This window comes from Chenopodium album, chromosome 3 (genome assembly GCF_948465745.1).
Source record: "Chenopodium album chromosome 3, dcCheAlbu1.1, whole genome shotgun sequence".
Taxonomy (NCBI): Eukaryota; Viridiplantae; Streptophyta; class Magnoliopsida; order Caryophyllales; family Amaranthaceae; genus Chenopodium; species Chenopodium album.
The window spans coordinates 5,935,512-6,079,690 of NC_137836.1; the positions used below are offsets into that span (position 1 = coordinate 5,935,512).

Here is a 144,179-nt window from a genome sequence, read left to right on the forward strand (position 1 = left end):
TATAGTAACAATATCATGAAATTTGGTACATTTCTTTATTTGTATTTTTTGATGGCAGGCACATTTAATTACGTTTAAAAGCGTTGATTTATGTCAAAACAAACTAAGGAGTTTGTATCCATTACAAGTTACTTCGTATTTTTTAAATTAGGATGTTATTCAGCTGGCTGTGACCCCATCAAATGACATTTTTTTTTTCTTTAATTGAAAATAAATTTATACATGCCCACTTGTTTTTATATAGTCCCTTTGTTTTTAAATACTTCTTTATTTCTCCATGTGCGGAGTTTTAGGAAAAATGAAGAAAGTAATAAAATATGGAGGTAGTGGGATAGTGGAAGAATAAAAATTTGTAAAAAGCAAAAGTAGTGAAGAGAATCAGAAGAGAGATAATATGAAAATAATAAAATATGATCATAGTGGGTCCAATAGGTAAGAGAAATTAATTTAATATTGTAAAAGTTTTCCAAATAAAGAAATGGAGAAAGTATTTAAAAGCGACCGAAAAAAAAATGGAGCAAGTATTTAATAACAGGGGGAGAAATTCATATATACCGTCTACTTGTTGGGTTTTTAAATAATTGCTCCACTTTCCAAATTTTTCTCTTTTATCGTATCTCAATTTGTCATGTTATGGATCGCCATTGTTTCATACGATGATTCTAATCTCTTATGACTTTCGACTATCACAATTTTTTAAAATGGACGGCTGATATTATTTGTTTTAAAATTTATTTTTAATTAAAATAATTTTTTAATTATTTTAAATATATTTTATCTTCTAGAAATTAATTTTTAATATTTTCAAAATTCTAGAAATAAAAAATATATAAAATAATTAATAAATGATTTTTACTTTAAAAAAAAAATAATTAAAAACAAATAAATAAACAAATAATCTCAGCCAACAATTTTTAAAAAACTGTGGTAGTCAAAAGTCATAAGACTACATTAAGTAGAATTTTCACTGTTTCATACCATTAATTGGAATTTGTTTCTTGTTGGCAAAAGTGGGCTACATTTAATTCTTATTACGGAGTAACAAATTTCAGGTTTAAATTGAGATAACAGTAGTCCAGTACGTACACTTTTGTACCCATACTTTCCTCTATCTCTCACTCTCATAAGTCATAAATGGCGAATTATGGTAGGGGCTTTACAATTAGTAACTACTAGATGTCATATTGCTTACGCTATAATATAGTTCCCAAATCATGCATGCCTTTGGCCATCACGCCCATCACATTTGATAAGCTAGTTGTCAAGCGTGAAAGGTATATTTGCATAGTACAACAAATTTATTATGGCTTATTACTCCGCCCTTCTAGACTATTTTAACGTGAGTATACTCGTATAAATTGATTGTCATTTTGTGCGAGAGTGCGCTGCTCATGGAAATTTAGTAATTTATTAGGTACCTACCTATTCAATTACAAGATTCCTTGATTGGTTAACATTTTAATTTCTAAGGTCTAGTTTGCATAATTGCATGTGGCTCCCTTGGCACGGGTTGAGGAATGTAATTCAGAGTAGGGGTATCAATTTGGATGATCAGATCGGGTCTAATGCTAATGAGGCCGGGTCTAGTACTCGGGTCAACTTTTAAAGTTGAATTATGTTAAATTATTATGTTCACGCGACTCCAAATCTAAATTGGATAGTTTTCAGGTCGGGTCGGATGTGGTTTTGACACCTCTAATTCGGAGTAAGTAGTAAAAAAAAGTAGGATCGGAAACTTATAAATGGTATTTTATTCTATTTTTTTTATTTTTTATTTTTTTTTTTAAAAGAATGTATTACTATCATCTACTCATGTAATGTAAGGACAGAGAGTATCTATCATTCTATCTATACCCATTATAAAGAAAGCTAGGGGTCAACAAGCTTGAAAATAGTGAACTGAGTGTGAAGTCAACTATATTTACTATACATTTCAACCACAAAAGGGATTGTACTCCATAATAAGCTTAGCATAATGGGGCTAACAGTAAGATTAAAAAAACATCCACTAGTAATATTAAAAAAACATCCACTAGTAAGATTAAAATAGAATAGAATGACCTGATTATTATTCATCAATGGCTTGAGTATTTATACAAAACCTAAGCTCATAAGATAGAAAACAATCTTCCTAAAAGATCTACGTCTAACCATAAATCTTAAAGATATATTCTCAAAATAATATCTTAACATAAATATCCTAATTAAATATATTATTCTCTTAAATGATATCTACGGAAAATATATCACACATATATTTTCCGATATCTCTAACACCCTCCCGCAATCGTAACGGCAGTAACACGAACGTTGCGATTGGAAATTCTTCACTTTGTTGAAGTCGAGATGCACACTCTTGTGATGCCCCCTTCAAAAAAAATCTTCAATGATGAGAACGTTCATCTTTTCGAACTCATCAGTCTTCAATCAAACAGGAACGTCATTCTTTTCGAACCTGTAAATATAACAATTTTTGGTTTTTCTAGAGCAAAACCGAGCTCCAATCAAATATTGGTTTTTCAAGAGTAAACCACCCTCAAATCTTTTATTGGTTTTTCAGAGTAAACCACACTCAAATCTTTTATTGGTTTTTCAAAGTAAACCACACTCATATCCAAAGGAGCAAAATAATGCTCGAATCAACTCACAAACCTTGTCTCACGGCACAAGGAGAACCAAATATATCTTGTCTCACGACACAAGAGAGCCGAATTTTATTTTTTTTTTAATTAAATCATGGGTCAAAGCTGAGACCCTTGTTTTCACCTCGTCACACAAACTCAACAAAAACTTCCTCCCATGATTATATTGGAAATTTATAGCTTTGGTTAAAGTGTTATCCCACCGGTGGGTTTAATTTTCTAACCCACCGGCAGGAGGAAATTTTTGTGAAACCCTCCCAAGATCTAACCTGCTCTGATACCATGACAAATTAGGGTGAAGAGAGAATAGAATTGCTTTTGTATTGCTTGATTATTATTCATCAATAGGTTGAGTATTTATACAAAACCTACGCTCATAAGATAGGAAACAATATTCCTAAAAGATATACCATATATCCTAATGATATATTCTCAAAATAATATCTTAACATAAATATCCTAAATATATTATTCTCTATGATATATACAGAAAATATATCACACATATATTTTCCGATATCTCTAACAGTCCCCATTATGCTAAGATAAGATGTTTATTATTATTACGGAGTACTTGTACACCCCGTTATATTTTATGAAAAAAAAAAAAAAAAAAACTGAATAAAGCCGGGAAGTAACACTTGCAATTGTTTTGTTTTTTGTTTTGCCCACGTTAAGAAACACCACCAATGAAATTTTTAGCCTATGCAAATGCAATACAAAGACTTGTACGTTGTTCCTGATGTAAACCTTTTGTTTATTTATTAATTACATGCCATTATAAACAATAATGTATACATTGCTATCAACTTCTATTATTCAACTTCTCTTTTATATAATTAAATAATTATTTTATGCGTCATAGAATAAGTAAGATAAGATAATTGTGCACTTCTCGACAATTTTTCATAAATATGGCTTGCATAATTATAAAAAAAAATTTAATGTCTGGGACCTATATAAGCTAGTTTCCTCATTATAATAATTGTTTGAAATATTGATTTGTTTGTTAGTATTAGTGTAAATATTAACATATAATACATTGGAACAAAAGTTTATATTTTATAAACAATCGTCTTAATTTTGGGATATTTTGTTTTTATTCTTATATATTTTATAGTGTACATAATGCATAAGAATAGGAACTTTAAAAAAAAAATTTAAAAATTACATTAAGATGAATAAATATTGTCGTGTCCTCGTTCACCCAATATTTGTTTTCTACGTTGGAGTGTAATTTAAAAAGCTTTAGATAAACCTTTACAAGTTATAAATAATGTTAGAATAATTATGCTCTTTAAATGTTAAATTATTTATACGTCCTCATTCATGTTGATTGCCTCTTTTTTTGAACTATAGCATGTGTACATTTATACAATAACTAAAGATGTGATACAAAAAGGTCAAACCGAAAGATATTCTCACAAAGAGCTTAGCTGCCTTTTTTTTTTTTAGATGAGAAATATATTGCTCATAGAATAAAAGTTAAGAAATATTATGTACATTCAACTTTTAAATGGTTTGTTTAACCATTAGCTTCAATTATAAATTATTAAATTTATTCATCAGTCATGATGTATGACAAGGAAAATTTTATACCAATAATTATTTAACCTTTCCAAAGTTTAATTTTAAAATATATAATCTGATGTATGAAATTTTCAAAAGTTTAAACTTATTAGTACTAGCATAAGTGATATGTCCAATTTATATAGTGTTTTACCCCCGTCCCATGGTCATAATTAGTGGTGTTTTTTGCTGTTTAGGGTCACTTTTATTACTAATTTGTGTTTTCTAGTGTTTTTGTAGTTTTGCTTGAGTTTTGTAGGAAATTGCACACTTTGAGCGTTTTCCGGGTTTTCACGAAGCAACTACGAGCATTAGGAGGACACGACCGTCCTTGAAGCCCAGGACCGGTGAGAGCCGGTGATTAAGGGCTTGGTATGTGATACCGGGGCAATTGGATCGAGTAATCAAGACCCGAAGAGGAAATCCGGATTGGGCCGAGGAATCGAGCCCAATCGAAATCCAAGCCTCGAAGAAGAAGCCGGGCCCGATCGGGCAAGCATATGCCCGATCGGGCGGGCGCGCGCAAAGCAGCATCAAGAGAGAAGGCGCGCCCGATCGGGTGAGCGTAGGCTCGATCGGGCGCACCACACCAGCAAGGGCGTAGAATAAAAAAGGCGGGCCCGATCGGGCAGCCCTTCGCCCAATCGGGTGCGTGTTTTTTAGGGACCTGATTAGTTTTCGTTTAAGGTTTTGTTTTAGGGATGTTTAAGTACGATTTTTGTACGTAATTTTGATTACCTTCTCTTTTAGATTCTCTCTCTCTCTACTTAGAATATTTTCTCTCTCTTAAACTCTCTCAACATTGTTCTTAATTACATTCATTAATCCAGATTTCTTTCGGCAACAATTTCTTCTCTTTTTATTTCAGTTATTTTATTTAATTTTTTCATTATGTCTTGCTTTATTGATTTGATTAGTTTAGATTTAATTATGCTTGAGTAGTTTTATTTCTAGGGTTTATGGGGATCTAATAAATAATATGAAGGGGTAAATTTGTGATTGTTGATTATCAATGTTTGATTAATTTCCTATTGATTGATTTAATGCTATGCAATTAGGTTTGGCCAGATTTACTTGTATGAGTTTAGCAATATTAATTCGAGATTCGACAAATGAGAATTGATGTTTAGGCTTAGTTTCAATAGGCGGACTAATTTATAAATGGTTAAGTCGAGATTCGGCAGCTGAGATTTAATGCCGGTAAATTAACTCTGTGATTATAATACGTAGCGAAGGCCCTTTATAATCTGATTAATTGATGCTTGATGATTGCTTATTATGATTTGCCCTGGAATATTGTTTATTAGTGAACTTATGCCCTAGGTCTCCCTTTATTGATTTATACCCTTTTTATTCCTTTCCTGCTCGTACTTTTAGTATTTAATTACCTTTTTACAATAAATTGTTACTTGATAATTTAGATTGCATTTAATTAATTAGGAGTAAATTGACTTGTTTCCCTGTGGTTCGACCCTTCTTCCCTATCTACATAGTTAGTGGATTTAAGTTTATTTTTGATTAGGTGAATACGACTTGAGCCTGTCAATAAGCGGATAGTCTAAAGGAGTAGTTACAAAATTCCATATTAATCAAGTTGCAAACTTGCAAGAGTCTGATTTCCATGTTTTTTGAGCATAACTAGGATTTTGGCCAATGTTATTCACATGTTATTCAAGGTATATAAAAAGTTATCTGAATTAGGGATAAAATTATATCTAAAAAAAACACACTCTCTAGAAGATTAAAGAATGAAGAGACATAGCATTAGTTAATTGAAATAATGAAATATAGATGTAGTTGCATGAATTAAAAAAGACTCAACCCTATAAAGATTTAAACATGATTCAACTACTCTAAATGGCACGTTTGCTAATTAATCATAAATCCCTATAATGGTAATGAATTTATATTTTTATTATTTACCATGGAATCCCATCACCAAACATGCTATAATTCCTCTCTAATGATAATAAATGGTACTCCTTCCGTCCTTAAACTAAAAGTCACTTTCTCTTTATTATGTAAGTAATAAATGCTAGAAAGAGATTTTGTATTAAGGGACGGAAGGAGTAATAAAAGCTTGTAATGAAAATGGGGTAATGGAGATCAATCAGATTTATATTACCATGAATAATAATGGTAAAATGTCCTTCACTACTTGAGTAAATTGAACATGCTTTTCAATCAAAACTTGGATCAATAATAATATCTTTAATGAAGTATTTATAAGTAAACACTATAACATTTGAATATTAATTAATAAACCATTATTCATTGAACAAGTCTAATTATATGTACCCATAAAACTATTTTTATTATATATAAATCACTAACATTAATCAAAGTGAAATAGGTAAATGATGCTAAAATTTAAAATGTTGTACATACAAATATACAAAGAGAGTATCATCTCCAAAAGTAATAAATACTACCTCCGTTTCTTATTATGTGCAATAAAAAAATATTATTTGTAAGACATAATATATTTCTTTGTTGCACATAATAAGAAACGGAAGTAGTATATTATTATATGTGACTACGTGTTATAAGAAGAATCTTTCTGCTAACATAAATCTAAAATTATCAAACTTTTTACAAAGACGTTTTTAAAGACAATAACCCTCAATCACACTAAGATTGTCTTAATTGACCGGTTTTTGAAAGCTTTTGGAGTTTTGGGTTAAATAAAATAATCACAGTCAGACGTATATTGAGTATAGTTTGCTTATGATGTGAGAACGAGATCACCTTACAAGTCGCAACGACTCACTACCTTTAGGGGCCGTTTTGTTTGAACGGGGTAAACGGAATGGAATGAACAAAGGGAAAGAAAGAGAATGGAATGAAAAACCATTCCATAAACAATGTTGTTTGTTTTACAAAAAACAGAAAGAAACAAACCACCAATCGAACCACCATACCACCACCATGGAACCAACCATTTCATTCACTTTGAAACCTTTCCCGGCCAACCCACCTCCCAACCTCACTCGCCACCTCTCGCCGAACATCCCCCACCCTTCGCCGCCCATCTTCTCTGCCCGAAAAGCCCTCCCTCTCCCCTGAAAAAATTCACCACCCGCGAAAAACCTAGAAACCCCTTCCCTGACGGTTTTACGAGGGCTTTTCGAGGGGAAGGGGCAGCGATTCCCCTGGCGGTTTCACAAGGGGGGCTTTTCGAGGAGAGAGGAGGGCAGCGATTCATGGTGGTCGGCGGAAACGTGCGCATGTAGGGAGTAGTAGTGGTGGTTGGAAAAGTGAAATTGACGGAGGGTTTGGTCTTAAGGAGGCTAATCGGAGTTCCTGCCAGAGCCGGTGGCCTTTAATGGTCGCTGCCGGTGGTTCTAGTTTTCTAGGGTTGAGGAGAGAGAGTGAAGGTGATGGCCATGGAAAAGGAATGGAAAAGGCTAGGGGGGTGGGGAATCAAATTGGGTAAACTCAAAAATAAAAATGGGTAATGGGAATGAAAAAAAGGGACAAACAAACAACTACAAAGGGAATGAAGCATATTCATTCCCTTTCCCTTTGATTATTACCCCCAACCAAACGGCCCCTTAGTCTTTAGCCAAAACCAATTGATACGTTGTTTAAATCGGCAAATACAAGTTTATATGTCAAATAAACGATTTTTTATTAATGTGGTTATATATAGGAAAATTTGCCAATTACTACCGCAAGTTAATAGTACTTTGTAAATTACTACTGCAAATTAAAAAAGTTGTGAATTACTACCGCAAAAAATTTTAAGATGTTGCGATTACTACCAAACCCCATTAAACCCAACTATGACGTCATTATATCTCTTTAACCCATGGTTAAAGCCCTTGACCATGACGTCATTATATCCCTAAACCATTTTCTTTTTTTTTTGGGGGGGGGGGGGGGGGCTAATTAAAGGCCTTAACCATGGTCAAACACGGGTTAAAGGGATATAATGACGTCATAGTTGGGTTTAATGGGGGTTTGGTAGTAATCGCAACATCTTAAAATTTTTTGCGGTAGTAATTTACAAAGTGGTATTAACTTGCGGTAGTAATTGGCAAATTATCCTTATATATATATATATATATATATATATATATATATATATATATATATATAATGTGGTCATTTATTCAGTACTTTTGATGAGCTATTCAATTAGTGTTTGCAATTTGCATTTAGGAAATTACACATGTACCCCTTAACTAGTATATGAAAAGACGCATGTACTCCTCCACTAATACTTGAAAAGACGATTTTGGACACAGATCTGTTTAAATTGGCCCTTAGCACAAGCAAGACGAAGTATAATGAAGGTCCTAATTTTCTTAAAAGTCTACTCAAAACTTTATTTCGCACTCATGTCCTACCACATTAATGTGAGATTGTGTGGTTGCGAGCTTGAATGCTTGATGTTTGTCAAGACTTTTCAAAGGCAAATTGACAACAATTTTACTTTAACTATATAAATCATTTCAGATGTTATGTCATTAGGAATTTTAAAGGGATGAGAGTTAGGTATTTGTAAATGCATAACATTGATTAAAATATTATTAAAACACATGATAGAGAGAGAAAAGAGGAGAGAGATAGGAAAAGAGAGGTCTGTAGGTGGACCCCACCTATTTTTTAGTCGGATTGTATCACGTGATGAGGGACCACATGTTGATTGTTCCACTGAAAGTTTATATATATGGTACCATTGAATCCTCAGTGGTACTATTTATGCATAAATTTTGTACAACTAAATGCATATATAATACCATTATGTGCATATATAGTATCACTGTATATTTAGTGGTACCATTTGATCATCCAATGATATCAGAATATGCATTCGTTTGTACATATGTATAATTACATGAATACCCCTTGTTATGCATTTGTAAATGTCTAACTTTCCTTCATTTCTAGTTCCTCGTTCAAAAGACCACTAGATACATTTTTGGACATCCTTGTATTTATTTTAAGCCATCTAGAGTAGAGGTGTCAATTCGGATGATCGAATCAGGTCTGAGAAGGTCAGGTCGGGTCAATTTTAAAAGTTGAGTCATGCTAAATTATCATATCCACGCGAGTCTAAATATAAATTGGATAATTTTCAGGTCGATTTCGGATCGGGTTGAGTGTGATTTTGACACCTCTAATCTAGAGTCCTAGGTACAGTACAAAAGTTGTATTCCAAAATGTGAAGGTTCACGTGACAAAATACAGAGTAGTAATTAAGTTTTTTTAATTTAGGTGATTTCTTTTTATACTTTGAGGAAATTTCTTTTTATACTAGTATTTGAAATTTACAATACATTTTTTTGACATGATATATGGAAAAAAAAAACCGTTAGAAACTTAGAAATGTAAATTGATGGATTAAGCTATAAAAATCTATATATTACCTCCGTTAACGGTTATTTGCAACATATACTATAAATGGATGCTAACTATTATGTGCAACAATTTTTTTTTCTTTTTTTGGTAATCATTTCTCTCTATCTCTCTCTCTTCATCACATGCACCCAACTTTTTCTCTATCCATTTTACTCTCACAAACAAATTTTGCCTAGGTTTATGCAAACACCCCATTTGTTGCAAATAATAGTTAACGGAGGAAGTATATTGTTTAAGCAAAAAATGAGATGTTCGGCCTTGGAGGGTAATTTGTAGATCTTGGATTTTGGCCTTAAATGGGCCTGCAAAATGAATCCGAGCCCAGAGGGTGGACTTCGGGATGGAGCCTCCAACGCACAAGTTAGATGCTAAGAATGCATATTTTGAGAGGAATTTAGGGGAGAAAGAATGGAGGAGAATGGTCATCTTAGTGTAAGAGTAACCCCCCTTTACTTTTGACCCCTTGAGGGATATTTATACTTTATAATAGTACATAATGGGTATTGGTGAACCCTAGTAGTACATATGTGGGCCATTATGAGCCATATTAGTGCATTCGGCTTATTTGGGACCATTTGGCCTTTTCATGCCCTTTGGGCTTATATGAGTATAATTACTCTTGACTAAAATGGGTATGACCATTTTAGCACCCAAACATTTATTATATAAAAACACAAAATTATACCTCTGTTTTATATTATTTGCAACGATTAGACATTTTTTCTCTCAACTTTATGTCAAATCATTGTAAATAACATGAAACAGAAGAAGTATATCCAAAAGCATGTCCTCCTCTTCTTCACCTTTTGAGTTTAATATAAGTTTTTTTATGAGAACTTTTACAAAATGGGAAATCAGTTACGTAATTTGGATTGTCTCATATTAGAGAGTTCATAATCCTCCTACGATAGAGCATTTAAGTGCTTTGTTGTCTTTGTAGTTTCAATTTTCAGGCAAATGCCAACTAAAATCTTCACCTTTAAATGATTTTTTAAAATGTAAACATCTTAATCTTATTTACAAATTATAATTACTTGTATATAACTAATATACATTATGGCAGTATTTCAATCATAATATTAGGGATTGTATTCGTTGCCCTAAATCTATAATTACATTCCCTCATTTACGTTTCCTGATCCAAGTCTCACTGCCCCTACAGCTACTCAGATATCTTACTGCTCCGGAAAAAACTCGACAAAAAAGATACAACTCAAATAAAACATGAAATCATAGAGAGCCACAGATCCTTTAGAACTCTGAACCGAACAAATCTCCACAATCACATTAGTCCCTGAATCAACCATTGTCCTGCACCTACGTAATAGTAGTCACTCCCTCCTCACTTTCAATTGACACATGAAAGTACGCGCTGTACAAAATACACAGCCATGATTAATAATGAGAGACTGGTTTTGTATCTTTCTAAAGCGAACAAAGTAAACCATTAAAGTTACATCGTGCTAGGTTCCTCAGCATCATTAATCTGTTAGTTACGTAATTCCATTACAGGAGTTCCTGTAAAATCTTGCTAAAACCCATCTTTCAAACCTGCTACAAATACTACCCAGCAAATATCAAAGGATATGACCTAATTAACAGGATCCTACACTTAGAAATTATCTTTAGTATTCCCAACTAACAAGTTTCACCGTAAACTATTGCCAGAATTCGGAGGAGCTTACTGCTTGAAGTATTCATTATTGGATCCTTTAACTACTGAAATACTGATCCAATACAGCCATCAAAGACTAAAAGACAAATATATATTTTTTGCAAACATAGATGTGTAAAGAGACTAACAATACAATAAACATGAATCTCCAACATTCTTCCTGAGGAATAACATATCAACTCACATACGGCACAAGGTTTAAATGAACAATGTAGAAAATAACAAAAAGGCAATAAACAAAACTTCCAACTCCTACGCCATTCAACCAACAACGGTAAAAGGGGCTGTTTTAGAAGATGCGGTATGGCTTGCCCATGGTACTCTTTAAGTATAGGCACCGGACCTGCCAAGACAAACAATACCAGTAAATCACTCGGAATAGGATGCAAACAACTTCTTTCACTGCAATGCATTGTTTTACAGCAGAGAAGATGAACAACAAATTACCAAATACCACAGTTACACCAAAACATAGGAAAAAAAGACTCACATTTTGCCAATTCTTCTTCAGCAATGAAACAAGAAAGTTGACACTCATTTGAACATTTTGGAAAATCTGCTTCTCTTCCATACTAAGGTTACCAACAGCTACTCCCATGCAGAGAACTTTCTTAAGTTGAAACTTTACGGTTGCCTTGATCTCGTTCACTTTGTTCTCCAAGGGTTCCTGGTGGGTGACAAGTGTAGGGAATTTACCTGGACAGGCAACCCAAATGATATCCATTAGTAAAAGAACTAAGCTTTTAATAGTATTGCTAATGCTAAAGGCACACGTGATCATCAAGATCTAAAAGAATTTACATGCCACATATGAAGGCAACCTGTAGCTACTTGGCTAGTTACTTAGGAGAGCAGATCAAACATAAAGCACAACTTCTAAGTCATTAAGTCAACGTATGATCCTACAAGCATACATCAATATTAAGATCATTGTATAGACTTACCAGCCTTGTTAAGACCAGGACCAAGCAAACGCGGAATCTGCTTAATGACTGCTTCAGAAGCAAGGAAAGCATGGTACTTCTTTGCAAGCTTCTTAACCAATTTCTTGTTCTTGTTGAGCTTCTTCAACGCTTCAACATCCATCCATTCCAAACCTATCCTCTCAGCCTGCAATCACAACAAACTTACATTACTGCTGGGAAGAAGAGAATACAGCAACCAGGCACAAAAGTTGTAAATTTGTACAGCAACAATGGCGTCACCAAGCATATCATTTATCTAGGTTAATCAACAACTTACACAGCTACACAAATCAAGAAATTCAAAACCATATAATAATAATCCAAATATAACTTATTGAGACATGGCCGTGGTACAAACATATCAGGGCTGACGAATAGCAAGCATACCAGCAATTGTTAAAATTTCTAACACAGTCACACAAGGTCTTGATTAAATAATAATTTGCTTTGATGACTAAGGAGAAATCTACAAGAACAGACTAGATACCTCTTCCACGTGCTGTGCATCTCCAAGCATGCAAACCTTCATCTTGGGACGAGGGATGTGTGGCAACTTAACGGATCCACTGAAACGCTTATCCTTTTGTGGGTCATAATTCTTCAGCCCAATCTGGAGCTCAACTGTCTCAGTGAACTTGCGATTCTTCTCCTTGGCATCATTTGCAATACCAGATATAGCTTCTCTCACCGCTTCACTTTGAAGCTTACTGCAACAATGAAAAATATATAAATATAAAATCTTTCAAAAAGCATTAAGAACTAGAGTGTGGCAACCAATAAATATTATCATGCTATATACTACATCGGCAATTCGGTACCTAAGTTCCAAACAATAAAGCACATTGGATTCCGATATCAAACCTCGCTACATTCATCCATTCCATATTTCAATTATACTAAGATGACAACATTGAAAGTAAGAGGATAACTAGCTCAATCTATTTCTACCAAGAACACTAGATTAACAACCAAGTTCAAGCCTTACCACATTGCAAATCCAGGTCTTACAATCAAATTCATATAGCAGACCTAATAATATTTCCTAAAACCCCAAAAACACCTTCATATCGATTCACATATCAATTTTTAAGCCCAACAAACAATACCCACTTCAATTTTTCAATTTTATCTCAATAATAAACATCTAGCAGCATAAATCAACAACTTTATTGAAAAAAAAATAAAAAAATCAAACCCCATTTCCCAAATTCAAACAACGTGAAAAGTCCTTTTAAATCAAGTTGTAATACAAAATTTATAATACCCACGAGTTAAAATCAGATTAAAAACCCCCCCAACAAAGAAAATAATTGAAAATCACAGTAAATCAGAAATGCAGAAGATAAGAATTACCTCATGATTAAACCTTAAAAGGGGCCAAATTAAAGAACCTGATAACAATAACACAAAGATAATAAACCAAAGTTAAACAAGATTCATAAAATTAATTCAGCATATGTCGATGAAATAAGGGAGATGAGGAGAGAGAAAGAGAGAGAGAGTACCAGAGAAATTGCTAGGGTTTATGTTTAGGCTGCTGCCTGCAATTTCAGCAAATAGTAGAGAAGAATGAGTGAATGAGTGAGGTTTTTAATTGCTAAATGGACTTGGGCCTTTTCTTTGGACTACTAAACCATAGATTGAGTAGAAGTGATTATGGACCGGGCTGAGATGGCCCTATGAGAAACTGTTGGCCCGTTTGGGGCATAGTTTCGGGTTGGGCTGAGCTGGGCTGAGCCCAATATTGGTCATGGAAATATGACTCAAAATCGATATTTAAGAAAAAAATATATAGTTTTTGGCTTGGACGATGTCACGTGTCATTGCTTGTAATTTATTATAATGTAGTTATTTTTTTTTTAAATTCAATATTAAATGTTTGAAAAATGTCATACATAGCCCTTAGGGCTACATATAAACATTAAATTTACACTTAAAAATCGTAAAAAGTTAAGAAATCATAAAAATATAAACACTAATTACACTGATTTACGCGTATTTTTGTCATGAATTCTTAATTGTATACAATTTCCAAGAGTGTATTTAATGCTTATATATAGGCATCAGGGTTACATATAACATTACCCTAAATGTTTGTTGATTAAACATTAAAGGAAGTAAATTAAAAAATATATGGTGAAAATGTTTGATCCCATCAACGGTTACAAAATTTCAATAGTCAATTGAAGTTGAAATAAAAAAAATGAATTTATGTTTGCTTATTAACTAAATAATAAATAATAAACAATAGTTTATTGAGTAGTTAATGCAAAGTTGCAAAATAAGGAGCCTCATATCACAATTAAATTAGAAAGTTACAACGCGTAGTTTAAATAAATCATTATATTAAGAACAACTAGCTTTTTGGCCCGTTCAATGCACGGGTTGTTCCTTGGGTTAATTATTTTCATATGTAGGTATGCTTTATTTCTATAACTTAAAAGGAAAAAAAAAATGTGAGAATAGAACTGTGAAAGAAGATGAAGGAATTTAGTTAGATTAATTGAACTTTATTTTATTATGGTGGAAATGAAACACTCACTTTCTTAATTGAATTTGCAAGTTGTAGAATGTATAAAGACTTAAATATAAATATTAAGGGAGGTGACATGTGGCATATGATGTAATGAGTGACTTATGATGCCACGTGTCATTTGAAAAAGTTGTGGTTTGTGTTTTTAAATACTAACTAGCCTTCTGACCCGTGCAATGCACGGCTTGTTAATAGAAAATTGCATTGAGAGATGAGTGAGGAAATACCAATAAATAATTGTGAGTGTAATATGTAAATGAAAACATAATTAAAGAAATAAAATTTTGGGACTTTAATTTGAAATGAGACTTAATAGAATGAAGTTGGAGGGACTAAAATCAAAGAGAGAAAATAAAAAGGTTGAATTAAAGAGGGGAGATGAAGATGAAGTGTTTAATGAAAGAGTTAAGAAAAATTGTATAATTAAAAATAAAAAATGTAAAACGGCATGTGGCATATTGAGTTGAAGAAGAAGATAGGGAAGTGTAATGAGAATGATGACATATGTCTTTTTTGGTTTTCTTTTTTAAATACTAAGTATAGATATAGATAAAGTATAGAAGTATAAATATAGATGATACTCGGTGAGATACGAGTATACAACAAATTACATTATTGAACTCAAGATGTTTATATTATTTGGTTTTTGGGATTGTTGAATTTAAATATTGGTGTTTTGATATGGGTCATTAGGTTTCAAATTGTAATAGGAAAAATGGAAATTAAAAATCCAACCTTTGCACTTTTTCCTCCTAAAAATCCAACCTTCGTTTTATTCCTCAAAAATCCAACTTTTATACCCTCCCTTCATCTAAAGGTCCATTACCTATTGATGACCGGTTTTTTTAAGTTAGATGCCACATGTCAGCTATTAATGGGTCAATTATTTTTTTTAATTATTAAAAAACAAAAATAATTAAAAAAATTTTAAAAACAAAAAAAAAAACTAAAAAATCAGATTTTCCGACCACCGTCCTCACCATCATTCCTCACCACCTCCCTTTCCGACCATCCTCCCCTTACCCTCCCTTTCCAGCCACCCTGCTTTTCCGGCCACAACCCAGCTTGCACCACCACCTAACTCCGGTCCCACCCTCCATTTCAGCAACCCCGCAAACCGCAACCACCGACTCCAAACCGCCCAACCACCAACTCCAAACCGCTATAATTCCTTGCTCAGCCCAAACAACCGCACACACAGTGACACAACCCACAATACCATACAACCACCATCACCACCACCCTAAACCTTCAGCCACAACATCGACATGAAACACAATTCAACAACACAATTATAAAATACCCAATTGAAATTCCCAATCAGCCAATAATAACATAAAACAACCCAAATTGAACAAAACCCACAAATTTAACAAACAAATTGATAAAAAAAAAGACCTTTTTTTTTAGAGATTCAAGGGAGGGTTTTAAGGTATCAACGGTGAAAGGGAGAAAAGGGAGACGATGACAAGAAGTGGGTTCATGAATTTCATTGATAAGTGGGGGTGGTGCGGGTGGAGGGGCTGGTCGGTGGTGTGGAGGGGTTGATCGGTGGTGTTTAGGCGGTGCACTGGTGGTACGGGGTTGTGGTGGTGTTGGTGGCGTACCGGTGGTACTAGTGGGTAGTTGGGTTTCCATTTTTAGGAGAGAGGAGTGAGAAAAGAAATTGAGGGAATTAAAATAAATAAATAAATAAAATAAAACTTTTTAACCTGCTTAACAGGTTAAAGGTAAAATGGATCTGTTAGAGAAGGAGGGGTATAAAGGTTGGATATTTGAGGAATAAAATGAAGGTTGGATTTGTAGGAGGAAAAAGTGTAAAGGTTGGATTTTTCTTTTCCATTTTTCCATTGTAATAAAAGTAAGTTTGACTTATGTTTTGATTTTTTATAAATTTGGATTTGATTTAGTTTTCAAAATAGTATATTGTTTTATAAATTTTATTAACCTTAGTTGTTAATTTGTTATCATGGTGTCAATAGTAATCTAGTAATCCTCTTAATCGTCTGAAAGAGTTTGTTAAATTAAAAAAAAAAAAAAAGGTTCATCTAGAATTGAAATTATAGCTTAACTTAGTGCTTCATATATATGATCTATGCTAGAAATTGAATAAAGAATGTGTGCTTAAGGTACATATATTAATATTCTAGTCCCGCTTAACTAATCTCTAATCGTATATTAATTTACTTTTTAAAAAACTTTAGCTCATTAATCATACTCAGAGCATAGGTCAATTTTACAACTTATTCCTTTCAAATTTTCTATTTACAAGATGAACAACTACATATGCAATTAAAGAATATTTACATTTTTTTTTGTAGTAACAAGAGCGATAGAGCCCGACATTTTAATTTTATTTACACACAAAACTTCATAATATAAACAATTTATAAGATTATCTAGTATTATTCGGCTTTGACATTGTCATGGCGTTATAAAGAGGCCACATGTGTAAATTCAACCATGCAAATTAAAGTGGTGTACATAATGTTCGATTTTGCCATTCTATTGGCCAATTGAAGGCCTAAAATTTCTACCGCCTAATTCAAAGCTTTTCCAAATATGACAAATGTTCAATTTTGCCATTCCATTGGCCAATTAAGACGCAATTCGTTGAAGTGTTTGATTGATTTCAAAATTCAAAGATAGTGGATGCACGGAAAAGTGAAAAGAGAATAGAAAGGAGAAAATATTAGGTAATTAATTAAGCATTATCACAAAAGACTAATCGTATGAGGTATATACAGAAAAAAGAACGTAGTTGATGCCTTCTTTCTAAGAATAGAATCATCTATAGTTGGCTTTCCCAATTTGAAAATGGGTGACCTAAAAATTGAATCTTTCTTTTTCACTTTTTAGCTTTGAAATGACCTCTTACCACTAATTAAAAGACTAATTAGTAATAAGTCACAATCGTAAGTACCTTTGTGTATGAAATTAATTGGAAGTTGTGATGCTATCTTTATTCTTCTTGCTCCCATCTTTGAACATTGTTTTAGGATAGGAAGTTCTTTTAAAGTGTATTTTATTTCCAATATGGGAAGGTTCTTAACTCTATAGTCTTATTACTATATTGTAAGTAGAGTCTTCTTTTTTGGCTTCTAAAGGTGCAAAAAAGATATATTTGTATATTTGGGAATAGAATGGTTCTTACTAGAGTTAATATATTACTTCTGTTAAATCTAAGCTAAAAAGTACTAGATGTGTCCTTTTAGTAACGGAAAGGATAAAAGATGTGGGAATCTCAACTCTCAAATTGCTTAGATGGGGCATGTCACACATTAGAATAAGGCTAAAAATAGCTTTGTATTGCACGTAGAGAAGATCAAAGGAAAGCGGCTCACTTATCTCGACCTTAAGGGTAAATAAGAAGTTAGGACATGTCTTCTTTGAAAACTAACTTCTCGACATTCCACTTAATTTTATTTTGGATTAATTGTATATTACCAATCTTCAAAACACCATACTTTTATTTAACCATCCATTTTTTCTTTTAATTTGTTCAATCACCCACAAAAAAGAGTGGTTAAAATCAAGATAGGGTGTTTTGAGAAGTGGTAAAATACAATTTTTCCGGATTAATTGTATTTTACCATCCTTCAAAACACCCTATTTTGATTTAACCACCCTTTTTTTTTTCTTTTCCATTTATTTTGTTGAAGCACCTACAAAAAAGAGTGATTAAATCAAAATAGGGCGTGTTTGAAGGCTGGTGAAATACAATTTTTTTCCTTTTATATATTTTTGTTCATTTTAAATTCCTTACTCTGTACATTTACAATATTGATTTTTCTAGTTCATACAAAATATTTTTTTTGCAAAATTTCTAATCCGGGAAGGTTTTTTGCAAATCTCTCATCACATTCCTATTCTATTACAATATACTCATTTATGTGACTGATAAGTAAATTGGATTGAAGGGTGCACCTTGTAAGAACACCAAGTAAGAGTTGATTGTCAACCCAATATATGGATGATTGGCAATTTGCAATGGTACAGATTTGCAAACAGCAAGTGTACCACTAATTATACTTCTAAACATTACAACATAATTAAGTACTAGGATAATATCACATCAAATCAAAGAAAAAGTTCTAAGATAATATAAGAAACCTCTCAAAAAATGCTTATAACTTGTATTTTTTTTCCCTTTATGAAAAAAAAACTTAATAATTATAGCTAATTAGTGAGGCTTATCTGGAACAAATTCCAAAGGTAACCAATGAATAATTTGTAGTTGGTCCACTTGTAAAATATAAGGTTCCATCACCCCATGCGTAGAAAATACCCATTTTTATCAATTTCTCTTGTTAAAGGAATACGTATTATAACTAATTATCAACTTATAACTTGTTTATAGACCAACTCAATAACCAAAGGTTTAATCTAATACTTGAGGTCTAGGAATATGTTTTTATAATTTATCACAACTAAATCGGAATTGGACTTGGCAAGGAGGATGAATAATGTTCGTAATTTGATTGTGCAAATGGATAGTAATGATATGAGTGCCGAGAAGGAAATAGAACAGAGCTACGGATTGAATTGTGAATGTTAGCATCACACAAAATTTCTAAGATTGAAAAAATCCAAGGCCCTTTGTTAAGCTTATAATCCAAGTAGTTTTTATTTCTATCATTCTATGTTTTAATTTTGAGGTTTAATTTGTCTCCTGATCGGATCCTTTTATTCTAAAAAATGTAAATTAACTAAATTGGTTAAAGTTTTAGTTATTCGAGAACTAAAATCGAATGAATGTATTACATTATTGTGTACTATATCTCCCTTTGTAAGTTGTGACCCCCTTTACACTAAAAAAAGCATTAACTAGTTTTAGTTGTCACATACATGTGCCTTTTAGGTTAAGCTAAGCAAAATCTGATATTATTTGATTTTATTGATATCAAATTCATTCCCTTAATCCAATTTAATTAGATAGTTTAGCATCTTCTTTAATCTTAATTTGACTGAATGAAGTAAAACCTCATAGTCAAAATTACTCAAAATTGAATAAAATCTACGGACCACGGCATAAGTTGTACGATTAGGCGAATAACATACAAAAAGTGTTTTACGTCATTGGAGCAACTCCAATGGTTGAAAAAAGGGACTAACTTGCAAATATTAAAACTCTTAAACTAATAGCTATACCATTGTTACACATCTTGCTAATTAGCTTTGGCAAGCAAATTAGCTTAGTAGAGCTAATTAGCTTGGTAGATATTTATTAGATAAAAAATATTTTAAATTTAAAAATAAATTAATTTATAACTAGCTTAACCATTGGAGCAACAAATAGCTAAAATTGTTGTAGCTTAAAAAGATGATTTGGCATAACAAGCTATTATATGAATTAGCCAACCATTGTAGTTGCTCTTAATTGACTTCGATAGTTCATAGATAATTACAGTTATAGTAAATGATTAATAGTATCTATGTCTTATAATGACGATTTTACAGTTGGTTGAAAACTTTAAATTCAAAACACACTATTTCATTGGCAATGCATATATACTCAAACGTCGTACTTGCATAAAATTTCCTTTCAATATGTTGGTGTCTTTAAGTTTTAGTTTGTACCAAAGAAATAATATGCTCATTTCAAACGTTAGAATGAGGCTAAATGTAACAAATAATAATTTGGAGAAAGAATCTATTTAGTAAGGGTCTATTCAAATCATGAACTCTTATGAATGTATGAAAATGATAAAGAAAATCCTAATAACTAGGGTATGGTATGTTATTTGCCTTAAGTCCCCCCCCCCCCCCCCCCCCCCCCCCCCCCCCCCCCCTTTTTTTCCCTAAGCCTACATACTTGTCCGAACCCTACACGAGTCATCCTAGCTCAATTCAATTTAATAAGTATGGCCTCTTGGTGCAGGAATGCAGGATATAGGGGAGGGTATGTAAAGATGAAAAACACCACGACCTATTTAGTCTTCAAATTGCAAGAATGCAAGATATCCAAAAAAAACTTATTGTACTGTTAATTAAGGGTGGATTCCACTTACTCATCTATTTATTTTTTCCCTTATTTAATTTTAACTTAATTAACATAACTAAACTTACTTAAACTTATTAGAGCTTATTTTGATTGTAAATTGAAGTTGCTAACTCTTATATCGTTATCAAAACTTTTCTTATACATTACAGTAACAAACTCTTAGCTTAATTGTCTACAACTTTATTAATTGTCTACAACTTCATTCTTTGAAATATGTGTTAATAAGATGAATAAAATCAATAGACCATAGCGGTCTAAGGCCCTGTTCTTTAGAACTACTTTGCTCTACTCTACTGAAATTTGCTCTGCTCTGCTTTGTCATGTTCTGCTCTGCTTAAAAATAATAATTAATATTGAATTATTATAATAATAATTAATATTTAATAATAATAAATAAATAAATATTTAATAATAATAATAATAATAGTGATAATAATAATGATGATAGTAATAATAATAATAATTATTAATAATAATAATAATAACAATAATTGATTTTTTATAATAAAAATTAATATTTAAAGATAATAACTAATATTTAAAGATAATAATAATTATTAATTTTTAAAAATAATAATAAAATAACTAAAATTTAATAATAATAATAATTAATATTTAATAATATTTAATGTTTATAATAATAATGCAATATTTTAATAATAATAATGCAATATTTTAATAATAATAATGCAATATAATAATAGTGATAATAATAAAGTACTAGTAATAAAATATTAATAATAATAAAATAATAATAATAGTAACAATAAATATAATAATATCAGTAGTAGTAGTAGTAGTAGTAATAATAATAATAATAATAATAATAATAATAATAATAATAATAATAAAATCTGCTTTGCTCGGCACGGATCGACTCTGCTGCAATCTACTCTGTCCTGTTGACTCCTTTTCTGCATAGAAACTAAAAAAAACAGGGCCTATGTAATATTGGTATCACTACATAATGTCTTTTTTTTAGTACGACCTCCCAAATCAATTCAAGTAAAAGTATTATATACAAGTATATATTTGCATGTACATATTTTTTTTTTTTTTAATGAAATGCGCATATACATAATTAAATCAATACATGCATTAAGCATAATTGCATAAAGTAGTAGACATATACAACTATACAAATACTATTGGTAGGTTGGGGTATCTCATAACAGTATAATTATAACTATATAAGGCTGCGCAAACATCCTAGAAATATGCAAACCATACTTTGTTTATAAGAGAATCTCTTATAAAATATAATATTAAGTAATCGAGAAACATCAAAAACATTATGGCAAGGATGATAGAACCTTTAATAGTAGGACGGGTGATAGGAGATGTGATCGATCCCTTCAACCCATCCGTACAAATGTGTGTCAACTATAACAATAAGCAGGTTTTCAATGGCTCCGAGCTTCTTCCTTCTTCCGTCGCCTCCAAACCTCGGGTCGATATCAATGGTGAAGATATGAGAACTTTCTTTACCCTGGTAGGTTCATATACAAAGTATACTAAGTAGAGTGAGCAAGAGAAAGGGGTGAAACAATGCTCCTAGAAATAGGGGATCATTTAAACTAGAGAAGTTCTATGCAAAAAATTTCTTACGTCATCTTTCATTCATTTTTTTTCTTACAAGTTTTTCTTCTTTTATTCATGTTGTGTCGTGAGGTACAAAGGATATTAATATGATTATAAATAACTTTGTTATTGGTTATGTTTATTTGATGGTTAATTATATTTGGTCGCAGGTATTGACAGACCCAGATGTACCCGGACCAAGTGATCCTTATTTGAGAGAGCATCTTCATTGGTATGAATATACAATTACCATTACTAAGTCTTTGCTAATATATTTCACAACCAACAAATTGAATATGCTCACAAGTCTCTTAATCAAGTCTAGCTAGTTTAACTCGGCTCATAAATAAGTTGAGTTAATTAAACTTGAGATCTCACCCGTAGTAAATAAACTTGACTCATCATTATCACCCTTAGAACTTATAAAGTTATAATTAACAAAATAAAATTAAAAAAATTAATTATAACACTAATTCCCTACACTATACATTTGCGCACATATCCCATATATATTTTCTTATTTTGACTACCATAAATAAATAATTTGAAATGTGTATATAACACTCAATTGTGTAATTTGTCCAATCTAACAAATGACACCTTGACACCAAATTGGAGCCAAATATCAAATCATGCTTTTTAGAAGAGAATCCCATTATTCAAGATAAACTTAATTAAGCACACAACGTCATCGAAGATTACACTACGTACCTTCTTAAGTTGTGCTCCCCCCCCCCCCCCCCCCCCCCCTTTTTTTTTTTTTTTTTGTTGGTTTGGGGTGCAATAAGTTGTGCTAAATTTAATCCTTTGATAGCTAGAGTATAAAACATATTCTTAAGCTGATGGTTGAGGTCCAAAAAATATGTTTTATATTCTATTATGTTAGAAGGATTAACTTAACCAAAAACTTAACCGAATAGTTGAGGTTCAGGATTGCGTTTTATATTCTATCACTCCCTAAGTCTTTATGAATGATCTCCAAATGTTCATCTACTAATTTGTTATAAAAACTTTGATCCTTATATAGCAAACCACACATGGTACAAGTTGCACCATACACATGGTACAACCATACTCTCTTTCTTTTTCTTTTGGGTATAATTAATGTTATAATTGGATGTAAAATAACAATTACGCTAGACATGTACTCTAGCCGCTTTTTAAATCTAATAAAATCTCGCATTAAGATGGTCTGACGCTAAAATGTGCATATTCAAATAATGCTAGTTTAAGTAAACAATTCAATATGAGTATATTCTAAATACCAGTAAATCATTACTTTTGTCTAATACAAACCATTTTTGGAGTAAAAAAAATCGACTTTCTAAAGTAAAAAGAGCATTCTTGCATATGTTAATTTCTCCCAACCAATCATACGACCTTATTTCTTCCTATTTGATTCAATTTAATCACATGGTGAAAAGATTGGGGTCTAGTGTGTAGTACGAGCCGATATTAGTAGGGGTAAAGTGAAAATCTGATCAATCAGAACCAATTAGCATTGATTGGGGCCTTGAAACTTAACATAGTACTCCATAGTATAGTGGAAAAAATAATTGAAGTATATGATTTTGTTGAATTTCTATCATTATAATGTGACTACGTACAATTTTCTTATCGTAACGAAATCGAAGTTCTAACTATGAAATGACCAATTTTGCAGGATAGTGTCGGATATACCAGGCACAACTGACTCCACTTTTGGTATGTACATTATATTTCTATACATATTATAACATGAAAATAATCTCTGTTATTTTTAAGACATTAGGTCCGCTTTAAAAAAAAAAAAAATAAATAAAATAAAATAAAAATTAGGCTCGAGTGTGAAATGGTTGATGGATGATACCATCTAACGGAACAACTTTCTTTGGACAAACAATAATGCAGGATCGGAGATGGTTCGATATGAAATCCCAAGGCCAAACATAGGAATACACAGGTTTATATTCATCTTGTTTAAGCAGAATCGTCGGCAAACAATAGTGAGTCTACCTTCGACTAGGGATTACTTCAACACTCGGCAATTCGCAGCCGAAAATGATCTTGGTCTTCCTGTTGCTGCTGCCTATTTCAACTGTCAAAGAGAAACTGCAGCTAGAAGACGTTAATTACCCTAGCAAATCATTATTATATAAATAATTATGCTATTAATTAATTTGACAGCTTACTTACATGCAATGGTTCGAGCATATTTTTGTTCTTCTGTGAGGGTTTGACAGTTTGTGCATAATGCACTATTGTACCGTGTGAGATTATAATTTTGTGCACGTAATTTTTTTTTCTTTTGGTTCTTGAGAGAGTCGTGGAGAGTTTGATTGTGTGCAATGATTTTGTGTGATTTAAAATTTTTGGGTGCGTGTGTACTATACAATACTAAAAAGAGGTGGTGTTTAACAAACTTTGTTGTCTATTGTTGGTGATTTATACTATAATACATGCTTTTTATATCGACGACTCAAACTTAAATATATTTGTTGAATATCTGATACTTTGACATGACTATCGACACATGAACACAACATAATGAACCAAAATCATAGACATTTTATTATCAAACTATATAGATATATGAGTCAAACACTTAGACACAAATTTGAGCCCGACATGAGTAACCAATTTCGGATCACATATTCCATTCGTATTGCTACCTAAATGATAAAACCTACTTCATATAAAAATTATATGTTTTTTTTATATGAGTTGATTTAAGGATGACAATGAGTCACTAATCTAATCTTGATCTCATTTTAAGGTTCAAATAGATTCAATTCAAATATGAAATATCTTATGGGTCTAAGCTAAGTGTTAAAATCCAACTCCTTTTAATGTATTAGATTCCTTTTAGATGCTTTCCTGGAGTTTAGTTTATGCTTTCTTAGCTTGAGATCCCATTATTGTGTTACTGTCAGTTCAGTGTTCACTAGGGATTCTCCTTGTATGTCATTTAAAGCTCTTTAGAGGGTGAATGATTAATGAAATCTTAAGCCTTCTACCAAGTGTTGCTTTGCTTTTATGCTTGTTTGTTGTTAGACCTTTGTAGATAATGTGTCTTACTTGCATAATAGCTCCCATCCAAACCAACTTGATGCATTAAAAACTCGTGGTTCGGACCCGCTTGTGCCCGCCTTGAAGTATCGACCGTCACAAGCCCCGACCACCCGCACTCCGTTGCCCAAGTAGACGCGAGTGCTCCTTTGATTTAATTGCCCGCTTGTGTTGCTTTGTGCTTACAAGCCTGTAGGGAATATTTCAAGCGTTAATCCCTAGCTTGAACCCCACTGTGATCATACACTAAAGTACGGTGGCGTCCAAAGGGAAAGAAGATAGAGCAAAAGAGTCGCCAACAAGTTTTAGGAACTTGTAAACCGTTCACAGGGTGAAGGTTACACCCCTTAACGATCCAAGAGATCGTCAACTCCATAAGGTCTTGAACCAAATAGGGTTCGGGGATGAAGGTACAAATCCAACCTAAAAGAGATTGAACCTGCCCTAATAATAGGCCTCTATTTTATTCAGATCGTATTCATGTGCGCTTTCTGACTAACATGCAATCAATATATTACCCTAAACCTGTTTATCTATGTTGGTTGAATATTAATGCACAAATAAAACTATTATTGGCGATCACTTGAATTATAATCAAATTAACCCTAAACAAGATTATTAATTATCTTATTAAGCGTGATTACAAGTACAAATTCCCTTTAAATATGCATAAAAGGCGTGATCAAGCAATAACAATAAATAATGTATCAAGCAACATAATAAATAAATAATAAATTATAATCAAAATAATAATCAAAACAATAATCATCATAATAATAATTATAATAATCATAATCATAATAATCATGTTAAAGCATAATAATAACAAGACCCTAGGCATGATACTAACAAGATTAATAACAAACCCTATCATGTTACTAAACATTAAAAAATCAAAGCTTTAACCCTAACATGATACTAAATATTAGGAAGAACATAGGAAGCATCATACTTTTAATCATACTTGATATTAAAGTTACCCTAGACATGATACTAGGAATTAAAATAGCAATCTAAGCATGATTTCTACATCATAATATCAATTAAACCGTTAAAGTACTTACTTGGATGCCTCGTATCTCTTTCTAATAACAAAATACACACGTTAGTAACTTCAAGGAAAATAATAAATAAACAATTAAATTAAATAATTGAAAGAGAGATTTGGGACCAAACCCTCAGAAATTAAAACCTTTCACGTCTAGGGCGAAGCAACTTCGAATATGGCTAGGTGTTTCTAAATCCAATGAATGCGGAATTTTTATATTTGTGAGAAGGATAGTTTAGAAAAGAGAGAGAGAGAGTAATCAAGAAAATCTTGATGAGAGTTGGTTTAGAAAGAGAGAGAATTGGAGATTGTAGGTGAATGAAAACGGAGTTTTTACGACGTTATTTATAGAAAAAATCAGCCAAAAAGATAAAACATCAAAACAGAGTTCTGACGCGTAAAACAGGAATTAGCGCCAAACGCTGACCAGCGGCAGGCGCTAAAGCTAGCGCCAAGCGTAGCGTCAGGCGCTACAGCTGGCGTTTGGTGCTGACTAGGAGTTTGACGCGTTTTCTTAAAATCAGATAGAAATTGCCGTACAGGAGGATAAAATCGTATTTTCCTCAAAAATGCTCTTTGGTTCTAATTAAAACTCTGAAAAGTCAACAAAAGTCAATTTATCAATGCTAATTGAATTAGGAATGAAAAGAACCTTCTAGAAGAATCTAGAAAACTAAAACCATTCCTAATTGCATTAGGAATGATAAATCCATATTAGGCCCTCCTCTAGATCATTGGGCCGCATATAAGGCTCAAACCGGGCCCAGTTCAGTAAATTGGCCATAAATTCCTCAATATCCATCGGAATTGGGCTTATAACATATCGTTGGAAAGCTCTTTTCAACCCTATCCAACTACACTACTATTGGACCCATATCATGGACCAACCAAACTGGATTGGCTGTTTTCTTAAAATAGGTTTTCAAAAACAGAGAGAAGAGAAAAGAAATTAAAACTTTCCGCAACACTAAACTTTCCACACTTTCACTTCATTTGATTATGATTCGACGTGAAAGGTACTCATCACTGGGTTTGGTTTTGGGGAGACACAAATGGGTGTCTACAGAAGCCCCCACTTTGACTGAGTTTGGAGAAACCCAAGTTTCGAAAACAAAAGTCAAAGTATCGATAAGGACGGAGGATGATTCAGAACGTTCTGCAATCCTAAATCGCTCTTATAACGCCGATACCTGCAAACTAGCGTTAGTTAAACAGATAAGAGAGTTAAGAAACGCGTATCTTGCACCGTCGAGCACACGTCTATGAAAGTAACCGATTTGCTGCTGCATCCTTGTTGTTTTGATGACCTCCTGCCAAGAGAATGCCATCCCGTTTGAAAACTGCTACGCTTGTAACTGCTTCCAATATTGAAGATTGCTTCGCTTGAAACGATCTTCTTCCGCTTTGATAATATTCCACGTCCAAGGGAATACTATCGAAGATTGCTTCGCTTGAAACAATCCTCTTCCGCTTTGATAATATTCCACGTCCAAGGGAATACCATCGAAGATTGCTTCGCTTGAAACAATCCTCAGTTGTTTTTGACAGCTCTCCACAATCTAGGGAACGCCATCCTGCTGTTTTGATGTTCACCCGTCTCTGAACAAAGAGCTTCTTTTGGATATGTTCACGCGCCTCTAAACAAAGAGCTTCTTTTTTTTAATATGTCCACGCGTCTCTGGACAAAAGAGCTTTGAATGATATGTCCACGCGTCTCTGAACAAAAGAGCTTTGATGATATGTCCACGCGTCTCTGGATAAAAGAGCTTTGAATGATATGTCCACGCGTCTCTGAACAAAAGAGCTTTGATGATATGTCCACGCGTTTCTGAACAAAGGAGCTTGAATACTTGAATGTTTGTTGCGATAATATTCTGAAAAAATTTCCGAAGACCAACGCTTGCCGATCTCTAAAGCTCGCTTGAACTTTGCTTCCGCTAAAACCAGTATGTCGGTGTCTCCGTGATGAGCCAATTCTTAGGCGCTTTAATCTAAGTGAAACGATCTTTCATCAGGTCGATCAATTATTGCGATTGTAATCAAACTGACTACTTAATCATGTCAAATTGCTTATAGGGGCTAACTGGCGTACCAAGGAACCCGAAATTGTTGTATGAGGTCAAAATCACCTTTCTGAGAGGCTTCGAGCTCTGTCGCTGCTGAAATATCTCTGACACCGAGAATTGAATCTGTCGCCGAACGCTGTGATAGGGTCTTCCCTATTCTGCTGCACCTGTATTTATTTTTTACTATAGAACTTTGCCAATCTCTTTAATTATCTTAGGGTTGACCTAAGGTTTAGCGTCGCTTGACTTATTGACTTGACACGACTCAAGGTATAAACTTGACTCGATATGATTGACTGACTTGAGGTTGAATCGAATCAAAGTGAAATGACACATGTGACTCGTGACCCGTGTGTGCATAGTGTTGACTCAATGTGACTCAAAAATGCAAAAAGCAAAAATTTCCGTATTTTTGTGGAGGGTACCGACTTTCTCCCGAAAAAGAAAGACGCGAAAAAGAATCGAGGGTTTGAAAGGTGCATGTTGAATGAGCTTAGTCAAATGCTGTTTGATACTATCTCTCAAGGTGCAAGGATTAATTCATCCTAGGCTATCTCAATGGTTGACTCCATGATGAAAGTATTTGGGTAACTTAGGCACGGAGGCTAAGTACTTCATACTTCGTGATGCAATGACAATTATGATTGATGAGTGATGTGACAAGGCATGCTTCATCGTTATGTTAAGATTTCATGATAACGGGTTCCTAAGGGAAGTATATTCGGTCATGTATCTGTGCGGTGTGTGAAAGTGACACTAAAGTTATGACGCAAGAGCTAAGTGTGTGGAAATATATTATTGAAAAGAGTCAAATGGTGGTGACTCTTAGGCTAGGTAAGCTAATGATATAAGGATCAAGCCCCCAAGTCTAGCTCTACATGGATAGGGATGAGCACAGGGAATCCCTTGATATGATCACGGTGTAAGTGTGTGAATGTGAATATGAATGCATTTTTATTACGGCCGCTCCTCGATGTGAGGTTGCCTACGTATCCGTTAGGAATCAGGCCGAACGTAGCTCTAGCCGAACCTCGCACAAGTGTGTGTATACCTCATAAAAAAGGTCTTTTTAAGGGTTGTAACGTGGTTAGGCTAAAGGTTAAAGAAGAAGGGGATAAAAAGGCTCAAGACCCTAGATAAGCCCCCAAGGTGTGCAACCTTGCTTTTGAGTCTTTATATTTTTACGCTTGAGTTTCTACTCTTTTTTAGCTCTTTTTTATCTTTTACTTTAGCATCTATTTTATTTTTATAAGTGTGGGCAATCTCGATCATGCGGTCTATCACTCACTTGGCATTCATGTTTCTTAGGCACGGTACCGAGCACTCGATAAGAGACGCAATCTGAGACGTGTTCTTATCAAAGACATTTTTATATCAAAGACATTGGAACACTTGCCCTTTTTGTACACTTTTTTTTTTTTTTTTTTTTTTGCTATTTTAATCTTTTGAAGTCACTCAAGCTTTTTTTCTTTGAAAATTGCATAAGTAACACACCATCCCATCCCAAAGTTAGGTAGATATAGGTTGAAAAATGAAAGGTCTATCGTTAGACGAGGCTCAACGTGGTTTATCAAAAAAAGGATGTATAATTGAAGGGTGAAAGGAGATATGATGTGGCTACAAGGGGTGCCTCAAATCATTGGTATAACTTGTGCTTAATTCGACATGGATTTTTTTTAATTTTTTTTAATTTTTTTTAATGCAATATAATGAAATGATCATATATAAGGAAATAAATGCTCATTTTTATTAAAGGAAAATAAATAATGATTCTTACAAAATAAATCTAAGGAGAATAAAAAGGTGCCTATGCTAGACTTATTGGGGAAAGGAAAAAATAAAAAAAGGAATAGAAAAAAGAGGTCACGAAATCTTGTCGTTGAAGCTCGCCTCTTGTCTTGTGTTGTTTCCTTTATCATCACTCGCTCTTCTTGCTAGCTAGAGGCAATGGGATCTTGTTTGCTTCTATGAGATCTTTAATGAGATTTTGAAACCTGTAGCATTCATCAGTGGTATGACCGTTTCCTCGATGGTACTTGCAATAGGAGTTCGGATTCCATCTCGAAGATTGATTTTCTGGTGTTGGATCCTTGGTAGGGCCAATAGGTTTGATTAATCCTCGATCGTAAAGACGGTCGAAAGCAGCATCGTAGGTCATTCCAATGGGTGTGAACTCTCGCCTGGGTTTCCTTTTAGATCCTTGATTGTCCATGGCTAAGACACCATTATGGTCAAAGGTACTAATATTATTACTAGAGTGGGCGTTTTCGGAAGAAGAAGGATTGTCGTTCTTCTCTCCTTTCCAGCCACCGTGGTTACTATTGTTAGTAGCTTTTTGCTTTGCGAGGTCGTCTTCGATTTCAATTCCGATGTCATAAACGGCCTTGAAAGTATTCAAGTTGTGTTGATATTTTAAGTGCTTTGAATACTTTTCTTTGAGATTCTTGATAAACATCCTCACAGACTCCTTTTCGGTGGGGACCTCAATCATCTTGGCGGAAGTTTCCCTCCATTTATTAAAGAAAGAAGTAAAGCCTTCATTCTCTTTTTGTCTTAGCATCTCAAGTTGTCTATGGTCGGTTTCAACTTGGATATTGCACTTGTACCTATCAACGAAAGTGTTTACTATCGATTCCCAGGTAGAGGTTTTCTCCTTATCAAGGGAGAAGAACCATTGTTGGCAAACGGTTTCAAGAGATAGTGGGAACAAAGAGGGGAAAACCTTCTTATCGATACCCTTAATGTTCATTATAGTTTCGAAAGCTCTTAGATGAAAATAAGGGTATCAGTTGCCTTGAATTTAGGGATGTCAGTGGCGTTGGACTTATGCGGAAGAAGTTCCTTGTCCAGTGAGACCCCTTGTGAACTCATGCCCTGAAATTTATAGTCACTAGATAGCTTGCTCAAACTTTCTTGCATGAGGTTCATTTGTTGTTGCTTCACGGGATCATCGATCTTGAGTGTGAGTAGCTTCAGTGTCTCAGTCACGGTAGCCAATTGGTTCCTAAGCTCATTGACTTCTTATTGGCTTGCCATTATCTTTTTAGCCTTCCTCTTTTGACGAATCGGTTTATCAAAAAGTGAGACTTGAATAAAGAGATTGTCCTTGATTAATCGCCCTTCTCTCCTCGACCAAGTACTGTGGAAAAGGAATTTGGGGATACTAATTGTTAATTATTTGACTCAAACCTTATTCAACATGCGATGGATGGAGGAGGTGAAGAAAGATTGGAATAGAATGTGAAGAAGAATGATGTAGATGGAAGGGTATGAAGAATTAGGAGTAGAATGTACCCCCCAACTCAAATGACGGAAAAAACCGACTCATGCATGAACCTAAGACATGGTCATGGTGATGTGTATTCAAAGTGTGTGCTAAGACTAGTGAGTGTAGGTGACATGTTAAGATTTGTGTCATGAACATGTGGCTAGACTATGTGACTAGACTTAATTAACGACTTGACAAAGTATTATTGACAGCGAAAATTAACCGAATTAATTAGAAAACTGGTTAATTAGACCCTAGGTGATGACTCGACCAATAATCCGAACTGTCGGCCAAACGACAGAACTAGCGCCGCACTGTGTAGCTTGGCGCCAGACGACAGAGCTGTATCCAGGCGCCACACTCCACAGGGTGGCGCTACAGCTCAGATTTTGGCGCCAATGGTGGAGCTTCAATTTGAGACTGTTTTCGGTGTTATTAATCAACTGGGGTATGCCTAAAGTCGTACTAGGTTAATTATGATTAAAATATTAGACTTTATTGACTCAAATTAATTAATTAATTAGGCAAAGTTCTTTAAGTCATTAATTTATTTAATCTCAACACAAGTCAAACAAACGGTTAAGAGAAACATAAAAAATATGCACAACAAATAATGCACAATTAGTCAAGTAGGCACAATATGATGCAATGAGTTTGCAACATAACCATGACTCTAGTTCTCTAAAGTTCGTGATATGGTTTAGTCAATAGAAGGTCCATGGTTAATTGTCCGGATGCACCGCGCGGAAGCCTAACCGTGAAGGGTTGGCGCGAGTGGATGGGACACCGCGAGTTTTAGAAAAACTCGCTTCCATGGTTTGGTGAATTAAACATTCTCGGATGTACCCTTTGTTGCTCAGAGTGTTCAATCAGGTAGATGGAGCATGAATTCCCAGAGGGTTGTGTCCATATGTAGAACACATATGGGTTTCAGAAAAGTGAGAAAAACTCAATCAGGAAGTAGGATCGAGCAAACAATACAAAAAACTGGTCGAAATTAGAACTCATATTTCTGGCTCGGTATTGGAAGAATTTGGCGCCAGCAAACAGAGACTGGCGCTAGGTTTTAGCTGTAGTGCCTGGCGCCAATGCTGGCGTCTGACGCTACAGTTAAATGCCTAGCGCCAATGCTCTGGTCGTTGGCGCTAATTCCTACATGCCTCAGCAGCTTTCTGTGCTCGATAAAATTTTCCAGTTTCGCGCAATGTTATTTCGGTCCTAGTTGTGAAAGATATTTCTCAAATTTCCTACGTGTAAAATCCTATGTTTTTAACTCATTACGGATGGTCTTTCCAATGAGATCTTTTTTGATGCATATGACAATAATGTTAATCAAAATTACGCACATGAAATACTTAGAACGTTTCGAGTCTCATCCACTCATTCTAAATCATTGCCGAAACAAATTCAGGAATTAAAATAGAAATCCTCCCCAGTGGAGTCGCCAAAAACTGTAGGGAATAAATTTCAAGCGTTAATCCCCTTGCTTGAACCCCACTGTGATCATTCACTTAAGTAAGGTGGCGTCCAAAAGGGAAGAAGATAGAGCAAAAGAGTCGCCAACAAGTTTTAGGAACTTGTAAACCGTTCACAGTGTGAAGGTTACACCCCTTAACGATCCAAGAGATCGTCAACTCCATAAGGTCTAGAACCAAATAAGGGTTCGGGGATGAAGGTACAAATCCAACCTAAAAGAGATTGAACCTGTCCTAATAATAGGCCTCTACATTATTCTGATCGTATTCATGTGAGCTTTTTAATTAACATACAATCAATAGGATTAACCCTAAACCTGTTTATCTATGTTGGTTGAATTTAATGCACAAATAAATCTATTATTGGCGATCACTTGAATTATAATCACAATTAACCCTAACAAGATTATTAATTATCTTATTAAGCGTGATTACAAATACTAATTCCCTTTAAACATGCATAAAAGGCGTGATCAAGCAATAAAAATAAATAATATCAAGCAGCATCATAATAATCAATATCATGATAATAATCATCATCATAACAATAATCAAAATAATAATTATAATCATAATCATAACAATAATCATCATAATAACAATCATATTAATCATAATAATAATAATCATGTTAATCATAATAATAATAATTATAAAAGTAATCATAAATCATGTTAAAGCATAATAAAAATAGCAAGATCCTAGGCATGATACTAACAAGATTAATAACAAATCCTAGCATGTCACTAAGCAATAAAAATCAAACCTTTAGCCCTAACATGATACTAACAATCATAAATATTAGGAAGAACATAAAAGGCATCATAATAATCATATTTAATATTAAAATTACCCTAGACATGATACTAGGAATCAAAATAACAATCTAAGCATGATCTCTACATCATAATATCAATAAAACCATTAAAGTACTTACTTTGATGCCTCGTACCTCTTTCTAATAACAAAATACACACGTTAGTAACTTCAAGAAAAATAATAAACAAATAATTAAATTAAATAATTGAAAGAGAGATTTGGGACCAAACCCTCAGAAATTAAACCTTTCACGTCTAGGGCAAAGACAACTTCAAATATGGCTAGGTGTTTCTAAATCTTGCGAATGCGGAATTTTGTACTTGAAGAGCAATTTTAGAGAGAGAGAGAGATGGTGAATGAGAAGAGAATGAGAGAATTAATGATTGCGAATGAAAACTGGTTGTAGGTGATTATAATTGAAAACTGGTTGTTGATGAATGAAAACGGAGTTTTTACGACGTTATTTATAGAGAAAATCAGCCAAAAAGATAAAATTAACAAAACATAGCCCTGGCGCACAGAAAAACGAACCAGCGCCAACGCTGGCTGTTGGTGCAAGGCGCCAACACTAGCGCCAAGTCTGGCGCCAAGCGATACAGCTGGCGTTTGGCGCTGATTTCAGAATTTCACGCGTTTTCTAAAATCAGATAAAAATTACCGTACAGGAGGATAAAATCGTATTTTCCTCAAAAATGCTCTTTGATTTTAATTAAAACTCTGAAAAGTCAACAAAAGTCAATTTATCAATGCTAATTGAATTAGGAAAGAAAAGAACCTTCTAGAAGAATCTAGAAGACTAAAACCATTCCTAATTGCATTAGGAATGATAAATCTATATTAGGCCCTCCTCTAGATCATTGGGCCGCATATAAGGCTCAAACCGGGCCCAGTTTGGTAAATTGGCCATAACTTTCTCAATATTCATCGGAATTGGGCTTATAATATATCGTTGGAAAGCTCTTGTCAAGCCTCATCCAACTACACTACTATTGGACCCATATCATGGACCAACCAAACTGGATTGGCTTTTTTCTTAAAATAAGTTTTCAAAAACAGAGAGAAGAGAAAAGAAATTAAAACTATCCGCAACACTAAACTTTCCACACTTTCGCTTCATTCGATTATGATTCGACGTGAAAGGTACTCATCACTGGGTTTGGTTTTGGGGAGACACAAATGGGTGTCTACAAGTAGCAGTAAGATTATCTAATTTTTGACAAATAGACGTTAATTGAGCTTTAAAAAAGGATACAGAATCGACATTATGTTTTCCTTTATTTGAAAACCCTCTTGGATTCCCGTATTGGGAATTATGTATTTCCATGTCTTCGATAACTTGTCCTCCATCGTCCACATTTAAATTCATGAATCTCCCACTGGCTGCAGAATCTAGAACTGATCTAGAAGAATTTCCAAGTCCATTGTAGAAAGCTTGGATCAATTGCCATTGTGCTAGATTGTGGTGGGGGCATTCTCTCTGTAGATCCTTGAACCTCTCCCAAGCCTCATATAGCGTTTCGTCGGCCTCTTGAGCGAAGTTCTGAATAGCACTCCTTAGTACCGCTGTTCTCTATGTAGGATAATATTTATTATAGAAATTCAAAGCAAGAGTTTCCCAGTCAGTAATACCAAGTGCAGTTCTATTCAAACCATTAAACCATAATTTAGCTTTGCCACATAATGAAAAGGGAAAAAGAATCTCCCTGATTTGGTCCTGCGTGACCCCGGCTTGTCTAATGGTGTTACAATACTGGCAGAAATCTGCGATGTGAAGATAAGGATCTTCACCCTTAGCTCCACTGAATTGCTTCCTCTCTATCATAGTGATAAATTGGGGCTTGATCTCAAATTGAACTCCATCTAGAGCTGGAGTGGGAGTGAGGTGCGGGAAATGTGTGAGCTTCGGTTGCGAGTAGTCACTGAGTTTCTTTTGAGCCGTCATCTCAGATTCTGAATCTGAAGGAATTTCTACGTCACTAGAATCAGAGGGAGGATCTCTTCGACTGTTGTCCTCCTCAGAACCCGCCAGAATTTGTCTATAGATTTTCCTTTGCCTATGAAATGAGCGCTCGATCTCAGGATCGAATGGGATGTAACCTGATCTGGAACACCTGAACATAAACAAGGAACTAAAAGACAAATATGAGAATTGCCTCAAAGAACTAACGTTCTCTAAGACAAAAGGGGATAATCTAGACCAAAAAAAATAATCAGAAAATAAAAATAAAACCGTTTCCCCGGCAACGACGCCAAATTTAGACAGGGTAAAGTCGTATCCCCTAATCAAAAGTATTACCTAAGTCCTCTAACTATGCAGATAGGGAAGTAGGGTCGAATCCACAGGGAAACAAGTCTTTCTACTCCTAATTAATTATTATAATCTAAATTATCAAGGTAACCAATGACAATATTATTGTAATTAAAGACTATACTACGAAGAATATGATCAGAGAAAATAAAGTAGGGAGAAATTAAATATTAAAAGACCTAGGGAATAGGTTCACTAATAAACAATATTCCAGGGCAAATCATAATAAACAATCATCAAGCATTGATTAATCAGATTATAAAGGGCTTTCGCTACGTATTATAATCACAGAGTTAATTTACCGGTATTAAATCTCATCGGTCGAATCTCGACTTAACCATTTATAAATTAGTCTGCCTATTGAAACTAAGCCTAAACATCAATTCTCATATGTCGAATCTCGAATTAATATTGCTAAACTCATACAATTAAATCTGGCCAAACCTAATTGCATAGCATTAAATCAATCAATAGGAAATTAACCAAGCATTGATAATCAATAATCACAAATTTACCCCTTCATATTATTTATTAGATCCTCATAAACCCTAGAAATAAAACTACTCAAGCATAATTAAATCTAAACTAAACAAATCAATAAAGCAAGACATAATGAAGGAATTAAATAAAACAACTGAAATTAAAAGAGAAGAAATTGTTAGCAAAAGAAATCTGGATTAATGAATGTAATTAAGAACAAAGTTGAGAGAGAGTTTTAGAGAGAGAAAATATCCTAAGTAGAGGGAGAAAATCTAAAAAGAAGGTAAACAAAAATTACGTACAAAATTTGTACTTAAACCCTCCTAAAACAAATCCTTAAACAAAACTAATCAGATACTTAGAAAAACACGCGCCCCGCCTTTTTCACTATGCCCCTTGCTGGTGTGCTGCGCCCGATCGAGCCTACGCTTACCCGATCGGGCGCGGCTTCTTCCTTGAGACTGCATTGCGCGCGCCCGCCCGATCGGGCGTATGCTTGTCCGATCGGGCCCGACTTCTTCTTCGAGGCTTGGATTTCGATTGGGCTCGATTCCTCGGCCCAATCCGGATTTCCTCATCGGTTCTTGATTACTTTATCCAATTGCCCCGGTATCACATATCGAGACCTTAATCACCGGCTCTCACCGGTCCTGGGCTTCAAGGATGGTCGTGTCCTCCTAACGCTCGTAGTTACTTCGTGAAAAACCTGGAAAACGCTCCAAGTGTGCAATTTCCTACAAAACTCAAGCAAAACTACAAAAACACTAGAAAACACAAATTAGTAATAAAAGTGGCCCTAAAGAGCCAAAAACACTACTAATTATGACCATGGGACGGGGGTAAAACACTATATAAATTGGACATATCACCAGGAGGCTCCAAAAGAGATTTGCAGTGATGAGGAGCCCACATACAGGATGGGTTCCATACGCCGCATGAGTGCTATGAGAATGATAGCACCTGAAGAAGAACCAGAAGTTTGATATATTTCGGAAATGCGAGTGATGGAGCCAGAGAAGAAGGCAACATCGAAGAAACAAGCTCGCACCAGAGACTCAGAGAAGCGGGAGATGAAGCCTAATGAATTGGCAACATCAGATGCACCCCCGCCAAAATCAGAATCAGAAACCTGGTTCGAAGCAAAGAACGACGAGCCCAGAGACACCAAAGAGGCACCTAAGAAGAACCTCCCAAGAGAGAGGGAAAACAGTGGTCGAGCAAACAAAGCACGTCACGTGTAGGGGATCAAAGAAACAATGGTCACCAAAGAGGCACCAACCACAAATTGAAGTTCAACACCACAGTCTCAAGGAAGCAGCTCCCCAACAGATGATCGTGGAAGCTGCTCTCCCCCAGAATTCAATAGACACCACTCCCAGGAGGAAATTTAGAGATGAAGCTCTCAACAAGGTTCGAGCCGAGCGACTCCAGAGACAAGCTCCTCGTCAACAAAGAAGACCTAGCTCAAGAGTCAGCAAAGATTCCAGAAGTCAGTCGCATCAACGGCGCATTAGAAACTTGAGATAGTTTAGGACTTTCTAATAATTTTGATTGTAACTCTTGTAAGTCGACGAGGTTGTCGACATCTTAAGTGGGGGAGGATGTTAGAATCCAACTCCTTTTGATGTATTAGATTCCCTTTAGATGCTTTCCTAGAGTTTAGTTTATGTTTTCTTAGCTTGAGATCCCATTATTTTGTTACTGTCAGTTCAGTGTTCACTAGGCATTCTCCTTCTATGTCATTTAAAGCTCTTTAAAGGGTGAATGATTAATGAAATCTTAAGCCTTCTACCAAGTTTTGCTTTGCGTTTATGCTTGTTTATTGTTAGACCTTTATAAATATTGTGTCTTACTTGCATAATAATTCCCCACCAAACCAACTTGATGCATTAAGAACTCGTGGTTTGGACCCGCTTGTGCACGCCTTGAAGTATCGGTCGTCACAAGCCCCGACCACCCACACTCCGTCGCCCAAATAGACGCGAGTGCTCCTTTGATTTAATTGCCCGCTTGTGTTGCTTTGTGCTCACAAGCCCCTCTTTCGCTCAAGGCTAGCATTCTTGCTGCCAAAAGGCTAGAGCTCGCCGCACGTTTCGGGGTCCAAACTCCCGGACCGTGACACTAAGCCTCCAGGTTGAATCTAAGGACATGTTCTCTTCAACTTATTTCAGTTACTTATTACTTATTCCTTAATAAATTCAGATTAGACCAGATCAGAAACATTCAAATCAAATCAGATCAGAACTTTTAAATATCATTTACTTATTGCTAGATATCATTAATTACGCATTACAAAAAATTATGAAAATTACATATTTAAAAAGCTCATAATGTAACGAATCTAACAAGATCAATGTTTTTCTTTATAGATTAGTATTAAAATGTAGTCAAAATTTAGTCAAATTATTAAATCAAATCAAACCAGACCAAATAAAAAAATTCAGATCATATCAGATCATACCTTATGAAAATCAGACCAAATCCCTTGTTTCAGGTGAAGAGAACAAATCCTAAGTCCAGATGATATTCACTAGTGACCGTGTCTTTTCACCTTTTATCTAAATATGATGTTATTTAGATGTATAACAATTAATTAAACATTGTTTCATTTTGATCTTTTTATAATACAGAGTAATCAGATTATAAAACGGTATATACTCTAATTTGTAATGTTTTAATCAATTCAATAAAAAGATGCATGCAAATAAGTACGTAATAACAAAATAAACAAAGTAAAAATTAGCAAAGATCAAAACAATATAGTTAATTAGGTCTTTTAAAAGTTATTTGAGCTTAATACGTTCAAGCACGCATCGCGTGCATATAAGACTAATCTCTAATTCTCTATTATAAATGAAGGGGAGGGAGGATTGAAAAGCTGGTGTCAAACTTTTGAACTATGAATAATGCCCCATATTCATCATTTCTCATTAATTACGAAAAACTAATTCAATGTATTTGACATATTAGCTAATTTAAAGAAAAAGTAACCTCCAATTAAGAATTTCAATCAAATTTTACAAGAAAAATTCATGTAGCAAATATTCAATCAATATCTTAATAATAAAAGAAAGTTTACTAGCATTTACTACTAATAATAATACCAATAACTACGTTGTATGATTGATCTTAATTTTCACTAGTAATAATTATATTTAGGAAAATTTGTCAAAAAATTATTTTAAACGCACCATTTTGCCGAAAAAAAAACCTTATAAAAGTTTTTTAACAAAAGAAAACCTGATTTTTAGCTTTTTAGCAAAAGAAAACTCAATTGTAATTATTTTGTTTTTTTGCTAAAGACAATCTAGTACATCTAATTGATGTTATTAAGATATAATTTCTTCTAATTAACCTCTAAATCCACTTAACCATTTAATAATTAATTTAATTTATAAATTAAGAAAAAAAACAACAGTGCGTTTCTGGTGCGGCTGGCCGCACGGTGCGGCAAGGTGCCATATCAATAAGACAATAACCCCTCTAGCTAGTAACCCCCCAGACAAAGTAACCCCTGACTAACTTAGTAACCCCTGACCAAGTAACCCCTAACTGACTTAGTAACTCCCGACCTAGTAACCCCTAGTAACTCCTGACCGACCTAGTAACCCCTAGTAACCCCTAAGAGCCCTAGTAACCCATAGTAACCCCGAGTAACCCCTAACCGACCTAGTAACCCCTAGTAACCCTTAGTAACCCCTACCTAATAACCCCTTACCAACCTAGTAACCCCTAGTAGCCCTCGACCTAGTAACCATTTACCCACACCCAAACCCACCGTAACCACCACCAACACCAACCTTTCTCAACCGCCGTCCACAAAGCCTTAAACTCCACCACTCCATCACCAACTCCAGTACCACTAACAACCACGCCTAGATCCAACCAAACCGAACCCACAACGTATAACCATAAAATAAATTAAAATTGTAAAAAAAATTAAATCGAAGAAATACCTCAAAATTAAATTGGCTTCGAATTTCACTTGAAATATGGCTAAAAAGGCCAAATTCAGCCATAAAAACTCTAAATCTAGAGTTTACATGGCTTAGTTTAGCCTTAAAACCTCTAGCTTGTTTTTGGCGACGGAGTACGAGGAGCTTCCTTACCCCCCTACCACCGCTGCTCCAATTTAACTTGTTTAATTTGAGTGGGCTAAGTAGAGAAGATGAAAATAGGAGAGAGAAAGAGGAGAAATAGAAGAAAATTCAAGAAAGGGGTGTGTTTAGGTGGGAAAAAGAAAACAGTAAAGAGAATAGGAGATAGAGAAGAGAGAGAAAAAAAAAATTAAAAAAAATATTATATTGTGGCTGACCGTATGGTGCGGTCAGCCGCATATGAAACTTTGTGAAAAAACAAAAACCACCACCTCCTCCCACCACCCCTTCCTTTTCCCCCTCCCTTGGCAGCACCACCAAGCCTCCATCAGCAACCCCCATGGCCATCAATCCTCGACTGACCATCGTACCCACACCCGACCCCCTAATACCGCCACCCATCCATCTCAAAATCCCTAAAAACCGACAACCCCAAAACCCCTTTTCCCTTTATCCCCATTGGCGACCACCACCACCATCTCCTGACCTCCTTGCTTTCCCCTTTGCTCAAGTCTTCTTCTTTCTCTCTCCTTCCTCAACTCTTCTATCATCTTCCTGTTTTTTCATCCTCCTCACCCAAAATCCAAATCCCAAATTTCAATTGAATTCTTAATCTCCTCAATTTACCTTAATCACTCACCTAGAAATCTCCTCATCAAATTCAATTAATTCAATAATTATGTTTCAAAACATAGGTGACACCACCACCAATTCATTATAACCCCATCAATTTCATCAACCCCGTGTTCAAAACCCTAACTTAACCCAAATCCCAATCCAACTTCACCTTCTGCTCTTACTTGTTTGCTTTAAAGGGAGGTTATGGTCGCCGGCGAGGATAAGGGTGAAATGGAAAATTGGCTGGCATTGGAGCTGATTTGGGCGGCTAGTTGACTAGTGGTTTGGGGGTGGTTGGCTGGTGGTTTGGCGGTGATGGTTTTTTTTTAATAAATTAAATTTAATTATTAAATAATTAGGTGGGTTAGAGGGTAGTTTAAAAAAGGGAGAAATTTAGAGAGTAATTAATTAATTAGAGGGTAATTAACTAAACAAGTTTCCTCTTGCAACAACAACAAAAAAAAAATGTGGTGGATTTTTTAACCAAAAAGCTTTTAAAAGGTTTTTATTATCGCAAAATGGTGCTTTTAGAAGATTTTTTTTGACAAATTTTCTTTATTCTAAATAAGTTTGACCATAAAAATAGAAAAAAAAAAACTTGCATATATAGCAAAAATCAAAACACTATAATCAATTAGGGTTTAAAAAACCAAATATACATTATGCGTGGTTGAAATATATACTACTTTGTATCAAGTATAAGTACAAGACGATTCAATAAAAATGAAAAACTGATGAGTACTACAATATGAAAAATACATACTCGTAATCATACAGAGTACCAACTACTTCCTCCGTCCCTAATATTTTGCCCCATTTATTTTTTGCGGTCTTAAAACGATTTTATCTCCTTTTTTGTACGTATAAAAGTCACAAAAAACTACTCCCTCAATTTTTAAATACTTGGTCCACTTTTCTTTTACGGCCATTTTTAAATACTTATTCCATTTCCTTATTTAATTCATTTATCCGCAAGTAGACCCTCCACAAGTAGACCCAACATAAATCATACTCCGTATTTTATTAATTTCATATTCTCTCTCCTCCAATTCTCTCAACTACTTTTGCTTTTTACAATATTTTATTACCTTCTTCAAATTTCTCCTAAAATTTCGCACATGGAAAAATGGAGCAAATATTTAAAAGGAAAAATTGCTGGGAATAATCCCACCTTTGGGCTGTCCGCGAAAAATAATCCCACCTTTGGGATACTTTTAAGGAAAATTTGTCAAAAATAACACCACCTTTGGGCGGTCTTCCAATAATAGCACCACCTTTTGATTATTCCACAATAACACCACCTTTCATATGCATTTGCCAAAAATGGTACAAAACCGGTTGGTAACCCGGTTTACAGGTTACCTAAGACACTTGTCACAATCTCATTGGTTAATTCTTTTTATTTTTAATTTTGATTTAAAAAATAAAAGAAAACATGAAAATTAATTTTAAAAAAAACCTTAAAATTAAAATAAATAAAAAAGAAAAGAAAATCACCCTTCCAACCCAACCCCCCTCCGGCCTCCACTACCCACACCGGAAAACACCTGCCCCCCAACTAGGGATGGCAATTCAATCCGAGTTCGATTCGAATCCGATCCGATCCGAAGAAAAAAATCCGATCCGAATCCGTTTAATTTGAGTCCGAATCCGAATCCGATAAAATAGGTCCGAATCCGAATAGGAGGCGGATCGCACTTGGACCCTATGCAGAGTCCGACCGAGTCCGACCCGAGTCCGAGTCCGAATCCGAGTCCGACCCGAGTCCGACCCGAATCCGAGTCCGAGTTCGAGTTCGATCCGAATACATGCCAAATTTGGGAATCAGGATATTTGCAACATATATTAAATCAATTTATCAATTCAGTTTTAATAATTTATCCCACCTTGACTACTTTATGGCCCAACTTCTTAATTCAATTACTTAAAAATAAATAAATAAATAAATAAATAAATAAAACTAGTAAAAACTAAAAGGACAGTGAACAAAAACCCTAACTCTTCACCTTCGTTCTATTGCACATTTGCACAGCCACCATCTTGCATCTTCTTCATATTCAAAGGGGAAAAAACCACCTTATTCACGCAAACCAACGCCGCCCACCACTCCACCAGCTAGGGGACAATTCTATCGACGTTTTGAAAGTTTATCTCTGATTTCCGACCAGCTCTGGTGTCTGACCACCTTCCGACAATTCGAAGGTACTATATCTGATTTCCTTCATGCTATTTTCGTTTTTTTTTTGCTAGTTAAATTAAATATGATCATAGATGAACCCTAGATTGTGAAATTGATATGATAACTACTCAAAGAATGAAAGAAACAACAACTTTGCGATTCAATGTGCGATTCGATATGATAATTACTCAAAGAATAAATAAATGGGTTGGGTGACTTATCTCAGAAATGGTCCACAAATTTTATTTGATTTTTCTGTTTTTTTTTAGTTTAATTTGTCGTAATGGTATGTTAGACTTGTTAGCTAGTTGCTTCAGTTTTTGTTTTGTTTTGTTTATTATTATTTTGTTTTTAATTTTTGAGTTATTTTATTATTCTCTAATTTTTATGTTTTCATATGATAAATTCTGATTTTTTTTCTCATGTTGTAAGTATGGTTGATTTTTCACATTGACTTATATTTGCACAAATTTGTTTATTTATTTTGACTAAGATTAATTATTATTGATGTTTAGGCTTAAACCATATTGAATCTTCATCTCAAATGGCTCCTCCTACAAAACTAACAAAAGGTAGTATCTACGATTGTCATACTCTTTCATATATTATATTTATGCATAAATTTTGGTTAGTGTTATTTTATGAAATAATGATTAATTTTTAATATTACAGTTGTATAGATATGGAAACCGATGAGGCATCTTCTAGTCCGGATGATTGTGAAGAGGTTAATGGCCAACCAACTCATACTAAGACTACTAAGAAGCAAATCAATGATTCAAATACATCACATGTGAATGACAATGATGATGAAAATGAAAATGATGATGAAAATGAAGATGAAGGTGTGATAACGGGTAGTAATGGAAGAAAGTTGACTTCGGCGGTTTGGAAATTTTATGATAGGAAATTGGTTAATGGAGTATGGAGGGCCTTTTGTAAAGGTTGTAAAGGAAATTTTGTGGGTAAGAGCTCAAGTGGCACTACACACTTGAGAGAACATACAAAAAGATGTATGAAAGTCAAGAAGACAATAGATGTGAGACAACAATTGTTACTAGCTAGTGCAAGTAGGAGTGGAAGTCCTACTATGACAATTGGAAAATTCAAATTCAACCAACAAGTTTCAAGAAATGAGTTGGTGAACATGATTCTTATGCATGAGTATCCACTTTCCGTTGTTGAGCATGAGGGTTTTAGAAGGTATTCACATAGTTTGAACCCCGAATTTCATATCATTTCAAGGAATACCGTGAAATCCGACATTCTAAAGGATTACAAGGAAGAGAAATCTCGATTGATGAAGTTGTTGGGAGCAAATGAAAGTAAAGTCGCCATCACTACGGATATGTGGACTTGTAACAATCAAAGAAAAGGCTATATGGCCGTGACGGCACATTTTATTGATGATGATTGGATCTTGCAAAATCGTCTCATAAGGTAATTATACTACTTTATCACATAATTAATTATTGTTATGTAATTTTATTTTATGATATTTTTATTCATATGAGAAGTTAGTTACATAATGATTTAGATTGCTAATTACATATAATTATTAATTATTGTTAGGTTCATGTATGTTCCATGTCCACATAACAAAGATACAATTAGTAAGGCATTAGTTGTATGTTTGAAGAGCTTTAATTTGGATGAAAAAGTTTCAACTATTACCGTTGATAATTGTACAACCAATGATGCGGTTATGGATGTGTTGCGTGAAAAACTTGCTCCTAGTAAGCTTATTTTGGGTGGTACCTATTTGCATATGAGATGTTGTGCACATATTTTAAATCTAGTTGTTAATGATGGATTGAGTATTATTGGTGATGCAATTGAGAGAGTTCGTGGTGTTGTTGCCTTTTGTACTTCTACACCAAAGAGATATGAAAAGTTTGAAGATGCTTGTAATTATATGAAAATTCCTATAACTAAGAAATTGATTTTGGATTGTAAGACTAGGTGGAATTCATGTTTTGAAATGTTACAAGTTGCCCTCTTATATAAAGATGCTTTTACTAGGTTGTTTTCAAAAGTTGGAAAAAGAGGAAAAGATAAGTTTATGTTGCCTAGTAAAGATGAGTGGAAAATGGCTAGTGAAATTTGTGAAAAATTGGCCTTATTTAGTAGGACAAGTGATGCTTTTTCGGGGAAAAACTATCCTACCGCAAACTTGTATTTTGAAAAAGTTTGTGAAATTAAACTTGCATTGAGAAAATGGTTGTGTTGTGGTAATAAAGTAATAGAGATGATGGCTTCAAAAATGATCTCCAAGTTTGATAAGTATTGGGAGGTTATTAGTATGATATTATCCGTGGCATCGGTTTTGGATCCAAGAAGAAAAATGGAATGTGTGTCTCTTTATTTTCATGCCCTTCATGGTGATAGTGGTGATGATGAATGTGAGAAGGTTAAACGATTCTTACTTGATTTAGCTCTTGATTATGAATATGATGTGTATTATAAAGAGTCGTCTTCGGTGGCACCTTCTTGCACTCTTAATGACAAGGGTAAGAGACCCATGACCGACTTGGATGATGTGGAGGGATTATGGGCAAAACATGTATCAACACAACCAACAAAAAAACGTCGCAAGTGTGAGGTGGAGGCATACTTAGAGGAGGATAGGATAGTAGTTGATGATAACAAGTTTATTCTTCTAGCTTGGTGGAATGCCGAAACAAGTAAGTATCCTACCCTCTCTAGAATTGCTAGGGATATTCTTGCGGTGCCCATTTCTACCGTTGCTTCGGAGAGTGCTTTTAGTGCCGGTGGTAGAGTAGTTAGTCCCCATCGTAGTAGACTACACCAAGACACCGTGGAAGCTTTAATGTGCCTTCAAAGTTGGAGATTTCCTCAATTTAAAGGTAACTAATGTAATATATTAAAACTATTTATTGCCATGTGCATTATTTTATTTATTTTAATGCATTTGCACTTATAATTAGGTATTACAAGTGGTGGCAATTGTCAATTTGCATCGGTCTTTGAAGATGAAGATGTGGATGATAGTGAAGTGCTCCCATAGTAAGTTTCTTATTATATTTATTTCACTACTCATTTTTATTTTGTTATACACATGTTTATATTTTTGCTTAAAATTCATATTACTTTTGGATGATGCACAAGCTTTTCACTCACTTTTAATTTTCCATGTCTAATTTTATTTTTGTTTTTTGTTATTTTTTTGGTGTAGGATATCATTGGACTTCAAGTTGGGAAAGCTCTTCTTGTCAAGTTATGTTTGTATTTTGAATACAAATATTGTAATTTTAATTTGAGTCATTAAGGACTTAAGGTGGTATTGTTGAAAGACTAATTAGAAGTTACTTTTTATTGTTGAATGATGATATTTTTATAATTTGGGACAATTATTTGCTAGTTTGTAGCAAACTTTTATCATGTAACTTAATTCTTATTTATGTTATATTTAGACTTTATGCATTTTTTTTCTAAAATTTTACGCACTAATAATCCAATATGATTTAGGAAATAAAGTTTATTAGGGATAATACAAAAATGTATAGGTATACTTAACATTAAAAAAAAAAAAATAGTATTCGGATCCATTCGGAGGTCCGAATATATGGATCGGATTCGGACCATGAAAATATGATTCGGATCGGATTCGGATTCGGAGTTTTCGGATTCGGATTCGGAGTCGGATCCAACTCCAAGGTCCGTTTACAAAACGGATCGGATTCGGACTTGGGTGCATCCGACCCGAATCCGATCCGTTGCCATCCCTACCCCCAACCTAGCTCCCATCAGCGGCCCCCCACTTCATTGGAAAACACCACCCTCTATCAATTTCCGGTGCACGACCCGCCCCTTCCCTTCCCCATTTCCTCCATTTTCGCTCAAGAATCAAAGTAGGTGCACCGCACACGACCTTCCCCTTTCCTTCCCCACCCGATTGAAGTCGTACTCTAAATTCTCCATTGAAGCAACTTTTGACTTTATGAGCGTTATGTTCTCCATTGAAGTAGGCATTAGCCAAGTCGTCAAATTGAAGCTTCAATTCGACAATCAAGGACAATTTTTTTTTTGCTTTTTTCTAGAATTTGGGGCAGAAATCGGAATAGGGGAATGAAGGGGGTGCCAGAAAGGGGTCGGGAAGGGGAGGGGGTGCTAAAAAGAAGGCCGGGAAAGGGAGGGGGTGCCGGAAAGGGGGTCGGGAAGGGGAGGGGTGCCGGAAACTGGGAAGAGGGTTGGGAGAAGGTGGTTTTAGGTGGGAGGTCTTGGTGGGGGTGGGGGTCCGGTGGATGCCGGTGAAAGAGGTGGGCAGGGAGGATGGGAATGTGGAAGGAGGGGTTTTTTTTTAAGTTTTTTTTTAAATGTTTATTTTTTAGGGTTTTTTTTAAAACAAATTCAAAAATATAAAAATATAAACTGACCAGTCAGATTGGGACACGTGTTCCAAGATTACCTGTAAAATAGGTTACCGGTTTTTGTTTTATTTTTGGCAAAAGCATGTGAAAGGTGGTGTTATTCTGGAATAATCAAAAGGTCGTGCTATTATTGGAAGACCGCCCAAAGGTGGTGTTATTTTTGACAAATTTTCCTACTTTTAAATAATCCCACCTTTATGATCAATCCGCTTCTAATGGTATTGGGTGACTGGTAAGTAGTAACCGGTTGAAGAGGTTTTTTTTTTTTAGTTTAATTTACACGTGTCACAATTTGATTTGTCTAAATTTTTTTAAAAATAATAATAAAAAGTAAAAATTAAAAAAAAAAATTTTAAAAAGAAAAGAAAATCAACACCACCTAAGCCACACCACAACCACCACTATCCAAACCCAAACATCAGAACCACCACCCCACCCAAACCTGAAACCACCGCCACCCAGACCCGAAACCACCGTAATCCACCCCAGCCAATCCAACCGCAAAACCACCTTCAAAAAATCAAAAACCCATCAAACCTAAAACTACCTTCAATAAGTCGAAAACCCACCAAATCGGGCTGAATCGAGGTCGGGGAAAGGGGAGGGAGGCCGGGATCGGGACGGAGGAAGGGGAGAGCTTCCGGGATCGACACGGGGAGAGGGGAGGGGAGCCGGGATTGGGGCGGAGAAAGGGTTTTCGAGGGTTGTGGGATGGTATTGGTTTTCGAGGGTTTTCGTGACAGTAAAAGGGAGGCTGGTGGTTCGGGGGGAGGCGGAGAGGGGGCGTCGACGCTATGGGAGTCGATCTGGGTGGTCGGCGTCGTGGGGCAGGGGACTTTGGCGGCAATGACGGTGGGAGTGGGTGGCGGGGAGGGTGGCTGGGGCAGGTTGGTGGTTTTTTTTTTTTTTTTAATTATTCAATTTTTTCCTAAAAATAAATTAAACTTTTTATTTTTTCGACCAATCACTGGCCGACACGTGTCTGGTAACTTGTTATAACAAATTACATGACCGGTGGGGACCATTAGGAGCGGATAAGGTATAAAGGTGGGATTATTTTAAAAAAAGGCAAAGGTGAGATTATTTTTCGGACGACAAGGTAAGATTATTTTTCGGAGCCCAAATGTGGTATTATTCCCATCAATTTCTTCTGTTTATAAATGAGGAAGTAGAAATTACTCTAAAATATACGAGTACTCTGTATATAATAAGACGAATTCAACAAAATCTCATACAATTATATTATCTCTTGTAAATTAAGATTATTTTATGGTCAAACATTTTTAAATTAAGATTATTTTATGGTCAAACATTTTTAAGTTTGATTCATATTTTTGCAAGGAGGCAAATGGAAAAAAAACAAGAGGGACAAAGGTTAGTAGTTCAATGGATAAATATTGTCCAAAAAATATGAACGTTCTCCTCCTCTCTCTCAGTTTTCCATTGTAGCGCACTCCACGTTCTCAAGTAGCTTCTGAGGTAAGTTCTTGTTCCCTTTTGTAATCTGAATATCAATTTCACAATCTAGGGTTTATCTTTCATCTAATTTAATTACATTGTCAGTTTAGTAAATTTATGTTCGAATTCTTGAGCTGTTGGCTCTAATTAGTAAGGTTATGAGCGATTATGTTGATAGAGTAGAAAAATTATGAGCCTAATTTGATAATTGAATCAAATATGCCTTTTCTTTCTGAAAATTATGTGATTTTATAATTGAATTAAATTTGATTGCTTATGTTCCAAAACCCTGAATGTTAGGATTGAACTATGAAATTAGACCTTTCTTCCTTGTACTCTTGTGTTCTCTTTTGTTGTTTTTTCATATCTTAGTTACAGTATTATAATGGAAGTTGAAATATTGGATTCAATCCATTAAAATTTCAATTGGAATTTAACACTCATAAAGTAAATTGGAATTTAACACTCATATAGTCATAATTAATGTCCAAATTTTAAGCACAAAACTATTTTTGATCTGATAATGTTTTATCATAATGGGCATGATCTATTCCATGGAGTTTATAAATCCAAGCTATATCACGGGGTTTTAATTTAATATTCTATATGTAACTGTATAAAAGTTTTGGTTTTTAAATGAAACCTGAAGATGATTAAGTTGTTATAATTTATTTTATTTTGTAATATTTATGAACATGTATTATTGTGGAGTTTTTAATTGGGTACCTATGGAATATCTAAACCCACTTATGTATTCAACTAGATATGTTGAGTTTAGCTGTACTTAAAAGCTTTGAAATTGAGATCAACTGGTGCTCCCTGGCATAGCAATGAATTTTTATCCTCTCAAGTTCAAATCTTTGTTCAATTTGATGCGTAACGTCACTGAACCTCAAAGATGATTCCAAGGATGCCGTACTTTTTTTAGAGCTGAACCTCAAAGATGATTCCAAGGATGCCGCACTTTTTTTAGAGCTTTGAAATAATAATAATGTTGCTTGATGGTTTTTAAGGTAGTTAGGATTTTCATTCTGAGTACTAAATTGTCTAACTTAGGCACCGAAAGTCCCCATTGAATTGTAGTCCAACTAGTGAAATGGGTTTTGTAGCCCTGCATTTAAGAATTCTTGCTTTGATTGTGTTAAATGTTTAAGGCAGTACAATAACTTTTTTGGGTTATCTTTCGCCAAATTACTTCGTACCTGGATTTAGCTGGTAAAAAGTGACGTGAGATGGTATTCATGGTAGAGGTTTTTTCTATTCCTTGAAGTATTAGTATTAGGATTGCAATTGTATGTTGGAGGCTGTTGTCTTAATACTCATGGAATAATAATTGACATTGTCTAGTGTTATTTGCTAAGTCAATTTTTATAGATTTTTTTTAATAAGCTTCTACAAGTTTGAATTTCATGAAACTATTCAGAACTTGCAGATTACTTATATTTTGTCTGTGTTTGGTTCAATGAAAAACATGTTGAACTGAATGTAAACTGGAAATTCCTTTCCTTTGTTTATTTCTTTGATTGAAAAGCTAAATATAAAAAGGAAAAGTGGAAATGGAGGGAAGAGAGGAACAAGAAAAATTAGTAATACAAGGGAAAATGATTATTCCTTCTTTGCTAGAAGCATATAATTTCACCTATTGGGAAATTTCACCCCTGTACATTCCAAACAAAGAATAATGGGAAAATCCTTTCCTATAAATTGATTTCCTCTATAACAAGAACAACTTTTGTTTTATATTTTGTGGTTCAGTGAGTAGTCTGAGTACCCAACACCCAATAAGAGCTAGTTTATTCCTACATAGTTCAGCACCAATTTTGTTATAACTTTGGGACTTCCCCTGCTTCACTAGTGTATGTTTTACATCTAAGGGTCTTATTGTTTAAAATTAAATTTGCTATGGGAAGGAAGAAGAGAGGTGTGACAGAATGGGATAGAGGAGGGCTTAGAAAAAGGAAAAGGCGGGGAAGGGGGGAGGTTGGGGGGGGGGGGGGGTTGGGTACTTGGTTGTATCATACTCCATCATGTGGTTGCAAGCCGCTCAATGGGATTTTGTAGTAAAAAAAGGAGTGTTTCAATTGTGAGGGATAATAGTGTTGGGTCCCTTGGGAGGAGGGTGGCGAATTTTGCGAAGGAATAGGTGAATTTTCAAAACAAAGTTTACACACTTATTCCCTTTTTAATGAATCAATTTAGAATGCATTCTTCTGCTTTGCTGTGTGTTTAAGGGAAAATGTAATCAGTAATTCTAAAAGTCTTATGTGAAATGTATCATGAGAAAGGGTGTTTTTTAAAAGTTGGGAAAAGCTGAAGTTGGGGGTTTCTAGCTTTCAGATATTGAATTATAGTCTTCAAACATATTGGGGTTGGGTACTTGGTTGTATCATACTCCATCATGTGGTTGCAAGCCGCTCAATGGGATTTTGTAGTAAAAAAAGGAGTATTTCAATTGTGAGGGATAATAGTGTTGGGTCCCTTGGGAGGAGGGTGGCGAATTTTGCGAAGGAATAGGTGAATTTTCAAAACAAAGTTTACACACTTATTCCCTTTTTAATGAATCAATTTAGAATGCATTCTTCTGCTTTGCTGTGTGTTTAAGGGAAAATGTAATCAGTAATTCTAAAAGTCTTATGTGAAATGTATCATGAGAAAGGGTGTTTTTTAAAAGTTGGGAAAAGCTGAAGTTGGGGGTTTCTAGCTTTCAGATATTGAATTATAGTCTTCAAACATATTGGGGTTGGGTACTTGGTTGTATCATACTCCATCATGTGGTTGCAAGCCGCTCAATGGGATTTTGTAGTAAAAAAAGGAGTGTTTCAATTGTGAGGGATAATAGTGTTGGGTCCCTTGGGAGGAGGGTGGCGAATTTTGCGAAGGAATAGGTGAATTTTCAAAACAAAGTTTACACACTTATTCCCTTTTTAATGAATCAATTTAGAATGCATTCTTCTGCTTTGCTGTGTGTTTAAGGGAAAATGTAATCAGTAATTCTAAAAGTCTTATGTGAAATGTATCATGAGAAAGGGTGTTTTTTAAAAGTTGGGAAAAGCTGAAGTTGGGGGTTTCTAGCTTTCAGATATTGAATTATAGTCTTCAAACATCTTAAGTTTGCTTGAGTTGATTGGAGTTGGAATTGCTTAAGTTAGACTGTCAGGGTATATGTGGTGATGTTGTTCGTTATTGCCCATATATTTAAAGAGATCCTTGAATCAAAAGCATAAACTTTTGGTTTCTCTCAGACCCCCCCCCCCCCCCCCCACCCACCCACCCCACTTTTTTCATTCCATTCTTTTACTGTGTTTTTTTGTTCAGCTAAAATTTTTCTTGTATTATTTGATAAATAAAAAGCACCAGGGGCGCCAGCTTCTTCCAAAATACTGTACTGAACTTAATTTAATCTTTTGTCTTGCTTCAGGGTACCAAAGTTTTAATTGTTATCGTCCTTTGAAAGTTGCTTTACTCTATATTTGGACTCTGACTTTTTACAACAATCACAGTGCTGATTGTCTTCTGCTCTCCGTATAATCTCTAAGAATTCATCCATGACTGCAATTGTAACAGTACCAATTGCTACAAGATCCTTACTCTCCTACCGTCATTGCTTCTCTCTCTTCCCACTGTGCCCCACTTATGGAATCTCAACTTTTGCCCCCAATTCCTCATTCTCTCTTCTCAAAGGCCGCCCTGTCCAAACCCTAGCATCCCGATCTCCTGAACTCACTGCCATCACCCCTAAGGACTGGCAACTAAGCCGAAATGTGGTTGATATTCTTGAGCAAAGAGGCCTTATTGAATCAATCACTAGTGAAAATCTCCGCTCTGCTTGTTCCTTGAAGGATGATCATCCGCCGTTGAAGGTCTACTGTGGCTTCGACCCAACAGCGGAGAGTCTGCATTTAGGGAATTTAATTGGCATAATTGTCCTCTCTTGGTTCCAGAGATGTGGCCACAAACCAGTTGCTGTACTTGGTGGTGCCACTGGCCGTGTTGGGGACCCGTCAGGAAAGTCCACTGAAAGGCCAGATTTGGATGATGTAACTCTAGAAAAGAATATTAGAGGTATTAAATCTATTTTGAATATGATTTTGAGTAAATTTGGTGATGATAAATTTGTGATTTTGAATAATTTTGATTGGTGGAAGGATGTTAGTTTCCTTGATTTTCTGAAAAATGTGGGGAGGTATGCTAGAGTTGGTGTTATGATGTCTAAAGAGAGTGTTAAAAAGAGACTAGAATCGGAACAAGGGATGAGCTTTACTGAATTTAGTTACCAGTTATTGCAGGGGTATGATTTTCTTCATCTTTACAAGAATGAGGGAATCTCTGTCCAAATTGGTGGTAGTGATCAATGGGGGAATATAACCGCAGGGACCGAGTTGATTAGGAAGATTATGGCTGTAGAAGGAGCATATGGGCTTACATTTCCTCTTCTTTTGAAGAGCGATGGGTCAAAATTTGGGAAATCGGAGGAAGGGGCTATTTGGTTATCTCCTGCATTGTTGTCCCCTTACAAGTTTTATCAATATTTCTTCACGGTTCCTGATTCTGATGTGGTTAGATTTTTGAGAATATTGACTTTCCTTGAAATAGAGGAGATAGAAGAAATTGAGAATGAGATGAGGAGACCAGGATATGTGCCAAATTCAGCTCAGAGAAGGCTTGCGGAAGAACTAACACGATTTGTCCATGGGGAAGAAGGTTTGAAAGAGGCTATTAAGGCAACTGAGGCTTTGAGGCCTGGTGCTGAGACTAAATTGGACTGGAAGACAATTGAAGGGATTGCTGAGGACGTGCCCTCCTGTTCATTAGCTTACAATGAAATCTTAAATCTTTCTATTGTTGATCTCTCGGTTTTGTCAGGGTTGCTTGAAAGTAAGTCTGCTGTTCGTCGTATGATGAAGCAAGGGGGGCTTTATTTAAATAACAGCCGAGTTGATAGTGAGAGTAAGAGGATTGAGGCTGATGATATTGTGGATGGTAAAGTTCTCTTGCTATCTGCTGGGAAGAAAAACAAGATGGTTGTGAGGGTGTCTTGATTGCTTCTATTTCAGGGAATTCTAATTTCAGTTACAGGTATACGTTCATCTTGTTTTATTATTTTGTTGAGGAACCTGGAGGACGGTTGTGGAATACATAGGCATCCATTCATATCACCAAGTTGAGATAATGATGAGCATTTTTTCATGTGATTGCTATTTTGCACCCTATGTTTATCCTTTCTGTCAGTTCTTTTTGCACTTGTGTTTAATTTATACGACTATACGAGTATGTGTAAGATGGCCAATTAATGTTTGTCAATTGTCATATACGAAGTAATAAGGATTCAGTACTCTTAGAGTAAGAACCATAGAAGTAAGAAGTGCAAGAATAATTTTCTGAAAAAAATCAGATTGGAGTGCCACCAAAGTGGTGAAATGTATTTCTGATGTAAAAATCTTATGTAGCGTATCATGACTCGCAATCATGAAATTATATTTTAAAAAGCTAATCTTAAATTTCTGCACGAGAACTACATATGAGTACTATGGATTTTTGATGGAAGTTCCTAAATAATACTAATACATTAGAACTCACTAGTCTCAGTTTGCCTGTTTATGTAAGTGGTATAAAACCAGCTCAAGTCCTTGCTTTGCAATGTCTGTAACAAGGGAAACTTTTTAGATTTACCAGGGATCTGCACGTCAGGCAAACTCAAGACTGAAACCGACAGAATATGGTGATCACTCTGATCAGTCTCCCCTGAATTCACAGGAACTGCGGTTGAGAGATGAGTTACAGGCAATAGACAATTGGCAAGGAGTGCGTTACCTGTTGACAGTACGTAGTTCTCCCAATAGTAATTGGGTGGCGGAATGTTGTCGACTAGTGCTAAATTGATGTCGAATAGCTCTTCATCCTCCTGAATTTCCCATTCTAATGTACCATTCTCACCATGTGAAATGTGTTTAGATTTAGAATCCATTTTGGCTTTTAGAGGAGTAGCTGATACTTGTTCAGGTATTTAAAAGAATGTGTAAAGAGAAGGGGAAGTGGGTAAGTAGACCTGTTTCAACCAATCTCATAGGAGCAAATATAATGTTAGTTGAGTTCTTGAGGTTTGTTTTAGGGCTGCCTAATTTGTCCTAATTTCAAACACCATATTAATTAGGAAAAATTGCTAAAAATAATACAACCTTTGTCCCATTCTGTTTTAATAATACAACCTTTTGATTATTTTGTAATAATACAACCTTAAGGGGGTGTTGATTTTAAACAAGATAAAATCAAATTTTCGGTGAGTTTGGAGGTGGGAGAAGGGGAGGGGATATTCCATCCTTCCTCATCCCCACCACCAAAAACTCATCCGTTCCCTTTCTTACCCTCAAAGTCCGCCGAAAAATTGATTTTATCTGGTTTAAAATGAATACCCCATAAAGGTTGTATTATTACAAAGTAATCAAAAGGTTGTATTATTAAAAAAGAATGGGCCAAAAGTTGTATTATTTTTCTTATTAATTATCAGTTTAATATTGATTTTCAGCAGTTACGCCAAATTCAATCTAACATTTTTTTTGCTTACATTAGTATGATTATATTAATTCGAAGTATATACTTTCTCTGGATCTCTTTAGTTGACATATTTCTTTAGTCACGTTTGTCAATGCTCAAATTCAATCACTAATATCTTTAATTTCCGATTAGCAAAAATTATAAGAAGTTTATATTTAAAAAATATATATCATGACGATTCTAACAAGATCTCACATCACTATATTTTTCATTACATATAAATCACAAAATACAGTCAAAGAAAAGTGTGTAAATAATGTTAATGTCAAAACGTATCAATTAATAAAAAAAAAAAAAACAGAGGTAGTATAACATTAAACAAGAGGCTAAAACAAACATGAAGCCGCTAACGCCACCGCCAACACCATTCTAGCCCATGTTACACATCAACTATTTTATTGACTACACAAAGATCATTCAAGAGTCGAGACTGCCTCAAACATCACCAAATCTGCTATTCAGCCCCATAATTGGTTAACTACTCTGCAGCATGTTTGAGTGTTTGACTATCCACTAACAGTTGGAATTGTTTCGTCCTTAATGAACAATCATAAGACACATAGCTTTACCTTTCTTAATGATACAAAATAAGGAGAGGAGGGGATAGTAACATCTTAATACCAATCATAAGACACATAGCTTTACCTTTCTTAATGATACAAAATAAGGAGAGAGGAGGGGATAGTAACATCCTAATACCGGACTATCAAATTTATCTGTAATTCATTTAATTTTAACTTATCTGATCTGTATCTAAATTTATCAAAGCTTATTAGACCTATTAGCGATAAATAGAACTTACTTGTCCAAAAATAAAAGCGATAAATAGAACTTAGATAGCCCTTACCAACACTTTTAATAATTAAAATAAGATTTTTACATCACAATAATCCAAAATAGCATATTCATATAGATCTTGAACAAATGTCTATCATAATTCGAAATTTCTACCTTTCAAACCCTAATATGGGCCGATGGTAACAAAACACATCAACATTAAGACATATATTGTCACGGATGACATATGCAATAGAAGAACATATTTGTAGACTACAAACTACATCCTACAAGTGCAAATCGTTTTTTTATAAATAAAATCTAATTGTTCTATTCATGTTCCAATGTGACTCCGCCACTGATTGAAAGTATTTTTCTTTTCTCTTGATCAAACTTAGCTTGATTTTATTGTATGTATTTTAGGTTTATTCAATCAAAATCTCACAAAATGGGTAAGAGAAATCAAAACTCTGGATACACTATTTGACACTTTAAATTGAAAAAAAAAATACTAAACCAATTTTTTTTTAATTAAAAACTTAAGTACAACAATAATACTACTATATGTTCTTTCAAAAAAAATAAAATAATAATAATACTACTACTATATGTACAGTAGAGTAACTCTAACCTGATAATTGGAGCACCTGCTAAAACAGTACATATTCTGTCTGTGACCTAAATCTTCTCAAGTAGCTCTAGTCTTCTAGATATGTGGCCCCCACATTCCCTCTTTTAAACCAAGTTCAATGGACAGTGACAAATGTCACCATCACAGCTGCGTTATTTTATCTCAGTTCCACCGCTTTTTGTAATAAAAAGCAAAAACCAAAAAAAAAAATTAACAAAAATTGTCTTCCTTTCTTGTGAAAAATGTATACTTCGGGGGTCTAACTACTCTCTAACTTTCTCTCTCATGATCGTGTTTCCCTCTTCAATTTTTTGAAGATTAATTTTTGGTGGGTAAGTTGACTGTCTTTAATTTTTACTTAATTTATTTCTTCATCTGATCTTTTCAATTTTTATTTTTTAAAGATGTGATTTTGATTGTTTTGTGTGATTTTTGAGTAGGGTTTTTGTAATTATCTGGAATTGATTGTTGGGTTTTCGATTTTTTTAAGTTTTGGTGGAGAATTGATTGAGATTTTGATTGGGTATGGAGTATTTATTACTCCATCGATTTGGAATTAGTTGTCCATGTGATGGTGTAATTTGAACTAGTAACGTAGAAATTTTCAATTGTTTGTCGCCGTGATAGTGTAATTTGAACTATTGTTGTGAAAATTTTGGATTAATTAATGCCGTAATAAATATAATTTATTAAATTAAATTCCAATGGAGAGATGGAGTAGTAGCTTTATGTGGGGTTGATGATAATTGCTAGTAGTTTGGATTAATTGAGTGAATTTGTAATTTATGAAAATGTGCTTGAATGGTGCAACAGGTTGATTAAGCTTTAGCTACTCTTGAAAGTATAAGTGCTAATTTTACTTATCTTTATACTGGGTTGTAAGTGATTCTGAAATTAATCCATTGTTTGAATCGGGGGTACTGTCTGTTGGGTTTTGTTAAGCTCAAATTGAGTTTTGTAGTAATCATAGGATGACATGATTCCATGATGTTTATGTATTACTGATTTGGGTGTGTGTGTGTCTATGGGTCGCCGAGCTAAGTTTCTTTTGAACATTTTTGGATGGAAGTTGATTGTTTGATGTATTTGTGTATTTTGACAGGCATTAGGAAGCAGTAGTTGATTGAATTGGTGTTGTTTGTTCTAGATGGAGTCGTGCAATTGTATTGAACCACAATGGCCTCCTGATGATTTGTTGATGAAGTATCAGTATATATCAGATTTTTTCATAGCCCTTGCATATTTTTCGATCCCATTGGAGCTGATTTACTTTGTTAAGAAATCTGCTGTTTTCCCTTATAGATGGGTGCTTGTCCAGTTTGGTGCTTTTATAGTGCTCTGTGGCGCAACACATCTAATTAACTTATGGACTTTTAGAATACATACCAAAACAGTTGAAGTAGTTATGACCACTGCAAAGGTTCTAACTGCTGTTGTCTCGTGTGCAACTGCACTGATGCTTGTGCATATTATTCCGGATTTATTAAGTGTAAAAACTAGGGAATTGTTTTTAAAAAATAAGGCTGCAGAACTTGATAGAGAGATGGGCCTCATCCGTACCCAAGAAGAAACAGGCAGGCATGTTAGGATGCTAACTCATGAGATTAGAAGTACTCTTGACCGACATACAATTCTTAAAACTACTCTTGTGGAACTAGGTAGGACTTTGGCTCTTGAAGAGTGTGCTTTGTGGATGCCAACACGTACTGGATTGGAGCTTCAGTTAGCTTATACACTCCGCCAACAAAATCCTGTTGGATTTACTGTGCCCATTCAGCTTCCTGTAATCAATCAAGTATTTAGCACCAATCGTGCAGTGAAAATATCACCAAACTGTCCTGTGGCTAGAATCCGGCCTGTCTCAGGGAAGTACATGCCTGGAGAGGTGGTTGCTGTGCGAGTTCCCCTTCTGCATCTATCTAACTTCCAAATTAATGATTGGCCAGAGCTATCAACAAAACGGTATGCGTTGATGGTTTTGATGCTTCCTTCAGACAGTGCTAGGCAATGGCATGTTCATGAATTGGAGCTTGTTGAAGTTGTTGCAGATCAGGTACGTTTGCGTCTAGCTATTTTATCATGTTGGATCCTCATACATGCTATATGTTAAGTTTTACTGCTGTGTTTTCTAGTTGAACTGATGTATGATGCCTGTCAAGCTTATGTAACTAGCACATGATAACAAATTATTGATAAATATATCCTTGTTAGTGAAGCCACATAGGCAATAGCCTATAAGATATAGTTTGTGTAGGCAAATATCATTCATTAACTATCACTTTTGAGATGTACTTTCTAAAAAACCCTGTATTTGTTATCCCAATACAGGTTTTTTAGAAAATTAACTCAATTTTTGTAATTGTCTCTAAAAGTGGACAACACATAGATACTTTACCCTTTTGGAATCACATTGTCCCAACCTTGTATAATTTAGGAGCATCAAATTTTAGTTACAACTGTATAATATTGAATAGTTGCGGAATGTTTTAGTAGACACTGTTGACTGCTGTATTGATAACACCTTGAGAGGTTGAAGGTTTGTATTGCTGATGAATATTGATGATTTTGTTAAGTGAGCTCAAACTAGAGTCAACCTGGATAGGCAATCGTATGAAATAGATGGAGTATGTCTAGTCCACGAATGTAAGTTCTAGATTTTAAGGACACACTGGTTGGGCATTCTTATTTCATTTTCATATGCCATTGTATTCAGAGCTAAAAAATCATTTTATGACTGAAATCGCTTGTGCTAACATGGTCTGTATTGATTCAAATTTTAGAGAGTTGATTCAGTCAGTATCCACTACAAGCAACTTAGGTTTCAGTCAAGTATTGACTTAGTAGTTAGTAGTATTTAGGCAATTTCTCAACTATAAACTTTGAGTCTTTGACGTCTATTTTCCATCCTTTTTTTGTCTTTATATGTTGTATTCTTTATTTTCCAACATATTATTGAGTAATTGTTGTTGTTGTTGTTTTTTTTCTTCTTTTTTTATCTTTTTTTTTCCCCGTTAATTGTGCAAAATTGGAGCTAATATGATACCTGTCAAAAAATAGAAGTTTGAAAATAGAAAATGGCAAGACAGTTTTAAAAAGTTGTATTAGTTTGAGACTATGAGTGAACTTCAAGGTTGATATCAGAATTAGCAGTCATCATTGTTGTTCATGATGGATTTGGTTCATTTTCTTGTTCAGCTAAATTAGCTCTTGAATTTGACTATTTGAAATTAGGGTTCAATTGAGTTTCAGATATTCCAATAAAAAACAAAATTTGAGCACCAAAAAAAAAAAAAAAAAAAAAAAAAGAATTGAATTTCAGGCAGAGCTATTGGTTGGGTTACATATCAACATTTCTAGTTTAGGAGAACTTATTTTGACCTCTCACATATCAATTTTAAATTACTTCTATGTTTAAAAAAGCTTTGTGTAAACTTTTGTTTTGATGTCATCTTCCTCATTTAACAGCTGCAATTTAATAGTGATAGGCTGATAGCATAAGACTCAAATGGTTTCTCTTTAATATGCGCTTTTCTTCGTGTACTGATTGTGGTTGAATGTTACACTTTTTTCATTGACAAAGCAATATTTAGTTAATTATTTTTTCTATTTTTGTGGACGTTTATCATTCATGTATTCCATTTTCTGTATGATATAGGTAGCAGTTGCTCTGTCCCATGCGGCAATTTTGGAAGAATCAATGAGAGCTCAACAGCAACTTTTGGAGCAGAATGTTGCACTTGACTTGGCTCGCAGAGAAGCGGAGACTGCCATCCGCGCTCGAAATGACTTTTTAGCTGTGATGAATCATGAAATGCGGACTCCTATGCATGCAATAATAGCTCTTTCCTCCTTGTTGCAAGAAACTGAGCTTATTGCTGAGCAACGATTGATGGTTGAAGCAATTTTAAAAAGCAGTAATCTTCTTGCAACCCTAATAAATGATGTTTTGGACCTTTCGAGGCTTGAAGATGGAAGTCTGAAGCTTGATAATGGAGTATTCAATCTCCATTCTATGTTTAGAGAGGTAAAAATGACAGTTTATCCGTTCATTTGCTGTTTTACTGTTGTAGTGCATTTATTCCATTGTGCATAAAATATTTTCATTTCACTTTCATAATTTTGCATTGATCATGCTATATTTTTGTCAGAATCAAATTATGTGGTGATATTGTGGTTCTTTACATGATAATGGCTTTCAGTCTTCTAAGGTGCATGACTATTGATGCAGGTTCTTAATTTAATCAAGCCCATAGCATCTGTCAAAAAATTGTTGATAACAACTACTATGGCTCCGGATGTTCCAGAGTTTGCTATTGGCGATGAAAAACGTCTAATGCAAGTTCTGTTGAATGTTATTGGTAATGCTGTGAAGTTTACAAAAGAAGGTAGTGTCTCAGTTACTGCTCTAGTTGCAAAAGCAGAATGTTTAAGAGATGCTCGGACTCCTGATTTCATCCCAGTGGCCACAGATGATCACTTCTATTTGCGAGTGCAGGTTGATTTCATTATTTAACGAAAAAAAAAATCTAAATCCTTTTTTTTACAACCTTTATTTATTCGACTCTACTGACTTCATCAAGTTTAGGTGAAGGATTCAGGACCTGGAATCAATCCGCAAGATATTCCAAAGCTCTTCACAAAATTTGCTCAACCTCAAACACCTGCAAATCGAAATTCTGGTGGTAGTGGACTGGGCCTCGCCATTTGCAAGCGGTAACTTGGCTTATTTGTTGAAGTGGCTATGTCATTAAGCAATCTTATACGGAGTAAAAACATACAAGCTTTTTTTTAATAATGTTCTTAACGTTTCTTGTTTGCACAAGAATATAGGCTAATGAGAGAGAAAATATAAAGATGTTGGTGGCTGTAAAAAAAAAAGGTGGATAAAGACATAAAGTAAGAGAGATAGTGTAAAAAGGTGGGTGGGTGTAAGACATAGGTGGATAAGGTTGAAGAGAGTGAGTGGAAAGGTGTAAATACTGTTAGGTAAGAGAGGTAAGTTAGTAAAAGGGGTTTGCCAAAAATGGCATAAAGTAGATATGTAAAGAATATTATGAAACGGACAAAATTAAATGTGTTAAGAGCATTATGAAATAGAGGATGTAATAAATCATTAGACATTGATGCCAAATTATTTGCAATCACACAATTTCCTAGTTTCTCACGATACTGTTTCTAACAAAGCCTTGGGCTGTATTATATCAACTGTGGCTAATCTGTTTGATATATATTACGTTACTCTAGACTGATGTGTTATGTATTGGATAATTTTTAAATTAGGTTTGTAAGTCTCATGGAAGGCAGCATCTGGATCGAAAGTGAAGGTCTTGGCAAGGGTTGCACAGCGGTTTTTGTAGTTAAACTTGGAAGTCCTGATCGATCAAATGGAGCCGTGGTCCCTTTTGCACCTAATCCACTGGCAAATCATATTCAATCAAGCTTTAGTGGCCTAAAAGTTCTCATTATGGATGAGAATGGGTAAGTTGTAGATACTCCCTATTTTTCTGTTGTTTTGTGAGGGTTGAGCCGTTGGGGTTGGAGAATGAGGGTACTTACATGGCACTTCCAAATTAGTTAAAGATTGAGCCTTCTATGGTTTTATGCTTAAAGCACTGTCGGGGAATGAAATATGCCTATCTATAACTATGGAAGTATATTCGTTAAATAATAGTAGAAAGCAACAAACAGTTGACACACAAGATCTACCGGGATCATCCTCAATGTGAGATATAAGCCTAGATGATGACAAGCAAGCTTAATACCCTATGATAGAGTGAATGTTGGAGAATTGAATCCCTCAATTACTCTCTTTACCAATGAGGCCACGCTTGGATTGGGAATAATGAATCAAAGGGGTAATAAAAGTCAAACTAGGAAAACCTTAATTGATTAGAGGTGGTGTTGTATGAAATAAGTGTTTGCAAATGAACTCGAGTAGTAGTGACATGAGGAAAACAGAGAAATGGAGGAATCTTTATCCTCATAATGAGGGTAATACTTACCCACCCTCCCCTTTTAAAACTATTACCCCCAAAATGAGGGTTATAGTTCCCCTTTCTTCACATCTTACCATACCATCACTACTTACAATCACACCATCATTATCTCCTCCTTCCCAATATTCACTTTCATTGTGTTCAGTAGCCTTTTATTAACACAGCTATCAATTGTGTGTATGTTTGTTTGCCCCGCATGTGCATACACCTCCTTTTCCCTGTCAAAATCTCATCTCACTACTAGAAAACAGCTAAATAACGACGGAAATTTTCCGTCGGAAAACTTGTTTCCGACGGAATTCCGTCGGAACTAGTTGTCGGAAAACTATTTGTAGGAAAATGGGCTTTTTCCGACGGAATTTCCGTCGGAAACACTATTCCGACGGAATTCAGTCCGCCGGAAAATATTTTCAGGCCCGAAAAAGTCCGTCGCAAGTTTCCGACGGACTGAGTTCTGTCGGTATGTTGCGACGGAAATTCCGTCAGAAAATTATTTTAAAAAAACAAAAAAAAAACGCCTCGCTCCACCCCACCACCACCCCACATCACCAGCAACCACCCTGCACCACCAAACGGCCAGACCCCACTGCACACCCTTTTCCCACCTTCAAACATCACCACCAACACCCACAGCAACCGTTTTCCCACCTTCAAACACCACCACCGACACCCACACCAGCCACCAATCCACCTTCAAACACCGCCACCGACACCCACCCTAGCCCCTTCCCACCTTCAAACACCACCACTCCAAAAATAAACCCCAAAAAACACAAAATTTAGCAAAAAAATAACCGAAAATAACCCATAATCGAAAATCAACCCAAAAATACGAAAATTGAGACAATAAAATCGAAAAACACCACACAAATAAATCAAAACCAATAGATCTACAAATTTAGCAAGAATTTCATAAAGAAAATTAAAAAAAAAAACGATAATTAAACCACAAAAATTAAAGGAAATATATAATTATACAATCATCTAATAAGATATATAAATTAACATTACAATTTCATAAAAAATTAACTAGATCTATGCGCATGCACGTGGTCGTCGTTCTTGTTTTGGTCGCCGTTGTTGGTTTGGTCGCCGGTGTTGTTGTAGTCGCCGGTGTTGTTGTTGTTTGGTGTTTACGGTGTTGTTATTGTAGTCGCCGTTTTGTTGCTTGCTTGGTGTTTTATGGTGTTGTTGTTGTAGTCGCCGTTTTGTTGTTGGTGGTGTTAGGGGGTGAAAGAGGAGAGGAAAGGAGGAAAGAGAAGGGGCGGATGGAGAGAGAAGGGGCGGACGGAGGTGATGAGGAGAGAGAAAGAGAAGAAAGGAAAGGAGGAGGGTTAAGGAGAGAGAAAGAAGAGGAAAGAGAAGTGAGGGAAAAAAAAGTGGCGGCTAGATAGAAGAAGTTTAGGGTTAGGTGGTAAATAAATATTTTTATTTATTTTTTTTTTTAGTATATGTTCCGACGGAAATTTCTGTCGGAAATTTCCGACGGAATATTTTTCCGTCGGAAATGATCTTTTCTGACGGAATATTCCGTCGGAATGTCCAATTATTCCGACGGATTTATGTCGAGTTTTCCGACGGATTTTCAGGTCCGTCGGAACTGGTCCGTCGTTATTTGACCTGATTCTTGTAGTGTCTCTTTTAAAACTTTCACTTTAATATTTGGGTAATTGCTGACTTTACTAATGCTGTATGTAGTAAACATATTAACAGAAAAAAATGTTACTATGTTCTCGGGGTGGGAATTACAAAACATTGGCAGCTGTTTGTTTAATACCAAAAGGAGAATTTTGATTTGAGAAATTATGAGGTTGCCTTGTATGTCAGGAGTCGTCTTTTAAAAATGTCTACAAGTCTTTAGGTTTTAGGATTTTTGTGTGATGGGAAAGTATAAACTCTTATGAATGAATGAACCTCTCTTTTATACATTAAGAAGTTTAGCTGATGCTTATTGTTATTATTTCTCAGGTTATCATAGGCTAGCATGTGCATAAATTAGCTTTTATTCTGCTGTTGTGAGCTGTCTGGATATCAAGCTTCAAATGCATAAATTTCATTCACTAATTAACTAGGTCAATAGCATTTTACCATTTTAATAAGACTTTTACAGAAGGATGTTGCTATGTGAATACAGTAAGCATCATAGATCGCTGCTCATCATGTTGTACTTTTTCTGACAACTGAAGTGATTTTTGAGGCGAGGGATATAGAATCATGCTTCTCTTTAGCTGACACATGTAGACAAACGGAGGAATTAAAAGCAAAAAATGCGCTTCAATTGTTGAATAGACTTATCACTGGTTCTGCAAGTACCCTTTGCTCATATTTAGTGTTATAATGGGACGTACTTTTGTGCATTATATGGGACATACTATTGTGCAAATTTCTCTTTACTGATCCCTATATCACTTGGTGTGCATGTCCACTTTGCTCATATTTAGATTTATAAGGCGACATACCTTTTTGCAAATATCTTTTTACTGATCTTTACATTACTGGAGAGCATTATTTTTCAAGTAGTCTGATTCTGAAAGGAACCATTTCTGGCTTATAATCTTGCTTGCTTCAGTTTATAACAGCAGATTATTTTGTATTGGATTTCTGGCTGTCTTTAGTTTTGCATCTAAGTGTCATGATGTGCGCTCTCATAGAAACTGTTCTATGCTTGGTGCCGGATTAGACTAGTAAATGCTACTAATTACCAATTGATTACTCTCTAATGCATACGTCGGGTAATTATCTACAGGGTTAGTAGAACAGTTACAAAAGGGCTCCTGATGCACCTTGGATGTGATGTTACAACTGTAGCGTCGAGTGAGGAATGTCTGTTAGCTGTGTCCCGAGAATACAGGGTGATATTCCTTGATTTGTCTATGCCTGGATTTGATGGGTTTGATGTCGCTGCTCAAATTAGAAAAAGGTTCTCAAAGCGTCATGAGAGACCGTTAATTGTGGCACTCACTGTGAGCACGGACAGGTTGATCAGAGAAAATTGTGTCAGGGTGGGTATGGATGGTTGCATATTGAAACCTATATCCGTTGATAAAATGAGAAGTGTTCTATCTGAGCTCGTTGAAAGACGGACTGTGTTTGAGCCGCTGTAGTGTGTTGTAGAAGACCTGAATCAATGTTGTAAGGGACGGGAGAAACATTGATGATACTTGGCATGATTAGATGTGATGCCAAATTTCTCCTCCTGTTTGTATCATTTTACGATTTTTTCTTTGTAATCAATCAGGTGCCTGGAGGTGTCGGTAATGGTGTCAATGTCAATGCTGACAAGCAGTTCCAGGTGTTCTTTCGATGTACATACCATAGTGTCGAGAATAGTACAGAACTACAGAAGAGGCAGTTATCAAGCAATGCTAAACTGACATAGTACTTGCAAAGTTTCTACTAAAAGATTGCCCCAAAGAGCTGAAATTGGCGATGCCTTTTTTTTTTTAATTAGTTCTTTTTAGGAGTATTTATTTTGGACAAAGGTGCTGCTTGTTGGTAATTGCAGTGTAATAGTTACTTGAATATATTGTTGTGTGCAGAAATTTCAACCTAGAGTCAAGATTATAACTAAGCTGAATGGCTCTGAGCTTTTGACTCGGTTAAAGCTTGGCTCTTGAGCAGATTCACCCAGCCAAGCCAAGCTGAATTGGGAAGCTTAGGCCTCGTTGTATGGCCTTTTTTCTCTCTAGATTTTCTCTTTTACAATTATTTTTGAAAATGATTCTAATTTTTGACAATAAATAAAAAAATTCTTTCAAATAATAATAAGGAATAATAATGATGATATCCTTTAGTACATTGAAAGTTATTAGTGCCATAATTTTTGTGGCCCATGCTCATGTATTCGATCAAGAGTCAATTTTGACGGAAAAGTAACAATTAAAGTTGATTAAAGACCTGAAATAAATTAATAAACTAATAGATTGGAACTTGACCATCAAAAAGCTAAACTAGAACATGACATGTCTTGAAGTAACTTATAATTGATGTTGATTTGATCCCACTTGACTCAATTCAACCTAAGATAACTTATACAGTGTATTTACTATTTTCAAGGGAAAATACAATTGTAAAAATAGTTTTCCTTTATTTGGTTTAATACAAGAAAAATCATATAGGAAGGGAAAAATATGATTGGAAGGAAGAAGACGGATGAGAGGGTAAGGGATTGTAAAGAGTAGAGATGAAAATGTGGCATACCTTCGTTTTAAAATGAAATTTTTTTTATTAACCAAACAACTAAAATGTATTCTGTCAAAACAAACGGAAACAAAGCTGAGTTGTTTCTTAAGCTACTATAATACATGAAGAATGACTTTATAATATACTAGGTATACACACACACATACACACATTTAGGGGGCATTTGGTTCGCAAACTGTATGGGGTTGAAATCAAGAATGAAACCAAAGTGGTATGGGTTTAATTTGGAACTTGATTATTTATACCATATGTTTGGTATGCAATTTTTTTTTTCTTTTATTTAATACCTAAAAGTATGGGAGTGAGCCAAACTCACCCCCCAAGGTTTCTAAACCCCATACCTTGGGGGTTTGAGGTATGGGTTTGAAACTCTTAAAATCATAAAACAAACATAAGGTATGGGTTTAAACCAATCTAAACCCATACCTTATACCTTAATTATGTGAACCAAACGCCTTAGTGTTTACTAGTAAAATTAAGCTCCATACTTGAAAGTTTTTTTTTACGGAATTTTCACCAAATGCCCATGAGTTATTTTTTTATTCACCATATATCTAGAAAATTTTCAAATTCACCATATGCTCACGAGTTTTACAAAAATGTCACCAAATAACCTTAATGATATACGGTGGTTAATTCCGCTAGTCATTATGGCTAATTATGTCACGTGACAGCACTTGATTGATTATTTTTTTTAATTATATCATTAATTATAAAAAAATTAAGAAAAAAGCTTTTAAAATTTTTTTTAAAGAAAAAAAAAACATCCACCACTCCTAACCCCACTAGCCAGCCAACATCAGCGGCACCGGCCAGCCCCTTTCCCCGCTAGCGAACTCTCCCTAACATCCTCACCCCTCCCCGAGACTCCTAAACATAAAGCTTTCTCTTTCCTTTAGCACAACCCCTAACCCTCCCCGCTCTAGTGCCAGAATCAACGAACCCCAGCAGCCTTGCTCCCTCCCCCGCCGACGCTGACCACCGCTCGCAGCCACCCCAAAATCACTTTCCCTCCCTCGAAAACCACTCACGAAAACCCCAAAATCGAAAAGTTGAAATCCTAAAAGTTAAAATCTAGGGTTTCAATTTTGGGTTTTTTTATTTTATTTTTTTTATTTTAAGGTTTCGGTGAGATGGTTTAGGGGATGGAGATGGAAAGGGAAGCTAAGGGTCGGTTTGGGTTCGCCGGCGCGGGAATGAGAGTGTGGACGCCGGTGGTGGGGAGGGGGTTTTCGAGGGAGAAAGGAAGGTGTTATTGGGATTGGGGAATGGGTGGTTTAGGGGAAGCAAAGGGGGATCGGCAAGTGGGGTGTCGGGTTCGGGCTAGCGCCGAAAAGACGTGACTGACTGCGGGGACAAGGAGGTTGTAACATCCCGACCACAAACAAATTAGGGAGGGGCCTACTGTCACAAAATGCGCATCGAGGGCCAACAACTACTCCCAGCTAAGCACGCTTAACTGTGGATTATTTTAGCATATGAGCTCCCTAAAAGAAAGATGCATCTTGTTGATATGAGTAGTATATCAAATCCTTTAAAACAATCATGAGGGGTATTATAGTGGTGGCAGAGCTAAGCTGGGCTGTGGTGGGTGTTTTTTTTTATTATTATTATTTATTTATTTATAATTATAAAATAATCATATTAAAATTAAATTAATATAAATGTTAGGCAATCACAAGTTTCCACATGACAAATTTACCCCTTAATGACTAACGAAGTTAACGTTCGTTAGTCATTTGGACATTTGGTGACATTTTTGTGAAACTCAAGTGTATATGGTGCATTTGAAAATTTTCATGGGTATATGGTGAAAAAAAAAATAACTCAAGGGCATTTGGTGAAAAATTTGTTTGTTTGTTTTTTTAAATTCGTAAATAGAAAGGCCCTATATTCAATTCTTTCGCCTGCAAAGAGCATAGAGTCATAGACCAAGTTTCTCCCTATTTAAACATTATGATAGAAATTTTATGCTTTAATTAATAAGGGAAATTCTCAGTGGTAACATCCAATTTATTTTTTTTCTCTTTGGTAAAGGGCTTAAAAAGATTTTATCAACAGTAATCAACAATTAATTAAACTAAGCTAATGGTGACATGAGTTAAGTCATTGATTAATATATTAACCATGGTTTAGCTATTTAAATCAAAATTGAACCTGAAATGACAGAACTACCCTTATTTATTTCCCCCCAACCAAATGTGTCTAATCTGACTTTAAGAATCAAGGGCTTCCCTTTAAACTTCCATCACCATTTCCACGAAATTAGTTCTTCATATTCCACCAAAAATTGCGAATAAGTGTTGCTGAATTTCGGTGTTTTTGCGCGAAAATTGTTACATTGGCTATCAAAAATCAAAGCTTTCCGGAGAATTGGACGTTATTTACGTTGAATCGAGCAAGATCTGTGAGTTTTTTCGTGCTCTAGCCTCATATTTATGCTCTATTTTTTTTTTGAGTTTTTTTTTGTATTTTGTCGCACCGTAGCGCTGTGTTTGTGTGGATTTTTATGTGAATGTTGGTTTGTTTGTGTAATTGTTGCAGAATGGATGATAAAATTGTATTGCAATTACAGTATAGGGGTAAAGATGTTACCATTGTAGTTGATGATACTGATAAGGCAAATATGATTGACCTAATTGTTGAATATTGGGAAAAGGCAAAAGAATTGAATTTAGAAACACCCAAGAACCCCACTTTTAGATATGAAGATGAAGCATGTTGAATTAAAGAGTGATGCAGATTTAATGAAAATGTTTGCTAATTTACCTGAGAAGAAGGAGATATATATTTGGATTGGGGATGGTTTAAAGGACACTGAGGTGGTGGCAGCTGCTAGGTCTTTGATGTTAGGCAAAGAACAAGCTGGTGTAACTGAGAGTCTTGTCCCTGAGAGTAGTAACAAACAGAAACTCACACCTAGGAAGAATAAAGGTCCACTTGTTGAAGCTGAGGTTGTTAGTCAGGAAGAATTTGAGACACATCTTAAGACTATTAGTAGGGATACAGCCCCAAGTAATGGCCCTGAAATTGAGTTCTTTTTACCCCCACACACAGACATAGATGCAACTTGGTCAGATGTCATTGCGGATCAAGAGTTGACTGGGAGAGGGAGAGGGAGAGGTAGGGGGAGGTCAAGAGGTAGAGGGAGGGGAACTGGAAGAGGTAGAGGGAGAGGGAGAGGGAGAGGGAGAGGTGTGGTTGAGGGAGGGGAACAGGGACAGGGAGAGGTTGGAGAGCATGCTGATAATGTAGGGATGCCAAGAAGGAGAGGGAGGGGAACTGGAAGAGGGAGGGGAACTGGAAGAGGTAGAGGGAGAGGGAATGCTTTAGAAAACTGATTTAGAATTCCCCCAACCCCATGGCAGCCTGAGGAGCCTATTTCTGTACAAATGCCTACCTCTGAGCTTGAATCTGACCACCAAGCTCAATTTAGCAACCAACAAACTCAACCTCAACCATCAACCCAGTCTGTTGTACCTCCTATGGTAAATGTTGGGGAGCATGGAGTTGGGCAGACATCAAATTCATCAAAATCTGACATGGGGTCAGTCTTCTTTAGGAGGCAAAGAGTGCCTAGGACTACAGCAAAGAGGAAAGGCATTGTAATCAGTTCCAGTACAAGTGGAGGTGACAGTGACCAACATATTCAATTTGGGGTAGGCGGTAGGGCCTTAAGTGTGTCAGTTGGATTAAATAGGAGTGATAGCTTGTCTGTACATGATGAGCAGGATGCTGATGAAGCTAATGAGCAAGAAGATAGGGCCTATGAGGCATATGACAGTGATGATGATACAGTTGAGAGTGTGGACACAGAAGAGCAATTATCTGAAGATGAATATGGTCCGAAGATTGAAGATTCATGGGATCCTTTTGAGGAACATATCTTTGAGTGTGACAAAGATGAGGACAACTACTTAGCAAAGCTGTACAATAATGAAGAAGTCTTCAAAGATGAAGGTTTTGGGAGAATTGTTCTGAAAGAGTGGCAACTCTTCACTGACAAACAGCATCTAAGAGATGTTGTTAGAGACTACTGCATTCAATGTGGTTTTGCAGTTATTGTGGATTATGCCAGCAACACTAGGTACTCTGTGAGGTGCTCAGATGCTCATTGTGAATGGAGATTGCATGGATCAGTTCTGCCTGATGGTATTACTTGGGCAATCAAGCTAATTCAGAACTCTGAACACACATGTCAAGGATTAGGATCCAGGAACAGCATGGTGAATGTGAAGTGGGCAAAAAGGGTTCTTCTTGATGATATTAGGGCACACAATGACATTCCTGCTAAGTCATTGAATCACTTGTTATGGAAAAGGTATGGGGTGGAAATGGCACTATCTACCTTGTATAGGGTAAGAACTAAGGCTTTGAATGAAATTCATGGGGGTCATGATGAGTCATACACCCTGTTGCCTAGGTACTGTGATGTACTTAAAAGCTTGAACCCAGACTCAATAGCTCACCCTGTTTGGAATCCTCCAAATCACCCAGAGAGCCCTTTAGCATTTAGTAGTATCTTTATTTGCTTCAAAGCTGCTCTAGATGGCTTAATTAATGGTTGCAGAAGCCTAATAGGTGTTGATGGAGCCCACCTTAAAGGGAATTATGGGGGTTGTTTACTGTCAGCTGTTGCATTGGATGCCAATAATGAAATTTTTCCAGTGGCCTGGGCTATTATTAGAGGGGAGAATAGTGACACCTAGAAATTCTTTATTTGGCACTTGAAGAATGCATTAAAGGACAGTGGCAGAGGTGATGAGTGGTGTATCATGTCTGACAGACAAAAGGTAACCTTTCACAACTTTTTTTTTTGTATTTTTTTAACTATTTTGATAAGTTTCACAAACTAATATGTCCTGCTAATTGTTTGTAAAGGGCATAGATGTGGCAATCACTGAGTTGTGGCCTAAAGTGGGAAGGAGATATTGCTGCAAACATCTTGTGAAGAACTTTAAACCTCAGTTCCCAGGCTTGCTTATGTTCCAACTTTTCTGGAAGGCAGCTGGAGCTTATAACCCTTTCACATTCAGAAAGGCAATGGAAGCTCTGAAAAAAGCTAATCCTTTAGCTTTGGAATGGCTGTCAAAATTAGGTCCACAATCTGTCTGGTCCAAGCATGCCTTCAACCCTACTATCAAATCTGATGTGAATAAGTCTAATTTTGTAGAAAGTTTCAATGCCACATTGGGCATTGATAGATGCAGACCTGTGCTTACTTTGCTTGAAGGTAATGTCCTTAACTTAAGATGCTAATTGTTATTATGTACACACATCAGCACACTGTTAACATGTATGGTTGTTTTATGATGCAGGTGTTAGAAGACTTACAATGGTGAGAATGGCAACAAGAAAAGAGCAATGTGAGAGCTGGAGAGATGATCTCTGTCCAAATATTATCAAGAGACTTCAGGTTATTAGCAAAGAGTCTAGATCTTGCAAATGCTTGTTGTCTGGAGATGGTGAGTTTGAGGTATTAGATGGGAAATCTGTTCTTCCAGTGAACTTAAGGGAGAAGACCTGTGCTTGTAATGCATGGCAGATATCTGGTTTGCCATGTAAACATGCAATGAGGGCCATTTATCACTCCAATGATGATCCTCACAAGTATGTGAGTGAATGGTACTCAGTTAGGAGATACAAGCTCACTTACAAGAACAATATCAAGGCCATCCCTGATGTACACCAGTGGCCAGATAACACCTACCCAGACATTCAGCCCCCACCTATGCAAAGAGGAATTGGGAGGCCAGCAAGAAATAGGAGGAGGGAGGAAGGTGAGCAAGCAAAAGGGAAGAGATCTAAGACTATTAGATGCAGCAAATGTGGCAACTTTGGTCATAACAAGGTCACATGCCAAGGAGGATTAACTGGTAAAGAGAAAGCAAGCATGGCAGCTGAGCAGCAGCAGACTAAGCCCAAGAAAGGTGTTTCAATGTCTCAACCAGACCTAGCTTCAACATCACAGCAAACAAGAACTTCTAAGAGGGCCAGGAAGGGTGTTTCTGCCTCCCAACCAACTTGATCTGTCATCAGAACAACATTATTTTGGAACTTATTTAGTGTTACTAGCTCATGTCAGTAGAAATTAAACAATGATGTTAATTTAGTGTCATCAGCACAAGTCTTTTGAAACTTAATTATTGTGTTATTTGAACTGCAGCCTTTTGTGACATGATGTGAATGTGTTTAGACAATTTTTGTGTCCTGATTTATATAAATCATGATTTTTTTTGCTGCTTAATTTGTGAACTTGACTGAGTATTTATGGCAACATCAATTGAAAGCATTTCATAAAAATTTGGTAATTTTATTCATCTTCAAAGATCATTGCTTACATTCATAAGGCATAAAGCCAAATACAAACATCACTTAACTAATTCTTACTAACAACAAACAACAACACAAAATACAGAAGAATGAGTGCCATTTTAATAACTTTGATAAAATTGGCTAATTCGACTACTTTTTCCTTCACATCTGCATTTGGACCTTGTTCAACTTCCAATTCCTTGCTAACCCTGAGTAATTCGACTACTATATCCTCTTCCCTAAGCACGACAACCAGTTTAGGCGGAGCACAATTGCAGGAAACATGCTTCACCCAAGCAATTCTTGTCGTCCAAAGTTATATTCCGCAATGATACAGACAAAAATTCAGACCTAGCCATGAAAACAGAGAGAGAGAGTGAATAGAGAAATTCAGAGGTTGAAGATGAAATAGGGAGGAAATTAGGGTTTTAAAAAGGGGGAAATCGAAAGGAGGGAAAAAAAGGGGGAAATCGAAAAGAGGGAAAATCGAAAGGGTATTAGTGTAAAACATGACAATTTAACCAAGATTAACCATAGTGAGTCTTTTAAATGAATTAAAGTATCAATTATGTCACCATTAGCTTAGTTTAATTAATTGTTGATTACTGTTGATAAAATCTTTTTAAGCCCTTTACCAAAGAGAAAAAAAATAAATTGGATGTTACCACTGAGAATTTCCCTATTAATAAAAGTATTCCTATAGGCTGCCCCAATTTCTCATATTAATAAACAAAGCTCATTAATCAAAGGGAAAAATTGTAAATATTACAGGAAAAACCAATCAAGTAGCGTTTTACCCCTAAACTGCCATCTCAAGTAGCGTTTTGGTATAACCGCTACTTCAAATAGTAGTTACCATAAGAAAGTTACATTCTTGTACAATTTTGCCATTTGTGAAATATCTTTTGTTTATCAATAAGAGAAAGTTGATATTTCTCGTAATCCTATTACCTTGGGAGAAATATATACATTAGTGTCATTGACTTCAACCCTAAAACTAACCAAATTTAGATTTCGACTTATATGGACAGGGCGACGCAATATGTTACCATGATTCAAACTTAAATCGCACCGGCTCAATTAGACTCAAGTCACTCAACCAAACCCGACCCATCATCAGCATATTTTCAGTCAACCAGTGAAGCTTGACTCAATTAAGCGGCGCACTAAAAAAATTTATGTCCTCTCCCAATCAAAGATTCCTTATTCCTTAATTCATTCATTCAGGTATTACCAAAAATTCAAAATCATCAACTGCTGCTTCCAACAATGGAGGTCGGAGAAGAACTATCAACAATGGCGACCTTATCAAAATCAACGGCAGTTACAGCTTGCATCGCCATGACTTTGCTTTACGTCGCTATTCTCTACGCTCCGAAGCTAATCTTCCGGCTTCCTCCTCCTACTTCCTACCAGCAATTCATGATTCGACGCTTCGTTTGTGCCGCGGCTTCTTCTCTTCTCTGTGTCTTCATTTCCTCTTTTCTACTACTTCCTGTATGCTCTCTCCTCTCACCTTACTTTTTGATTCAATTTTTTTTTTTTTAATTTTTTTGCTAATTTGTGTTGAAACTCTGCTTTAAATTAATCTTGATTCTGCAAATTGAAACTGATTTCAGCGTATTAAATTTGATTTTTAATGAATTAAACTGATTAAAACTTGGATTAATTTTGATTTTTATTGAAATCACAATACAACGATATAATTATTTATTGCTGTAAATTGTAATTCCAAATTTGTCTTTGATTTTTTGTATTGTGATTTATCAATGTTTGAACTGTTATTTTGAATAAAGTTGATGGTTCACAATACAACGATATGATTATTTATTGCTGTAAGTTTATTCTGAAATTGTCTTTGGTTTTTGTATTGTGATTTCACTATGATTGAACTCTTTATTCAAATAGAGTTGATGTTGTTTTTGTGGTTATTGTGTGGAGAAACTGGTTACAATCAGGTGATTATGAGTTGATTAAGTAATAAGTATTGGTTATGGTTTCGGATATGTGTAGATTTTATTGCTGAAACTTTGACTCCGGGACTAATAGGATCGAATAAGCGTTTGATGTGTGGTAATCAATGATCAGTTGAGAGTGTTGAAGGTCTAAAGTGTAGTAGGTTGATGATGAGAATTCTTCGGTTTTGGGAATTTTGAATATACAGACTTTTGAAGCCCTGTGTTTAGTAGAGGCCTCGATGGAGTGTATTATATGAGATTTAGTTTGAATCTTTGGACAATGGACAATAATAGATAGGTACAAAATGCTTGGAATTTTGAAGTTTTTTGTTCGGGGTTTGTTTTGTGTTAAGTGCAAATTTACCCACACCTTTCATCTCACGCTGTAAGGTACTCGAAAGAACGTAGGAAGGATGAATTTTGAATGATAACACATTACATTTTATCAATAAGTATTCATTGCATCCTAAGCACGCCAAAACTCCTGGAAGTGTCATGTATAACAATTGACACTTTTGTATTGAATAGTTATACTCCTATTTAAAAGTTTGAAACTAAGTATTCCTTTTGGTTCTTCAAAAGCTTTGTGGGGCTAGTGAGAAAATTGTATACCTGACATATTTTGTTGTTTTTGCATGAGCAGAGCACTTCTAGGTAGCTTCTATATAATTTTTTTCATACCACATATTAGAATTATTATTATCAGAACACACAATGGACATTTGGGTTTAGCTATCATCAATTGCTACTACAGTGATTTGTATTGTAGATTTGTAGTGTCTCAAAACTGGCGTTTATGAAGTCTTAGAACAAGTTTTGTAGTCTGTCTTGAAGCATTCATGTTCCATGTTGCTTAAACTCTTTAGTGGGCATGGTGTTGGTGATGCTAACCATAATCTATTTCTTATCTTGACGGTATCTTAACAAGAGTATGAACGCAAAATTCAAAGATGGTGGTGAGCTATTCCAATTGCAAAATATGGATTCTTGAAACACCAGAGATTCATTAGTCATGCCATTTTTGTGACACCATTGCTTTTTGTTAAACAGCAAGAATTAATTCTAGGATTCAAGGTTCATAGTCATCCCGGGGTCTAAGGAAGATATTTGGCTGTTTGCAAGTGGTTACTAGTGCTGGTGGATGGAACTGCTTTCTCTAAATGGTACCTTTTCTATTAAGAAAATGTATCAATATCTCCATGGTTCTCATGTCAAGGTTAACTGGAATAGAGTGATCTGTAATAACCAAGCTTCTCCTCGTAGCCTGTTTATTACCTGGTTGGCTATTTGTAACAGGCTGCCTACTCTTAATAGGTTGCCTGTTTGGGGTATTACTTCTGATATCCTGTATAAGTTGATGTGGCTCTTGTGCTGAGTCTGTGGATCACCTTTCTTTTCCAGTGTAGTTTCTTGTTTCAAGTGTGGTCTGCTGTTCTGCAATTTTTGAAATTTCAGTGAGGTCCTGATTTTTTGCTGCTGAGTTGCAATGGGCTATTAAGTGTGGGAAACGGAGTAGTCTTACGCATAAGCTCTACGTGATTTTCTTTTCAAAATGCTTATATTCGATTTGGATTTTGAGGAACGAGGTTGCTTTTCAGCAACGACATATGACTGCTGTTGCATTGTTGAGGGTTGTTATTTTTAGAGTTTCCTGTCATTGTAATGAGAATCGAAGAAACTTTCTTATTGTTGTTTGATGTTTTAGGCTTGTTTGGTTGTTAGGCTGCTAACTGTTGCTAACTTTTGGGGTATTGGTTTCTTGCTCTTGGTGATTAATAAAATCTAATTGTATATATATATATACATATATACATGCGCAAAAGTAAGAAAATTTTGTAGTTGAGTACAAAGACTTATTTGATGATGCTGGCTTAGCTGTTAGAACTAAAAAGATTAGAGCTGACACTTGTGATGGTTTGATATTCCACATTTTCCTCCCTGTACCTTTTGAAATCAAAGAAGAAAAATCCTTTTTTACATGTTGTCCTTACTCTTTTCCTTTCCATGCCATACATTTTATGCTTGTATATATGTATATGCAGTTGTTGACTTGTCGTATCCACTTTAAATAGCCTTTTTTCTTATTGTTATGATTATTGACAGTCTGGTATTGTTCTTTACTCAATTTTATTGCAGGTTAAGAGCTGGACAATAGCATATGTATTAAACCTTTATGGTATTCAAGCTGACCATGTTGTAAGTATCTTTGGGTGGCTGGTATCTACCCTTATGTCTATTTGGAGAACTGGATTCTAGCATATGCAGTTATCATATTCAAAATTGACGCTCTGCAGATAAGGAATTGATGACTGATAGTTTTGCCTGCTGAATTGCAATTTTATGTATGAAACAGTGGCATGCAGTGATCTTTCCACTTGCATTGACTTCTCTTGTTTATGCGGGATCCCTGGTCCTTAAGTGTCTGTTATTGTTGGATTCATGGATCGAAGATGGGAATGAAGGCAATACACTCAACTGTTTACATAATTTGCTTCACAAGATTTATTGTGGGTTCATATCAGTTGCTTCCAACATTGGAGCTTGGCGTAATCTTGTTGTGGTCAGTTTCTTCATGCTCTTTTCTGTATGTTGAACTTTCAGGTCTAGATCATCGCTGTCATGTTTCATTGGGATTTAACATAATTTGTCTTCTTTAATGAGTTTAATCTCTCTATATAAACATTGCTAGTTGGTGGATGGCCTATAAAAAAGTTTTTCTCACTTTTTGTATGCTGGATTATAAACTGCAAATTGATTTTCTTAAGTATGAGAAAGCTGCAATTTTTTGAGGTACTGTTCCCTACACCTTGAACAGCTAGCTGTGGTCTGTGTCTTCAAAACTTTTTGTGCTCTAGGTAGGTTTTAATTGTTTACATATGTCACAGAAAAACGCCTTAATTGTTGAGGGAAATGTTGTTAGTGGAACTGAATAATGGTGTAAGTTCTACTACTGCATACTTCTCCTAAAGCTGAGGGAAATGTTGTTAGTGGAACTGAATTACGGTGTAAGTGGATGTTGCTTAAATATTATAAATAGGGTGTTTTACTTGTAGCAAAAACACACTTGAGCATTCTAAGCATTCATATTTTCTAAGAGAGTTAGTGTCCTTGTGCTAAATACTAGAGTAATCTTGAGTTGTAAGTGTGAGTTAGGGTTTGAGTGAGCTCTAAAGAGAAAGGCTTTGAGTGAAGCTGAGAGAAAGAGATATTTGAGAGTGAGGGATCAGTTGTTGGGTGCTTAAGTTTGTTGAAGAACTTGTGCTTGAGTCTTAGGTTGTAATAGTTTGTTTACCCTATTATAATTATTAAGAGCTGAGTTTAAAACCCCGAGTGGGTTGTCGTTTTTCTTCTTGATTAGGGCCAAGAAGGCAAGAAGTTTTCCACGCTAAAATTTCTCTTGATACTTTGAGTTCCTTGAGTTTTATTTTTAATTCCGCAAAAAGTTTTCCTAAGTTCCTTACAATACAATACACCTCTTGTATTGTTTATCTCAGTCAACAAATCACTTTTTAGAATTTTCAAGCTCAAGAACTTCGTCTAGAAAGGTTTCTTTTGGAATATGTTAGTGACGGATTAGGCCTTAAGTGGAGTGACAACAGCTATACTTCCTCAGTTTTTTAATATGTGCAACATGTTCCTTGGCATGCATTGTTAGGCGCTGTAGGTAAACAAACAAATTAGGTAATATAGTTTGAACACTGGTAAAAGAGATATGTCGTGTTATTGGTGTTTATGTTATTTTAGCTAATTTGTCCGTTTGTATTGTATAATCTCTTTCTCAAAATGTGTGCTACAGCATATGTTGCACTTATATTAGACTGTGATGATTGTTTAAGTGTATCTAGAAATAGATGAGCTAAAGCAACTCTAAAGCACATCAGAAATTGAGAATGTACAGAATCTTTTGGCTATTGTGAAGCTCACTTAGTAAATGTTTTTCTGTGACTATGGAAATTTATTAGTAACTGATTTTCAGCACCATATCAGATTTCACTTTCTTTTAGTGACTCAGTAAGGAAATGCTATAGACTTGACAATGTGCGCAATTGCACTCAATTTCTCAACTTTGCCATACACAAGCCTTTCTATTAACAATTATTCTCCTACTGTTTAACAATCTTCCGGTCATTGTAACCAAGCTGACTATCTGTTGATATATGCCTCCATGTCTTTGCTCATGTCCTTGCCATGATGTTATATTTAACTACAAGAAACAAATTCTACGAAGTGAGACAAAAAAAAAACACTATACATGAATAACACTCGTATCCTATTTTAGAATCATTGATTTTATCAAAAGCTGAAAATGGAGTTTATACAAAAGGTATTATATCCCCAACAAAATCCTACAGACCCAATTTCTTTGAGTTTCCCTAGTAACCCTTGAAAGCCCTAGCTGATTCCTCCCATTATAAAGCAATATGAGTTGATATATCCCATAAAATAATTTGTTAGATGATGAGGCTTGTGAAAAGACACACGAGTTGTTTTTTAAGTCTTTCAACCACACACACCACATAATTCCAGAGTGTTGTGCTACAGAAGCTTCTTTTTTTCCCTTCGAAACCACACAAGCTAAGCCAATACATTTAATGGACAAATGCAAGTTCTCATACAAAGCAAACAACCTTTGAAGGTATCTTGTCACCTCACAACTCACCATGAAGATAAACATGTGAACAAGGTTCATTATAAATTCAGCAAAGCATATAGATCAAAAGATGAAATAGCCAACCCTAGTTTTGCTTTAGGAGCATGTCATTAGTATTAATTCTATATAAAGCCAATTTCTAAATTTCTACACAAAGACCCTCCCCTTGAGAGGAAAGTTTGCCTTCCAAATGGAGATTGCCCCTGGAAAAATGCTTGATACTTTAGGGGGTATGTGTCAAGCAACAGTGAAAAGGATTACAAGAAAGGACCCAAAAGTATCCTCTGTGAGAACCCTAGTATCCTCCTGTGTTGTTAATTGCAGAGCTAGAACCTCAATCAAAGAAGAAAGCTCCTCTAATTCTCTCATAAACTAGTCATGCTATAGTGGCTGCCTAGATATGGTTCATAACATGATTAATTTTGATTCAGGGAGGCTATAGTGGCATGATACCTTGATAGTATTACTAGAACCAAGATGTGTATTCATGCTAAGAAGTCAGAAAGAAAGAAGTAAACGATTTTTTTTTTACTTTCTTAGTCGCATGCTGTACAGATATGAGAATAATTTCCTTCAATCAAAGCACTTGTTGATTGCCAAAAATGTTAGGGACACTATAGTCACATACTCACATGATCCATGTTGAGATTCTAGGGTTGGGCTTTGGTAAAGTGGCGGTTGAGAAGTCAGTGGAGGTGCTTATGTGTCCTATAATGCTTGATTGGCACATCAGATCGGGATCAACAACTGCTAAATGAGTTTTAAGGAGGAAGAGGCAGATGTTGCAGGCAGTACTCTCACTCTGGGGCAGTGGCTGCATTCTTGTAGAAGACAGCCAAGTGGTTGGGATTAGCAATTATTGGGGGGCTAAGGGGCTAACTCATCAAGTGACAAGATTCAGAAGTTGGTGCATGAGGTGACCTTTTTTGATCGATATTGGATGACATCAGTGAGAAACTATGACTTTTCTTTTAAGAATATCCTAGTCAACCATGAATTTGAATTAGATAAATTATTATAAAACAGTCTTTGAAATGTCCCTACTCTTCAATAGTCACAATGTACCCAAGCTACCTTTGTGCCAATCAGGATATTATATGGAAGGCTCTTGTTGTTCAAAGTGATAGCCCTAAGATGATGTTAACTCTGGATTGAGGTTGGTGCTATGAATGATAAGGGGAAGGTTGTTGTCCTGGGTAAAGAGTGGGAGGTCAGTTAAAATATATCTCATATATCTCCACTGACAATTCAAATTTTCTTCTGAGAAGGTAGAGGAATAATCGATCGTTGGACAATCACCCTAAACCAAACAATATTTCTACCTAAACTAACCTAAGACAAGTCTAGGGTAAGTAGTGGATCGTATCCACGGGGAATGGGTAAAGAACACAAAGAGTATGAAACGGTTGTAAGCTAATTCAGTCACAAATTGGGTTTTGATCGGTTAACTACTATATAAAAGAACGCTAGGGGAAACGGGATTCAACATCAACCAAAACCAAGGAATCAATAACTAGGACAAATCATGAGCATACATGGAAGATAGTGAAGGAACTTAACATTGTCTTCTTTTAAAGTCACAACATAAGTACTCCCTAGATTAAGCACTAACATGACAAGGATTAAGTCTCAAGGATAGGAAGTTGGTTTCTAGCTCGAGTTTGTCTCTCGATCGTTCCGAACTAGTATGAGGCACAAATAATTGGGATTTCTCGCCTAATTACCACACTAAAGCATCCTACTCAAAGAAACCAAAATCCACAATCATGAGAGTAGCATAATCCAATTGCACAAGAAATGACTCACTCCTAAACCCCATCTTTCGATGTTAGAAGAGGGATGAACACATGAGCATATAGTGGCCATCAAAATACACATGCGATAATCAATTTAGGCACAAACAACCATCAATCCAAGGTAGAACATGAATAAATCCAAGTCAATCAACCATAGCTTAGTTGGGTTTTCACCAAACCCCTAACTAGGTTACTCTAACAATTAAATCTAGGGTTTTCATGAATTAAAATAAGCTAGGAAAGACATAAAACAAGAATGGATTAAACATGCAAGAACAAATAAACAAGATTAAGGGAGAAATTATCGACTCAAAACAATTAAAACTGAAAATTAAGAGCAAGAGATAGAGGAAAAAGATTACTTAATAAACTTCAAGGTTGAGAAATTGTTGAAATTGATGGAACAAAATTCCAATGATTCTTACAAATGATTGAGTTTTTGAGAAACTAAACTAAGGGAGAGGAAAACTATGAACTAATTAAGAGAATAAGTCTAAAAGAGTTAAGGAGCCAGAAGATCCATACAAATGAGCTCAAGAGAGTCTTTATAAAGACCCCCAAATAAAAAAGACGAAGAAAACAAGAGTCGGGCACGGCTACAGATGTGCACGGATGGCCAGACTTGGCACGGACGTGCAGCCTAATACGCACAGACGTGCCAGGCTTGGCACGGACGGGCAAAGGATTAGGATCAGTAGCAACTAACTTGGCCCGGGAATCCTGCACGGACGTGCCAAAAATGGCACGGATGTGCAGGCTTTGAATTGTAGGATCAGTTTTGAAACTTATTCGGGCTGGGCAAGCTGCACGGACGTGCAGGATTAGGCACGGACGTGCTGAGTATCCGGCACGGACGTGCTGAACTCTATACGGACGTGCAGGTCTTGAAAGCAGCAGACTAAAGTTCTTGATAATTGTGATGCACTCCTGCACGGACGTGCAAGGTATGGCACCCCCGTGTAGGCTCTCTAAGGCCCTTATCTTCACTTTTTCTTCGGTTTTGCTCCTTTGCCTCGGCTTTTAACCTCGGTTTATCATCCATATGCTTCAAATAGTCGTTTTTGAACCTAAAAACTCAACAAAAACACTAACAACCCGTGAAGCAAGGGATACACAAAAATTGCATGATAATGGAGTAAAAGTGAACCGAAACACCACTTTATCAAGTAAACAAGGTTCAAAATCATCCAAAAATCATATCGAATAATAAGTTATCAAATCCCTCCAAGCTAAGCTTTTGCTAGTCCTCGAACAAAACAAACATGTCAAATCAAGAAGGAAGATAACTTGCTAATGATCAAACCAAGGAGAGGTACTAAAGAGGAGACACAAAAACATAAAACCGCATGGTAACAACCATAAACACTTTTAGCACAAGTGAAAAGCAATTTAAACCCCCAAGTCGCCTAAGAGGACGAGTTTTTATCTCGTGAGGGTTTCCCTTGAGCTTAACCCACAACTCACACAAACCACGTCAAAACTATCAAAACACATCATTACTATCAAAGTAATCAATTCACACCAAACCCAATGTTTTTATTGCCAAGTCAACTCATCGGGATATAAATCACAAGCAAGACAAGTGAGCGACTTTCGAGAGTTACCGATCATACAAATGTGCACATGAGTTGGGGGTAGAGAGGGAACTAAGCAAGGCTGCAATAGGATACTTCTTTAGACCTTTTACTAGTTCATTAAAGCACGTCTAGATATTCCAGTGTTCCAACAAGCCCTCTTTCGGTTATAAAATCTCAAAATGCAAGTTCACCTCCCAAAATGCACTCCCAAGCCCCTTTAAATACACTCTAAGTCGGGAATTACACAAGAAACAACAAAATATACAATGTGTGGGAGGCATCCACAAGTTGACCTCTAGATTAGAAAAAGTGAAAATTTTGAGAATTTTGGAGGAGTTTTTGATCTCCCTTTCTTTTTCTATATATATATATATATATATTTTTTTTTTTTTTCAACATACATTGCCCTCGCCTCTTTTAACTGTGAGCGGCTCTTTCTTTTATTCGAAACATGTGGCTTATTATGCCACTTATTACATAAGATACAAGTAGAACCAATTCCCTAATAGAGTTTCATTTTGGGAAGGAAAGGGGGCACACCAAGGGCACAAGGGACCGCAAATTGATTCAAACATATCCTACTTTGGGCAAATTTGATAATATCCTATGCTAGACATGCAATTGAGCATTCATCGATTTTCATTTCATATACTCTAATGCAATCAAGATTAATGGACCTCTAAATGACCCCAACTCTTGCACACACCCTTCTAAAAGAACTTTTACTCATCACTCAAGAGTCAAGCGAGCAAAACATATAAGCATCGTCATTTGAGTCTCATCCTTGGGCTTTTTTTTTTTTTTTTTTTTTTTTTTTTTTCCTTCTTCTTTTGGAGAAAAAGAAAAATTACAAAGTTAAGCTAAACTAAGATAAGCATAACTATACATCTAAATAAAGAGAAAGGAGAAGTATTCACAAATTAAGAGATTTGGATTTAGGGTGTTGGATTTCAAAGGGAGCAATTTTGGATTTAAGGGATTTGGATTTTAGGGGAAAGGAACAATCAACATGCAAATTCAATACTATTAACACACACACACAAAAAAAAAAAAAAAAAAAAAAAAAAAACAATAAAAGCTATCAATGAACATTCAATGTTTAAACACATGAACCAACATATGAGCCAATGACTCTCCCCCAAGCTATCATGAACATTCAATGTTTAAACAATAAAAGCACAAGAAAAGGGAGGAATAATACAAACTTAATGGCTCGGGCCTCCTAGGGAGCTTGAGCCCCTGGGGTACCAATGCCGGTAGACATTCCGGAATTCACCCAATTCCGACCGAAGACCCTCGAAGCTTGTCCTCATGTTTTCGTTGGAGGATTTCATGTCTTCGTGAGACTTTCTCATAGTCTTGAATTCGGTGGACATGCGGTTGAAACCGACATTCATGAGCTGCATCTGTTGCTCGAATGAAAGGGGTGGGTTTTCTTCAACCACACCTTGACCTTGGTACTCTTGTTGGTACCCTTGGTGTTGCTCATGTTGTTGCTGAAAGAAATGTTGTTGTTGGAATTGTTGATGTTGGAATTGTTGTTGTTGTTGCTCTTGATCTTGTTGCTGCTCTTGCTCTTGTTGATGAGGTTGCCCATGCTCTTCTTCCTCTTCACCGGGAACCCAAGGATGGTCCCTCTTAAAGACCCAGTTGCTCTAATCGTAGATGTAGGTCCTCTCTGGTCGGGAAGGAAGGCATAGGGCTGCCCACTCACATGCCACAAGTAAGGATGTGGCCCTTCTGCATCCACAACCCATCTCATTGTCCTCAGCGATTGCATGTTAAGCTGCGTCGGCCCTGGACAAACCTCCTCATCTGCAAAATTAAGATTAAGAGCAGAGGCAATATTGGTGATTATGTCACCTATGGTGATGCTACCGGACCCTGTGGCAACATCCTTTGGTGGTCGACTAGCCAAGACCCTACATCTAAGGCCATGCTACCCTCGCTCAAGTGCCAAAGGAAGTGAAGTTTCCTAGTGGACACTACTCCTGAACTATCACCTCTAGCGAACGTCATATTCGCTATGGTGCGTTGTGAAACCCTAAAGGCGGGGTGGATGATGGCCGTGGCCTTGTCGGTCCTAGGGTTATAGTCGAATAGGCCTGTGATTTTTCTCCAAAATTCACCTGCTCAATAGTTACAAGGGGCCTATCTCTTGGTCCTATGGTTCCATTGGTTGGCCACCCAAAGGCTTGGTTTACCCTCCTTATGGTCATGTTTTGTTGGATGTTCATAAGTTGGAAGGTAATGCGGCGGGGGACTCTATTGGTGTCTCGTTGCACTTGGAGGGTAGAAAGGAACTCAAGTGTCAACCTCTTGTAGGTAAGGGCGTGTAAGTCTAGCCAATGACCTAAGCCACATCCCTCAAATAGCATTCTAATGTCGTTCCCTACCCCCCAAGGCCTCGGCTACATCCTCATCATATAATTTGGTTGGCCTAATTCTCCTCCTACTTATCCTAATGTAATTGTTCAAAAAGGTCGGGTCGTTAAACACAATCCCCATAGTATCCACTTGTGGTGGATCAACGGGGGGAGGAGGAGAAGGGTTGCGGTACCTAGCATCCGTGTTTCTAGGTCGGTTTCTTCGACTCATGTTTGGTATTTATGCAAGGCAATCAAACACACCACAACAAATCAATCAACACACCAAACACACAAAAGGCACTAGGTCCACTAAGACAACAATTCAAGGCTTAATCGACACCAATTATCACACAAAACAAGTTAGAGCTCTAAGTCAACCACCTAGAATCAAGCCAAGACAAATCACCAAACAACCAAGAATACTTCCACAATAATTTTCATACATTAACGTCAAACAAACCAACACAACAACTCACTCAAACAAGCATGCTCCTCATTCACAAAAATAGCTTCTCACTTCAACATTTACAAAAAATCCAATGCTCAAAACACACCAAATTACATTCAAATTCAATAATGCTTGACAATCATCAACTATCTTTCACTCATGAGCAATTAGAACAACATTCCAAACAAATTCATACACAAACAATCATGAACTTAAGCTAGCAAGTAGTAAGGGAGAGGAACGATTATACCTAGTCTATCGTGGGTGTAAAACCCGCAAATGAACCTTTCTAACCTTCTTTGTGCTTGCTTGAGTGCTCTCCTTCAACCAATTGCTTCAAATTTCAACCTACAAGAAAACCCCCAAATTTGATTTTTTTTATGTTAGGGTTTGAGAAATTTGGTGATTTTTGGGTTTGAATGTGGAAAAAGGAATAGTAGTATGTGAATTTGTTGAAAAGGAGTGGAGATTTTGGAGAAATTTTGGTGTGATTTTAAGAGGTCAACCTTGTCTTCAATTGGGAGAAATGTCATTTTATGGTTCAAGAAAGACATTGTTCTTGCCATAAAATCTCTCATGAGGGGATTGAGGTTGATAGGGCTAAGGTGGATGTAATAGAGAAGCTCCCACCCCCTACAAATGTGAAAGGGGTGAGATCTTTCTTGGAACATGCCGGTTTCTATCGGCGTTTGATCAAGGACTTCTCTAAGATAGCCAAACCTCTTACTACACTTCTTCAAAAGGAGTGTGATTTTGTATTTGATGATGCTTGTCTAGATGCATTTTGTAGGTCTCGGCACCAATAGTGCAAGATCCGGATTGGAGTCTCCCCTTTGAACTAATGTGTGATGCGAGTGACACGACGGTTGGTGCCGTGTTGGGGCAAAAGAAAGAAAAGAGGGTGCACGTGATCCACTATGCAAGTAAGACATTGAATGATGCAACAAAGAACTACACCACAACCGAAAAAGAGCTTCTTGCGGTAATATGTGCTTTTGACAAGTTTCGTTCTTACCTTTTGGGTTCAAAGACCATTGTCTACACCGACCATTCAACAATCAAGTATCTCATGTCCAAGAAGCATTCAAAGCCTAGGTTGATGGGATGGGTGCTTGCTTTGCAAGATATCGATATAGAGGTGAAAGATAAGAAGGGGACGGAAACTTCGGTAGCGGATCATTTGTCAAGGTTGGAGATTCGAGATGAAGATGTTGATCAACTTCCGATTAATGATGAGCTAAAAGATGATGTTTTGTATGCTATCCAAGCAAAGTCATTGCCTTCGTATGCCGATATAGTGAACTACTTGTCTTGTGAAGCGATTCCGCCGGAGTTCACCCCTCAATAAAGAAGAAAGTTGAAGCACGAGTCGAAAATGTACATATGGGATGATAGGGGTGGATGATCTTTTGAGAAGATGTGTTCTTGATGATGAAATTCAAGATGTGATTCATATGTGCCACTCATCACAATGTGGTGGTCATATGGGAGCAAACAAAACGGCGGCAAAAGTGTTGCAATGCTTGTTATTTTGGCCTACTCTCTTCAAAGATGCATGGGTCTTTGTGAAGACTTGTGACATATGCCAAAGAATCGGGAGCATTTCAAAGAGGAATGAGACGCCTCAAAATCCGATCTTGGAATTGGAGGTGTTTGATGTTTGGGGGATCGATTTCATGGGTCTCATTCCTCTTTGAAATGCTCCCGGGTCTTTGGGCATTTGTCACAAGTCTTTACAAAGACTCATGCATCTTTGAAGAGAGTAGGCCAAAATAACAAGCATTGTAACACTTTTGCCGCCGTTTTGTTTGCTCCCATATGACCACCACATTTTGATGAGCGGCACATATGAAGCACATCTTTAATTTCATCATCGGGAACACATCTTCTCAAAAGATCATCCACCCCTATCTTGTACAAAATAGGATCATCCCATATGTACATTTTCGACTCAAGCTTCAACTTTCTCCTTTGTTGAGGGGTGAACTCCGACGGAATCGCTTCACAAGACAAGTAGTTCACTATATCGGCATACCAAGGCAATGACTTTGCTTGGATAGCATACAAATCATCATCTTTTAGCTCATCATTAATCGGAAGTTGATCAACATCTTCATCTCAAATCTCGACAAATGATCCGCTATCGAAATTTTCGTCCCCTTCTTATCTTTCACCTCTATATCGATATCTTGCAAAGCAAGCACCCATCTCATCAACCTAGGCTTTGAATGCTTCTAGGACATGAGATTCTTGATTGCCGAATGGTCGGTGTAGACAATGGTCTTTGAACCTTAAAGGTAAGAACAGAACTTGTCAAAAGCATAGATTACCGCAACAAGCTCCTTTTCGGTTGTGGTGTAGTTCTTTTGTGCATCATTCAATGTCTTGCTTGCATAGTGGATCACGTGCACCCTCTTTTCTTTCTTTTGCCCCAACACGGCACCAACCGCCGTGTCACTCGCATCACACATTAATTCAAAGGGGAGACTCCAATCCGGAGCTTGCACTATTGGTGCCGAGATCAATGCATTCTTTAACCTACAAAATGCATATAGACAAGCATCATCAAATACAAAATCACACTCCTTTTGAAGAAGTGTAGTAAGAGGTTTGGCTATCTTAGAGAAGTCCTTGATCAAACGCCGATAGAAACCGGCATGTCCCAAGAAAGATCTCTCCCCTTTCACATTTGTAGGGGGTGGGAGCTTATCTATTACATCCACCTTAGCCCTATCAACCTTAATCCCCTCATGAGAGATTTTATGGCAAGAACAATGTCTTTATTGAACCATAAAATGACATTTCTCCCGATTGAAGACAAGGTTGACCTCTTAAAATCACACCAAAATTTCTCCAAAATCTCCACTCCTTTTCAACAAATTCACATACTGCTACTCCTTTTTCCACATTCAAACCCAAAAATCACCAAATTTCTCAAACCCTAACATAAAAAAAATCAAATTTGGGGGTTTTCTTGTAGGTTGAAATTTGAAGCAATTGGTTGAAGGAGAGCACTCAAGCAAGCATAAAGAAGGTTAGAAAGGTTCATTTGCGGGTTTTACACCCACGATAGACTCGGTATAATCGTTCCTCTCCCTTACTACTTGCTAGCTTAAGTTCATGATTGTTTGTGTATGAATTTGTTTGGAATGTTGTTCTAATTGCTCATGAGTGAAAGATAGTTGATGATTGTCAAGCATTATTGAATTTGAATGTAATTTGGTGTGTTTTGAGCATTGGATTTTTTGTAAATGTTGAAGTGAGAAGCTATTTTTGTGAATGAGGAGCATGCTTGTTTGAGTGAGTTGTTGTGTTGGTTTGTTTGATGTTAATGTATGAAAATTATTGTGGAAGTATTCTTGGTTGTTTGGTGATTTGCCTTGGCTTGATTCTAGGTGGTTGACTTAGAGCTCTAACTTGTTTTGTATGATAATTGGTGTCGATTAAGCCTTGAATTGTTGTCTTAGTGGACCTAGTGCCTTTTGTGTGTTTGGTGTGTTGATTGCTTTGTTGTGGTGTGTTTGATTGCCTTGCATAAATACCAAACATGAGTCGAAGAAACCGACCTAGAAACACGGATGCTAGGTACCGCAACCCTTCTCCTCCTCCCTCCGTTAATCCACCACAAGTGGATACTATGGGGATTGTGTTTAACGACCCGACCTTTTTGAACAATTACATTAGGATAAGTAGGAGGAGAATTAGGCCAACCAAATTCTATGATGAGGATGTAGCCGAGGCCTTGGGGGGTAGGGGACGACATTAGAATGCTATTTGAGGGATGTGGCCTAGGTCATTGGCTAGACTTACACGCCCTAACCTACAAGAGGTTGACACTTGAGTTCCTTTCTACCCTCCAAGTGCAACGAGACACCAATAGAGTCCCCCGTCGCATTACCTTCCAACTTATGAACACCCAACAAAACATGACTATAAGGAGGGTAAACCAAGCCTTTGGGTGGTCAACCAACGGAACCCGGAATAAGCATCAAGATAACAAAAATACTTGTGAGCCGCTAGCCTTTCCAACATTTGATCAATAAAAGGCAATGGGAAGTGATCTTACTTGGTGGATGTGTTTAGCCTACGATAGTCTATACACATCCTCCAACCAGTAATAGTTCTCGTATGGATGAGCTCATTTTTCTCATTTTTAACAACTGTCATCCCCCCTTTTTAGGGACTACTTGCACCGGTGCCACCCATATACTATTAGAAATAGGATAAATGATACCGGCGGCAAGTAGTTTAAGAACTTCCTTCTTGACCACTTCAAGCATTAGAGGATTAAGCTTTCTTTGTCTTTCAATTGATGGCTTAGCGTCATCCTCCAATAAAATTCAATGCATGCAAAGCGTTGGGCTTATACCTTTCAAATCATCCATTTTATATCCCAAAGCTTTGCGATGCATCCTCAATACATTCAACAATTTTGAGGTTTGAATCTCATCCAATGAAGCATTAATAATAACCGGAAAAGTAGAAGATGGACCAAGAAACCCATACCTCAAGTTGGATGGTAGAGGTTTTAGCTCTACACTTGGACGTTCCTTACCATTGTCGTTCATGAGCTCTTTCTTCACTTCTTCTTCTCCAATCACAAGGTTTACTTCTTCCTTGTCCATGGGGGTGGAGTCAAGATTCTCCTCAATTGGCTCCATTTCCATGTCTTCATTGCAAGACCTGTCTTTGCTTTCAAGTTCACACTCAAGAGAATCATTAGTGTTATGCAAATGCAATTGTATGGATTCATTAATTACATTCTTAACAATATCAATACTCATACACTCATCCATGTTGGAAGAATATTTCATAACTTGGTTCAATTTGAATTCCACTTTCTCTTTTCCAACAAGCAAAGACAACTTACCTTGTTTCACATCAATAAAAGCCTCCACCGTGGCTAAGAAAGGCCTACCAAAAATTATGGGGACATTCAAGTCCTCATCCATATCAAGCACAATAAAGTCCACCAGAATGTAAAGTTTGCTCACCCTAAGGGGGACATCCTCTAATTTTCCGAAAAGCATCTTAATCGAACGATCGGCTAATTCAAGGGAAATGTTATGGGCTTTAACTCTCTTAGGCCAAGTCTTTTGCACATAGAGAGGGGCATCAAGCTTATGCTAGCACCAAGATTACACAAAGCACGATCAATTACCATTTCACCAATAGCACATGGAATAGAAAAACTGTCGGGATCTTTAAGCTTAGTGGGTAACTTATTTTGAAAAATTGCACTTCAATTTTCTGGCATATTAATCGTTTCCACAAAGTCAACTTCTCTTTTATTACTCAAAATGTCTTTAAGAAATTTAGCATAAGTTGGCATTTGTTTTATAGCATCGGTGAATGGAATGTTAACATAAAGCTTTCTCAAGACTTCTAAAAATTTAGCAAATTGTTCATCAAGTCTAGACCCGGGAAACCTTCTCGGAAAAGGAAGCTTTGCCACATGAAGCGGGATTTCACTCTTTTTTTTCTTTTTCTTTTTCAACTTCTTTTTCTTTGTTTTTCTCTTCTTCTTTCTCTTTTTCTTTTTCCACTTTCAACTCTCCATGGGAATCACTCATTCGTATCACATTTTCTTTTGACATCTCACCTTCTAAGTCATGTTGCATTCCCTTCCCTTGAACTTCCCCAAGCTTTTCCCACTTCTAGTTACAATGGCATTGGCTTGCTCTCTAGGATCTAGACCTTGACTAGGCAATGAGGTACTAGACTTGCCTTTGAGGGCACTTGCTATTTGGGCCATTTGATTTTCCAACATTTTATTGTGGGTTTGCATTTGCTTTAAGCTTTCCTCTAAGTCATTTGTCTTTTTAGTTTGGGTGTTGATGAATTGCTCCATCATGCTTTCTAAATTAGACTTAGGAGGAGGAGGGACTTGAATTTGAAGTGGTGGTTTAGGAATAGGAGCTAGATTTGATCTTACACCTCCATTAAATTCGGGTGGGTTGTGAGTGGAAGAGTATTGGCCTTTTTGTTGGTACCTATTGTCATTTCTATAATTCCATTGATTATTAGACACATAGTTACCACCACCACTAGCTTGACCTTGACCACTACCTTTCCCTTGGGTTTGGCTACTTCTCCAACCAAAATTTGGGTGATGTTTCTATCCCTCATTATAGGTGTTGGAGTAGGGGTCAAACCTAGGATTAGCATGCACATTATTAACTTGTTCCATAGAAGGGGAAGGGGAACATTGCTCATTCAACAAGGGACACTCCGAAGACATATCACCACCGCACACTTCACAAGACATCAATTGCATAGACACATTGTCATTTGAAGAATTAGATGCATGTGAGTTTTGGAGAGGGGAAATGGGAGAGGGAGAAGATTGCATTTGATCAAATTTAGAGGACAAGACATCTAATTTTAAGCTAAGCATATTGATAGCACTAACCTCATACCTTCCTCCTTTTTTAGTGGAGTTCCACTCATCATGACTCCAATCGGTGTAGTTTTGCACCACCTCCTTGATGATTTTGAGTGCTTCCAATGATGGCTTGTTCACGAGTGGACCACCCGACGCTCCATCTAATAGTATGCGATCCGCCCTTAAGAGACCCCTATAGAACCCATGTAATAAGAGCCAATCTTCCATGCCATGATGTGGGCATTGTTTTTGGTAGCTCTTGTATCTCTCCCTAGCATCATAGAGAGACTCATCGAGTTCTTGTTGGAAATTTGAAATTTTGGATCTCAACTCCGCCATTCTTCCAAGAGGTATGAACCTCCCAAGAAATGCCAAAGTTACCTCATTCCAAGTTGTGAATAAATTCGGAGTCAACCTATCAAGCCAATCACTTGCACTCCCCGTGAGAGAAAATTTGAACATACTTAGAAGAATGTATTCCGGAGTCACCCCATTTGCCTTCACGGTGCTACGATACCGTGTGAATTGCTTAAGATGTGCAATGGGATCCTCATTCTTGGCCCCGGAGAATTGATGACCCTCGATCAAGGTGATAAGGGCGGGCCTTATCTTAAAATTGTTTGCCTCGGTGGTGGGAGTAACAATCCCACTCACTTCTTTATATGGTGGAGGGACACCAAAACTCTCTCAAGGTCTTGTTCGGTTGAGCCATGTCGAAATGGCGAGAATTTGTCCTCGGTGATTCTAATATAATGGTGCCTCCACTAGATTCACTAGAACTAGAATGATCGGACTCAACCTCAACTTGCGGCTCACTTGAAGTAGCACCGCTAGCTATCGCCCTCTTTTCTCTTCGATTTTCCCTCACGACTTTTTCAAGCTCGAGGTTAAACAGCACAAGAGATAGTGTCTTATTGCTGCATTTGGGCATAAACAAAGAAGACTAGATAGGAGATTAGTAGGTTAGTCAAAGAAAACAAAGAAAAATAAAGCTATACAAATGAACTAGTCTTACATATCTCATAAGTAACTCAATGCTTAACGTCATTCCCCGGCAACGTCGCCATTTTCGTAGAGGAATAATCGGTCGTTGGACAATCACCCTAAACCAAACAATATTTCTACCTAAACTAACCTAAGACAAGTCTAGGGTAAGTAGAGGATCGTATCCACAAGGAATGGGTAAAGAACACCAAGAGTATGAAACAGTTGTAAGCTAATTCGGTCACAAATTGGGTTTTGATTGGTTAACTGCTATATTTAGGAACGCTAGGGGAAACGGGATTCAACACCAACCAAAACCAAGGAATCAATAACAAGGACAAATCATGAGCATTCATGGAAGATAGTGAAGGAACTTAACATTGTCTTCTTTCAAAGTCACAACATAAGTACTCCCTAGATTAAGCATTAACATGACAAGGATTAAGTCTCAAAGATAGGAAGTGGGTTTCTAGCTCGAGTTTGTCTCTCGATCGTTCCGAACTAGTATGAGGCACAAATAATTGGGATTTCTCGCCTAATTACCACACTAAAGCATCCCACTCAAAGAAACCAAACATCCACAATCATGAAAGTAGTATAATCCAATTGCACAAAAAAGGACTCACTTCAAAACCCCATCTTTCGATGTGAGAAGAGGGATGAACACATGAACATATAGTGGCCATCAAAATACACATGCGATCATCAATTTAGGCACAAACAACCATCAATCCAAGGTAGAACATGAATAAATCCAAGTCAATCAACCATAGCTTGGTTGGTTTTTCACCCAACCCCTAACTAAGAGACTACTCACTAAACATGGTGAAAATTACTGTAACAATTAAATCTAGGGTTTTCATGAATTCAATTAAGCTAGGAAAGAGATAGAACAAGAATGGATTAAACATGCAAGACCAAATAAACAAGATTAAGGGAGAAATTATCAACTCAAAACAATTAAAACTGAAAATTAAGAGCAAGAGATAGAGGAAAGAGATTACTTAATAAACTTCAAGGTTGAGAAATTGTTGAAATTGATGGAACAAAATTCCAATGATTCTTACAAATGATTGAGTTTTTAGAAACTAAACTAAGGGAGAGGAAAACTATGAACTAATTAAGAGAATAAGTCTAAAAGAGTTAAGGAGCCAGAAGATCCGTACAAATGAGCTCAAGGGGGTATTTATAAAGACCCCCAAATAAAAAAGACGGAGAAAACAAGAGTCAGGCACGGCTACAGGTCTGCACGGACGTGCCAGATTTGGCACGGACGTGCAGCCTAATTCGCACGGACGTGCCAGGCTTGGCACGGACGTGCCAGGCTTGGCACGGACGTGCAGAGCCAGAGGATTAGGATCAGTAGCAACTAACTTGGCCTGGGAATCCTGCACGGACGTGCCAAAAATGGCACGGACGTGCAGGCCTTGAATTGCAGGATCAGTTTTGAAATTGATTCGAGTTGGGCGTGCTGCACGGACGTGTAGGATTAGGCACGGACGTGCTGAGTATCCGGCACGGACGTGCTGAGTATCCTGCACGGATGTGCTGATGAAAGCAATAGACTAAAGTTCCTGATCATTGTTATGCACTCCTGCACGAACGTGCAAGGTATGGCACGCCCGTGCAGGCTCTTTAAGGCCCTTATCTTCACTTTTTCTTCGGTTTTGCTCCTTTGCCTCGGCTTTTAACCTCGGCTTATCATCCATGTGCTTCAAATAGTCGTTTTTGAACCTAAAAATTCAACAAAAACACTAACAACCCGTGAAGCAAGGGATACACAAAATTGCATGATAATGGAGTAAAAGTGAACCGAAACACCACTTTATCAAGTAAACGAGGTTCAAAATCATTCAAAAATCATATCTAATAATAAGTTATCATCGACAGCTCTTGTTTGGTGGTGGATACAACAACACAACAATGCCAACGTCTTTATCACAGTATGATGAGATTGGCTGGTGTTCTGTTAAAACAATGGCAGGGAACTTCATAATTCAGACTCTTGCTGGCTTTCTGTAGGGGTAATGACCCCCCCCCCCTTTTTTTTTTTAATGATATATGGTCTACCTTTGGATAAATATAGGCTTTCCCATGTCTCGAGAATGCAATGACTGAACTTGGAAGGTACCTGGTTAAATATATGGTCTACCTTTGTGTGCTGGATATGAGTATGGTCATTGATCAATATCAGGTGTGAGGAATGGATGATATTGTTTATATTGAGAATACTATAGCCTCAAGGAGACTACACCCCTCCCCCCCCCCCCCCCCCCCCAACACACACACACACTGGATAGGGTTGGTGTTGACTTCCGTGGAAATTAAGAGGCAGAAGATTAAATTCAGAACCTTCCTAAAATTTGGAGTCACAAGCCTGATAACCTGGGATATACGGAATAATTGAAAACCAAGTTGTAGATTTTCTGTAGTAAATAAATTGGAACAGAGTATCAGAAAATTAAAAATTGAAATACAGTGTTAATTATGATGGTGGTCTGAGGAAGAGTTTTCCTTATCATATAGATACAACAATTATGGAACCTATGCAATTGGAAACTGATGGATCTAGCTGTGGCATTGACTAGGCTACACTGCAATTAGGGATGGAAATGTATCTTACAAGTTATACACAGCTACAAGAGTTAAAGAGAATACATTTCATCGTCTTCATTTTGTTATGGACGGCAGTAATGGCAGTGACTTATCTGATTATTTCAATGAAAATGAGAAATCAAAAAAGGAATTGATGCTGTTTTTTCCCACATGGCTTTGTACATCTTTTCACATATTTCGTGTTGTTTTGTCCCCGGCCTTTGTTTAGAAGATGAGCTCATTGCTACCTCAAATTAATGTCTAATACATGACTACATGAGGGGTCCCCTTCAGTATTGTTGATTGCACTCTAGCTCGACTTCCTCTTACATATCCTTTATAGGTTGTAGCTCAGCTATACACAATCAGAGTCTTCTTTTTTTAAGCACCTCCAGAGAACTTTTTTTGTATTTGTTTGTATGCCATTTGGCCAATTTTCAGTTAATAAAGAAAATACTTCTGTGCACCTTTATTCTGTCCACAGACTTCTTGACATACCAGATGAAATCCATGACTTGTCTATTTTTTGCAATATCTGTTTGCTAGCAGAGATTCTGTCTAGTATAAAGTCTTTAAAATCCAGATTGATGCTTTCCAGTTCATGTCTTTTACTTGCCATCTCGACTGAAGTATCTAATTGTCATATATGAGTTTGCTGTAGCTTTTCTTGAATTCTATTGCTATGCAATTATGCATTCATGTATGGCATTGGTGAAGTGTAATTATATATTTCATGAAAATGTTGCACTTAGCAATGACTATATCATGTCTTTCTTAAGTTGCTGCTACACTTGCACCATCCAATGAAAGTGCTTGTCATATGTACCTCATATCTTGATAATGTGACTGATTATGAGTCTCACATATACAGTCTGTGATGTTACTTAATAGGCGCCAATTACCGAAGAATTGGTGTTCAGGGCTTGTATGATACCTTTGCTTTTATGTGGAGGATTTAAGGTGCAAGCTGTGCTTCTTCTGTGCCCTATGTTCTTCAGCTTGGGTAAGTATAGTGAGTTCACAACTTCACATAATTGTAATATTGACTTGTCAGGTTTATGTTGTATTTTAAAATAGGAAATAAATTTAAAGGGTAGTTTAGGTATATTAGGTGGACAGCACAACCTCACCCCTTGGCTTATATGTAATATACTTTGTATGTAATAGAGATCTTCTAGCAATGACACTTAGTATGTTTCAGAAGCCATACCAGACTACTGCATCCTGTCTTTATCTCTCTTTCTCTTATTTTGCATTTTGCTAGTCCATACTCTGATAGCGGTAAATTTTTACTGAAATACTCAAGCGTAATCTATCAATTTTTTTCTTATAGCAATGCTGCTGCTGCTGTTTCCTTTCTCTTTTTGGAGGCTCTTATATTTAATCTATTGAATGATTAGATATTTTCTCTAAGTCTCTGGGTCTAATCTATCATCATTTTCTCTTTTTTTTTTTTTTTTTTTTTTTTTTTTTGTCTCAGCACACTTGAACCATCTCTTGGAATTCTATTTCCGGAAGAATCATAGCCTTTTGAAAACCTCCATAGCTGTTGGTACGTACATCTTTTAACACCATTAATATACATCCTTTAAAAAGCTGACAAAAGGGTGAAAGCTGACAGCATCCATAATAAAGCTCAAGCTGTTATATTTTTGAGTCTATTGTGGATGTGTTACCTAAAGAAGCCTTCTACTAAAAGGGCAGACTTTATTTTGAATTTGATGTGCTTTTATCACAAAAAATTCTATTGTCCATGTCTGCATACATTGATGAAAGAATGCTCCTCTTCATGTCTTACCTTTCAATTATTTCAATGGACTTTGGTTTTTTTTGCTTGCTGCCTTTTCAGTGTTCTTATCACTTGTTTATAAGGAAGCAGAGATAAAGCTGTTTTTGGTGTTTCTGACATTTTGTTATGAATCTATTGCCAGTGGTGCAAAATGTCTTTTACTTTGTATTTTTTACAGTGTTCTCCTTATTGATTAGTTATGTGATTGCATGGGCTTAGAATAGGGAGTGCAAAGTGCTCCCTAGCACAGGGCCCCGATTATTAGAGGGCCTATTTTTTATTTTTTTTTTCAATTCTTAATTAATTTATAACACTTTCATTTTCTTCTATCAATTCAAATTAGTATTTTACAATTACATCAATTCCATTCCATGAAATTATAATGTTTATTTCTACATTCCAGAATTATCAACGTAAAAAAGTTAATTTCAGCGAAATTAAAAATAAACGATTCGTATTCCGTAACAACGACAAAGCATTTAAGCAATTAATTTTAATTTTTCATAATTATTGTTATCAAGCTGCTAAATACCTTCCCAATATATAAGGGTTATCTAATTGTGTATGGCGTAAATAATAGGTTAAAAATTAAAATTTTGTATGTTTTTAAATTATTAAAGGCCCAAATTTTCATTTTAGAACAGGGCTCCCAAAATCATTGCAACGGCCCTGTGTGATTGGAACAGTATATTTTTTTTTCCATTAATGTCTTATGGGGGACCCCTTGACCCTTGTCCTATGCTTGTATACCTTTTTTATTATTATTATTATTATTATTATTATTATTATTTTATCTCTTTTGTATTAAAAAACAATGTATTTAACAGATACTGTTGACTTTTGTATTAAGTTACTTCATGAATCCAATTGTTACACTATCATTAGTAATTACGAATAATAAACTCAAGAAAGAGGGAGGCTCCAGTAATATCAATCAGGAATTGTACTTGGGTGAAGTAGTCAATGACTTGATCCTCTGAACTTTGGGGGTATTTGTTTCTGTAATTATAAGAATTTAGATGTAATCACTCTGACTTGGAATCATGCAATAGTTTTGTCTCAATGTTTGTCTTTGATGCATTGGGAAATTGCTATATCTGTGAACTTGAATAGAACTTATGTCTGATTGTGACTTCATTTCAGGTACCCAGCTTGCATATACAATGATTTTTGGCTCTTATGCTTCATTCCTGTTCATTAGAACAGGTATGCTGTGGCTACTTTGTGTTTTCATGATGAAATTTAGTATGCCTCATAGTTCTAATTTAATTTCGTTACTTAAATTTCATTTAAAGAACATTCTTAAATATTTGGTTAGGGCTAAATATCAATTAATAAAATATAACATTTCCCTGTCTATTGCTCTTTCCCTATTACTCTATTTTATGGCTATTATATGATCACCTTAAACAAAGTTTAGGGGAAACAACTTACGATTCTATTGTAAATACGATAAGTTGTCTTCTAAAATAGTAGAGCAAATGCTTATTAAATCATTCAAAAGAAAAGGGCAAAAATAGAGACCTGGCCATAGATTGGAGAGGAGGGACACAGAAAGTAAGAACACCTTACCTTTGGTCTTTGGAAACTATAAGATGATGGAGTTGATTGTGTGAGAGATAAATTCAAGTCAAATTTATATGTAAGGTGCATTGAAGATGAGACATTGATGGTTTATTGTATACGATTTTCTTGAACTAATATAAGTTTTTATTTCGCAAAATCTAGATGGACTATTATATGATGGATATTAATGTATTTGTTATTATTCATTGATAACAATTAATTAAGCCCTACTGCCAAAAACAAAAACAATACTTAAGCCAGCTCATAGCTTCATCCAATATGGAACACAACTCTTTTCTATGTAATAGTCAGTGTCACAATTTGAATGAAACGGAGGCCGTATACCAGTACAAGTTTTTTTCTTAATCAGTAGATATATTGAAATAATATGCTGTAATGGCTTTAATTATGTTCATGTTAGTAAGATCTCAGACCTGCATCATGCATGGTTACTGTAAGTCTGTAATATTAGTTTGGCAAACATGTACGATGAATTTCCCCTGATTGAATGCTTGATATACTGATTTTGTGTCATCTAGTTGTAATGCTGTAGTATAAAAAATTTCTTGATCAGATCATCAGATAGGTATCCTGTGATGTTCATTATGGTTTTGCATATTTACATTTGTGTTTCCTGAAAGCTGGAGTAATTAAATACTCATCTAGTAACCTTTCATTAAAAATATGTTGTTTTCTTAAGGTTGTTTAACTTGCTTTTGTTGCATGATTGATTCTTTTTGACAGGGCATCTAAGTGCTCCATTAGTTGCACATATTGTCTGTAATTACATGGGACTGCCTGCAGTATATGCTAGAAAGAAAGGTATGCATTCTAAATTATCATCACTTAATTAATTGGTTTTTGCAACTTTGATATTTTTCTTCTTGATATAGGGATAAATACCTCAATCTTTTAGAATATATTGTATGTTAAGTCAGAAGGATATTCCTCAATAACTTGCTGGTTTTAATTGTTTAGCAGTGTCACCCATTCGAGTCCAAATTACAACTATTATTTGACTCCTTAGTCTCTTTTGTTTGTACGAATGGGGAGAGTGAAGTAGGCGTCTTAAATTCTTAATATTTCTTGCCCTAGATAGTGTCACATTTGCCATCAACATTTTCCAAGAACTTGTTAAAGCTTCTGTCTCAAATCAAACCTAATTGGGATTTTTTTTGTTTCTTTTCAGGGGTAGTAGTAAGTTTGGCTTTCATTTCCGGGACTATAGCTTTTGTTCGTCTCCTATTCCCCTTGACTAGTCCAGCTCTGTACAATAATAGGACAGATAATTGCCATTGTTGGCATGGATATTGTAGTTGGAGCTAGAACCCCGTATGGAATTTGGTTATTGTGTTGTAACTTAAATCTTGGAAGCAAGAATATTCTAACAGGTTAATGATATATTCTATGTACTTTTTATATATTCTAACAGCCAATTTCCAGTACTTTTTATATATTCTAACAGGTTATTGTGCAGTTTTTTTATCGCTAAATATCTTTAATTTCGTAATAAAAAAATATGAAAATTACATATTAATAAAATACACATTATTACGAATCTAACAAGATTCCACTTGATATATTTTTTTCGTATAGGTTATGTATATTTAAGATCAATGTTTGGTCAAATATGACAGTCAAACCACATCAGATCAGATCACATCTAACCAAGTCAGTTCAGATAAGAAAAAATAAGGTGAACCAAACAAGCCTAAGTGGTTGATTCTTAGGAAGGTTAACAATTAATGAGGGAGCTCAGTTTTCTAAAGTTGATAAACATTTTTTTGTTTCATAAGTAAATAAGTAGCCTAGATTTTTTTGAATGCTAATTTTTGCTGAATTGAAATTATATTTACTGAACTAAAATTAATTTTTACTGAAGTGAAATTATTTTTGCTGAAGTGAAATTATTTTTATTTAACTAAAATTAATATTACAGAATTGAAATTATTTTTACTGAATACATCCTCCGTTTTTAAATACTTACTCCATAGCACGTATGCTGATGTTAATGTTTATCAATAATATCTTTAATTATCAACAAGTATAAATTCTAACAATTGAAAATTAATAATCTATTCATTGTGACGATTCCAACAAGTACACACAAGACTATAATTTCTTATGTGTAAATCACAATCATTAGTCAAAGTAGGACAAATGAATAGTGCAAAAAGTAGAAATGGAGCAAGTATTTAAAAACGGAGAAAGGCCCTGTTCACTTCAACTTAAAAAAAAAATATTTAGTAAAAATAATTTCAGTTCAGTAAAAATAATTTCAGTTCAGCAAAAATAATTTCATTTCAGTAAAAATAATTTTTGTTCAGTAAAAATCAGTACCTTTAAGAAGAAAATATAATAGAGAATTAGTTAAATAATTTCAGTTCAGCAAAAATAATTTAAGTTTTGTAAAATTAATTTTAGTCTAGTACAAATAATTTAAGTTTAGCAAAAATAATTTAAGTTCAGTAAATTCCAGTTCTTCAAAAATAAGGTGAAGTGAATGGGGCCGAAGTATTACTTTTTTAAAGTGAAGTGAACATGGCCTTATATTTTGATCTTTTCCCTTTTCTCATCATTGTTTAATTCTAGAGGTGTCAAACCAAGTCAACTGACCCAAAACCGACTCGGACAAAACTCAATTGATATTTCAATTTATATAGACGCAATAATTTAGCACGACTCAAATGTAAAATAGACCCAATACAACCTCACTAAACCCGACCTAGATACCTAAATTGACACCTCTACTTAAAATCACCTACATTACAATGTTATAATACTTACACTAGTGTGTATTCCGGGCGATGCCCCGAGTTGCTAATTTGTGTACTTTTTGCTTTAATTTAACAATTATGTTGGACTATTTGTGTAGTTAGTGTGTGTAGTGGTTCGGAAATTGCCTTGAATGTCACCTTTTTTTTTTTTTTTTTTTAACATCATATGTATTTATATTTTAATCTTGTGAAAAATAAATGAATTATATATATTACCTCTAATTTACTTAATAAATGAAAAGAATGAATATTATAATATTATGTGAAACTTAAAACATTAATAATAGTTGGTTGAAATGGTAAAAGTATTACCTATATATAGTGGAGGTTATGAGTTCAAATCATATTTTATTTTGTTAAATGAAGTGGATAGATTACGTTGCGCATATACGTTGAATGATGACATGCCATTGTGACTTAGGCACACACACTTTAAAGAGTGCCACGTGGCACTGTTTCTTTAAAATAAACGCCTTTTAATATATAGTATAGATAGTAACTTATCTTAAAAGTGTTTATAAGTCAATATCGGAGAACAATTAACCCTACACACTTAAACAATGATATTGCTAACTTAAAATTGTTTTGAAACTCCTTACACATGTAATATCGAATATTGTCTACACTTTTTCACATTTGGTAAACCATATGAGGAGTTTCAGAGTTTGGTTGTGGACAAAAGAAGGCAAGGCAAGCACACATAAGCATAAGTGTGGGTAGTAGATTGTAGAAGGACATGCAAATGATTATAATAGGTAGCTAAGCCTAAAATTATAATGGCTATCCCCTTACTTGTAGCTGGCAGATATAAGATGGATTTGTTGACCCAGGTAAGAGGTAAGGTAAGGTAAGGTAAGGAAAGGAAGTATTTCGTTTTCTTTGGGTTTCAGAATTTCTCATTATTAGTCCCTCTGAAAATCCTATGAGGACAAACAGTAGTTTCAGATTTCCTTTAATTTATTTTAACCTATTAAATAATAAAGCTGAAATGACATAATTGTATTACTTATTTATTTAATTTATTTATTTATTAATTTTTGGATTTTTTTTTATTTTATTTTAATGATTTAGTCAACCTGGCAATTGGCATATTGACATGAGGCCTATGTCATGGTTTTATTTTTTAAGTTTGATTTTGTGGACCCACATAACAAAAATCAAAGTTAATTAAACTTTATTGACTTCATTCACTCTTTGCAGTTTGCAATTGCAACTTCTGACGTTACCTCTGATTAGATTTTCACATCACTCTCTAGTCGGACAGGATCTAAATGAATGAAAAGCCTCCCTTTTCCACTTCTTCAACTCTTTTATTTTTATTTTTTTATCCAAAAAAAAAAAAAAAACATATTTATAAAAATTTTGTGTCAAAATTTAATCGTTCAGTATATCAATCATCGGAATTCAGCTAGAAAGAGTGATGATTTATTGATTTAATGCATGTCAAATTACAAATGTCCTACACTAAAAGCAAGGTTTGAAATTTTCTTGCACTAATTAATTTGATTCAAAAGCTAGATTAACAGCTATTGTAATGAGTATAATTTGGAAGGGTCTTACCTTTAATAGGTACTCCCTCATCTACGAAACTTCGATCTTTCTGGGCATTCTTCACGGGTATTAGAAACTTAAATAAGATAGAAAAAGTACATTGAAAAGCTAAATTTACGTAGTAAAGAGATTGTGTAATAAAAGTATATGGAAAAAGCAAAATATACACGGAAAAACTAATTTTACATAACTATTGTTGCAAAATGGAGGATATTTCAATGCAAATGAGATAATCATTTTGGATTTTGGCCGTAAGGGTCGAAATTTCGGGGACAGATGGAATAATATTTAGAGCCTGTTCTGATCTAATGAACTGAACTGAAATGAACTAAACTGAGTTGAAATGAATTGTTTATGAGAGAAAGGAAATTAGAAACTGAATTGGAGTGAAATTAAGATAAAGAGAACATGCCCTTATTCTTGAATTGTTGTATACTTGTATGATTTATTACAACGAGAAGGGCATAGATAGTATAATTGAAATTAATCTTTTTTCATGAAACCATCACGTCCAAATATATACGGAGTATAATTTTCACATTATTTATTTGGTTTCTTTACTTAAAGGGATTTCAAGCTAAACTCGATTTAAGATAATTCTATTTTTGACCTATTTCCTAGCTAATTGGAAATAATTTCTAGACTCTAGGAGGCCATTCATCTTAATGATAAACAAATTTTGTTTATCTAATGACATTTTCGTAAATATATCAACAAATCATCCTAGTCAGCATGCTATATTTGTAAATAAGTAAACAACTTTTATTAATATATGCGGGTCCCATAATATTGACTTATTTACGAAAATGTCATACTGGCTGGGATTTTTTATTGATTTATTTACGAAAATGTCATTAGATAAACAACTTTTGTTTATCACCAAGATAAACTTTTATTTTCTCTTTAAAGCTCTAAAAGAAAAAATAATACGAAGCACTCCCTCCGTTTTTAAATACTTGCTCCATTTCTCTTGGACACGTATGCCCATGCTAATATTTTATCACTAATATCTTTAATTATCAATAAGTATAAATTCTAACAATTGAAAATTAATAATCTATTCATTGAGATGATTCCAACAAGTACCCACAAAACTATATTTTTTCTTATGTATAAATCACAAACATTAGTCAAAGTTGGACAAATGAATAGTGCAAAAAATAGAAATGGAGCAAGTATTTAAAAACGGAGAGAGTATGAATTTTTAGTATACCAAACTTACTTAATAAGAAAACTATTTTGAGAAGAATTAAATCATTACTATTTATTTACTCACTTTTAAGTTCCTTATGTTCTTGATTTTTCCACATACTAGATTATATACTATTTATGTTTAAATAAATGAAATGTTTTGACTTTTTACACTATTTATCTAATTCATTTTGACTAACGTTTGTGATTTATTGATGATGTGTCCGTTTTAGATAGTATTTTACCCCCGTCCCTTGGTCATAATTAGTAGTGTTTTTGGCTCTTTAGAGCCACTTTTATTACTAATTGGTGTTTTCTAGTGTTTTCGTAGATTTGGTTGACTTTTGCAGGGATTTATGCTTTTGGAGTATTTTCCCGAGATATTTTGGAGCAATCACGAACATTGGAGAAGCACGACCAGAGTTTATAGCCCAGGGCCGGTTAGAGACATCGAATCGGTGATTAAGGGCTCGGTATAGGTGATACCGGGGCATTTGGACCGAGTATTCAAGACCCAAAGAGGAAACCCAGATTGGCCCGAAGAATTGGAGCCCAATCGAAGTCCAAATAGTGGCCCAAATGATCCGCCCGGCCAAAAAGGCTGGCGCCCGGAGGCGCGCCCGGCCGGGCGGGAGAAGCGCCCGGCCGGGCGGGAGAAGCGCCCGGCCGGGCGCGAGATTGCTATTAGAGATAAAAAAGGCGCGCCCGATCGGGCGGTGCCTCGCCCGATCGGGCGCGTGTATTTTTAGGGGACGATTAGCGTCGTTTTAATTTGTTTTAGTTTAGGATTTTTGTACGGAGTATAAATACTCCTCCGTAATACGTTTTTAGATCATCTCTTCTTTTGGGGAGATCTTCTTCTCTCTTCACCCCCTCTTCTTCTTCTCTTAATCTTTTCTCTTAGACTTTCTCTCTCTACTTAGTTTTCTCTCTCTAAATTCTCTCCCTAAACCTTTGTTCTTATTTCTTTGATTAATTCCAGATTTATTTTGGTGACGATTTCTTTTCCCTTAATCTCAGTTATTTATTTTATTCCTTTGATCATGATTTATTTTATTGCTTTGCTTAGTTTATATTTAATAATGTGTGAGTAGTTTAATTTCTAGGGTTCTTGGGGACCTAATAAATAATATGAAGGGGTAAATTATTGTTGATGATTATCAATGCTAGATTAATTTCCTATTGATTGATTTAATGCTCTGTGACTAGATTAGGCCTATCTTTTATGCATGAGTTTGACAATATTGATTCAAGAATCGAGAGATGAGAATTAATGTTTAGGTCTAGTTTCAATAGGCGAGTTAATTTATAAATGGTTAAGTCAAGAATCGAGAGATGAGATTTAATACCGGTAAATTAATTGTGTGATTGTAATAAGTAGCGAGAGCCCTTTACAATTTGGTTAATTGATGCATTGATGATTGACTATTATTGATTGTTGGTATTGCATGATGATTTCTTATTGGATTGTTTTAATGTTTTACAATTGCGGCTTGTAAAAGTATAGCAATATTAAATTGATGAATCGAGCAGATGTTAATTTGATATTAAAGGCTATTTTCAATAAGGACTTAGATCTAGTAAATTGCGAGAGCCTGTTAGATCTATGTTGATTAATAAATTGCGAGAGCCTGTTAATCATGTTATCTATGCCATGTCAATGATTGATTACCCTATTTTACCCCGGAATATTATTTATTGGTGAACCTATGCCCTAGATCCTTTTATATATTATTTTCCCCCTATTCCTACTCTTTTTAGTTTAGCTTCTTATTCATTCATAAATATTGGTTACTTAAATAATTTAGATTATAATATTTAATTAGGAGTAAAAAGACTTGTTTCTCTGTGGAGATCGACCCTACTTCCCTATCTACTTTAGTTAGTGATTTAGGTAATTATTTTTTATTAGGGGATACGACTTTACCCTGTCAATTGATAATAATAAATATAGTCATGTGGGTACTTGTTGGAATCGTTTCAATAAATAATTTATCAGTATTCAATTGTTAGAATTTTTACTTATTAATAATTAAAGATATTTTAAGGGTTTGTTCACATTTATAGAGCTGAACTGAACTGAACAAAACTAATTGGAGCTAAACTGAACTGAATATTTTATGAGAGAAGAAAATTAGGAGCTGAACTGAACTGAAATTAAGCTGAAGCGAGCAGACCTTAAGTCAATAGTTTACATTGACATATGTGCACAAGAAAAACGTTTTATTTATTTAAACACAGGGGGAGTACATAAAATTGAGTCTATAGTTTTTTGCTTTGAGGAAATAGTTTGAATGAACTCTTATTGTAATTAGACTTTGAAAGAAGTGTAAGGTATATTTTTGAAGTAGTGAGCATGGTGGTTTAAGAACATCACTACCGGAAACTTGAGTATTTAAAGAAACTCAAGAAAGATTTTACTAGGTTGTAAGGTTGTATAATGAAAAGGATTTGATCGAATTGGTTGGAATAGAGTTAGAGTTCATTCCATCCATTTTATTACTTCCTCCGTTCTAGTAATATTGCAAACTTTTTACACTATTCATTACGCTTATTTGACCCCATATTATGATTTATACGTAAAATAAAATATAGTCATGTCGGGTCTTGTTTAATTTGTCTTGTAAAATACTTTCACAAAATTAACTTTAAATAATTTTTACTCTTATATAATTATAGATATTTAACATATAAAATGTGCTTTGAAATGCGTATAGTAAGTTCATCCTTGTTGTAACATTTGTGGAATAAAGAAAGTATTTGCTTAAGATTTTTAAGTCTAAGATCTCATATCAATGGGTTTCTAATTATGCCCATCCTCCTAAAATCCCATATCCACCTCACTCCCAAAATTTCACAATTCATTCTATTAATGAGATTATGAGATGTAGCAATCATTCCAACAATAATAAATCAAACAACATTAGATTAGTATAGTATTTTGAATCTATACTTTCCTATTATGAAATTCCATACCGATTCATTTAGGGCTTGTTCTTTTCAGCTTATTTTCAGTTCAGTTCAGCTCCAATCAGTACAGTTCAGTTCAGTTCCTAATTTTCTTCTCTCATAGAATATTCAGTTCAGTTCAATTCACCTCAATTCAGTAAATCAGAACAAGCCCTTAAATTTGATAAACTCTAATAGGTCAAAGTCTTATTTCCTATTAGACCTTGAAAAGTTTCCTTGTAAGGGATTTTCGTGCTCTTTAAGTTTCTTTTAGCCTTTTGTTTTAAATTTTGCGGAATTTTTGCTATAGAGTAAAACAACAATTTCCCTTCCTCTTGGAGTAGTTATTTGGATTTCGGAGTTACTAACATAGGTCTTACAAGAAAAACAATACACGCCCCCCCCCCCCCCCCCCCAAAAAAAAAAAAAAAAAAAAAAAAAAAAAAAAAAGAGAGGTATGTTACCAAAAAGTATCCAGACCAAAATTGGTGATGAAATATTGAAATCTCAGACTAGGAATCTCTAGTGTGGCCTCTTAGGGCCTGTTCTAATATACTTAAATCAGCTGAGCTGAATTGAACTGTATTGAAATAAATATTTTATAAGAGAAGGAAATTAGGAGCTGAGCTCAGCTGAGCTGAACTGAACTGAGATGAACTGAATTGAGCTGAGCTGAACTAAACTGAACTAAACTGAGCTGAGCTGAACTGAACTGAATTGAACCGAACTGAAATGAAATAAATATTTTATAAGAGAAGGAAATTATGAGCTGAACTGAACTGAATTGAACCGAACTGAAATGAAATAAATATTTTATAAGAGAAGGAAATTATGAACTGAACTGAACTGAAGTGAAAATAAACGTATGGAAACAGGCCCTTAATGTGTTTTTTTTTAATCTTACTAAAATTTAATGATGTATCCTAAAACCCCTTCCAATTCCTGAACCAAATACACCAATTATTGTACAATGCACCATGCACGGAAGCACCATATGCATGCATCATGAAAATGATTCACATACATTTTCATCATATGCACCTTATGGAAATTTCCTATATGGCCGTACATGCCTTAGGTAGCTCAATTAACTTGTTGCTTTGGTGTGCAATAACATAAGATGATAAGAGTTTGAGAGGGAAAAAAAATTTGGAGAGGGGAGGAGGGTACCATCGACGTAGGAAATTGTTCTTTGAATGTTTAAACAGAATAAACATTTATTGTTCGGGGGAGACACATTAAGGTGAGGATGATAGCATTAGTTGGGTCGGGCCGAGGCACAAAAGGTTTGATGTAGTAACTACTTTCATGTGTCTTATGATGTGTTTGTGTATATTTTTTTTCTTTAGAAAAGCACGATTTAATACGACATAAGTGCACACACTGAATTGATAATATGATATAACAAGAAAAAAAAAATGAAATAAAGCTTAGGCTAAACACAACATGATCGACACATGGGATTAGTGGAATTTATGCCTCCATTTCAAATAGTTTGGCATGGAATGTACTACGTTTATTTTTAGGGGGCTAGGATATGAGCTGAGCCTACTCAATGTCAAGGCACATACAATAAGAACACGGCCTAAAATCATCTTTAACAAAAGGATGGAATGTTTTATAAGCAAATTTTTTTTTAATTTTTTTTTTTTAATTTTTTTTTTATTAAAAAAAATGTGTTCTACTCAACTTAATCTGACTTATACACTTATTTAAATATATGATGAACTCACGTGAGTTACGTCCACTTTATTTTCTCATTTCCTTAATTTAAGATATGAATTTGCAATAAGTGAGAAAAATATATTAATAATTTAATAATATAAAATATGAATATAACATAAATATAACATCCACTCTAATTCCCCTACACAACTAGTCCAAAAACTAAGAAACAAGAAGAATTAAAATAGGGAAGCTTTAGTGGCAGTGGTCCTTAAAATAAAGTTTTGTTCAATGATTAACCCCAAATCCAATGTAGAATAAATGAAGGTGAAATGGGTTTTTATGGATAAATGTAATCAATTATTTAGGTGGTGTTATTATTAAAATTCCAATTACCACCCTTTAACATTACATACCTTTATAATAGTTGGAGGCATAATCAAACATTAGCAGACATATTCATGGATTTAAAAGTAATAAAGCTGAATTGTCTCTTTTAAACAACAGAGATTAATGAATTTTTTTCTCCTTTTTGATTCATCATTTTGCACAACTCCCACTTAGAAAATTCTAACAAACATATACAAGTATGATCTTAAATTTCTCTAATCTTTTTACTCCTTAAAACTTAAAAGAATGTAAATATTAGAAAATTAATCATATTTTTTTCTTTTATCATTTTCTGAAAATTAAATAATTCCTAAAATGCCTAAAGTGAAATCTCCAATAGATTTTTCTCAATGATAATTGGCAAGTAAAAATAATCATTGATTGGAACTACCAAAGATTCTAATTTCTGTTCGTTTGGGTCCATTTTTCTGAAATTGTTTACAGTTGGAAATGAAATTATTCATGAACAAATTAAATCTTTTAAAGCTAATATTTTCTTTTTATAGCTGGAAATTTTTAAATGATTAAGAATTTTGTTTTCCTCTAAATTTTTTACTCATACGAAAATGATCAAGTTTGGTGTAGCTCTATGAAAAACCTCCCTCCATCCCAATTTAGAGTTATTGGTATTCAAATTCTACTATTAACACGTGTATTATTGTCCGAAAAAAATGGGTGTGTTAACATAAGTATTAGTATTAAATCAAATTTAGTGTAGCTCAATGAAAAACCTCCCTCCATCCAAATTTAGTGTTGTATTGAATATTGATTGATATTACTACCTTCGTTTTATATTATTTGCAACGATTAAACATTTTTCCTCTCAACTTTAACATTAGTAGTACTATAAAAAGAGAAATATAGTCAAATGAGAGGAGCATTTTAACACGAGTATTAACCTTGCATACAATAAAAAGTGCATTAACACGGAGTAATAATGTTAAATGCGAAGAGTGCATTAACGTGAACCAATATACCGTTTCATTTTTTGACTTTCACAGGTAAATAAAGTGATTCCATAAGTTAATACAAGAGTAATTATATTCCAATATTAGCCAAAGTTAATACACCATCACCCACCAACAAAACAGATTGAGATAGAATATATTCCTACAACAAACTGCCCTTCCGCAAAAATATAATTTATGCTTCCACCCTTTTTTTTTTCCCCCTTTTTTTTACCCTATGAAAAAGAGAAAAAAAAAAAAAAAAAAAAAAAACTACAACTGATAAAACAGCTACCTCCACTACAACTACTTCTACTACAACTACTACTAGTATTTTAGGAATTTTCACAAAAAAAAAAAGAAAAAAAAAAAAAAAGAAGTGAGTTGAGGTGGTGTGGGGCCCAAAAGGATGCTTCCATTTATAGAAAATGCTAATTGCTTGACTGATGATGATTTGGGGAAGAAGTTGAGCAACAGAGAGTGAATTGATCAGAAACAGAGTTATTGTTGTTGTTGGTGTTGTTCTGTTTTCCTCCTTTGTTTGTAATTCTCTGTTTTATTTCTGAGAGAAGTTGCTGGTTTTCTTGATTCAGTTTCTGTGCTTTCTTCCTTAGCCTCTCATTCTCTTTCATTATGTAACAGTTTTGCAAATACAATTCTGAGTTCAATCTCTCCATTTACCTGCAAACAATGAACCCAAAATAAATTTAGTAAAATTCAATTAATAAATGAAACAAATATCTAAGTCTTCTAACTACATTTTTGTCAAATTTAAATAAAAACTTGAACAAGCTGAGAATTTTAAGAGTATAAAGAGACATCATTATATAATAAAGAAATTTACATACTTTGAAAAAGTGAGATTAATGTGATACATAAAACTTGCACTCAATTATAATGCAAGAGTTTTCTTGCTATTTATATGCATAAAGCATGCATTAAACATGAATTTATATATATATATATATATATATATATGAAAAATTACAAAAACACATGTATGAAGCAAGTTTTTTTTTTACCATTTTTTTTAATGAAATCCTAATTGGCAAGAAAAGAATAAGTTTTTAGCAAGACAAGACAAAACTTTAATCTAGTTAACTACAATACACCCATGCATCTCAACTAAAATCTTAAGTAATGATATATAATATTATAAAAATCAAAACTTTTTCCTAGTAACCAATCAAAAAATTGTATATTTTTTAAAAGAAAAATATTTTATTTAGATTGAGAAAAATTAAAAAAGAGAAAAGTGTAAACAGTTGAAGAAAGTTGGCATGCAATGCAACACATAAAAACATTTCCCTCCTTTACAAGCCAAGGTATATACCCTTAAAAACAAAGGCCAATTTTTTTAAAAGAAAATTCATTCATTGATCTTCAAAAACAGATCAAATTACAAACAGAGCAACAACATTGATAGTAATTACTAATATTTATGTTTTTATTCTCAAATTTGTAGAGAAATACTGAATAAAACAGAGAAATTGGAAGAAGATGGGATAGGGTATCCTACAAAATAAGGGCAAATTTATGCAAAACAGAGGAACTACATAAAAAGTACTGTATTATAGATTGGTGTCCTACAAAATAAGGGCATTTTTATTATTATTTACGTAGAAAATCTAAGAAAAATAAGAGAGAAGTGGGCCTATCTTTATGTTTTCAAAAAAGATCACCTTTTTAAGAGAAGGAAGTTGAAGAAGAAGAATGGAGAAAACAGAGGAGCTCTGGCCGAGGATGAGTTTAACAACTCTGATTTTGTAAGAAAACAAAGTGAAAGTGGTGGGCAAAATTGCATACAAGGGGTGTTTATTTATATAGACAAATAATTTTTTTTTAAAAAAAATTAATTAATTTTATAAAAAGAAAAAGGGAAATTAAAAAGGAAGATGAAGAGAGAGAAAAATCTTGGAAGAGAAAGAGGTAAAAAAAAAAAAAAAAAAAAAAAAAAAAGAAAAAAAGAAATGGAAAAAAGGGGGACATGCCATCTCTCTTCTCTGCCACAACAATCATGCATGTGTAAGCATGGAAGGCGGCCGGTTTAGGGGTCAGGATTTATGATCTCAAATCATTTTTTTTCCTAATTAGATTTTCCTCCTTTTTTTCATTTTATGTATTTTTATAAAATTATTTAAATTTCTAGGAGAGTACAAAAAATCCATCTTGTACCTAGAAGACTAGAGTAATAAATTAAAATACTAGTGCTACTAATTGCTACTCCATAACCATTATGCTATTTTCTTTATTTGGATTTGCCAACTAATTTGTTGATAAGATTTTCTTTTATTTGAATAATCTTGGATATAAGTATTCTCATATTTCTACTCCATAACCATTATGCTATATAGGATTAGAGACTTGCCCATCTTATTCAAGTATGTTAAGATCGTGGCTAATAAGCTTAGATGATGAACCAAATTTGAAAAGGGAAAAAGAAGTTAAAATAAGTGGTATTTAAGTGAATAGACACACCCTATCTATATTATAGATAATACTTAGTCAAGATGCACTCCGTAATGTATGTGCAAGTCATAGAGGTGAAAAATTAATGACTATGATAGCCTATTCACAAACTACGTGATCTCAATATGACAAAAAAAAAAAAAAAAAAAAAAAAAAAAAAAAACGATAAAAGTTCAATTCAATAAATTCAATTCGGGACCTTCAAATGAATAAAATCGAGCCAAGTAGAGTTGGAGAATAAAAATCATGACCAAGCTCAAGTGTATTAAGTGTATGACTCAGTAATAAATGTCACCCCTTAAATTAGCAGAAGTTATATTAATGATAATCACATAAATGAATATTTTATCATTTTGAATTGTTATGCTTGAACTATTTGAGTTAAGCTATTAGTCAAGTCAATTTAACCTTAATCAAAGTTGGATCATAATTACCTCTACATGTCTTAGGGCCTGTTTTGATTTACTGAGTTGAAGTGAACTGATTGGAGCTGGACTGAACTGAATATTTTATGAGAGAAGGAAATTAGGAATTGAACTGAACTGATTAAAACTGAATTGAACTGAACTGAAAATAAATTGAATAGAACAAACCCTTACTACATACATTATTTATACAATTAGATATATATAGATTGTTTATTGCATAATCCTTCAAAGAAAAGAAATCTACAACAATTTTTTAATGAGAAGATCTTGTTCTAGTATATGTAATTACAAAAGTTGTATTTGTAAGGTATTATAATTATCACCCCAAAAAAAAAAAGAAGAGATAACGTCATGTGAATGATGATGGATTTAATTTACAACTTACAAGAAGAGGGCAGTTTGGTAAGGCAAAATGTATTTGGATTTTGGAGGGCTTTCTTTGTTGTTTGAGTATAGGGGGTCCCAAATGATGAAGGAGCTAAGCCGTCCCAAGATTCGCAATGATGGTTTGGATTGTTTTTGAATTAATAACCCAACAAAACAACTCTTTCTCTCTCTAACCAACTTCTTTCTCTCTCTATAACCTTACCTTAACCATACCTTACCTCTTCCCCTTCATTTTCATCTATCATCATGATCTCCACATCCTACATTATCATCATCACTACCATCATCATCAACATCTAGTATAATTTTACTTAATAATTTTTTTTTTTAATTCTTGTTTTTTATTTTATGTATTTTTCTATACACATAATCTTAGCCACTAAAAGAAACCAAAAATCTAATTGCCTTGTACACTTAATGATGGTTTCCTTTTCAAAAATAATTTTAAAATTTTTTGCCACAACTGAGGAATGCTTCAAGATAAGATCTCTTTTGTATTTTTTTTTCTTATAATTATTATTGGTCACATGACTCAAATCTTTTGAGTGTGCTCTACAAGGTGTTAATTTAATTGTACAAATTATACTACGAGTAATAGTTAGTAACATGTTATGATGTTAGTATACAAATAATCTAATGTTCGAAGTATTTTGTAGTTTCTTTTATGAGACAAGAAAATTTTAAGTATATAAAAATAAATTAGAACAAAGAGAGTATTATAATACCGTGAGAATCTATTTTTATATTCTTCATGTTATTATATTAGAGGGTACGTTTGAAATGTATAAAGGAGGATTGATGGACTACTACTTTATTGGATAGCTATTGAATTAAGAGATCTAGCTACTTGGGAATGGCTTGATTGATAGATTTCTTGAATAGATTGTTTGTAATTGATAACAATGTACCAAAATAAAGTTCTTCCATAATGATTATTATGTGTGTGAGTTAGATGAAAATGATTTAAAGACTAAAGAGAGTTTTCGAGTTACTATCATTTAGTTGAGTCATAGAGATAGATGGAGTAACATAAGTTGGCAAATGTTAACTAGATTACTTCCAATTACTTGAATGAATAGTATGGGGGCAGCTTATTAGGCAAATGGTATGTAACAAATATATAAAATTAATAATGGTACAAAGGTTAATTATAGTGATTGGAGCGAGCTTCTATGTTTGCTTAAAGTACATTAAGGCTTGTTTAGTTCAACGAAGTTATTTTTACTTATTTTAAGAGAGAATAAGTTATAATAATCAGAACAAATAATTTCATATCATATCATTCTTTTATGTGCGGTTTTTCATGTTACAAATCATTAATTTCTCAAAGAAAAAAATTTATGAAAATACATATTAATAAAGTACACATTATTATGAATCTAACAAAACCCTACTTGATATATTTTTTCCTTATATATTATCGTACACATAAGGTCTGATCAAATTAGATAATCAAATCAGATCAGACTAGATCTGAACAGATAAGCAAAAATAAGGTGAACTAAACAAGCCCTTACATTGCTTTGTACATTGGATTATATATTTTCAAGAAAATAGCAAGTCATTTCCTAAAATTAAAATAATTCATTTATAACTCTTAGAGCCTATTCACATTTACTGAACTGAACTGATTGGAGCTGAACTGAACTGAATTGAACTAAGCTGAAATGAATATATTATGAGAGAGGGAAATTAGTAGCTGAACTGAACTGAACTGAACTGATTGAAGCTGAACTGAATTGAATTGATTGGAGCTGAACTGAACTGAAATTAAGTAAATGTGAACGGGCCCTTAATACTCCCTCCGTTTCATTATGCTAGTCCCATATACTATTTTGGGCGTTTTAAAATTTCTACCCATATTGAATATATTCCACTTTTAACTTAATTGTTTTGGAATTAATTGGTTGTAGATTGATGACATACCTCTAAATAAGGAAATTTTTTTTGACAAGAAGAAAAGGATTTCATTAATGAAAGATAGTCAAACGACACTTACAAACAATTCCAAGGAAATCTAAAATTCCAATACAAATACAATTCATCTTAAAACTAGTTACATTGCAGATTCGATTAAAGACCGCCTTTATAAAAATCTTCTTCCGAAGCAATACATTCTATGAGTTAGCACTAATTCGGCCTGAGATCCACAGATGAATATTTGTTTAGGTGAAAAAACTCTTATGACCTTCTAGATACTTTTCGAGATTGTGAAACCCTAAATCTTCAATCTTTAGTAGATGAACAAACAAATAAATTAAACATAATAGAATAAACACCACCATAAGATGTGATCCTTTATTGAAAGCAATTAAAAAGTTTTTTGGGACTTACCACCGGTAGAAGCCCCTAAAAAATTTACAATTGAGACCAGAAGAAAAGAGATGGAAGAGAAAGAGAGAGAAGGAGAAGATTGAAGGAAAACCTTTGAAAAAAAGTAGAGAAAATCTAACAATAGAGGCTAAAAAAACCCTCTCAAGGGAGAAACCCTAGAAGGAACCTAAATAAGAAAATCTCTACCTTGAATTATGCATTATGATTTATGACTTGTGCTTTCCCAAAAAAAAAAAAAAAAAAAACCTTAAATAAGGTAAACTAATTATGAATTTTTTGTACTTTAATATTAGATTCTTAATATTCTTATTTTCTTATTTCATGTGATTGATTTCATATGCAACTAACATTATGAAACGGAGGGAGTATAAATTATTGAAACTTTTCATTGGAACAAATTCTTTACATGGATATTATTTTTTTAATACATGGATTGTTATCTAGCTATAACAAATTAACAATTCAGGGCATGAATGTAGATACAATTGTATAGATGTTGTTTCGTATTGATTAATAAGATCATAATTGAAATTTATTGACATGTACAATATAAACCTTATTAGTCATGAATAGCTTAAACTTTTGATTGAATTGATCCTATAACATGGTATTAAAGGTATAAAAAAAAATAGTCTGTCACGTTCACAAAGTTTATAGTTTGTCTAAACATAACAATAACTCAATAATTTGAAGAACACGTTTAAAGGAGGTTGCTAATGCTATAATGTCGAGATTAGGTTACTCATTGGCATGTAGGCAAAAGGTAAAGAAGAAGAATGATGGCCAATGATAAGCATTTCAAGGAAGAAAACTCCCTACTCATTAATTTTCCATCAAAAGTGTCCAAACAACATATTCCATAATCTTATCGTAAATGATGGCTATACATTTATAACATTTCCTTGCACGAGTTAATACCCTCAAAAATAATGATTTTACATTGCAAAAGTTTTCAAAACTTTTTTCTTGTTATTAAGCTACACAATAAAATCAAGAGCATTTTATGCTTTTATGCTAATTAAGCTATTCATTTTCATGCTCACCATTTCTCTGTGTATTATTAACGTTATAATGATTATAATTGTCTAGTAACTAAAAACATTTTCATGCCATAATTAAGGACAAACTGAAATCATTAAAAATTTGAAAGTTAGCTAAAGAAAACTTCATGGGTTATATGAGTGCCCTTAACGTGGAACATCATAGTTGACAGTTGTGTCTTTAAATTGATGCAACTTTCCTTACATTTCACATATTCTCCCCTATTTTGGTTACCCCTCATGGGGCTCGTTCCCTTAACTAAGGCCTTGCTATTTAACTAACTCCAATACACTCAATGATTAACCTAAAAATAATAGGAATATGGTACGTATCAATTAGGTCTGAGTTTTGAGATAAGACGGACGACACAATCCTAATTAATTAACCGTGTATCTTTTCTTCCAAAAAGATAGTTTTAGGAAATATAAGTAAATAAATTACTTAACTCGTGTCTACATGGTTATCCTTTATCTTTTTCCCCTTTTAGTTTTCAATGTTAATGAATATAAAATGTCCACGTTGGTGTAAATAAATATATTTTTTGAAATCGCACAGATAGTATGCACTAACTTTTGTGGCCATGTGGCCAACCACCACGGGGTTACTAATTGTTTTGGATTACATGGATTACTTAGTATTATAACAGTTACTTTGTTATTTAAGGATGATAGTTATTTAAGGGTTACTCTATCAATATAATAGGGGTTACTAGTAAATAATTGGTTTATTTTTTTACTAACATGAAACAATCATTCAGTTTAAAGATGATTTAAGGTTGGATTTGAATTTCTTTTGCTACTTTTCATATGTAGTAATCTTCCTCGAAAACCATGCTTTAAAAAAATCATTTTCTTTACATAAACATGCTCTTTCGGTGCAATGGCTAAACTGAAGTAAACTAAGGGTTTCTTTGTTTCATTTTATTTTATCATAAACAAATAAATTTCGAAGAATGAAGTTAAGTAAAAATAAATTTAAAATATATACTTCGTTTGCATAGAAAAATTTATAAGAAAATAAATTCTTTGGAAAATTTCAAACACAGTTATTAGATTATATTAGACAATTTCAATTCAGGCCCTGTTCTTTTCACCTTAATTTCACTGAACTTAAATTATTTTTGCTGAAATTATATTATTTTTATTGATTGACACTTATTTTTATTGAGTCAATGTTGTAATTGTTCTTAGAATATTGATTTACTTCTTGAAACTTTTTTTACGGAACTTAAATTGCCTTATTTTGCTAAACATAACTTGTTTTATAAAATTGATATGTATTATTTTTACACAATATTACTTCCTCAAATTTCTTTTAAATGCAACACCTTCACATACATCACATATTTTAAGGAAAGGATTAATCAATGTAAACAGACAAATTATTCAGTATAATATATACACGTAGTACATAACCCTTCATTAATCACAATATACAAATTATTTTGATAAATTCGTGTGTTTACTCACTCTTATCAATTCCTAAAAAAGGTGTGTCAAAAGGTGTGTTGCATTTAAAAGAAAACAAATGAACGATTATTTTAAGGTGAATAGAACAGGGGCTAAAATCAAACAAAATAAGTTTGGGTAAGTTAAAAAAAAAAAAAAAGTGCAAACAATAATATAATAAGGTCAAATAATACGATTACAGGGAAAAAAAGGAAAAGAAAAAAAAAATATCAACCAAACAAAAGCCTAAAATACAAGCATCTAACTAAGGCTACGTTCGTTTCACATTATTTTTTCTGAATTGAAATTATTTTTGTTTAATTTAAACTATTTTTGCAAGACTTAAATTAATTTTTTTTAACTGATTAAAAGTTGTATTTACTAATTCTCTTTTATATTTGCTCTTTAAAGTTACTAATTTGTATTAAATCAAAATTATTTTTATATTGGGCTAAAATTCTTTATATAGAACTTAAATTATTTTTATTGGATAATATTAAAATTAGATTAAGAGAACGGTGACTAACATCATGACCTCATGCTCATTATATATAGTTAAACTTTAGCCACTACTCCAAGTGTCTCCAATGATATACCTTATGTGTACAATGTTTTGTTAAAGAAAGTTAATTGTATTCATAAACTTGAAGATGTAAGTAATGAAGTATATGTAACTAATTTAATCTATATATACATTTCATCACATAATTTTGACTATAAAAAGCTTAATTTCAATATACATACAATGATTCGGGACATTGCTCGGGCCACAAACTAGTTTTTATGTCAAAACTACTAATGAAACATTAACAAGTCAAGATAGTAGTTTTACCAATCAAAATTTAGTTAACTATTTATAATTAATTTTGATTGATCTAAATTAATTTTTAGAAATAGTTTGATACATAAAAATCATTTTTTTTTTTGAAAGAACATAAAAATCAATTTAGATCAATCAAAGGATTACATGCATTGGCAACCATTCAAATCTAATTATTTTAAATGATTGCGAATACATGTAATTACCTTGATATATATTTTTTTGTTTTTTGGACAAAGGGAACAACAAACTAACCAAAAAACAAAAGAAAGTAACTCCCTACGACGAGCAGCACCCGCCAAATGGTGAGCATCAACAACCAAATACCTTGAAACCTTGCTTATATGACAAGTAGCAAAGGAGGAGAAAATCTCATGAATTTCCTCAAGGATCCATATCGCTGAAATGTCTTTAGGACTCCGGGCCAATAATAACCGGGGAATGGCCAGACAATCCGTATGAAGAAAAAGACGAGTAACACCCCGTTGAGAAGCATGACGAAGACCCCAAAGACAAGCAAGTAATTCAGAGTGTAGTGCAGAACTAGCAGTACAAGCTCTAGCACCACCAGCAATATAACCAGGGGAAGTTAGACCCCGAAAACACCATCCTGCTCCAGAAGTGAGATCAGCTCGATCCCAAGCACCATCAAAGTGGAGGACTACATCATAATCCTCCTGCATAGAACTACAAAGAACATAGATTGAGGGCCTAGCAGAGAACCCCGGAGGAAAGCTAATGCTACCAGAATCTAACTCCCTAGCCTCCCTACTTCTGGATTTCCAACTAGAGGCCAAATCAAGATTAGACTGGGGAGAATAAACCTCTGATCTAAATCTAACATTATTCCTAGTCAACCAAATTTCCCAACATAAACCAAAGAAACTATCCATATGAACCTAATCCTTGGAATCGGTAAACCTAGTCAGCAGTTCCACAAACCAAAGCTGAAATGGAGCTGTAAGAGAGGAGGCTGGAAAATTATTCCAATTAAACAAATCCCATAGACATATAGTAAATTGGCAATCCCGAAATAAATGGCCCATCGACTCAGAAGCATGATTACAAAAGATGCAAGAAGGATCAATAGGAAGACCCTTAAGATTAAGTAAAGCAGCAGTCGGAAGAGCATTATGTAGAACCTTCCAGGTGAACAACTTCCATTTCAGGAGAATTAGAAGAACCCACAAATGTTTCCACCAATTATTAGGAAACAGACTAACCTGAATAGGAAAGTGCTGAGAAATCAGGCAAGAGTATGCTGACTTAGTGGTAAACGAGTCATCACGAGTGTGCTTCCAGTAAATAAAATCATCAATTTTCTGCTTATGACGCTCTAAACCAAGAATGGCCGAAGCAACATAATGAGGGAAAAGGCTCTGAATCAGGGAAGTGTTCCAAGAAGAAGACTCCGATAAAAGTAAATCTGAAACAAAGGTATGTTATACTAATAAGCAATAAACCAGAAATAACTTATCTCTTGATGCGTGAACCAAACTGACAATAGCCGCGTCGTGGAGAACCACTGACCTAAAAGACGATTCCGCGCTACCTCCCGGTGCAGTAGACAATTGCGGTCGCCCTCCAGGATAAGCACGGCGCCGGAGTTTATGTGCACTCACAAACCCGACTGGAACTCAGAATACTCGCCCAGAAAACAGAACAGAAAGAACATGTATTTAGATAAGTTTAGAGAAAAGAGAAGACTGATTGTGTTGTGTTGTTTTGGCTAAGAAAACCACCGAATATTTATAGGGTGAAGAGGAAAAACGGAAAGCATGAAAGGTGGGAAGAATCTGGCCAAGAAAACGACCAGATTAATCTGGTCAGTCAACAACCGAGGCAAGAAACAAGGAATTAATCAGTCAGCTACAATCAAGGAATTAATGGCTGATTAATTCTCACAACAGTCAGAAAAGAATAAACCCAACAGACAAAAAGGAATATTCTGTTTAACAAAGAAAAGGGAAATAAAATTTCTCCAAAAAGATAACAAGGACCCACGCCCGCGCATCGCATTCCCCAAGACCCCAAGTCCCGAGGCCCGAGCCCGAGCCCGACCCGACCCGACCCGGCTCGGCTCGGCGCGCGCGCGCGCGTGTGTGTGTGTGGAGTAACACACACCTCCAACTCACTCAACTAAGTAGTGCTAAAGCACTACATTATAAAAACAAGGAAAAACCTTCCTCCCCAATCAATGTGGGACTTTTCCCCTTCCATTTATTTCTCTCTCTCTTTCCCTCTTATTTTTCCCAACACTCTTGTTTTATATCAAGAACTTCCAACAATCCCCCACAGGTTCGAAGATATGAAAAAGAAAGAAAGGAAAAATGAATTCTGGGCAAAACAAAACAATTGCATAAGTGTCAATGTCTCGCGACTTGAATTAACACATAGTGGACATCAAGCTATGATCCCTCACCTAACAAGTGACCTTCGTCTTGAACTCAATAGGGAGTTAGGGACCCGTCACTTTGAGCCACACAATTGAACATGTATAATATTCTGAAATTCCGCGAATAAAGATGACGCATTATACTGGCCATACGTCCAGCCTGGATGCTCATAGGTGCTCTAGAGTATAAGCCCACGAAATACTCATAGGAAGCGGCCACACTTCCACACCTAAGTAGGTGAACTCCATCAAGTGTGAGCTACAACACACCTCCAAAAATATGGATATGGGTTCATTAAGAGCCGTATGCTCAACCTCCTTCTCATATGTAGCTAAGCACAAAACAAACATCTAGAGATGGACAAATAAAATAAAAATGTGCTTCCGAATTATTACATAACGTTCCCCTTTGAACTCATAGTGAGTAGGAGTTCATTATTTCACAATTCATACAACGGGCTTTAGCCCCATCTCTTCCGATGTTTCCAAAACTAGTTTTTTACATAGGCCTTTAGTTAACGGATCCGCAATGTTCTTTTCGGACTTAACATAGTCCAGTGATATCACCCCTTCAGACAACAAATTTCTGACGGCTTTATGCCTCAGACGGATGTGTCTCTTCTTCCCATTATAGGCATGGTTGTGTGCAACAGCAATAGCAGCTTGCGAATCACAATGAAGTGCAACTGAAGGAGCTGGCTTCCCCCACAGAGGAATATCTGCAAGCATGTTCCTCAACCATTCTGCCTCATGACCTGCTAATTCAAGAGCAATAAACTCAGATTCCATAGTAGACATAGCAGTACAAGATTGCTTACAAGATTTCCATGATACGGCTCCACCCCCAAGGGTGAAGACATAGCCACTAGTGGAGTTAACTTCATCATTATCGGATACCCAGTTGGCATCACAAAAACCCTCCAAAACTCCAGGAAATTTGGAGTAGTGCAAACCCCAATCCATAGTACCCTTAAGGTACCTAAGCAACCTCCTTAGAGCAATCCAATGATCACTGCTTGGATTATGAGTGTACCTGCTCAACCTACTAACAGAATAAGCAATGTCAGGTCTAGTGTAGTTCATAAGAAACATAATACTACCAATAATTCTAGCATATTCAGACTGATTAACTGGATTACCATTATTTTTCCTTAAGTGGAAACTTGGGTCATAGGGAGTCTTAACTGGATCGACATTAAATGAGTCAAACTTTTTAAGAAGTTTTTCAACATAGTGTGACTGATTAAGACAGATGCCATTTGGAGTCCTCTTGATTTTTACTCCCAAAATCACATCTGCCTCACCCATGTCTTTCATTTCAAAATTCGAACTCAAAAACTGTTTTGTCTCATTTACACGATCCAAGTTAGTCCCAAAAATCAACATATCATCCACATAAAGACAAATAATTACACACCCATGACTATCATGCTTAAAATAAACACAAGAGTCACCTTCATTAACATGAAAACCATTACCAGTCATAGTCTTATCGAATTTGTCATGCCATTGCTTTGGAGCTTGTTTAAGCCCATACAATGACTTGACTAACTTACAAACCTTCTCCTCTTGTCCTGGAACAACGAACCCTTCAGGTTGGACCATGTAAATCTCCTCATCCAAGTCACCATTCAAAAATGCAGTTTTGACATCCATTTGATGAACAACAAGACCAAAAATGCAAGCAAGAGCAATTAAAGTCCTAATGGTTGCAATTTTAGTAACAGGGGAGTAAGTATCAAAATAATCAATGCCAAACTTTTGAGTAAAACCCCTTACCACTATCCTTGCCTTATACTTGTCTATGGATCCATCGGCCTTTAATTTTTTCCGAAAGATCCATTTACAAGTAATGGGCTTACAACCTCTAGGAAGTTCAACCAATTCCCAAGTGTTATTATTGAGAATTGATTGTAATTCACTATCAATTGCTTCTTTCCAAAATACAGCATCAACTGACCTCATTGCCTCATCATAGGTTCTTGGATCATCTTCCAAAACAAAAATATGCACAAAATCATCATCAATTAAGGAAGATTCAGATAAATAAGAAGTAATAAAATCAGGACCAAAACTATTTTCCTTTCTTCCCCTTTTGCTTCTCCTTGGCTCCAAAACAGAATCATCGTTAGTAATAGGAGCATTAGCAATAGGTAAACTAACAGAACTACTAGCATGCAATTCACTATCATTAGAAGGAGACATTTTCAAAGGAAAAATGTTCTCAAAGAACTCAGCATCTCTTGCTTCAATGATATGACCACCTGCATAAGAATTGTTAGCACCTTTAACAAAGAAACGATAAGCTGCACTTTGATAAGCATAGCCAATAAAAATAGCATCAACAGTTTTGGGACCAATCTTATCCCTCTTGAAGCTAGGTATGCCTACTTTTGCTAGGCACCCCCACACTTTCAAGTATTTCAGGTTTGGCGCTCGACCTTTCCATATTTCGTATGGAGTCTTGTCAAGCTTCTTGTGAGGAACCCTGTTCAAAACATGACAAGCAGAAAGAATAGCCTCCCCCCACATGTTATTAGGAAGCCCAGAACTAATAAGCATAGAATTCATCATATTCTTTAAAGTTCTATTTTTCCTTTCAGCTATACCGTTTTGTTCGGGTGAATAGGGAGCCGTCGTCTCATGAACAATGCCAAGTTGCTCACAAAATGCCTTAAGAGTGTCAGGGCTGTACTCCCCACCCCTGTCACTCCTAACCCTCTTGATCTTTTTGTCCAACTGGTTTTCTACCTCAGCTTTATATTTGAGGAACATTTCCTCAGCTTCGTCCTTAGACCTGAGAAGATAAACCATACAAAAACGTGAACAATCATCAACAAAAGTAATATAATACTTTTTACCCCCTCTACTTTCGTGATTATTAAAATCACCTAAGTCACTATGAACAAGTTCTAGTACTTCAGTCTGTCTATCTACTGATTTAAATGGCTTCTTAGTAAATTTGGCTTCAACACAAACTTGACATTTCGAAAAATCAGTTTTAGAAAAACTTGGAATCAAATTTAAGTGTTTAAGCCTTTTAACAGAATCAAAATTAACGTGACCTAATCTAGCATGCCATAAATCAATAGACTCAGCAATATAAGCAGAAGAAGTACTAGCATTCTTATTCATAGTGTCAATTTTAACATCAAGAGTAAAAAGCCCCCCATTACAAAAGCCCTTCCCCACAAATTCCCCATTGCGAGTAAGAACTAATCTATCAGAATCAAAGGAGAGCTTCAGTCCAGCTTTCATGAGCAAACTGCCAGAAATTAAATTCCTGCGCATTTCTGGAACATGCAAAACATTAGTGAGAGTAAGCAATTTTCCAGAAGTGAGAGCGAGAACGATCTTCCCTTTGCCTTGGATAGAAGCAGAAGCTGAGTTGCCCATGAAGACATTTTCACCTTCAACCTTGTCATAGGTAGTGAACATGTCCTTGTTGGCGCAGATGTGCCTGGTAGCTCCAGTGTCAACAATCCACTCAGCAGCATTACCTGTAAAGTTAGCTTCTAAAACAACAGCAACAATAACGTCAGAATCCTCAATAAGATTTGCTTGACTTTGCCCATTCTTCTTCTTGACCCTGCAATCTCTAGCCCTGTGACCAGTCAAACCACACTCATAACAGATTCCCTTAAACTTGTACTTCTGAATTTTCCCATTAGGCTTAAGGTTACTGTTTTTGGCTTTGGACTGGTTGTTTGATTTGGGTTCAACAAGGTTGGCTTTGGCAGAAGAAGAGGAAGGGAAAACAGAAGGGGTTTTGTCTTTGATACGGTTTTCCTCCTCAATTTTGAGGTGGGCAGCAAGTTCCTCTAAGGTTAGGTCTTTCTTTTTGTGCATGAGTTGGTTACGAAAATCCTTCCAAGAGGGAGGGAGTTTCTCAATAAGAACAATAGCAAGGGTAGTATCACAAATAGACAGACCTTCAGCAGCCATATTAATACAAATACTCTCATAAGCATGAATCTGATCAATAATAGGCTTATCATCAACAACTTGAAAACTTAACCACTTACTAACACAATAACGTTTAGTACCAGCATCATCAGTTCCATATTTTTTCTCTAAAGCATCCCAAATATCCTTAGCATGATAGAAACCCATATAAATATCCAACAGACTATTCGACATATAATGCAACAACATGCCCTTACAAGTTCTATCATCCTTAGAAAACTTAATCTCAGATTCAGACAAATCATCTTTATCAACAGGTTCAACAATATCATCAAGAACATATGCAACATCAATCTGCTCCAAATAAAAATGCATCCTAACAGCCCAACGTTTATAATTCTTTCCATCAAGAGGTTCTAGTTTAGACATATCAGGAACAAGGAATTTGGAAGCCATAATCGTCTTTTAGATTGTTATACTAATAAGCAATAAACCAGAAATAACTTATCTCTTGATGCGTGAACCAAACTGACAATAGCCGCGTCGTGGAGAACCACTGACCTAAAAGACGATTCCGCGCTACCTCCCGGTGCAGTAGACAATTGCGGTCGCCCTCCAGGATAAGCACGGCGCCGGAGTTTATGTGCACTCACAAACCCGACTGGAACTCAGAATACTCGCCCAGAAAACAGAACAGAAAGAACATGTATTTAGATAAGTTTAGAGAAAAGAGAAGACTGATTGTGTTGTGTTGTTTTGGCTAAGAAAACCACCGAATATTTATAGGGTGAAGAGGAAAAACGGAAAGCATGAAAGGTGGGAAGAATCTGGCCAAGAAAACGACCAGATTAATCTGGTCAGTCAACAACCGAGGCAAGAAACAAGGAATTAATCAGTCAGCTACAATCAAGGAATTAATGGCTGATTAATTCTCACAACAGTCAGAAAAGAATAAACCCAACAGACAAAAAGGAATATTCTGTTTAACAAAGAAAAGGGAAATAAAATTTCTCCAAAAAGATAACAAGGACCCACGCCCGCGCATCGCATTCCCCAAGACCCCAAGTCCCGAGGCCCGAGCCCGAGCCCGACCCGACCCGACCCGGCTCGGCTCGGCGCGCGCGCGCGCGTGTGTGTGTGTGGAGTAACACACACCTCCAACTCACTCAACTAAGTAGTGCTAAAGCACTACATTATAAAAACAAGGAAAAACCTTCCTCCCCAATCAATGTGGGACTTTTCCCCTTCCATTTATTTCTCTCTCTCTTTCCCTCTTATTTTTCCCAACACTCTTGTTTTATATCAAGAACTTCCAACAAGGTAGGTCTCGCAGCCTCAGGAATGAAGATCTAAAGGTAACCTCAACATTCGGCACCCAACAATCATCCAAAATACTAATATTCTTCCCAGACCCAATCTTCCAAGCAATACCCTTAGAGAAAACCAAGCTCCCTTCCAGTAAACCACGACTATCCCAAGAAGGGCGAGAAGTCGATAAGCTAGGATTAGGGGAGAGTAATTACCTTGATTGATTGCGAATACATCTAATTTCTTTAAATTACTTTTTCGTATGCAACATTTATTTTGTTTGACAAAAATAAATAGAAGATGGGCCTAAAAGTGTTAAAAAGTGTTGGGCCGAGCTCTAATATCCGACCCACAATCCCAGTCACAAGACGGACCGAAAATAGCCCAATGAATAACCTCCACGTACTTGTCGTCAGCCTATACACTAGATTGCAAAAGCAATTATTCTACATTGTGCCATGAATATTATTGAATCAATAAGTAAACATTACATCTCTACCAAGTAAATACTTCATCATTTTACAAAGAGTTAATACATATCTATCCTTTTTGCTGCACCTAATTTACTACATACCAAACCTCTAATTAATAAAAAATGTGGACTACGTAAGAATTTGCATGATTATAATTTTAACGGTTGGGGAAATTGCACCCTTTTTCATAAATGTTACAGACAAATGGTCAATAATATCAAAACTTTATAATATACAAATTATATATAAAATAATTATATAATATATAGTTTATGGGTTATGTACAAAGGGTTAAGATTGAGTCAACTCAATTGAGTACCTCTTCATCATCATCATCTTACATTTGCACACTGATGAGTGATGACCATTATATGCCTCAGCAAACTGGCTAATATAATCAAGTTACTGATTCATTCATTTAATTCTCTTGCAATTTAAAGAAGCATGGTAAAGGAGATAAAAAGGGTTATGATTTCATCACCCTAAATAAAGATAAATAAAGGCTCTGCCAAGTCTTAATTGTTACTAGTTGTAGTAAAAGTAACTAGTAGAAGAGTTGTAAGTACAATTGTTAGATTCAAAGTTTTTAGTAGTTCTGGCAAGTGTTGCTAGTTTCTAATGAATTGTTAAAGAAATACCTATTGTATGTAAATAATACGAACATATAACATTAGAAGTCGCTTTTATTTTTTATTTTTTTCCTTAAAAAACATGACAAGGTAGAAGATAACACAACAAAGCACATTGAAATTCATGGAATTTTGCTTAAGCACCACTATAGAATTAGAAATTTTTTTGTACAACACAACAAATTTGTATAGAAATTTGTAAGATATGACTCACATACATCTTTAAATAGGAATAAATGTATAGAAATTATACTATATGGATAGAAATATGTTGCTTGTTTAAGGGGACAGGGATTGGCATCCCCCCCCCCCCCCCCCTTCTTATTCCATCATTTCTAAATTTAGGGAGGGTTGGTATAAGGAGGGGATAAATGAGGAAAAGACAGATGTACCCTTAATTTATGCAGTAGGAAAGTGAGAGATAGTAGAGTTACTTTTATAATTTTACTTCAATTATTTTATTCCCAAATCATATATACAAAAGGTGAATTGAAATAATAATTTTCTTAATTTTTTTCTCTTATTTCACTAACCAATTTCAAATTTCCGACCTTAGCGCACCTTACCTCTCTATTACTCATATCACTTTGATTAGTTTTTCTCTACTATCACTACTAATGCTATGTTTAGTTCACCTTAACTTGCTTATTTGATCTCATCTGAGAATTTTGTCTCTGATTTGAACTAATTTCTTCTGATTATGTCAATTATATAATAGAGAGATTAGAGAGAATAGAGTAGTGTATTTTCCATTAGCGTATATATATATATATATATATATATATATATATATATATATATATATACACACACACACACACACACACACACACACAACCTTTGAGATTAGGGCTCGGAACATAACAACGGCCCATTAGCTATACACATTATATGGCCTAACACCCCCCCTCAAGTTGGAGCATGCAAATCACAAATGCCCAACTTGCCAAGTAGATACATGAATTGTTGTTTGTTCAATGCCTTAGTGAAAATATCCGCAAGTTGATTCGTCGTTTTTTCACATACGACGGACTAATAACACCATCCTGAATCGCGTCGCGAACATAATAACAATCAACCTCAATGTGTTTAGTACGCTCATGGAAGACCGGATTCCCGCAATATACAATGCAGATTGACTATCACAAAACAAACTCATTGCGCGGGGATGCGAGACTCCCAAACTCAGAAGTAGAGCCTTCAGATCAACCACTTCAACTCATCAGTGGTTTTAGACATTAAACGAAATCGGCCTCTGCAGAAGACTTAGCCACAGTGTCCTGCTTCTTAGTCTTCCAAGATATAGGGGAAGCACCAAGAAACACCAACCAACCAGTAATAGATCGTCTCGACAGAGGACAGCTAGCCCAATCTGAGTCACACCAACCTGTAATATGTAGATCACAATCAGAGCTAACAAGGATTCCCTGACCCGGACATCCTTTCAAGTAACGCACCGTACGAAGAGCGGCCTCCGAATGATCCTGACGCGGTTATTGCATAAATTGTGACAAGATATGAACCACATAAGCCAAATCAGGTCTCGTGAAAGATAAATAGATCAAACAACCCACAAGACAACGATACATTTTAAGGATCAGAAATAAGAGGAGACTCCGATTTAGCCATAGTATGATTTTTCTCAATAGGAGTACCTGCAGGACGTGCCCCTAGCAAACCAGACTCTACAATAATATCAAGAGTATATATCTGTTGACACAAAAATATGCCCTCCGGACTACGTGCAACCTCAATACCAAGAAAATATTTCAACACACCCAAATCTTTCATATGAAAACAATCACTTAGATATGATTTGAATGATGCGATTGCAGAGGAATCATTACCAGATACTATTAAATCATCAACATACACCAGAACACTAAGTTGAATAGCCCCCGATTGCAGAGTAAACAGAGAGTAATCAGAGTACGGTTGTAAAAAGCCGTACCTTTTCAGAGATGAGGCCAACTTAGAGAACCAACAACGAGGAGCTTGCCGTAACCCATACAAGGACTTTTTAACACGACAAACCAACCTAGATTGAGAACCATGAAAACTAGGGGGAGGCTTCATATAAACCTCCTTATCAAGATCACCGTGTAGAAAGGCATTATGAACATCCATTTGGTGCAATTCCCAATTTTTCGTAGAAGCCACTGCAAGAAAAGCACGAACAGTAACCATTTTTGCCACGGGAGCAAAAGTCTCGTTATAATCGATACCCTCAACCTGATGATAACCAAATATAATGTGACGAGCCTTCAATATTTCAAGTGAGCCATCGGAATCAAGCTTTACCTTGTACACCCATCGGCATCCCAAGGCTTTCTTTCTTGGAGGCAACTTTTCCATCACCCATGTTTAATTATTTTCAAGAGAAGTAATCTCGTGTTGCATAGCCTCTCTCTAACCTTCATGCTGCATTGCCTTGTTAAAATTACGAGGCTCCACCAATGTATCCACAGCTGCAATAAACACATGGTGTCGCAAAGAAAATTTTTCACAATTCACAAAATGTGCTAAAGGATAGGGAGTATCTGAGGAGCTCGAACTAGGCGGTGAACATGGATTAGTAGATGGACTCAGAATAGAGATATTATGTGCAACATAATCACAATGCCAACCCGGAGGATGTCGTGGACGAAGACCTCGACCCAAGTCGAGATTAGAGGTAGAAGAGGAGCTCGGATCAGCATCCGAATTGCTGTCCGAGTTGCTGTCATGGGAAGCAGTAGTAGGCACCGCAGGCGGGTGGCGGGCAGCACTAGAAGCCGTAGTTTGGTTGCGGTCTAGCTTGCCAGCAGCCTCAGCAGATGCGGCAGCATGAGGAGCAGAGCTAGGGGATGCAGTAGCAGCTTGAGGAGAGTGGGGAAGGCTGCCATCAAGAGTATTTTGTGACCCATGTGCATGTGAGTCCTCACCAACCTCCAACACAAACTCCAAATCAACTAAGAAATCATGATCAATGCCATATGTGTCATTATTATCCCCAGTATTAGAATCATCCACACTAACACCACTTTTAAAAGGAAACTCATTTTCATAAAATATGACATCCTGTGAAACAAATATGTCACCCTATTCAAGATCATAACACTTCCACCCCTTTTTACCATGAGGATAGCCCACAAAGACACACCTCCTACTACGAGGAGCAAATTTGTCTCCTTTAGCCTTTTGATTATGAGCAAAGCAAAGACACCTAAACACCCTTAATTCATCAAAATTAGGTTCTTTACCAAAAAGTATTTCAAATGGGGTTTTATTAGATAGAATACGAGAAGGAGTACGATTAATTAAGTAAACCACATCTAGAACACATTCACCCCAAAATTGAATCGGTAGGTTACCTTGAAACATCAATGCACGACTAACATTCAATATATGTTGGTGTTTACGCTCTACTCTACCATTTTTGTTGAGGGGTTCCAACACAAGAGGTTTGAAAGAGAATGCCATTTTCATTAAAATATGGGAGTAGTCATTTGAACTCCGTACCATTAACTCCGCACACATTTAACATGAACATCAAATTGGCATTTGATCATAGCAAAGAAGGAACAAAAAGATGAATAAACCGCAGTTTTATCATTTAATAAATAAAACTAAACACCTCGGGAAAAATCATCAACAATTGTTAAAAAATAATGAGCACCGCAAGTAGAAGGTGTCTTATACGGCCCCCACAAATCACAATGAATCATTTCGAAAATACGACTAGCCTTACTATCACTATCCGGAAAACTAGACTGGGATTGTTTAGCATGTGGACAAATTTCACATGCTTTATTTAAGAATTTGCTACTAGAACTGTTTAGGGTAAAAATACCCTAGACACGTGGACCAATCAGAGGAGGCCACGTGTCGAGCTTAGGATGGCCCATGTGGCTTAATATCCTCTTGACACTTGGCGCCCTCAGATACATCTCTAAAATGGCGGCCTTCAAGGGCCCAAATCCCTAGAAGCGCCGTTTTACGGCGCAGCCCACTGAAATTTAGGTCAAGTGACCTAGATAGGGGCACGTTCTCCAAGGACCCTATAAATAGGGAGATATTTTCCCATTTTGGGGACACATTCAATCATTTATTACACCTACATTCTCTCACATCAGAGAAATACCTGAGCTTGGAATCCAGGCAGATCCCCACCTAAATTTCCGTACTCTTTATTCCCTTTCAAGCGACTAACTTGATCGTCGGAGGCGGAGCTCCAACCACCCGGAGTCTCCGTTGTTTTGCAGGTACGACTCAGCCGGATCAGACTTCGTGACGTAACTCTCCCGAGGGACAAAAACACCCAAAACATCTGGCGCCGTCTGTGGGGAAAGTACCTCGAAGATGGTTCAAGAGTCTGTACCACCCCCTAACCGTCTGGGCGATGACCCAGAAGTCTTTACAGACCAGGAGGATGAAGACCCTCAGGTCGAAACCTTTACAGCCGATGATGGCTCTCTAAGAACCAAGCGCATCCGGCCCAGAGACACTCTGGAGCGGGGTGCCTCCCAGGCGGGTACAAATCGACCCCCTAGGCAGCCGGAAGGGGAAACCCATACGGCCGCTGGATCAGCACTTGTCACCCGAGATGAACTCATGAGATTCATGACAAGTTTCAAGGGTGAAATTAAAGAGCTGATCACCCAGAGCCGGGCTGGCCCAAGTAGAGGTCATTCGGCCAAGAAGACTCCTCTGGAAAAGGGGAAGTCAGTTAGAGAACGGCAGCTCACTCCTCATCCAAAGGAGAAGGCAGCCGAGACCATTGATTGGTAAAAAATTCTTCTTCCTAAGAGGAATACCAACAACACCCGCCGGACTCAGCAGGCGGTGGGAAGTAAAAAATCAACTCTTAATGCCCGGGAGATTATCAACCGGAAGAGAAATAAACAGTTGTCTAAATCGGCTTCTACGTCGAATTTTCCAGACAGCTTTAACAATACATCTGCGGGGAATGCACCTTCCTTGCATGAGAGTCAGACAAGCGGTAATACCATCCACTCTGGCCCTCAGATGATCGGGACTGCACCATATGTACCTTCTCAGGTCTACGGTCAGTACCCACCTTACTATATGCAGCCGGCTCTCTTCGGAGGTCAGGCGACATACCACAATGTCCAGCCACTGGACTGGCAACTTCGTCTGCTCCGCCTGGGTGAACAACCTTCTGCGTTCACCCGGGAGATAACCGAGGCGGCCCAGCCGGTCAAGGTTAAGAATGTATTGGTTGGTACCTATGATGGTACCACCAATCCAGAAGATCACCTCATGGCTTACACCAACCTCATGTACTTGCAAGGGTTGGATGATGCCACTTGGTGTCGTTGCTTCCCGGCTACATTGAAGGGCATTGCCCAACAATGGTTTGGCAATTTGCCAGCCGGGTCCATTGATAGTTTTAGGAAGCTTGCCTTCCTGTTTGCTTCCAACTTCTCAATGAATATCCCTGCTAAGAAAACAAGCTTGGACTTGAGCACCATTAAGCAGGGGGAGAGAGAAGGGCTGCGCTCCTATGTCAGGCGGTTCAATCTGATTAGAATTCAGATTCAGGGACTGTCTGATGAGGTAGCTTTTACAGAATTTTTCAAAGGTATGAGAGACGGGTCGACTTTTAAGTTCGACCTAGTCAGAAAAGGGGCTTTCACTTTACAGGCGGCCCTGAGGGAGGCGGAAAGCTATATTCAAGCAACCGACCTCTGAACGCCTGGTAATCAGTTAGACTCCAAAAAGTCTGACAAACAGAAAGACAGCCGGCCTGCTCAGCCGGCCAAAAAGAAAGAAGAGAGCAAGAAGAGAAAAGAAATCTTGGTGGTTAGTGATTCTGACCAGCCGTCCCAGAAGAAGAAGAAAGAATTTAAACCGTACGTCCCTAAGTACGAGTTTAACAAGGATTGCAACTTCATCCTCATGGAAATTAAGGACCGGTTGTCCCTAGAGAAGCTGAATCCAATGAAAAGTTCCATTCAATCAAGGAACAAAAATAAATTTTGCCGATACCATGAGGAAGTTGGCCATGACACCAACGATTGCTTCAGCCTTCAACGGGCGTTGGACCGTCTGGCAGACAAGGGGATGCTGAAGTCCTACATTTCTAAGTCCCCAGCCGGGGCAAAGAAGAATAACAAGGGTCAGTCCTCTAAGACTACCCCCAGCCTGCTAGTAGCTCGGATACCGACAAGGGTCTACACAATAGCAGGCGGGTTCTCATGTGGTGGCCCTACTATCCGGGGGCACCAAGAGCCATCTTCGAAAGATGGACAAAGATGATGATGGACATGCGTCTGCAAGCTTCTCCTTCCCAGACGTTCTGATCACTGAGAAGGACAGGGGCAGTGTTCGCCGTCCGCATGATGACCCGGTCGTCATTGAATGTAAGGTTGCCAACCATCTGGTTGGACGGATCCTTATTGACACCGGCAGCTCATCAAACATCATCAGTTTCCGGTGCCTGCAAAAGCTGAAATACAATGACAGCAGCTTGCATCCGGTTACCCACCCCTTAGTTGGCTTTGGGGGTGGAATGGTTTACCCAGTCGGAAGGGTTGATTTACCAATCCGGCTGGGTGAGAAAGGAAAAGGGCGACACCTGGTCGTCAAGTTCTTGGTCGTTGAGGAGCTGACCGCCTACAACATTATTTTGGGCCGACCAACTCTCAATGAAGCCAAGGCTGTAATCATCCCTTTCCTCATGCTCATCAAGTATGAGAGGGATGACGGCTCTGTTGGTTCCTTGAATGGGGATCAGAAGACGGCCCGGGAGTGCTATCTCTCAGCCGTTAAAGATACAGTGGCCCCAGAAGGCCAGGAACCAATAGACCTTGACAATGTCAAGGATGCCGACCAAGTACCAGCCCTATCAGCAGCCGGTAAGAAAAGAAAGGCACCTTTGCTGGTGGAGGTGAAGAAAGAGAAAAAATAGCAATCACTGACCGGTGAACGGTCAGATGAGCTCCGTCCCCAACTGGCTGGTGAACATATTGATATACCTCTGGACGACAGCCGCCCGGAGCGTACCGTGAAGGTTAGGACAGTTGCTTTTGCTAAGTTGGGTGCAGACTTGCACCTTCTGCTGAAAGAATTCAAAGACATTTTTGCCTTTGAAGTGGAAGAGATGCCAGGCGTCAGCCCGGATCTTGCTGTCCACAAACTTGCCGTGGATCCTAAAAAGAAGCCCATCTGGAAAAAGAAAAGAAATCACGGCGAGGAAAGAAGTCAGGCGGCAGCTGCCGAAGTTAAAAAGCTGTTGGATGCTGGGTTCATTCGGCCATGTAATTTCCCCGACTGGGTGGCGAATGTTGTGCTTGTAAAGAAGCCGAATGGTACCTGGCGTATGTGTGTTGATTACACAGATCTCAACAAGGCATATCCCAAGGACAGTTATCTTCTTCCTAAGATCGACAGTCTGGTCGATTCGACAGCCGGGCATGCCTTGATGAGTTTTATGGATGCCTACTCCGGCTTCCATCAGATACCCCTATGGAAGAAAGATCAAGAAAAGACGGCCTTCGTCACTGATCAGGGGTTATTCTGTTACACTGTGATGCCGTTTGGCTTGAAAAATACGCCGGCTACGTTCCAACGGATGATTAATACGGTCTTTGTTAATCAAATTGGGAGGACTGTAGAGGCCGGCGTACATTGACGACATGATAGTCAAATCCAAACAGCAGGCGGATCACCTTGCTGATCTCCGAGAAACCTTCACCACACTCAAGCGGCATAAGGTTATGTTAAATCCTAAGAAATGCGTCTTTGGTGTTGAGTCTGGGAAGTTTCTCGGATTCCTGATTGATCAAAGGGGGATAGAGGCTAACCCTGAGAAGATACAGGCGGTAATTGACATGAAGTCACCCCGCACTGTCAAGGAAGCACAAAGACTAACCGGTTGCCTGGCGGCCTTGGGGAGATTCCTCAGCCGGTCAGGTGACAAATGCCTTTACTTTTTCCAAGCAATCAAGAAGAAGACCAGATTTGAATGGGGGGATGATGCTGAGGCGGCCTTTCAACGGCTGAAAGAACACTTGCACTCCTTGCCAAGGCTTGTTAGTCCACTGCCTAGAGAGGTATTATACATGTACCTAGCCGTCTCAGATCATGCCCTCAGTGCCGTTCTCCTTGCTGAGAGAGACGGTGTTCAGCTTCCGGTCTATTTCATTAGCCATGTTCTAAAAAATGCTGAGCTCCGGTACCCCATGGTAGAAAAATTTGGCCTTGCCCTGTATATGGATTTCAAGAAATTGAAACCGTATTTTCTGGCTCATCCGGTGGTAATCTACACCGAACAGCCCCTCAAGCGGCCAATGTCTACTTTGGAGTCATCCGTAAGAATGTTGAAATGGGATATTGAAATGCAAAGTCTTGAAATCACTTTTGAACCTAGAAAGGCAGTGAAAGGCCAGGCGTTTGCCGACTTCATTGTTGAAATGACACGACCGGTGCAACCGGATAACATTGACCAAGTTTGGAAAGTGTATGTAGATGGAAGCTCAACGAAGAACGGCTGCGGTGCAGGAATTATATATGAATCCCCTGAGGGGGACAAATTTGAATATGCACTGCGGTGTAAGTTTCAATCCTCAAATAACGGGGCGGAGTATGAAGCCCTGCTAGCCGGAATCCGCATTTGTAAGGCAGTAAGGGCAACTAAAATTGACGCCTATTCTGATTCACAGTTGGTCGTCAGCCAGTATGAGGGAAAATATGAGGCAACTCATCCGGCTATGATCAAATATCTTCAGGCAGTCAAAGAAGAGGCTGGGGCACTTGAGGAATTCCGTTTGAATCAAGTGCCTAGGTCAGATAACAATCAGGCGAATGCGTTGTCCAAATTGGCTTCATCCGCCTGCTGTGATACGCCTCGGTCGGTCTTTTGGGAAGTTCTTGAAAAGAGAAGCATACATGAAGAGCCCATTTGGATCTTAGACCGAAGCTCTACCTGGATGGATGGCATCCGGGCATATTTAGCAGACGACAAACTTCCTGATTCACCACAGGAGGCAGCCGTCATGAAAAAGCGAGCAGCAAACTTCGAGTTAAGAAACGGAGAGCTCTTCAAGGCGGGTTTCCTTAAACCTCTATTGAAGTGTATTACCCCAGAAAAGGGGAAAGAAGTTCTCGAAGAATTGCATGCTGGGTACTGTGCCTCTCATATAGGCGGCAGGTCCCTAGCCGTCAGAGCCAGGCGACATTACTTTTGGCCTACTCTTGAAGCAGATGCTAAAGAGTTGGTCAAAAGATGTGACAAATGCCAAAGGTTTGGCCCACTTATTCACCGCCCAGCTACTGATCCGACGACAATCCACAGCCCAGTCCCATTCGCTAAATGGGGCATGGATATCTTGGGTCCTTATACGCCTGCTCCAGGCGGAAAGCGCTACATTTTGGTGGCTGTGGGTTATTTCACCAAGTGGGTAGAAGCTGAGCTGGTTAAGAACATCAAGACAAAGGATGTCATCTCTTTCATCTGGAAGAACATCATCACCCGGTTTGGGGTACCTATGTCTATGGTGTTTGATAATGGCCCTCAATTTGAGACCCCCCCAGCTCAAGACTTGGTTGGGAGATCAGGGTATCTCACATTGTTTTGCATTAGTTGGCCGACCCCAAGCAAATGGCCAGGTTGAAGCCTTCAACAAACTCATCTCAGATGGCATAAAAAAGAAAATCGAAAGAGCCGGTGGCTTATGGGCAGAAGAATTAATTCATGTCCTATGGGCCATCCGGACTACTGCTAAAGGGGCAACCGGGGAAACCCCATTTCTTATGGTATACGGTGCTGAAGCCGTCTTGCCCATTGAGCACTACGAGCCGACTCTCAGAGTTATGCTCTATGATGAAGAGGCAAATTGGGAGGCCATGCGGCTGGCATTGGACTCCCTCCCGGAACGCAGGGGCAACGCTGCCCTGCACCACGAGATATACCGTCTGAGAATGACCAGAGCCTACAACAAGAAAGTGCACAAGCGCCCTCTGAAAGTGGATGACTTTGTGTTACGAAAAATGGAGGCAACCGGTAGGGCCAATGAGGCTGGGAAGCTAACCCCTAATTGGGAAGGCCCCTACTGGATCTATGAAGAATTCAGGAACGGCACCTACCGTCTGAAAACCCCAGACGGTCGCCGCATGTCTAGAACTTGGAATGTAGATAATCTAAAAAAGTACTACTTTTGAGAATGTATATTTTTTGTAAACAGTGAGTCAATTTATGAGAATTCAAACTTTGTTTGCAAAATTGTTTTATTGTTTTTGATTATCTGCCTGGCTAATACTCAAACGGATTCTTCATTTAATTAACTAAGTTTGATACTTAGTAAAGGTTATAATTGCTTGACCGCCTGGGTACTACTCAGAAGGATCTTTTGTTTATCTAACAAGTTTGACACTTGGTATAATAATTGTCTGTCCGCTTGGGTAATACCCAGACGGACTCTTCGTTTAATTAACTAAGTTTGATACTTGGTGTAATCCAATAATGGCTTGTCCGTCTGGGTAATGCTCAGGTGGACTGTTTCTTTAACTAACTAAGTTCGACACTTAGCGTAAATTCACTTTTGTAATAACGCTCGGCCAATGGTCCGATTAAAAACTAAGCACAAAAACGCTTAGTGGCTATACAACCGGTCTCAAACAAGACCAAAGGCCAATATGGCCGGATGGTTGCTTATTTTATAAAACCGCCCGTCCCAACATGGACAAAGGCGTCCGGAGACACCCCTCCGGGTCGCAGAGAACGGACTATTCGTTGGTTTTATGTACCAATGCAGATGGTGAAAATTGAGCGATCGCCGTCTGACCAGAATAATCTAAAGAACAATTAAGTTACCGAATACCGGATGCCACTTAGGTTATTTATTCCAAAGTTGCACTTACTCCCCCTATTGAGGCAAAAGGTTATGTGTAATGGCTATGTGTTAACCCCAGACAGAATATAACCGCTTGGGTAAGAAGCTCAAAGCACCCGCTCTAATGGCCGGCTGTGCACTTGGTTTGGGGCAATCACCATTGTGATTGATTGGCCTAAAAACACTCCATACTTCTTCTAGTATCAAGTGTTTTCAAGCCAATCAATCAATTTGAAATAAAACCAACCACACAGCCGCCCAGGGGCAAGAGCACCCGAATTGCAAATTGCCGCATGCTTTTTTAAGTTAGGCAAAATATTAAAGAATTGCAAACATACGCAAAATTCAAACTCCATACCCAAACGTAAACATATATAAACACCGACTGAGTCGGAATGCTTCATTAATATTAAAAATGGCACAAAGGCCAAAATTAGTGTTAGCCGGAATCACATTCGGTGAAGAAACAAAAAATAAAATTGTTAACCCAACCCCATGGTTGGTAAAGATACAACAAAACACGGCATACAAGCCGGTAGAAAAAATGGTTGGCATACTGCCGCAGAAGTTGGGGAGGACCGCCTAAGGCTGAGGTGGAGCCTGCTGCTCCGACTGAGTCTGGCTGGTTTGTCCTTCGTCATGCTCATCCGCCGCCGGCTCCTCGTTATCAGAGACGTCATATCCCTGCTCAGCAACCCAATCCTTGAAGCGAGGCGGTGGAGCATCACCCAGTAGCTGGGCATCATACACCTCAGTGGCGTAATCATACCTCAGCTTATAGACCTCAAAGTCTATTTCTGGGTAAAGGAGGCTCCAGGTGATCTTCAGCCGGGCCAGGTTGTCGCGCTCATTCTCCTCCGTCAGCCGTTTTTGCTCTTGGGCAAGCTCGTCCGACTGCTTGTTTCGCAGATTGACAAGCTCCATCCCCAGGCGGGAAACGTCTGCTCGGAGTTGGGCGTTTTCCTTATCAGCATCTTCTAATGCCTTGAGGTTTGACTTGGCATCCTTCAGTTGCTTATCAAGGTCATCAGCCCGGCTGTTAGCTTCGTCGTTCGCAGCCGTCAAACTCCGGATCAGCTCCTCCCATTTCAACTCTACTGCTTTAATCTTTAAATCACACATATAATTAGCATATTCAGCAGAGTTGAGGTTTTCAAGGGCCCTCCGTTTGGCGTCATTTACCTCTTCTTGTTTCCGCCTGAAGGGGCCCCGGAGGCCATCCACTCTCTCCATCACCTGAGACAAGAGCAACCGGATTATGAGTTACTTAGCAGAATTAAAGATAAAAGATATCAAGGTTGTGGGATTCATTACCTCAGCCAATTGGCCCATTATCCGGTCGAAGTCCACTACCTGCAGATCAGGTATGGAGTTTTTCTCTGACCGGGTGAGGGTCCTCACCATTCGTTTTGCAAAGCCCGCAAGATCCGGCTCGTCAGAAGTCAGATCTGCATCAAAAGTAGTACTCTGTGAGAAAGAGGCAGCGTAGTTGGCATTCATACGTTGCCGGATGCTGACTGACCCCCCCAGAGGGATCAACCTTAGTCTTGATTCTCATGAAATCAAGTGGCCAAGGTATTTCAATCCGTCCCTTACCTTGGGTATCCGGATGGGGCGCAGGCTTCTGCTCCTCCCCAGGTGTTGCCGCACCGGCTGCAACATTAGGTGGCTCGCCACCCTTCGATGCCGTAGAGGAATCCGGCGCTTTCTGCTGTGAGCGCTCTGAGCTTTTGCTCAGAATTCTCATCGCAGCAGGTGATTTTCCCCCGGTCGTTGGACGACCGGATTGGGCAGAAGTTTGTTTCTAGGGAGGAGGGTCCTTCCTGGCGGCCTTGGCAGCCGGAGTCTTCTCCAGATCGTCTCCTTACCTTTTGAGCAGCTTGGAGAAGGATCGTGGAATTCTCTTGGCAGAGTCCTGAGAGGCAAACAAGGGTAAGTATACCCAACCGGCCAAAAAAAAAAAAGAAGAGAAAATATGCAAACACATAAAGTCAGGCGGTCTTACCCTGCCTTTCTTGGAGTTTTTGGCTTCGACGGCTGCCTTCTTGGAAAGCGCAGCCTCTTTGCGCAGCAGCGCCGCAGTCTTCGCATGGTCGACCATTCTCAAGGCGTCGGCTGCATGAACAGAATTCATGGTTAGAAGAAATTATGGCAAGTTTGCAATAAAAATAAAATAACAATCATTCCGGATGTAAAGTTTTCTACCCTTGGGAAACATGGTACTCAGCCCGCAGGCGGACAAGAAGCACTCGTCCATGAAGAAGTCCGGATGGGGGATCCAGTTCTTAGGAACTATGATGTGAGTCCCATCCCCCATGGGCTCAGTTGTCGTCTCAAAAAATCCCGGCTCTATTGTTTGCTCCCGGGCCTTAGTAGATAGCACTGGGAGAGGGCATTTCCGGCCTAGAAGAGCCGGCTTAGTGTTGTACCGGCGCAGTGTCCGGTTATGTCTTAAAGTGGGGGAAGAAATCAAGTAAAACTTGTCCTTCCACCCGGACCATTTGGACACTTTGTCCAAAGTCATCAAATATTGAGGCAAGGTAGTCAGAGTATACCATGCCCCATGGCCGCCTGGGGCCTTGCTCAAATAATGCATGTGAGCGAAGGCGGAGAAGCTTGGATTTATATTCTGGAGCTCGCAGGCGGCGATGTAACTAAGAATATTCACCCATGAATTGGGGGTGAGCTGCCAAACCCCTACTGTAGACACCTAAAAATGTCTCCCCAAAACCAAACCCGATGATGAACAACCTTTCACCGCCACTATTGGTCGGGTTCAGTATTTAATCCCGAGAGTGCTTAAAAAATTGTATTTGATTAAATTCATATTTTTGAACAGTCCATGGATTAGTCTTGATGTTTGGTAAAAGCATATATAGTTTTAATTTCAGCCCAAACTTATTATTTAATTTTAGCCCAAACCTGTTATTGTTTTATTATTTATTTTTGGCCCAAACCTGTTATTTATTTTTATTTAATTATTTTCTTATTTTAGCCCAAATAATAATAAGTCAGAAAAGGCCCGAAATTATAAATCGACACTTAAAATGCCGAATGAAATAAGGGTTAAAAATGTATTGAGACGGAAAAACAGGCTGGAAATTCCTGCGCCACGGCAGGTACCCACCGTGTCACGGGAAGTCTGCCGTGACACGGGACATTCCGTGTCTTTTCCGCGTAAACCCTTAACGCGTTTTCTATCCCGTTTTCTGAAAATTTCCTGCGTCACACTAAAAATGTACCGTGACACGGGAAAGTGTGCCGTCTGATGGTGGGACATCCTGTGTCACGGTACAGTTTGCCGTGTCACGGGATACTTTTTTAGGGTTTTTATCATTTTAGGGTTCCGTGTGCTCCCTCAGCACATTTTCCCTATAAATACCCCCTCATTTCTGATGTACGGGGCATCAACGAATTAACTCTCTGATTTATTTTTCTCTCTTCTATGCTTTAGCCTAAAACACTAGCCTACCCTTCTTATTTCAAAATTCCTTCTTCAAGTGCTCAAAGGAGTCCATACTTTACTCGTGGTTCCATCCTTAAGCCAAGGCGCGAAAGGTAGAACTGTTTGTGGGTTTGGCCCCAAATCAACTCTACTTTATTTGATTTAATTTAATTGTTGTTTTATTATTTCCTTGAAGTTACTAACTCGTTTATTATTTTGTAGTTGCAAACAAACAGAATCAAAGTAAGAATCATGTACCTTTTATTTCTATTATTTTTCTAACGATCTTATGTTGTTGGAATTATTGTTGAATTGCTTCCAATATTAATGTTTATTCTATTATTATTTTTATGATCACCATATTGCATGTTTAAAGGGAATATGTAATTGAAAATCACGCCTAATAAGATAATTTGGACAACCGGTTTAGGTTCCTTTTTAATCTTGTTGTTTAATTCAAGTGATCACAAATATTTTAGAATTATGTGTTGCATTAATATTCAACCAATTTAGCATAATAATAGTTTGGAGCAAATTGAATTTTTGTTTGTATGCCTTTGAAATCGCAGGAATTACTTTTCATTATAAGAATCGAGTAGAGGCCAATA

The 144,179-nt window shown here is 36.1% G+C and overlaps 5 protein-coding genes, 1 non-coding gene and 1 pseudogene across 12 annotated transcripts; 6 read left to right on the top strand and 1 right to left on the bottom strand.

The window, feature by feature from the left end:
* Window positions 1–11,317: 11,317 nt before the first annotated feature.
* LOC145623776 (large ribosomal subunit protein uL1) lies at window positions 11,318–13,780 on the bottom strand. The gene is made up of 6 exons (XM_081676643.1): window positions 13,724–13,780; window positions 13,572–13,609; window positions 12,706–12,925; window positions 12,198–12,363; window positions 11,744–11,949; window positions 11,318–11,596 (listed from the first exon to the last, which is right to left on the bottom strand). Exons 2-6 carry the CDS (start codon window positions 13,574–13,576, stop codon window positions 11,543–11,545), a joined length of 651 nt encoding a protein of 216 aa, XP_081532769.1. The 5' UTR covers window positions 13,577–13,609; window positions 13,724–13,780; the 3' UTR covers window positions 11,318–11,542.
* An 8,263-nt stretch (window positions 13,781–22,043) lies between these two features.
* LOC145611071 (CEN-like protein 4) lies at window positions 22,044–24,447 on the top strand. Its single transcript, XM_081666305.1, has 4 exons — window positions 22,044–22,247; window positions 22,507–22,568; window positions 24,000–24,040; window positions 24,227–24,447. Exons 1-4 carry the CDS (start codon window positions 22,050–22,052, stop codon window positions 24,445–24,447), a joined length of 522 nt encoding a protein of 173 aa, XP_081522431.1. The 5' UTR covers window positions 22,044–22,049.
* Window positions 24,448–49,478: 25,031 nt separating this feature from the next.
* LOC145623777 (tyrosine--tRNA ligase, chloroplastic/mitochondrial pseudogene) lies at window positions 49,479–55,699 on the top strand (annotated as a pseudogene). Of its 3 annotated transcripts, none has more exons than XR_014110233.1 (3): window positions 49,479–49,612; window positions 53,010–54,667; window positions 55,256–55,699. The product of XR_014110233.1 is annotated as a tyrosine--tRNA ligase, chloroplastic/mitochondrial pseudogene, transcript variant X1 (transcript). The 3 variants fall into 3 exon arrangements; XR_014110234.1 differs by having other exon boundaries at window positions 55,265–55,699; XR_014110235.1 differs by lacking the exon at window positions 55,256–55,699 and having other exon boundaries at window positions 49,488–49,612; window positions 53,092–54,869.
* A 1,957-nt stretch (window positions 55,700–57,656) lies between these two features.
* LOC145623778 (ethylene receptor-like) lies at window positions 57,657–67,265 on the top strand. Of its 2 annotated transcripts, none has more exons than XM_081676644.1 (7): window positions 57,657–57,883; window positions 58,654–59,604; window positions 61,207–61,575; window positions 61,780–62,046; window positions 62,137–62,264; window positions 62,832–63,029; window positions 66,294–67,265. In XM_081676644.1, the coding sequence occupies exons 2-7, from the start codon at window positions 58,699–58,701 to the stop codon at window positions 66,649–66,651; spliced, it is 2,226 nt and encodes a 741-aa protein (XP_081532770.1). In that variant the 5' UTR covers window positions 57,657–57,883; window positions 58,654–58,698; the 3' UTR covers window positions 66,652–67,265. The 2 variants fall into 2 exon arrangements, with proteins under 2 accessions (XP_081532770.1, XP_081532771.1); XM_081676645.1 differs by having other exon boundaries at window positions 57,657–57,879.
* A 5,260-nt stretch (window positions 67,266–72,525) lies between these two features.
* Window positions 72,526–73,778, top strand: LOC145624770 (uncharacterized). The gene is made up of 3 exons (XM_081677862.1): window positions 72,526–72,543; window positions 72,632–72,983; window positions 73,069–73,778. Exons 1-3 carry the CDS (start codon window positions 72,526–72,528, stop codon window positions 73,776–73,778), a joined length of 1,080 nt encoding a protein of 359 aa, XP_081533988.1.
* A 1,487-nt stretch (window positions 73,779–75,265) lies between these two features.
* LOC145611079 (CAAX prenyl protease 2-like) lies at window positions 75,266–101,628 on the top strand. 3 transcript variants are annotated; one of them, XM_081666317.1, is made up of 8 exons: window positions 75,268–75,562; window positions 78,160–78,219; window positions 78,377–78,607; window positions 97,720–97,831; window positions 98,309–98,380; window positions 99,761–99,823; window positions 100,928–101,005; window positions 101,373–101,628. In XM_081666317.1, exons 1-8 carry the CDS (start codon window positions 75,335–75,337, stop codon window positions 101,507–101,509), a joined length of 981 nt encoding a protein of 326 aa, XP_081522443.1. In that variant the 5' UTR covers window positions 75,268–75,334; the 3' UTR covers window positions 101,510–101,628. The 3 variants fall into 3 exon arrangements, with proteins under 3 accessions (XP_081522457.1, XP_081522443.1, XP_081522452.1); XM_081666326.1 differs by having other exon boundaries at window positions 75,271–75,562; window positions 78,377–78,583; XM_081666331.1 differs by lacking the exon at window positions 98,309–98,380 and having other exon boundaries at window positions 75,266–75,562; window positions 78,377–78,583.
* On the top strand, window positions 93,476–93,582 carry LOC145625678 (small nucleolar RNA R71). Its single transcript, XR_014110587.1, has one exon. It is a non-coding gene; the product is annotated as a small nucleolar RNA R71 (small nucleolar RNA).
* Window positions 101,629–144,179: the final 42,551 nt, after the last annotated feature.

Coding starts and splice junctions, on each gene's coding strand:
- LOC145623776 (XM_081676643.1), bottom strand. Junction 12,364..12,705: donor ATGCACAGCACGTGGAAGAG/GTATCTAGTCTG, acceptor TTGTGATTGCAG/GCTGAGAGGATAGGTTTGGA. Junction 11,950..12,197: donor TCCTGGTCTTAACAAGGCTG/GTAAGTCTATAC, acceptor TTGCCTGTCCAG/GTAAATTCCCTACACTTGTC.
- LOC145611071 (XM_081666305.1), top strand. CDS start 22,050: ATGGCAAGGATGATAGAACCTTTAATAGTAGGACGGGTGATAGGAGAT. Junction 22,248..22,506: donor TGAGAACTTTCTTTACCCTG/GTAGGTTCATAT, acceptor ATTTGGTCGCAG/GTATTGACAGACCCAGATGT. Junction 24,041..24,226: donor CACAACTGACTCCACTTTTG/GTATGTACATTA, acceptor ACAATAATGCAG/GATCGGAGATGGTTCGATAT.
- LOC145623778 (XM_081676644.1), top strand. CDS start 58,699: ATGGAGTCGTGCAATTGTATTGAACCACAATGGCCTCCTGATGATTTG. Junction 59,605..61,206: donor TTGAAGTTGTTGCAGATCAG/GTACGTTTGCGT, acceptor TGTATGATATAG/GTAGCAGTTGCTCTGTCCCA. Junction 61,576..61,779: donor TCCATTCTATGTTTAGAGAG/GTAAAAATGACA, acceptor CTATTGATGCAG/GTTCTTAATTTAATCAAGCC.
- LOC145624770 (XM_081677862.1), top strand. Junction 72,984..73,068: donor TGTGCTTACTTTGCTTGAAG/GTAATGTCCTTA, acceptor TTTATGATGCAG/GTGTTAGAAGACTTACAATG.
- LOC145611079 (XM_081666317.1), top strand. CDS start 75,335: ATGGAGGTCGGAGAAGAACTATCAACAATGGCGACCTTATCAAAATCA. Junction 99,824..100,927: donor ATTCCTGTTCATTAGAACAG/GTATGCTGTGGC, acceptor TCTTTTTGACAG/GGCATCTAAGTGCTCCATTA. Junction 101,006..101,372: donor AGTATATGCTAGAAAGAAAG/GTATGCATTCTA, acceptor GTTTCTTTTCAG/GGGTAGTAGTAAGTTTGGCT.